At 38.8% G+C, this 130959-nt stretch overlaps 3 protein-coding genes and 1 long non-coding RNA gene across 11 annotated transcripts; 3 read left to right on the top strand and 1 right to left on the bottom strand.

The window, feature by feature from the left end:
* The first annotated feature begins 4832 nt into the window (after positions 1-4832).
* hmgb3b (high mobility group box 3b) lies at positions 4833-8485 on the top strand. Of its 2 annotated transcripts, none has more exons than XM_066645721.1 (5): positions 4833-5057; positions 6391-6584; positions 6681-6826; positions 6928-7102; positions 7242-8484. In XM_066645721.1, the coding sequence occupies exons 2-5, from the start codon at positions 6435-6437 to the stop codon at positions 7395-7397; spliced, it is 627 nt and encodes a 208-aa protein (XP_066501818.1). In that variant the 5' UTR covers positions 4833-5057; positions 6391-6434; the 3' UTR covers positions 7398-8484. The 2 variants fall into 2 exon arrangements, with proteins under 2 accessions (XP_066501818.1, XP_066501819.1); XM_066645722.1 differs by lacking the exon at positions 4833-5057 and adding an exon at positions 5600-5732 and having other exon boundaries at positions 7242-8485.
* Positions 8486-43487: 35002 nt separating this feature from the next.
* LOC136668388 (short transient receptor potential channel 5-like) lies at positions 43488-87890 on the top strand. Its single transcript, XM_066645881.1, has 10 exons — positions 43488-43874; positions 48924-49445; positions 59415-59751; positions 60316-60455; positions 60541-60863; positions 66413-66608; positions 69933-70142; positions 75118-75159; positions 83108-83197; positions 86949-87890. The coding sequence occupies exons 1-10, from the start codon at positions 43488-43490 to the stop codon at positions 87792-87794; spliced, it is 3093 nt and encodes a 1030-aa protein (XP_066501978.1). The 3' UTR covers positions 87795-87890.
* Positions 87891-91635: 3745 nt separating this feature from the next.
* alg13 (ALG13 UDP-N-acetylglucosaminyltransferase subunit) lies at positions 91636-107243 on the bottom strand. 7 transcript variants are annotated; one of them, XM_066645430.1, is made up of 25 exons: positions 107146-107243; positions 106866-106979; positions 106578-106661; positions 106444-106494; positions 104973-105019; positions 104432-104504; positions 102733-102814; positions 102365-102527; positions 101871-101940; positions 101679-101787; positions 101160-101224; positions 100919-101019; positions 100137-100252; positions 98726-98954; positions 96892-97005; positions 96481-96628; positions 95369-95510; positions 95253-95288; positions 95097-95152; positions 94826-94897; positions 94488-94668; positions 93369-93488; positions 93242-93282; positions 92227-92413; positions 91636-92064 (listed from the first exon to the last, which is right to left on the bottom strand). In XM_066645430.1, exons 2-25 carry the CDS (start codon positions 106950-106952, stop codon positions 91787-91789), a joined length of 2652 nt encoding a protein of 883 aa, XP_066501527.1. In that variant the 5' UTR covers positions 106953-106979; positions 107146-107243; the 3' UTR covers positions 91636-91786. The 7 variants fall into 7 exon arrangements, with proteins under 7 accessions (XP_066501527.1, XP_066501529.1, XP_066501523.1 ...); XM_066645432.1 differs by lacking the exon at positions 107146-107243 and having other exon boundaries at positions 94488-94632; positions 106866-107099; XM_066645426.1 differs by lacking the exon at positions 107146-107243 and having other exon boundaries at positions 106866-107098.
* Positions 106234-117617, top strand: LOC136668132 (uncharacterized). Its single transcript, XR_010795473.1, has 3 exons — positions 106234-106304; positions 108859-109051; positions 117148-117617. It is a non-coding gene; the product is annotated as an uncharacterized lncRNA (long non-coding RNA).
* Positions 117618-130959: the final 13342 nt, after the last annotated feature.

The following is a 130959-nucleotide window of genomic DNA, read 5'->3' as shown; positions in this document are numbered from 1 at the left end:
TGTATATATATATTTAACTTATATATGTTCAGAAAGGTAAAATAGTGTTAAATCTGTAAAAATAAATAAATAAAGTTATGTGCATGAATACATTTGAAATGTGTTTTAACCTAAAGCTAAAAATATGGTAAATCTATATCAAAAGCAACAGACAGCAGTTTTATGGCCATAAAAATGGCGTAGTAAACAGAGGATTTCACATCAAATCACAGTGGGTTTAAAACAACCTTAAATATTTTATAGTAGATTTTTGTAGAATTAATACTCATTTTTCAGAATGAATAGCCATTGATATTAAATGCAAGAGCTCACTGTCTGACTAGAGAAACACTATAAAGAATAGTCTTTGTGCACTACCATATAGAGGATTTCCACAGCATGACAAGACCTGTGCTTGAGAACTGAGTTTAATATTGTCTGGTATGTATGACACCTATAAAGGGAATTTTTTTTTAAAAAATTCACTTTTTTAGTGCATTAGTGAATTAATTTGGGGATCTGAAGCCCCTACCAACCCACACACTGAAAAAGAGCAACCCATTATGTTTTTTTATGGTCTGCTTAAGTTTAAATATATGATAAAAAGAGTTGTACTCATATTTTGCTGCAGCCTATATAGCATTTAGATACTGAGAAATAAGACTACTGATAAAATATGACCAAACTGAAAGAAGAAAGAAGCAGTTACAGACAATGAATGAATGAGTGAAGAAAGAGAACAAAGTGAAAATGTCTAAAATGTGGACCTTCTGCTCCTCACTCCTGTGGGCCTCAAACTGACCTGAGCTGTGGCCCATTATCATCATCAGGAAAAGGTGCTGAAACCAGTGAACAGTGCTGTTTAGACAAGGGGAGACCAATGCTGTGTTGTTTGACCTTGTGGCATTTTATAGGGTGACCAGATCTGAGATGGGGGGGGGGGGGGTGATGAGGTCACACCCCTCGCTGCCGTTATATGCTTAGCTGAACATATGTGTGCTTTTAGGTCCTTTACACCTTCATTTGCTACACAAAACATGGGAATTCTTTTTTAATTCAACCGAGAACTTACATTTACGTTTCGGCATAGCTGCTCGAGATGAGGGTAGGTACAGGAGCTTTGCCTGACGTAAACAAGGACTACCGTCCAATCAGAAGAATTTAGGTTACTTCACCACGCCCCCTTCTCACTCAAGCGAACCAATCGTAGTAGGGGAGGGCGGGACTAGTTTGTGAACGAAACACTTCTCGAAATTCTATGTAAACTCTAGAAAAACAAAATCCCAGACGTTTGTGAAATTACGCCCAGGCATTTTTTTAAGTCTAAAAAAGAGGACATGTCCGGGTAAAAGAGGACGTCTGGTCACCCTACATTTTATTACCTCAGACTATTGTGTTACCTTATGGAGGAAAGGGCATAATAAGTCCCCTTTAAGGTTTTATATCTTTATCCATTCATTCATTCATTATCTGTAACCACTTATCCAATTCAGGGTCACGGTGGGTCCAGAGCCTACCTGGAATCATTGGGCACAAGGCGGGGATACACCCTGGAGGGGGCTATCTTTATCCAAATAATATTAAAAATTATTTACCACTAATTTCTGGAAAATTCAGGCCGTTTTTTAAAAATGTGTGTGGCACAGTGGTGCAACAGGTTGCTGTCACACATCTCCAGGGTCCTGGGGTTGTGGATTCACCATCTATTGTACATACAGTAGTCAGGACCCCCAAAGGACAACCACAGAGCAGTTATGATTTGAGTGGTGGATCATTCTCAGCACTGCAGTGACACTGATTTGGTGGCGTTACGAGTGGATCAGGGCAACTGTCTGTTTCAAGTGATCTGCTTTAATTCATCAATACCACCAATAGCTTCTTATATTTGGGACACATGCCCACTGTATTACCAAGTGTAATGGTTGTCCACCCGTGACAGATTAGATATCAGCAACTGAAGACTGTTATTTCCTGCCTATTAAAAATGATTGAACAGGCAGACATTTTCTCACCCAGAACCAGCCCCAGAATCATGACCTATATGGCTTCAGTTTACATGCTGCCAGAGCAGCCAAACTGCCTTTAGTCTTGATTCTTCCTCCAGTTGCATCCCAGCTTGACCAGCTGATAGCCCACCACATGAAGTCTCACCATGATCTCACCATCTACTTCCAGAACATTCTGGTATCTCCATCTGAAGCTGCACCCAGCCTGGTTTTACATTTGGGTGAGCAGTTATCTTTCTCAATACATGTTTTAACCCTGATTTGGTCATTCAGGTTTCTCCTCTACAATTCTCGAAGGATTCTACACTTTCTCCCCAGTTGGCCACTCAGTTGCTTGTGCAGTCTCTTGTCATCTGAAAGATCAACTACCTCTGCAACTCACTCCTTTCTTTTCTTCCTTGACAAGACATCAGACCCTTCAGCACATTCAGAACACAGCAGCCCAGCTGGTCTTCAATCTTTCAATGTTCACTCATGTTACCCCACTGCTTTGTTCCCTTCAATGACTTCCTGTAGCTGCCTGCATTAGATTTAAGATGATAGTTTGACACTTGCCTTCTAAACCTAGAATGTACCAACTTTTCCTTACCTGATGGCAATGGTCAGAACATGGTCCATGCCTTAAGAGCCTTCAGCATCTCTGAAGTTGTGTGGGAGAGAAGCATAAAGACTCTTCTTTATCCAGGCTCCAATATATTGGAACAAACTTCTACTGGCTGTCTGAATAGCTGAGTCCCTTCATGTCTTCAAAACTCACCTCTTTGTGCAGTATTTAAATGACCAAATATCTGCAGCTTACTAAAAGAACTTTGATTGTTTTTAAATATCTTGAATAGAACTATTATTAACACTTTTCCACCAAAAGAACTCCTTTCCTGATTGTCCTTGTTCTCTTTGTCCCCGTTTCCACCAGTTTAGATGGGAACCAAGGGTACGCAATCAGTGGGGGGCATATCAGGGTTACTCTGTTCCAGTGTTGCTGTGGCTGAATTCAGCACCAGAGCAACAGAAAAAGTCATGAAGGAGTGATTGTTAATTCTTTCTTTACAGTGAGTTCAGATCAGAGTGAGATGTGTTGCATGTGTAAATTTGCCAAGTTCTGAGTCGTCCTGCCGAGCTCGTGAACAGTGGAGTAAAGTAGCCAATAAAATCTCAAACATTGCTTTTAATGTGCCAACCTACCCTTAGTCACATAGAGAGTCACATAAATCCAAAATCCCCTTCAACGGGATAGTAAGATCTAACATGTTTATTTTGTTTTTCTGTCCTATTACAGTTCAGCAACGATTCCTATATCTAGGGCCCTGTTTACACCTGGCATTAACATGGGATTTTGGTGATCGGAACATGTTCAGATTTCACTTGTTCACATGAAAAGCCATGATGCATTGTGATGGGATTACAATCGGACAACTCAATCTACATTCTGAGGTGGTCAGAGAGAGAGATCTGGATAGATAGAGTTATGCAAGCTGAAACCCATTCGAGATGAGGGACAATCCAGGTGTGCTATTTTTCTGGAGATCAGTGGGTGCAATTTTTAACAGAGTAACTAGAATGTACATCGTCATACACAAAGGACCACCACACAAATTACAGCCTTTTACTCGACTGCTGCAGATGATTCACTGACTGTTTTAAACATTTACTCCCAAGGTTTGAGAATATAAACTGGTATAAATGCAGGTGAGAAACCATATTTACAGCCAGTTAGAGGAAGGGCAATGTATATAATATATGCGGTGGTGTGCCTTTTTAACAGGAAATTAAAATCGAAGCACATCTGATCAGACTGGGGACACATTTTAATGTTAGTGTAAACAAAATCTGGTTTAAGTTGATTCTGTTGATCTATACAGTTAATACCAAGTGTAAACAGGCCCTAGATGTATCATTTAATGGTTCTTGGTCACTAATACTACTTGTACTCAACTGTATTTCCCAAAATAACCTTAGAAGAGTCTTAAGTGGTAGTGATCATCACCCTGAACACTATCTCTCTCCCTGTTAAGATGATGTTAACATTAAGATATTTTTAGGAAACTGGGCCCTGGCAAAGATACATTATCTGTACTCAATAATAAAGCAGTTGTTCCTCCCCTGAGTAGTTTCTTCCAATAGAAATCATAGCACTGGGAATATATGCCCATTAACAACCAATTTTAAACACTACCACCAAGCTAACAAATTGAAAACTTTTTTCTCCACCTTTAAAATTTTCAGCTGAGAACTATACCAAACCTTTTACTACCACGCTGTTTCTACACACACTGTAAATTACTGACCACAGAGGAGCACCTTGTAATTCTACAGTTACAGACGGCATTAAGTTTCTTAACCACGTTTCACCGTCTGTTTTCTCCATCCTCGGGACCCCAACAGAACAGGTTTTATTTGGGAGGTGAGCCTTTCTCAGCACTGTAGTGAACTGACTGGTGGTGGTGGTGTTAATGTGTGTTGAGGTGGTATGAGTGGGTCAGACACAACAGTGCTGCTTTGGTGTCACTGCTAACAAACAGCGTCCTCTGAGCACTGGGAAAACGTATTAAGTGCAACAGATATAAATATACAGTGTTCCTGAATGTTCTGTGGAGCTGAGATAGTGGACAGTGAGTGGAGGAACAAGAAGATGACCGTAACGCTCTAGCTGACCGGAGCGTACAGACACAAAACCTGGCTTCTACAGTCTTCAATGATTTTTAGATCGCTAACCGCGCTCTATTTAAAAAACAGTAGGCGGGTGCTTGCTGTGTTCTGTCCAATCAAAGATAGGGAACGCGGCCGTGTGCTGTACTGCAGCCTATCAGCGCTCGGGGAGTTTGTTCGGAATGCGCAGGACCAATCCTGTTCCTTTCGCGTGGGGCTAGTGCGAGGCCGAGCTCGAAACGGAGTGTGCGTCGCCGTGGAGCCTGAGGATCTCACCACGATAGAGAGATCCAATCCCGGGTAAATCCTGCTCGTAGCAGCTCGACTGCCACTTACCTCCTACGGTTAAGAGCGTACTGGCCACCAGACTGTTATATCTTTCAGCATTTTCAAAGAAAATATACAGATAATTGCAAAACGGATCAGGTAAGTTATAAGTTACTTCTATTATACTCGATGTTTAAAGATGTAGACGGTTTCTCTGAGCGTTAAAACTTACAGAACGATGTCGTATGGTGTTTTAAATCGTCTGGATTGGGTAAATATGCCTTCGCGTCTTTAAAGTTGTTTGGTTAGGCCCAAAGCGAAGCCGCTCCGCCACGGCGTGTTTTCTTTGGCTTTTTCTATAAAGAGCGGTGTGATGTTAAAGCGCGTTCAACGGCGGCGGTCAGGACTAGTTTATACTGCCTTTTGTTGTCAGTTGCGGCCAACGGCTATAGTGGTCAAACTTTTCGACAAGCCGTTTCTTCTTTTTAATACTTTTTTTCTTATACTCGACGGAGTCGTGACGTTTGCTTCACTAGTAATTTCGTAAAATGTGTAAATTAAAAAAAAGCCCCTCATCCCCTCGATCCTGAGCATGTGAGGGAGGCTTTGTTGGTGCCTGTCTCTCACTCAGAGAGAGAGAGAGGCCATTTTAATGAATGGAGTGCTGTTCAGAGGAGTGAAGCAGAGCCGCCTGTAAACCTCACCTCGGTTAAACAGCACAGCACTCGGGACTCCACAGAGGAGACGAGCTGCGTTTAAAAACTCTTCACGCTTCTTTTCTTCAGAAAAAAATACGGGACTGAACACAGTTACGGAGCTGAACACAATGTGAACGTGCGTCTCTGTAATGACTTTGCATTTCACAAAATGGAAGATGAATAATTCCCATAGTCAATATAACCCAACGGTACCTCAAGTGCGGCTGTGTTCATTTAGTTTCAAGCGGATTGTTATAAATTCAGTTTTTCTTCAAGTCATACTACACCTTGTGGCTTTAACATGTTTGTTTCTATTTTACTTGGTTTATTTATTTATTAAGGGGAATCACTTGGGCGATGTGGCGATTATATTTTGAAATTGTGAAAAATGACGACTTTTCTGAATTATTTACAATAATTAGCGATAATTAGTTTTTTTCCCCTGGAATTTAGCATGTCGTAAAAATAAAAAAGGCACATAAGGAGCCACTTAAAACAGCTACCAATAGCTAAACCCAAAATGATTTCATCACGTTTACATACTACACAGAATCCAAATGAAATTTAACAACTTGAATAGTGAAAAGTGCTTTTAATGTGTACGTATGGACAGTATCCCCATTACACTCTGAAATATACATTGTGATTTTACAGTTAAAGCAGAATATTCTTATTGTCCACCCTTGATTCGAAAATGATTTAAAGGTTAATCCATATGTTGTATTTTTTTAGTGGAGTATTAAAGGCTTGTCACACTTGGCAGTATTAAGTTATGTTGCTTGTTTGTTTTATAGAACTAGGTAAATTCAACTACTGTGTCAGTCGCCCAGCCCCCAGGATGGCTAAAAATGACCCCGGAAAGCCAAAGGGCAAAATGTCTGCATATGCCTACTTTGTGAAGACCTGCCGTGAGGAGCACAACAAGAAAAACCCTGGTGTTCCTGTAAATTTTGCAGAATTTTCCAAGAAGTGCTCAGAGAGATGGAAGGTAAGTGTAATTTTCCCTAGTGAAATTCCTATCTGAATCTTAAATGTTTTTCAGACTTCGGAATGGTCATTTATTTGTCCCTGTCTTCTATTTCAGGTTATGTCTCCAAAAGAAAAGACTAAATTTGAAGACATGGCGAAGCAAGATAAGGTTCGCTACGACCAAGAAATGATGAATTACAATCCAGGCAAGAGGGGCAGGACTAAGCTCAAGAAAGACCCCAATGCACCCAGGAGGCCACCGTATGTTTACTCCTGTTAGTTAATAAGATGAAGAGTAACAAAGTAACATTTTGAATATGAACGTGTGGTATTAAAGCATTACGTTTCCCTTGTGTTTGTAGGTCTGGATTTCTCTTGTTCTGTGCCGAACACAGACCCAGTATTAAGGCACAGAATCCCAGCTATGGTATTGGCGACGTAGCCAAAAAGCTTGGTGCAATGTGGAACAATATGTCAGACTCTGAGAAACAACCCTTCCTTTCACAGGCCAACAAACTCAAGGACAAATATCAGAAGGTAAGTTTAAGATGATGTGTTTGGGACTGTAAGGAGTAAAATTGACTAATATAGATTGGGTAGTTTCTTAATTTCTTCTTAGCAAGGGAATCTTTTTGTATAGAATGTGACTGACCTAATTCGCTTCCCTTTCCTTCAGGACATGGCATACTACAGGAAAACAGGCAAAGCAAGCAGCGGGGCATCAGCAGGTAAATCTAAATCTAAGGATGATGATGATGATGACGACGATGATGAAGAGGGGGATGAGGAAGAAGATGACGAAGAGGAAGATGAGGAGGAGGAAGATGACTAAAGGACTTTGCAACACCCCTGTTATCAAATTATCCATTCAATCACTGCCAGTGTGATTTGAGATAACATTTGCCAGGTGCTAGCAGCAAGGCCATACTCTGAGCACCCCAGAGAATTCAGTCTTTGCAAGTTAAGATATAAAAGTTGTTCAAATGCTGATTTTGCTTGTGCTCCCCTCACCTACAAACCTCTGTGTTGCAAAAAACGGGGGACTAATTGTTATATGAATTTTGCTATTAAGCAATAACTATCTGGATGATTAAGAATATAAATGTTAAGCCGTTTTGAGTTTTATGTTGTTCTTAACTTAGAAGTTGCATTTTATTTTTCTATTCGCCCCGCATCAAATTGCACAGTTAAAGGTTGGTAGACAAAAGTAGCAAAAAAGCAGGGCTTGGTTCTTGGTTAAGATTTGCCAGAAGCAGAATAGCAGTTTTTCTGGTTCACATATTTCCACTAGATAGTGCATTAATTGCAATTTGTCCAGATTTATCATTTTGTATGAAACTAAGTAGATCCATTCAACACTGTTCATGTTTCTTTGTAGAAGAAACATAAACACTTCTTAGTCTGAGAAAACAACACCCCCCCCCCCCCCAGATAACACTGTGATTTAATATTTTTGGATCTAGTATGGTATGTCTTATGTACAAATGTCAAATGTGTGAGCGGTTTATGGATTAAACTTGTGTTGGCTTATTGACTTGATGTTTGTGTATTTATATTTATTGTAATAAAGCTATGTCAGTGTTGCAGAACATGTTATGAACAGTTTATTTGGCATGGTCTATAATGTAGGCTTTGCAGTTAGTTTAAATGGTGTTTAACTTTCTACACTGGCCACTCTCAGAAACCTCTGCCTTGTAGCTCCTCTTGTGGTGAAGCCCATCAGTGGTCAATTTCTGACCAATAAGCTGTTTTTGGTTGTTCTGTGGTGGATATTTAATGCGGTCTGTGACACTGAAGAATCTGACCCCCCCCCACCCCAAAACACCCCTTTTTCATGCTTATAAAGGTGCATACACATGATGTGAACATGTATTTTGGCAATTGCCTTCCATTTACATAGTTAAACTTTTCCCATTGTACTTGTGTTTAATCTACTTTTATATATATATTATTAAAGCAACAGTCTATTGGTTGTTACATGCTTGTGGAGGTTTCTTTCCTTGGACTAATTTCAAGAGCTGTCCAACAGGCAGTATCTAGTCAATGGTGAGATCTCTCACTAAGGATGGAGGGTAGATGTCTATGACAAATTTATGTCAACACACAGGCTTCAGTTTAACCTGTTTTCCTGGCTAGGTGTGTGGCTAGTGAGCAAACACCGCCTGCTGTGATCAATGCAATGACAGCTACAAACCACAAGATGTCACGAGCTTTCAGCAAAGTTGGGGCTTAATCCAATAGTGAATGGCTAGTACTTGCAGGTATTATAATAGTATTTGTACACGTGTTGTGGGTATATGATTTCAACAGATAACAAAGAATTTTAAGAGGTTTATATCTGTAATATAAGTTCAGGACTGTTAATATATTCAGAACACTAGACAAAGTTCTTGCAGTATGCCAGTTGGTTTCTGTTGTGGTGGGCAACACACTTCTGTTCTTTTTTAAGTTATATTTTTTTATTATACCTATTACCTTTGTTTTTATTATTCCACCTGATTCTGGAACCTCCTTCTACACTTTTTGAGATATTGACACTGTTCCAACTCTGCAATACTGTCCTTATCTGGAACACTGGCAAATGTCAGTATTTAAATGGCAGAGAAACCCCCATTTCTAACACAACAGGTACAACTGCTTATCCTGTTCAGAGTTGCAGTGGCTTTGGAGCCTACCTGGAATCACTGGGAGCAAGGCGGGAACACACCCTGGAGATGGCGCCAGTCCATCACAGAGCGAAACACTCACATGTACGGACACTTTTTGAGGAGCCCATCCACCTATCAAAGTGTTTTTGGACCGTGGGGTCCACCAGAGCATCCAGAGTAAACCCATGCGGACACGGGAAGAACAGACAGTGACCCGGAGCTTAAACACACAGCCCCAGGACCCTGGAGCTATGAGACAGCAACACTGTGTTGCCCTTTCTAACACATGCACATTTGAAAAGGTTTCTCATTACACTTTGTTTGAGTTATGAGCATTTGTCTGGCACTAGGGAGGGTACAGAGCTCCATAGACTTCTATGTAATTTTCTTTCTGCCTGAGGAGAGGGTTTTGCAAAATGTTCTTGTGTTCAAAATGGTATAAAACTAAAAAAATCGTAATCTTAAATCTAATCTTAATCTAAACAGTTTTCATAACAAATCCATGTTATTCATTAACGCTATTTGGTAAATACTTTGTATGTAGTTGTTTGTAGTGAAAATAAATTGGCTTAAGCCTGAGCCTGTTTACACCTTGAGCCTTGAGTCTGTTTACACCTTGAGCCTTGAGTCTGTTTACACCTTGAGCCTTGAGTCTGTTTACACCTGGCATTAGCGTGATTTTTGTGACCGGATCACAATCGAATTTCACTGCATGAATATCCAGATGCAAACAATGTAAACACCACCAAGACGCATTTTGATCAGATTATGTATGGATTATTCGATCATTCAGACGTGGTCAGAGATGGATCAGGTCCAAGTGTGAACAGAATGTGTTTTCCATGTCTGGAGAGAGTTACGCAAGCATATATACGTACGTCATAAGGAGGGAAAACATAACACAGGTGTGCTGTTTTTCTGGAGAGCAGTGGCCGACTGTTAAGAAATGATAAGAAATGACAGGAATCAGAAATAACAACTGTAAAACCAGACACAATTCTTTCCCACCATTCTTGACTTCTCTGTTGCATCCCAAAAATACTCTGGACGGTCATGGCACTGCGAGTGTCACACTATATCACTATGTGAATGGTTTTCAGGGAACAGCTGTGGCCTCGTCAAGAGTTTATATTTGAATTGAAGAACTGCTTGCCTTTTCAATGTGTTTGAGACCAAATAGCCTTATTCCACCAATGACTAATGAGATGATGTGTCCAAACTTTGGACATTGTGTATGTATAGTTTATTTGTATTCACATCAAATGAATTATTAAGCGGTTCTGCTGCACTGTGTTACACTGTTTTGGTTACTTTAAGATCATACCACTGTGACATTCTCCTCCATAAACCACACTCTGAAGTCTTGTGTTTAGTTACAGTCTTTTCTATTTAACCATTTGCTACAAATGAAAAAGAGTTTATTACATTACTATTCTGTACATATGTATATTATTAAAAATGCTAACATTTGGTAAGACTGGTCACAGCTAGCTTATGATCAAAGCGTTTCCAAAATCTCACAGCTTAATGAAGTCAGACCCTGGTAAAAAACAGACTCAACGCTGCTCTAATTCCTGAGCCATGTGGTGTCTGAGGCTACACTCTGTGCCCTCCTGTCATTCTCCAGTTATCTTTGAAGCACATTCCCCATAAACCCCTGCCTTCATCTCATTCCCCTTTCTCTGACCATCACACCATGACATCTGGAAAGGTGCTGGCCTTCTAGCGTTCTCTCATTCCTTCTCTTTCATTATGAGCATAGGCCCACAAGGCTTCCAGCACTATTAAATATAAAGGTGCCTATGCTTTTCTATTCAAATTTACAAGTGAAAATTAAGACAAACTTAAACATGGCATATTTTTCTGCATTTTAATCTAATTTAATTTTCTATTTATTGTTTTATTTTAACATATTCATAAGATACACAAATACATGTGGTTTACTGAGGGGGATGCATGAATGTATTTTTGCTTAGAAAATTAATAACATTCAAAAACCATTAAAAAAATGGAATGGAATTCCAAACTATGTGAAATCCAATGGCGTAGATTTGCTTTTGAAATTGATGGGGACCTATGAATCTACCACTTGCCTGTTCTTTATTTTTTTTCCCTCTGCTCTGTGATAAAATGACAATGTAAAAGAACTGATAATTGGCAGTTTGTTGTGTAGTTAATTTCCAAACCATGTTATTCATAGCTACAGATGATTGTAGCCTGCTGTTATTATGAGGGACTCATTTTATTAGCAAACTTGACTTTAAGTGACTTATACGTTTCTTTGAAAAATAGCTCCTTATGTCCACCTTTTTCTTTTTTGCTGTCATCCTCACTTGCTTTTGACACCCATGTGTCACCCACGATGCACCTGAGTCTTGCACAGTAATACTCGCTTATGACTGGAAATTTTCCTTCCAGTTTTGGCACTGCTAACAACCAAACTACAGAGACTCACGTGACAGCAGAACAAGGCACAGCCAATCACACTGGCCATATGTATTCCAGGGAGGTAGGACATGAGTAGAGAATGTAATGTAACCTTTTCTTACCTATAGCTTAATGAGACATTGAGATATTTATTTATTTATTTATTTATGTATTTTCAAGGGGATCATATTATTGGTGGGGACAGTTCAATAATTGCTGGATATGGGTGGGGACACGTCACCGCCATCCATGATAATTCTAAGCCCTTGGTGAAATCAGCCAGGTTTACCATAATGACAAACATTTTGTAGTGAAACCAGCAGTTGAAGTGCTAAGCGCAGTTGCAAATATTGTAGAAATTTTACGCCCTACAAGATTCTTGAATCTTGAATCTGAAATCTGTACATAAATGTAAACGAGTATAGTAAGGGGAAAACTTTTCTAAAAGATAAATGGCAAATGGAAAAAGAGTCCATCCCCTTTTATTATTATTACATTTTTATTTTTATAAAAATGGAAAATAGTTTTCCTATCAAATCTGGAATAAATGTGTATTAAATAAGTTAATTTGGTAAAGCAACTCATGATGTGTTAAAAAAATCATTAATTCATTAACTATTTATCCAGTTCAGAGTTGGGGTGGGTCTGAAGCCTACCCAAAACGACTGGGCACAAGGTGGGAACACAATCTAAAGGGGGTGTTAAACAAACAAAATATGCTAATTAATGCTTTAATGTCTTTACTAAAATTTCAAATATTGTTTTAGCACAAACACACACACTTGTTTTTGCCAAGAAAAATTAAGAAGTTAATGCTCATTAAACTAGTACAATTACTACTTTTATTTATTTATTTATTAAAACATAAGCCTTCAGAGCATGCAGAAAGATTTGTATGCCTTCCTGTGCCCTAAGACAAAAACAAGGGACAATTCTAACTGTCTAGGACCTAAGGCTTCAGTAAATAAATATCCCCAAGCCAGAAAGCATTCAGACAATTAAAAGATACATAATGATTCTCAAATGCAGAATCTATGAGTCACCTGCCTTTAGGGGTCAAGCTTTGGAATTGATAGCCTGACGCTTGCATAATGTGGACCATTCTCTGCATATTTTAAACACAGCGAGCAGGAATTAATGCAGGGTGATGCTGTTTCAATTGTATGCCAGTGGATTTGTGGCAGTGTCTCATGCCAAGGCTATTAGCAAAGTCTCTGCCGCAGAAATTACACCTACCATTTGCTGGCGAGAGCTAGCCGACTGCATGCTGCATAGTTTCATTCGTAATGTGGCTCTCCACAGCTGCAACATTCATTTATTGGCGTTATCTTGTTTTCTATCAAAAGAATTATACCTTCATGCCTCTATTATGAATACACCTCAAAAGTGCATTTATCAGAATTATGTTTGTGAAAATAATTCTAAAAAAAAAAGATCAAATAGTATCTGTTTTTTTTACTTCTGTGTCTGTTGAGTTTAGATATCGTTGTTTACATGCTTTAGAACTACATGTGTAATTCATAACTGGCTCAGCATAATCTCAGACACGTTCCATATTAATAATGCTCCTGCATCCTGCATCGAGAATGAGCGTTCTGAGCATAGAGTCGCAAATACTGAGCAAATTTGAATTGGATTCACAGCAAGAGGAAACATATCCATCAAGGCCAGCAGCAACTAGCCCCAATCCCATCTTATTCCTCTGCCATGCGTTCAGTGAAATTAGCATCTGTTAAGGCAAATGGGTCTTGGATTGGAAAAGCAACCGAACAGTGACTAATTGAAACACACTGTGGTTCTGCAGCGTTTCCTGCAGATGCAGTTTTTAGTTCATGGATGTATGCAAGGGGATTCAAATGGAGAGCAAAGGGAGAAGAGGAATGGGGTTTGCACTAATGTTGTTTGGTAGGTGAGATATTTGACTCTTTCTAGGCCAGCTGCCAAGCATTATGTCCAAGAGACATTGCAATACTGACACTGAACACTGTATTGATGAATCACTATCAACATCTCCATAACCAGATCAATTCTTTATTTTATTTATTTAAGCACAACACAAGTGTCACTTGGCTAGTTACACTGGTATTTTTGTTGTAGCTTACCAGTGAAATACAATATAATTTACAAAAACAAATGTTGCTCTGTATTCTGGGAACTTAGGTTTGTTATTAATAGTTTTTATTATGTTGTGAATCGTTATATTGTAATGATGATGATGACGATGATGATGATAATGATGTTTATCGAATATCAATGGTGTTGATACATCCTCAATTTAAAATTTTGTGCACCCATTAGAATTTTCTGTATTTGTGAATAAATATGACCTTAAATATGAGGTGTTCAGACAAAAAGACATAAAAACCTCAGATATTATGTTTATTTCTGTTATTATGAGGACACTTTTGAATAGACAACCCACCTACCAACATGTGTTTTTGGACTATGGGTCTAAACCGGAACACCCGGAGGAAACCCACACGAACACAGGGAGAACGCACCAAACACCTCACAGAGAGTTCATGGCTCGAACACAACCCCAGGACCCTGGAGCTGTGTCTGCAACACTAACTGTTGGGTCACTGTGCCACCAAGAAAATGTTTAAAAAATATACATAGACAATTTGAACCAAGCAATCCACAGTCTGACAGATTTTGTACAGATGGATGAAATGTTCGAGTGGTTGTCAACAAAAATCCAGACAAGTTTGAGGCATGTAATAGTCCAAGAGAATAATGCTCATGAGCCCACCACAAGTAAAGCAATGATTGTATACAGAAAGCCACAGCTCTTCAACTAGATGTTTGATGCCCATCTGCAATTTAGTAAAGATCACATGGACAAGCTATTAAACATTAAAACATTTGTGGACATATGAGCCCAAACCTTTCTGGTTTAATGAGAAGTGTGATGTCTTGAGAAAAGTAAGCACTTAATCTAAGAAAGCACTTAAAGTGCCCATAATAACCTTATCCCATCTGTGAAACATGGCGATGGTAGTATCATGTTTGGGCCTGTTTTGCTGTATTTAAATCTTTTATGGAACAATGAATTCTGAATGATACCAGCAAATTCTAAAGGAACATTACAGGGCATCTGTCACTGAATTGATGCATGCAGCAAGACTAGCTTTCACTCATTCATTCATTATCTGTAAGCGCTTATCCAGTTCAGGGTCGCGGTGAGTCCAGAGCCTACCTGGAAACATTGGGCGCAAGGCAGGAATACACCCTGGAGGGGGTGCCAGTCCTTCACAGGGCAACACAGACACACACACACATTCACTCACACCTACGGACACTTTTGAGTCACCAATCCACCTACCAACATGTGTTTTTGGACTGTGGGAGGAAACCGGAGCACCTGGAGGAAACCCACACGGACACGGGGAGAACACACCACCTCCTCACAGACAGTCAACCGGAGTGGAAATCAAACCCACAACCTCCAGGTCTCTGGAGCTGTGTGACTGCGACACTACCTGTTTTGCCACCGTGCCACGCCAACACTAACTTTGTACCTTTTTAAATATTCTTTGTTAGAATAATTTTTATGCTTAAGGTCATAGAGTTTTGTAAAAGGCAATGTTTTTTATTTTAATCAAAAAACACGTAATACAATTCAGAGAATATTTCCTCACCATTTGCAACCACTCTAGTGTGTTTGCATGTTGGAAAAAGTTTCAGATGTGTGTAGAAATGCCCTGGCTCAGTAAATGAGAAAAAATAGGGTCTCGGCCTGAAATGCTGAAGACCATGCAAAATGTGGAGGATGTTGCTCTATTTCTGATCCATGGGTGGGTGTTGACATATTTGCACAGTTTCAGATTACTTAAGGTCGAACTTAACTTACTCCATATTTGGGAGACCTGCATGAACGTAACTGCATACCAAAATTGCTACAAGTCTAAAAACCTTGAGTTACCAATGAGTTTTTGTGGTAATTTAAACAGTAAATAAAAACATAGTTAAACTCCAGCTACAGTCCAATTTCATACTCAAACATACTGTTCAAACTTATAATATATTGAGTTTCTAAATGAAAACAAACAGTGGTTCCCCAGAATCAACTTTGTTATCTTTAATTCTGTAAAAGAGTTGGGGAAGGATATGAAGCAAACAGTTAATGGGAGGAAACCCAGAAATACAAAAGCTGTTCTGTGAACACAAATTGTCTAAAATTCCTCCAAGCAACTAATCAACACTTCCATGAAATAGAAATTTGTAGTTCTTGCTGCACAAAGGTGTCACACTAAAAACAGCAAATTTTTATCGTATATACTTTTGTTTAAAATCTTAATAAGAACATTTTTTCAAACTTGAAATTGTAGTAAAAAAAAAAAAAGAAAGATAAACGTAACCTAAAAAAAATCAGTCAATGTGAAAGGGAATTAAAGGACAGGAGAAATAGCAGAATTAAGCTGAAAATATAAACAGTATGCTACTCTGGATGACATTGACCACAGAGCTCTGTAACAGATGTTGACAGTGTCACACTGGTCATCCTCATGTGTCCTCCACCTCTGGGCTGTCCCTTTGCCTGTCACTTTGACACGATGATACCTCTGCACACCTGACAGGTCCAGGCCAAAGGTCGAACAGACATGCTCCTCATCAGGCAGTCAGCAAAGTCCCCCAATCCTAAAAAAGCACATAAATAATACAGAAAGCTTATGTAACCATGTTGTCAGACAAGATTCCTGATGTTGGTCGTAAAGTGTGGGTGGAAGTGGGGAGGTGATCTTACCTCATGACAAAGGAAGGGCCTGTCGGAAAGATGTTCTCTTTCTGCGTCAAACTGCAAGCTTGACCTGTGTTGAGATGGAGAGTTGGAGGGTGAAAGGAGAGAAGGATGTGACTGAGAACAGTAGAGGTGAGGATAATGATGAAACCATCAAGCTGCAGCTCATTAGCTCAACATTTAGTAGAAAATAAGAAAGGCAAGGCCAAGGCCAATTGTGTAAAGCATTTAAGCCTTAACTAATGTCTTATTGGCAAAATGTTCAATTTTGGGGTGAACGACTACTGATGCAGACTGGCCAATTAAATGTTTACAGAGAAGGTTATCGACCAATAACTGTAGCTCTACAGTGAGACCGTCCAATCAGAAGATTTTAGGCTACTTCCCCACGCCGCCTTCTCACTCAAGCGAACCAATCGGAGCAGGGGAGGGCGGGACTAGTTTGTGAACGAAACGCTTGTACATTTGGGAAACGCTTGGACGTTTGGGAAAATCCGCCCGGACATCTTTTTAAGTCTAAAAAAGAGGACATGACCGGGTAAAAGAGGACGTCTGGTCACCGTAAGATAGTAGTATATGCTAGATGTCCTAGATAGCAGTGAGTGCTAGCAGGTTAACACAATAAACTACAAAACAGGTTTGGTTCCAGTTAGCAGAGTCCTCACTGACACATAAGTATAAAGACTCAAATCAGAGGAAGGGAAGGAGAACCTTGTGGATATACAGAAAAATGTATTTTGTTGGAACAGTTGCAGTATATTCCAAGTGAATGCATACGCACACGAGTAGTTACAAGGTAGGTGTTTGCAATTCAGTGATAGTTCACCGAAACTCTGAATCTTGTATCTGCATTCATTGACAATTTTATCAGCTCCGCTGACAATATAAGAACACTCAGGGACTGTAGTCCACCTGTTTCTCTGCATACGTTCTTATCTCCATTTCACCCTGCTCTTCAATGGTCAGGACCACTGTTTGCATGGTGCATCATTCTCAGTGCTGCAGTGCCACTGACATGACCATGATGTGTTATTGTGTGTTGTGATCAGACACAGCAGGGCTGATGATGCAGGTGCTACAGAGAAATAAAGCTACTTCATATGTTGACAAACACTTGAATTACTTTTATTCAGCTTTTCAAAAATATTTTACTTTTCTGTAAAGGTGCTTTGTGACACCATCGGGTTGTACAAAAAAAGTGCTATACAAAGAAATTTGGGTTGACTTGACTTAAAATAAACTGTTTTATTCAGAGTATTTTAGTTCAGTATGAAATAAAGTCAGTTGCTTGTCACTTGCGTGCAATTGCAAAGGCAGCTCAAAGGCAATGCTGCTTTCAGAGCAATTTTAAGTAGTAATTGTGCACACAAGCTTGCAAGTACTTGTTTAATTTTTATGCAATCATTTTTAAAGTTATTTATTCATTCATTCATTGTCTGTAACCACTTACCAAATTCAGGGTCACAGTGGGTCCGGGGCCTACCTGGAATCACTGGGCGCAAGGCGGGGGACACACTTCACAGGGCTGAGCTTTTCTGTTACTGTAAAATCAATAAAGGCAACTGTGCTTTTAATGTGATTCTGCGACTATGTACATATATTCAGTGATAATTTGTCAGAAAGTCATGCAGGACACAGAAATCTATAAATAATTTTAGTTTGATGAAGGACAGACAACGTCAGACACCCTGGATAGCGCATACATCACTTTGCCTTTAGCTGAAAGAGGATATGGGAGTTTCAATAAAAAAGGATCTGCAGATTCTCATTGTAATTCAAGGGGCAGACTATCCTCTGGACATGATAAACGACATAGGCTGATATCAGTATCACTGCAGAATTTAATTCACTTTAATTCAATACCATATGCCCATGTTATCATTAAAAGCTACTGACTGCACTACTGTGTCACATTAAGTCATATTTTATCAGTATGCAAAGTCAGGAACAGATTCAGCTGTAAGAAAGAAAAGAAAAATTCACCTATCCATTCAGATAGGGATCCACAAATACTGTAGGCAATGAGAGGAAGACTACTTTGATAAGAAAACATGGTGGGATTCCATGAAAATATGGCAGTTCCATGGTTAAAATGAGCTTTGCTAAGGCTGGGAAGCTTACTGGGCTGAGGCTTTCAGCTAAGCCCTTCTTAACAATATCAAACTGCTTTCACAGAAACTCTTAGCAGCACCGCTTAGCTGTAAGAGCGGCTAATGCTGACAGACAACGCTGGGCATATTTTCTCCAAATAGGCCCAGCCTGAGAATGACAGATATTTCCTGTCAGAAAGACTTGTATCTCCTTTTGTGGTTGCGTCTTTATGATATTCTTTACCTAGATGTCCTAAAATCTGTGTCAATATTGCTTGAAAGTTTTGTTCATGGAGTCTGTAAAGCATACTGGAAAGGTTTTTGTCGTACTGAGATAATTATATCACAAGCATTAGTGCGATTAATTTCTTGACAGGATTCAGGAGCTGAATTTTCTGTATATTTGATTATTGTAGACCCTCAACACTTACTGAGTTGGGAGGATGGGCTGATGACTAAAAATGGATCAGCAAGTTGTCCTGCAGATCCCCTCAAGCCCAAAGAAGCATTTCAAGGCTTTACAACTTTGTAGCATGTTAAGAGTGATTCCTGGTGCATAGTAATGCAAGATTACATAAAAGGACCTGAATCTCAAGGTCCTTTTATGAAAGCGGAAACAATCTTTAGTGTCTGTAAGCAGTTTCTCTGTAAGCAGTTTCTCATGAGTTAACTAATGTTTTTGGATTTGTGATTTTGAGGTCTGGTATCTGGGGTGATGAGTTGCCTATGGCGTATGTTCAACACAGATGTATAAGTTGGGCTTAGTTTGTATGTTTTTATTCAGTGCTTGAATTACCAAAGAAAATCATTTGTAACTTTAGTTGTTTAGCTTTGTTGCACTTTTGGCATCATCGCGGGGAAATGCTGTTTTCGCATTTGTTTAAGTTCCGAACTCTACATCTTTTAAGGTGGAGTTGAGGGGAATAAAATGACTGTTATTTGTATTTGGCTTAAGTTTAACTTTGAATTACCACAGAAATTCATTTGTAACTCACTGTAACTGTTTCATTTTGTAGCACTTTAGGTCTGTGTTTACTTTCATGCAGTTAGTGCTCTGCCAACCTTAGATTCAGTTCCATTTATAACAACAAAAAAAAAAATCACACATTAAGAAATAAATCTTTTTAATGAACTCATGTGTGCCACAATTATTGGCACCCCTGGTGTTAGTACTTTGTACAACCTCCTTTTGCCAAGAAGACAGCACTTAATCTATTCCTATAACTCTTCACAAGATGGGAAATTTCAAAATTCTGTCCGGCTTTCGCACCCAAATCCTATATATCACTGCTGACTACGTTCATGGCCTCCTACGTCACCCCCTATTACTGTATGCTAATCACACACCCCTCAACTGAATATGCCAAGGCTGCTGTGTAACCCCCAACCACACACACACACACAGAGGTTACCTTGCGCATCTGCCTGCTGTACTGAGGTTTATGTGTTTCCTAAGGGTAGATGTTTAAAACGTGATACAGCAGCTCAGCCTGGGTGTGTGTAATGACTTTATTGATCAAAAGACCCTGAGCACTGCAGAGCCTCTGTCATCACCCTGGGTGATTGCCTTTGGACACATCCAGCACTCCTTAGGAGCCATACACACACACACACACACACACACACACACACTTGTTTTAGTGCAATGTCAGGACATTGAATTGGATTACGCCTATACCTAATTTATAAAATATATATTTGCCTTGCTTGCAGTAGAATTACTCTGCTTGAAAAGCACAGCACACACACAGGGTCCTCTTCTCTCTGCCTCTCGTTCTTCATGCTTCTTTACCTCTCACACTGCTCAGTCTTCTCTCTCCCTCACTCTCCAACACCCCCCCAATTCCTCACTCTTCTTTCCCCCTCTCATTCCTCAATGTTCTCTCCCTCTAATTCCCCACACTTTTCTCTCCCTCTTACACCTTACCTTTCTCTGCCTCCCACTGCTCACTCCTCTCTCTCTCTCCATCTCACTTTTCTCTCCCACTTACCTTCCTCACCCTTCTGTTTATCTCTCACTCCTCTCTCTTCCCTCTCCCTCTGGCTCCTCACTCCTTTCCCTCTTCACATTTCTCTTCTACCTCTCACACGTCACTCTTCTCTCCCTCCTCACTTTTCTCTTTCAGTGTCACTCCTCTATCACTATTAGTACAACATGCTTTTAAATTCATGTTAAAATCTACAAAATCAATGCATATATATTGTAGATTATCTAAAGGGGACACACAGTGAAAGAAATATCTATTTCTTTGTGCATTTGCACATTAGGGATCAGGAGCTCCTACCAACCCACAAACGGTGAACCAAAAAAACCCAGTCAGTTTCATTTGGGCTGCCTTAACATGGGATGAAACAAGCCGTTGTGATTTTGTGCTGTTGGGGTGTAGAGACTTTAGATTTGTACCACTTACCTTTGTCTCTCCAATCACAGCACAAAACTAACAGAACAAGTGAGGAAAATCAGAGAAAACAAGAATACTGAGTGAAAAGAGCAAAAAAATGGAGCTCCTGCTCCTTGTGATTGTACGCTCCTGTCAGGGTGAACAATGGCTCACTCTCATTTAAAGGAACGGGCTGTTCTGAACAGGGCTGTTTAGACAGAGGGAGAATGCTGCTGTGGGGCTTGATCCTTGTGTTTTTTTGGCCAAAGAATGTACATTTATTTAAAACCTAAAGAAAGTCTGTGTTAACTTGTGGAAAAAGGGTATAATATGTCCCCTTTTAGAGAGCATGCTCACACCACCAGAAGCTGATCTGACAAGATCCTGCAACCTGGCTAATTCAGCACTAATCTAAATCCCAATCAGATTAAAAAAAAAAAAAAAAAGATTGTAATTATATAATACACTGCACTATCGCGGGATGTACTCATATATCTTGACTGTAATTGGGGATTCAATCTTCATTGCTTTGCCTCCTCTCTCTCTCCCCCTCTCTATTGTACTCTATCTCTCTCCTTAGACAAAGCCGGAATTCTCGTTTTTTCACATGCCTGAGCTCTGAGTAGCATGTGCTGCAGCAGAAGATCGCTTGTTTTGCTCCTACAGTGACGACTAATGACTCTCTGTCAGTGCTGAAAATCAATTGAAGTTAATGAGGCAATGTGTCCCTGCACCCACTGCAAAAGCAGGTACAGTTCATGATTAAGACAGATTAATGCCATTTCTCTTAAAGCTGGTGTGATAATATTGATGCTGACTTAGATAATCAGATGAGTACTTTGGACATCACGAATATAAAAGAACAGAGGACATTGTATTTGTTGTGTACGTTGGATGTTACTGTATGGTTTTCTATTGGGTATAGATTATGACTGAAGTACTGTTATCATTCTGTAATCACAGCATGCAAATTTGTTCAGTTTTGGGTATAAAATTGGGTTCTGATAACTGACACCATTGCAACCTAGAGTAAACAAAAGATACTGTCCTACAGATTTTCTCTTGTGAATATCACTACAATCTTTGGTTTGTATTAGTGATGGGAAATTCGGCTCTTTTGGGGGAGCCGGCTTTTTCGGCTCCTAAAAGGCTCTTTGTTTTACCACTTATTTCCACTGGTACAGAACAATATTACCTACATTTTACATGACTATATGGACAAAATATTATTGTTCAATAATAAAAATAATATAGTGTTGCAATGGCCAATTGTTTTTATGGCTGTCTTGTAATAACTCACTGATTGCACTCACACATTCAATTGTAAAAATAACTGGATTTTTATTTAAACACCTTAATAAAAATCACTTGTAAACTCTGAAGTATAGCCAATGGAACCCAAAAGGTAGGTATTACAAAATAGCTTATTAAATTAAATAATCATCCATTTCTGGGTAATAAAATAAACAAATACTCTGCAAAGTGCAAAACAGCAGCATTCAACGGTAGTGATTAAAACAACCACAACTGTCAAGAAACATTTAACTCATTTAACATTTTCTTCAACTATTTTTTGGAAGGCAGATTGGCATTCAGGAAAACCAAGTGTCTCAGCTTGGAGGGTTGGAGTGTTGGAGCTTGCTTGTTGTTCTCTGATTGGTTGAATGACAAGCCTTAGAAAAAAATGGCTCGGTCTTAGACGGGAAACGGCTCCCATCGTTCACTTACGAGAGCCGGCTCTTTGAACCTGTTTGTTCGCGACCGACACATCACTAGTTTGTATTGAAAATGCTATTTCTAAAATTCTCTTGTTTGGCTGCAAAATGTGGCTTTTTGCGGCGTATAATAAATTGAATCATACTAACAAATCAGCTGAATTAAGACGTTTATTTCACCATTACATCTCTCCAAAATACTTTTCAAAAATTAGCTTCACAGACAAACATCATTTAAAAAATAATGTAACTGTTGGGTTTTCAACCCTTCATCTCCTGTCTTTATCTAGTTTATCTCTTTGTTTATTATTCCTTTCTGCTTGTCTCCTCCTATGGGTTCTTCCTAGCCACACCCCTTTTCTCCCATGTGACTCACCCAGGTGTTCCTTGTATGTTAAAGTTTAAAAGTCCTTTCCTAAAGGGAACGCATGACTGTGGGGAACCACTGTCATTTCTGGTTTTATTAAGTTCAGATGCTCTAGGTCTTTTAAGGTGGAATGGTGTGTTTGAGAAAGAAAACAACAGCTGTTTGTACATGGCTGAAGTTGAAATTGTCTGTAAGCTTTTATTATTATTTCTTCAGAAACTCATATGTAACTCAAGTTGTTAGTTTGTGGCACATTCGATATGTTTACTTTTATGCAGTTTATGCTCTCCCCAACTTGTTATCACTTCCACCTTAAGAAATCCAAAACAGAAAAATTCAATGTTACACACTTATGGATCAGGAATTGAGCAATATCCTCATTTCAGTTCATGCTTTTCAATGTTTGGAGTTCTCTCCATTGTCAAAAAACATATTTGTTTATTTATTTTTATATTAAAACATTGAACATTGTCTTAAATCTGTGTCTGTTCTGCCATTCATGGGTTTTTTTTTGGTTTCTTGTGTCTCCATTTCTGGGCTCTTCTGTCTTGGTTTATGGTTCTTGTGGTTTGGATCATGTCCCTGTACTTAGATCTTCTAGTTTGAGTTCCTTCATAGTTTCATTTCTCTTTCTAAGTCTCTACCAGTAGTCTTTTCTGTTGTTCCCTAGTATCTTTCTGTGTTTATCTTAGTTTTAGTTCCTGGATAGTGTCTTCTTGTATTTGCTTCTCTATGGGTTCTTTGTATTTTTTTTCTGAACCATTCTTCACTATTGGTCTTTTTTCAAGTCTCAGTTTTGTGTTCTTGTAATATTACCTCTATGTTTAGCCAAGTATGTATTTAAGTAGTTTATTAATTAATTTATTTTTTGGTGCTGTTTGTTTCCTGTGAATGTGTGCTGTTCCTTCTTGGTTTGTTTTTTTTTTCTTAAGAAAATCTGTGCAAACGTGGGGGAAATGTAAAATGTGACTTAATCATCAATGTGCTGCAGTACAACAAAATTTTGACTCTCTAGTTGAGGGAACTTCAGTCATGAATGTTGAGTAAGAAGAAAGCATTTTCTTAATTTCCCCTTTCCCCAAGATTCCTGCTAGTCGCAAGCCCACTTTTCACAAGCCCACTTTATCTTTATGACATTGCTGTTTCATTTACTTTTCAAACAGAGTACAGAATATATTTTTTGGGAAGATGGGGTTGTTTGTAAAAGGTGAACAAGTGAAAACAAAGTATTCTTTGGCTAGCCATCTGACAGCTGGCACAGATCCATTAGTATTGATTTCTTTTTAAGTTCCCCTCTCCACACATTCCAATGGCCAGTGAGGATCGGAAAGCCATTGCTTTCTTTGAGAATGTTGTTCCAGTTTTTTTTCCCCTTTCCTTGTTGCCCAGGGCGTTGATAGCTTCTTGCTGAAAAATTATGGAACTCAACAAATTTGCTAATGTTCATTTAGAAAAAACTTCAAATATCAAGAGAGGCAAAAGATGCAGGACACCCTATTATTTCAGAAATGAAAGGGAAAATTACATATCTGAATACACCAGTAAGTAAGTGGGTCAGTGGGGCCTATGTTTTTGGCTATGTCCAGAGCATGACCGCCATCTTGAAAGCCACCATATTTGATCAAGGGCAAGTTTTTTTTCAACAGGAAGGTCGTAATGTAGCATATCAAAGAAGACAAGAAATTGATTGCAGAAATCAGATTTGCAATATCTCTTGTGGTTCAAAAGTTATCAACACAGAAATTTCAACATTTTGTTGTTTGTTACAGGCTCAACCAGATCCCAAATGTACAGCGCTACCTGACAATGCACCAGGAAACAGTGTTCCCATCCATCCTGACCGAAGATGGTGCTGAGCATTTAGGGTTCAACAAATGTTTTGATAACCTTTGAAAGGATTGATAACTTTTGAACCACAAGATAAATAGCAAATCTGATTGTAGCAATCAATTTCTGAGACAATTCATGTGATATGCTACATGATCACTTTCCTGTTGGAAAAGCTTTCCTTAAATTGTTTTTCTAGACGGACATGTTCCAGGTTAGGGCTGCAAAGGAGTAGAAAATTTCAAATAAATTTACAGTAAATTACCCGTAAATTTCCATAGGAACTTTACCTTGAGAACTTTGGAAATATTCCAAAATGCAAACTTTCCAAGGACATTTTTGGAACTTATGGGAATTTACTGGAATTAATAGTAAATATTGAAATATTAAAGAAATTATATACACTATAATCAATATACCTTTTTTTTGTCAACAGCAGACATGAAGGCATAGCAATACAAATAATAAATATGACACATAGATGCCATCTGATTTTTATAAATGCTTATTTCTTTCATTGAACAATCAAAAGTTAAAAAAAAAAAAAAAAAGAATGCAAATCCTGCCCTCCCTACCGCCCCCTCAAAAAAGTGCCATTCAAAATTTTTTTTCCACAATATTTACATAAATACAAACTTTCCATCCACATTAGCTGGTGGGAAATGTTCCCACACATCAGATGATGCATGTGGCGTTCTGTTAAATAAAATGATAAAGTAAAATGTAAACACTAAAGCTAATGGTCTTAAATGTTAAATAATTAATAATACCAAAATATATATAGTTAGGCAATGCTAGCCTTGGTAAGCTAACATCTTGCTAGCCTTTGTAAACACACATACACCTACCAACGTGTGTTTTTGGACTGTGGGAGGAAACCCATGCGGACACAGGGAGAACACACCAACAGTCACCCAGAGTGGGAATTAAACCACCAACCTCCAGACCCCTGGAGCTGTGTGACACCAACTGCTGCGCCACCGTGCCGCCCGAAAATATTTATTAAAAAAAAAAGATATATATATATAATGTGTGTGATTTTTTTACTTTTCACTTTTATACAGACAGCTAAACAACCAAAAAGCAAATTCATTTATAATAAACTTTTAAACAAACATTTTATTATAAAATCAGATATAAATTATATCAAGGAAATATCACACCTGGATGAAGAGCTAAAAACAGATGAGTTCTGAAGGCTGCTACATGAAAATGAATACCTGACTTTTTAGATTTGAAGCTCCTCATGGAACTGGCTTGAAACTAACTCACTTATTCAAACACACATACACACTGGCATTTAGGAACTGCTCTAAAAGGGGCCCTCTCCAGTGCTTCACATCCATGACAATGTGTCCTTGTTCCTTAATTTTTGCCAAGGTCATATGTTCCCCATGATGGTTCTGTAGGCTTTATGATTGATTGGTCTTTCCTGTGGGATATTGCAACCTCAGTCCCTGATGATGCTGTGCCATGCTTTAAGAGTCTAAAGACTGTCTCAGTATGGTAGAATGTCTTCTCATTCCCAAACGGTGTGGGGATATATTAGCAGATATAATAGCACAGGCAGTTCATGATCTTCTGCAAACATTCAGCTCTCCAGTGAGGTTGAAATGTGGACAGGTTTTGAAGTTAAAGAGCCTGGGTTTGCTGTGTGATTAGGGTAGACTTAACTAATCTGTGAAATTGGCAATGACTTAAAAACTGGTTAAAAAAACATCTCAAATCATCAGACCTCATATTATTTGGCTTTTGTCTGTTTCTCCTCAAGATGTGACACACATTTTTAGTAACACAGCTGGACTGCAGGTAGACCAGTCAAGCACACACACTCTGTTACTACAAAGTCACTCTCTTTTAATGTACAAAATGTGGCCTTGCATTGGCTTGCTGAAATAATTATGGACTTCTTGGAAAAAGATGTCACCTTGATGGCAGCTTATGTCTCTCTAAAATCCCAATGTATGCCTCAACATCAGTTGAACCTTGGTGCAAGTGAAATTCACCCATACTGTTGGTTCTGATTTACCCCCACAACATCTCTGGTGTCCCTGAATCTTTTCCCAGTCTTAATGGTGAAACACAGATATTTTAATTACACTTAAATAGCGCCTTTCTAGATACCCAAGGATGCTTTACAATCAACACTGCACAGACCCTGCCATAGGCTTCAACATTCATTCCACACACAGAAGCAGCCAGACGCACACAGTATACTCTCAACCAGGAATGACCGTCCACCTGGAGGACTGCATCAAGCACTAAGGATTCACCCAGGATAGAGTGCCAATCCATATCTGGGCCTACACACATACGGACATTCATAGAGCCGATACTTTGCAATCCTTTGTTGAGAAATGTTATAATTTACCTTATTAAATTATAATTTAATAAGTTATATAAATTAATTTAACTTTAACCCTTATATGTTTGAGACTTGGGTGGATGATGTTTCATACATTCAGGTGTTACCAATCCACCTGCTTATTCTTCTGATTGGTATATTTCAGAATGGTGTTTCTACTAAAATGTTTCACTCTAATGTCCCTGTCCCAAAATGTCGCATTAAAAGTCATTTCTGAGTACATTGTACAGTTGAATAAATGTTTAATCACAATTTACAAATCACACAATTTTAGCATTTTACAAAATTTTGTAAACTCTATTTTTTATTTTAACAATTAATTTTCAGAGTGAGTACATTAGTCTTCTTGCGGTAGAAGGATGGTCAGAAACGTGTGGATATTTTCAGGTCTGAAGCATTGAACTTGAAAATACCCTGGTATTCACTTACTGTACACTGCTACTTTACTGTAAATTTGAACATTAGACAAAACATATTTCATAGAGTATATATATATATATTTTCTGTTTGTCCACATTTTATATTGCAACCTGTGAATGCCCATGAGATCACAACCAACTGTAATTAGCAAACATAATTATTCCAATCTTAAGAAATTATGTAGTGCCAATTAAGTAAAGGTATGAAGTGTCATGACTTTCATGGGTTAAGCCCAATGTAGAAAGCAGCTCACTTGATGGAAATATATATTTAAATCCATTGTTCAGCCTTGCGACAGGAACATACTAGCCTTGTTTATCAGTTGTAGGTTTCATACAACCACATGAATATATCCTAGCTCTCGAAACCCTCACTGCGCCTGCACGGAACTCAGCGCCTCCACTCCCCCGCCCCCCTCCCCCCTCCAATACTCTTTTGACTGCGCTGCTCTGTCTGAGGTTTTTGTGCCAGAGGCTGCTTGATATTCCTCGGCTCGACGAGTCCTCGGAGCCTGCGCGACGAAAGCGAGAGATTTCCCGACGTGCCTGTGACACTCTAAGCTGATTGTCGCAGTGTGCTGCCTGTGTCAAATCCTTTACAATTCCCACCCCGTCACTGCTGGGCGCAGCTTCTCATGTCTTTCTTCTTCTCTTCTCTGTCACCACTGAAACTTGCTGTGATTCAATAGCCTTGTTTTGTGCCTTAATGGTGTCCAGACCTTTGCTTTTGTAGCTTATAGGAAGTTGGTAGTAAACAGCATTTCTCTGTTTTCGCTAACTACTGTCCTTACTGTTTTCTTTTTGGCATGGCATATTTAACAGGTTTATTATTTAATATGCTTCACTACTATCTACGCACTCCGAATAATTAATTAATTAATTAATTTTAAAAAATGGTCAATTCCACCCCTTTAGTAACAGCTGTATTAAATTGCAATTAATCTAAATTAAATAATTTTCTATTTAACCGTCATTTAAATTGTTATGGAAATATGCATATTTCCCTATAATTTTCCATATAATTATAAGACATTCAAATATTGAGAGTACATTCAAATTATCTGCACCTGGACCTGTAGCTTTTTCCTCTGAAATGTCCTAATGAAAAACATAGAATAGAGATTTATTTACTGTTACATAAATTTGCCTCTGCCGGACAGTTTAATAAATTGTTAATCAACTCACTAATGCTTGATGCCTCCCAAGAGTCCCGCACCAATCCTGAAGGTTCACAGCATGCGGGGGCCATTAGTGCAGAAGTAAGAACCGAATGAATCCATACATTATGAATGCCATAGACCATGGTCACATGAAAAATGATGAGGAACCTAGCAGAGGTAACAACAGCAGAGGTACGGGCATTAAGGGAATAAGAGTTCATTAAAGAGAAGAGTACCCTTTTTTCATGTGAAGAGTGTTTAAAGGAACACTCCATAATAGTTTTACATTTATATTACAGCTTTAAAACCAGTGTGATGATTCACAGAAATGAGCCTCTGTCATTGCTACCCTGGGCTCAGCTCTGCGGAAACTGTGCTATGTAACTTTTGGAGGAGGGTAGAACACCCCCCCCCACCCCCACCTTTCCTTATTTATTTAAGTACAGTGCTGGAACAAATTACACCAGGGGGAGCCCCAGGAACAAAAAACAAATTCTTACCTAGCGTTCCTTTAAATAGCACAGACCTTGCCTCAAATACCAGTGCAGTGGAAAGTCAATGAGCTGACTGGTAAACAGGTGAGCTGCACTGTAGCCTGTCTATCTACAAGTGTTTTCATCTTATTTCACACGTTAATGAAATTAAAACGAATAATTGAACACATTTAGGTATAGAAGGAACTTATAGATAGATAGTGATAGAAGGTGTACGGCTGGACTGCAGATGTGCAGAGTAAACGCTGCATCACTTTCAAAACAAGTGTAAAGCAGAGAAGCAAACACAATGCAGATGTGATTGATTTTCTGGCTGCTGCTGCGTCTAGAGAGAAATGTTCTGAACTGACACCTAATCATCTTGGCGGGTCTGTGTGTTTTTAAAGGTGGGCGTCTCCCAAGGCTGCTGTTCTGTTTGCATGTGTGGCGGCTGTGGCAGCAGCAGCAGCATGTGTGCACACACACTTACATACACACACACACAGACAGGCATCAGCCTCTTATCCTGTGTGCTTGAGCACGGCCAAATGAACAGCACTGAACCCTGCACGTCTATTTTATTTTTTTATTATTATGTATTTAGCCGGCATGCACCTGCACTATATAACAGTCACGGCATTGCTATGAGACAAGAGCATTGTGTGTGTGTAGTGGTGGTGGTGGTGGGGGTGGGAGCAAAAGAGGGAGAGAATGAGATGCTTTCACCCATATGATAAAAGAACACCACACTAATGATGGCTCCAAAGTGAACCCCATTCGCACGACGAGCGGCGTGTCAGGGGAGAACTAGGCTGCAATTTGAGGAGACAGCATCTCAAAGGTGCGTTCAAGGCAGGTAGCGTACCGGCGGAGCGCCTCAAGAGACAAGGAGCGTCCTCTGTCACATTCAACAAGGTTTTAAGAGAGTAGGAGAAAGCGAGCTGACAACAAGAGAGGGAGGGGAAAAAAAACACTGATGTGGAAAAGCAGAGGGTGGGAGGAGGGAGGGTACTGGGGGGATGCTGCATAGAGGGAGGCAAAAAGAGAGAGAGAGAAATGGGGGAGAATAGGGGAGGGAGTAAGAGTAGGAGGAGAGGGTGAAGCAGCAGGGAGAGAGAGAGGGAAAAACAAGAAATCCAATGAGAACTGAACAAGAGAGCAGGAGAGACAGAAAAAGGATAGAGATAGGTAGAGAAAAGGAGGGAGACAGGAGAAGCTTTGAGACATTGACAGAGCTGGAGCCAAAGGCATCGCCGTCACGGAGACCACACTCCATCTGGCAACCATGACAACCAAAGCAAGCGCACGCCGAGCCCCCCAGCCTTCTACCTCTCCGGCGCCAGTGAGGGGGCTATGAACCTCGACGTATACTGGGAAGAACAAAGACTGCAAAACACAGCAGAAGAGAACGTCAAGCAGCTATCTCCACGAAAAAGGATACTTCTCCAGTCTTTGTCCCTTTAATCAGTCCAAGGATATTTCTTTTTGGCTTTGGCTTTCTTGGATTTTTCTTCTCCGTCTTTCCTCTGTAGTGGTGGAAGGTGTTGCAGTGAATGGATGGAGCTGTCTTCATTGTCAGGGTGTCTAACTGTCAGGGTGCGCTCCCCGCATTGCTGGGGAGAGATGCTGAGAAGCTGGAACCCTCCAACCTTGACCCAGCGATGCAGTCACTGAGGTGGGTTTGAAACACCTCTCCGCTCCTGCCATCCTCATGGTTCCCTTCTGGAAAAATCAAGCAGAACTGCTGCCCCCCAGAGCAGAAAACCAACTCGTCCTCCTCAGATTGGCAGAGGAGGCCAAGAGATGAACCATGTAAAGCCAATTGGCATCAGGTGAGTTCAGCTTTACCAAACATCTGCAGCGTTTGGCGTCTTTGCACACCATGAAGCCTGTCATTACTGCAACTACAATCACATTTGCACTGCGTGTGCATTTCTGATATAACTCTAAGATTTTAGTGAAGCATTCATTTCTAATATCAGTGTATAGCTGCATCAATACACATGATTTCCAATGATGCAGCTGGAAATGCTACATTCGAAACATGACATTAAAAAACAAAGTAAGGTTACAGTTTGACAATTGAAAACAGCTGGGGAAAAGTATTTGCAAAAAAAATAAAATAAATAAAACTCAACAATAAGTGGAACTGATTTGCTCCCATCAGATATCAGCTTTCGCCATACTGCAACATACTCATACCCAACAAAGCTCAACAGGCAAGCTTAGAAACTGAGAAACCAAAGCATCTGCTGTGTTAAGCTACTCTGACCCTGACCTTTTTTTTTTGTGTCAGACAACCCCTCTCACACCACCACTTATCCTCAACCTTTCCAAAGGACACAAACACAATTAAGTGCTGTACTCATCAGTGACTGTCAACAGGTTATTAACAGTGTAATGAATCTCCCACAGCAGCACTCGCTAAAGACCCTCAGGCACCAGAGAGCCTGGAGTATAAATTTATGGAGGTGTATGGGACAGATGAGTCCCCTCTCCATTCATCTACAATACATTTAATCAATTAACGAGGAAGAAGTCCTCACAGAACATTAGGGCTGTACTGTGCGCAGTTATTAAAATCCACAATTAAAAATAATGGAAAATTAATAATAATAATAAAAACTGTCCTCTGCAAAAATGCAGAAGGAACTTACTGAACCATTAGATCAGCATTAGATCAGGATTTACATGTTTATTTTTATTTCTTTATCAATCTGCGTAATCTGATGTACTTTATATCGTTCCTTACTTTATAATGTTCCAGTGATATTGGACGTAATATGTGGAAAGTCTACTTCCAAAGTTGTAAATCCCCCCCAAAAAATAAAAAGAATTAAACGCATTAAACATTGCATAAAACATTAAATAAAAGAGATTATGTCCTACAGTGTGCTACAGTGTATCCTACTGCATACTTTGCCTTTCCTAAAGTGTAACTTTGTATAATTTAATCAATCTGCCATTTCAATATGACACTGCAAAGTTTTTAGATTTATGCGGCTAAAATGTCAGAGAGTATCAGTGCCACTGTAACAACACAGCGATGCACACATGGAGCAATGAATGCAAAAAAAATTTGCATGAAATGTTTAGAGGCGTAATTCTCATATAAATAGGTCGAGCAAGCACAGCTGTTAAATGCTGATTTGCAACAGTGACTGTGGGCATGTGAACACTTGGGCAGCTGTATGAGTATTAGTTGTGGGCTATGGTGTATTCACATGGATGGACTCAGGTGTGCTTTGATGTACCACCTGTGGCTACGCACCTGATACATGCACATATAGACAGACATCTATTCGGGCATCATCAGCTCATGTGTGCAAAATGTCACATGTAAGGATAGCATCTATAACGCTCTTCAACTTATAGCACGTTGCACTTTAATGCTGTGTTGCCTTCGTAAGGCAGGCCTCAATGGCAGAGTCATCAAAGCGAGGTCAGCAGTCACTACACAGGTCAGACCCATGATGGCATTATTACATATTACACATCTACTTTCCACCCTGACTACTATCCAGGATAAAAAAGACACAAAAGATAATAGACACATAATGGGAAAAAAATCTGCCTTGTTTTCATGTTACATCCCCATTAACAGCTTTTCCACATATCTGCAGATTTCTGAAACATCTCAAGGGAGCAAAACTAGAACACAATAACAGAGTGAAACTGAAACACTCAATTATCACTCCAAGTGCTTTTGATAATTGGATCATTAGCATTAACAATGTATGCTGTGTTGGCTGATAGCTCACATTAAAATGGTCCTCTCTAGCAGCAGTATCTGACACTCCCACTCATTGTGCTATCTACATAGGCCAGAAACTTCCACTGTGTGTCAGGTGGTGTGGGATGACAAATGCCCAGAGGCTACAAGAGTGCAGTAGGTGTATACTTTAGATATACACAAGTGCAATACAGGCGAAGAACTGACTAACTACTTAGTGCTCTTTGTTGCAGAGTAAGAAGGCTGACTGTGGAATACGCCTAGCACTGGTTCTTTGGAAAAACCACTGCCAGCACTTGGTGCCTGTGTCCTCCAAGGGATTTGCTTAGCATCTAGCGGCTAAGACCAAGATGATTAAACAAACAAGCTCTTAAAAGCTCTTCATTGTTGTTCTCCAGAATGAATTGCAATCATCTTTGGTGAAATGGTTCAGCCAAGTATGCCTTCATCTCCTGACATCGCCTTGCTGGCTATGGTCTAAGGCTAAATGCTAATGCTGCCTTAAACATCACATCCAGGGTTTGTCTGTCAGCAGGAGCGATGAGGCCAGTCTGGCTAATGACACTGCTCGGTGGTGAGGGGCATTAGCTATGTACTTGTAATCACTCACCATGAGTCACTCTGAAAGAGCAGCGAGCAGGTTTTATGTAAACAGCCACTCACCAGTCCGTCCCGCTGATGCTCTGTGAGGAGCTAACAGTGTGGGGACTGCGTCACAGGCCCACCATACCAGGTTAACAGTGTTTGTTTCTTTTGTTTATTTATTTAAAAAAAATTGAAAAAAAGGGGGAGGGGAACTCTTCCACACCACATTCGATGGCTGGCTCCCCTGTGCTCTAGTAAACAGCTGCCGCTACCTAATTAGCGTCTTGAACTGAGTGCCTGCGCCATGCGTTTCAAAGGTACCAACAGCAGTGCAGCTGCCATGTAGCTTTAACTTAATATTTCCAAACTTATCACTCTCTGTCTGGCTTTTCCTACATCTACACGATCCTATATATGCTGTACATTTGATGAAAGCTATCAGTAGTGAGGTAGATCTTTGATGGACTTTATTTATATGGAATAGTCTCACAACAGTCCTCAGTGTTGGGGATGCTTTCATGAGTTTTTTGTTTTGGTATCTAATAATGCTTTTCCAAAGACAAAAAAAGGCAAAATAAAGCACCACTGAATGCTAATTAAAAAAAGTTCTTATGCTGAAAACAAGCCAAAGCAGAGACGGAGCCTCTGAAGAGAGCTTTGAAGAATGCCAAATACCTGTCAGTGACTCAACTGAATTGATTTGTGTGAGGTTTGACAAGCATAATAAGCAGAAATGTTTTAACATAAATATTCAATACTAAAATTTTCCAGCTTTAAATCAATTGTGCAACAAAATACCAGGTTTATACTCTGAATGATCACTGGATTAGGAACACTTACCTTGTATCTACAATCTCTTTATCAACTCCACTGAACATACATGGGTACTTTATACATCTGCAATTACAGACTGTATTCCATCTGTTTCTCATCATACGTTTTTATCCCCATTCCATACTGCCCTTTCTTGGTCTAGACCTCCACAGAGCAGAAGTGATTTGGGTTGTGGATCATTCTCAGTGCTGCAGTGACAAGAACATTGTGGTTCTTTGGGTGTTAGTGTATGTTGCGCTGGTATGAGTGGGTCAGACACAGCAGTGCTGCTCGAGTTTATAAATACTGTGTCCACTCACCGTCCGCTCTTATAGACTCTTATATGCCTGTTAGATGTAAAGTCAGAGAGAGGGTACCTCATCTGTTGCTGCACAGTTTGTGTTGGTCGTCCTCTAATCCTTCATCAGTGGACACATGATACTGCCAGCAGGACACTGTTGGCCGGATATTTTTAGTTGGTTGAAACTCTAGAAGCCCTGCTGTGTCTGATCCACTCATCAATGCAACACACTAACACACCACCACCACCACCATGTTAGTGTCACTGCAGTGCTAAGAATAATCTACGAGCCAAATCATACCTGCTCTGTGGTGGTCCTCAAAATGGAAGAGCAGGGTGAAAGTGGGATTATAAGTATGCAGATAAACAGGTGGACTACAGTGTGTAAGTGTAGAACTACAAAGTGCTTGTGTATTGTCAGTGGAGCTGATAAAATGGACAGTGAGAGTAGATACAAGATAGGTGAGCATTCATCGGCATAGTCCAAAGACAATCACATCAATACAATACAAGAACAGTGTTTCAGTTAGTGCCGGTTATTGGATTTGCAGTTATAGAGAAGGAAAATAAAAGTACCATTTAACTTGTCTGAAACAAACAGCAGAGCATAGCCAGGCCCAAAAAAGAGCTGCACATGGAGGCTCTGCATTATTAACCCACCCGCCTTGTCATGAAGTCATAGCGTTGCACTGCCTAGAGGCAAGACAAAAGCAAAAAATAAGTAGCACCCTGCAGAACTAATGTGATCTTAAATGCATGTTCCCTCAAATACCATGAGATTAAATGAGTTAATCGATGAGTGTGTATGCTCCAGGACGTTTTGCTAGGACCGTGGAGGAAATTGTGCTGCCAGTGTGATAGGTCCCATTTCATACTTTCTGCTTCATGCTGCTTCTTTTTCTCTGTCAAAAAAAGGAAAACACTGTGCTGCACTTGTTCCCTTCTCAGAAAGAAATGTTCCTCAGCCACTGCTTATAGCCACAGGCACATGCCTGTATGGCCCACTGGGGGTTTTGCTGTTCCTTTCCTTCAAATGAGTAATTCCTCTAGTTGAAACAAATGCAACGCCATTGCTCTAGTTGCACTCTCACACTGCCCTTGGTACACTGGCGCTCGGACTGTGTCCAGGATATGTTCACAACTGCACAGAATCTGAGGCATTAGCCCTTTCCCTGCATGAGATATGTACTGCCCACGCTGGTTTAATGGAAAAATCTGTAAATGTTTATATTAATTGAATGACTATATCAACATGAATATAGAGTGCTGTGAAAAGTTAGAGATGCACCCTTTAACTTAATGTCACTATACAGAGTTCAGCATTCAAAACTGTCCAAATGCTTAAGCAGTGCTTAATATCACTTGTCCTGTCGGGCATGAACATTTTCAGACAGGGATTTCTAATGACACTAAGCACTGCCCATTATACCAGTTTTATACCCATCATTTGCTTTCACGTGCCGATGCCCTTCACTGCAAGAAAATTTTTTAGTCCATCTATGTGAAAGCTGCAGTTAAATTTAGCCAATCTCATGATTCGTTTTTGCCTAATTTGTTTGATATCTATGAAGTTCAAGAAATTATCATAGACATTCTAATCTTTCTTTTCAATAGTTTTTATGAAAAATAATAAAAATAAACATGTCCTTTTGTTCTATTTTGTTTGTTTGTCAGTTTTTCCCCCAAAAACATTCAGAACTGTAGACTTTCAAATGGCATGTCATTGCTAATTCATGCTCAGCACAACAGAAACTGCACTATGCACCTTTTGGAGGAGAGTAATGAAAAACAACTCTCCCACCCCAATCTCCACTGATTTCAGTGCAGTGCTGTAAAAATGAATTAAACTGGGGGAGCCCCAGGAGCAAAAAAATCAAATCTTACCTAGAGTTCCTTCAAAGCTACTCTCTCACTTTAGATCTGCAAAGTACACAGTTTTTATCTGCCCTTCTATTGAGAAGGAAGTAAATGCTGAGTCTGAAAGGATGTGTAGCTGTCAAGAAGACATTTCAAAGGAAAGAAAAGAGACAAAGGTGTGTGTGTCATCACATTTTCTGTTTTATGTAAAATGGTGTTTCCTATAGTGTGCAGAAATACACATAAAAAGATACAGAGCACTATTTTTAGCTGAAGTTTGGTGTGATCCACTACACTGGAGCAGATGAGCAGCCCTAAGCAAATGTTATAATCTGGACTTGTCTGAATAAACATTCAGCATTCAGGTTCACGTGTATTAGCTGCAAAACCAAAATAGGCAGCTTTTTTATCTGCATTGGAAAGCTCAGCACACAAGATTCACACAAGCAGAAAATTAATCAATATATACTTTAATGCTGGTGGCAAAACACATTACCAACCACCATGTCAGAGATGCAGGTGGTGCCCACAGAACCCTGCATTCTGTATTCAAGAAATATTTGAAAGCCGGGTACAATTCTAACACCTATTTATACCTGCAAGAATTGTAAACAACAGAATTTGCAAGTGTGTGTGTGTGGATGTGTTCAAGTATGTGTGTATACACATCTACGTACATTTTTTCTCTGACCTCACCAACAAAATCAGGTGTCAGTCCAGCCGTTCAATCACACTGAATTAAACATGGGCCCATAATTCCCCACAGAGGTCTCGTTAAGCTTTTATGAGAGAGTGAGGAAAATAAAGAACAGCAAACAGAGGAAACACTAATGCACTGCAATCAGCACTTTCACTGCTCATTCTTACATAATTATATTAGGAAGCACAAACTAACACAGATTTGTCAAACTACACACTATCCAATAAAAGTTTACAATGATACCATTGACAGAAGGTCACAGTAAAACTGGGCTTTGGCTGTTTGGCTTTTGGCATGCTCTACCACAGCACCATGCCAAGAGATTTTAAACACTGCAATGTGCTTCCAGCAGCAGTAGTTTTCTTACTCTGGGATATAAATGCCTCCATTGTGAATCTGGATAATAATGTCAATCAAAGCCAAGCACAAAAAAGTGCTTAAATTACAGAACATTATTGGTTTATATCAGGGCATGTCCTTCAGCTGAAAAGGCCTTGTCATAATTATTACATTACTTAGACAACACTGGATTAAATTTTTTCTTTCTTTTTCTTTTTTTTTTTTTTTGATCCAACAAAGGTAATTATAGATGTGTGTGGGTTTTGTTTTTTTAATCTGCTGGGTTTAAATATACACATGAATGTATAGCTAAATTTCAATTTCATTGAGATACATCAAGAATCATAAAAAAATACTGTGGTTGTATACTCTGGCTTTGGAGTTATAACTTTTATCTTTACAGGACAGCAATAAAAACTGTTTAATTTGGCTCTGTGCTGTTTCTGTTGTCAGGTGTGGATGACTGGCCCTGTGTCCAAAATGGTTCCCTATTCACTATTTCCTACATTTATCACTATACGGTGCACTAGAATAGGAAATTTAATTCAAGAGTTTACTTAACGATTTCAGGCACTACCTCATGTGGGTTTTTACCAAACAGCACAGTCTTTTATGGGTATCCACTCTCTACTAATGTAAGCTAGTGTACATGAGTTGTACACTAACTTTTGTGGTGCATTGTGGGATTATTTGAGTACAGTAAAATTTGTCGACTGTGCTTTTGGACACTACACTAAACTGTCGGAACCCCCAAATAGTGCACCATATGGTGAATAGGGTATAGTTTTGGACACAGTGTAAGTATCAACAGCTAGATAGCTAAGATAGTTTATCTTGTATGCACTCATAATTACACAAACAGAAGTACAGTTGTATCTACAGTCATTGTTTATTGTCCACTCATTGCTCTACAGACCATACAGGTGCACTTTGTAGATCTACAGTTAAATACGGCAGTCCACCTTTTTCTTTTTCAGTGCTGCAGTGACACTGACATGGTGGTACTGTGCTAGTGTGTGTTGCATGAGTGGATCAGACACAGCAGTGCTGCTCAAGTTTATAAACACTGTGTCCACTCACTGTTCAAGTTATTAGACACACCTACTGCGTTGGCAAACCTTGTAGATTTAAGTCAGAAACATTAGCTGATCTTTTACTGCACAGTTTGTGTTTGTTGTCCTAAAGTCCTTCATCAGTGGACGCAGAATGCTGTTAGAGTTAGGGTTATGTTTAATATTAGGGTGTAATCAGAATGAGGTGCATGTGCATAAAAATTGTGGTCTAATGGTTTAAGCTGTTTGTTATTTTAACTTACATTGTATCATATTAGGGCGGCACGGTGGCACAGCAGTTAGTGTCGCAGTCACACAGCTCCAGGGGCCTGGAGGTTGTGGGTTCGATTCCCACTCCGGGTGACTGTCTGTGAGGAGTTGGTGTGTTCTCCCCGTGGCCGCGTGGGTTTCCTCCGGGTGCTCCGGTTTCCTCCCACAGTCCAAAAACACACACGTTGCAGGTGGATTGGCGACTCGAAAGTGTCCGTAGGAGTGAATGTGTGTGTGTCTGTGTTGCCCTGTGAAGGACTGGCGTCCCCTCCAGGGTGTATTCCCGCCTTGCGCCCAATGATTCCAGGTAGGCTCTGGACCCCCCGCGACCCTAAATTGGATAAGCGGTTACAGATAATGGATGGATGGATGTATCATATTATTTTAGTATTACATTGGCTAACCCTATCAGAAAATAAGATTGCATTGATTAAAAAAAGTAGTCTTGATTACTTTTAGGAGAGGTGAGCTTTGCTTATAAGGCATATTCTCCAAAGGCCAGAATACAGTCATTACATTGTCCTATTTTCTTGTTACATTTATGTATGTGCATTAACTGATTATCCCTTGTGAGCAAGTTAAATTAATTAGAACCAATGACTGGAAAAATTAGTTTCCTTGAAAGCGTCATAGCACAAGGACATCAGAGTGAGTAACACTTCAATAAAAAGTAGGTCCTTCAGTCATGTGTCAGATGTGTCCGTAACATTCTGAATGACTGCTCTAATTTATTCCATTTTCAAGCTACACCCACCAAAAATCATAGTCACACCTGGGTTCATCCTGGGTACACATCACCCTTGCAGATCAATCACATTCTTCCATCTCATTTTTTCACACATTTAACTTTCCTCCATTCAATGGAATGGAAAATTGCTAGAGTGATGTCATTACCACTGCAGCGCTTTAAATTCCCCTTTTCATCATAATATTGTCTTCTAAATTCCTTATAGTTTCACCTTGAAACTTCATTTATACTTTAAATGGTATAGAACTTCCCCCTCTCTAGGAGTTTTTGAGTTTCGAGCATTTCATTACTATGGATTGCACCTTCCTACATAGAGTTCAATGTAAATTTTTCATATTTGAGTACATTTTTCATATTTGAACTTTTGTAAAATGTTCTTGTGTTTTAAACTGCTATAAAACAAACAATTTTTGCTTAATCTAAACAGGTTAGATTTATGGTTTGGTAAATATTTTTTTTAAAAATTTTTTTAAGTTTTGGGTGTTTGTAATGAGTAAACTCCACTGGATCAGGGATTTCCCCCTTTATGAGGACTGAAAATTACCCCTCACTCAAATTTTAAACAGTCACTATTCTTCACTTCAAATTTTAAGGCTGAAACACAAAACTTTGCAGGAATGTGGACACCTTAATACTGTGATTGTGTTTTTCTAAGGGATTCAGTGTAGGGTTTTTGTATAGAATTTGTTCAAATATAATATTATTTCCCATAAAATATGACTCTCTGAACATTCATCATTTTTACCTTTCACTGACAGAAAAAAGGTGACGTGGTGGTCCTGCAGGTAGCGTCACTCTGACACAGCTCCAGGATTATGGGCTTCACCTCAGGACAGTGTGAGGAGTGCGGTGTGTTCTCCCTGTGTCTGCATGGGTTTCTTGTTGCATGCTCTGATTCTGAGTACACTCCAGGCTAGGGCTCTCCCAAATGCCATTTCTAGGGCTTTGAAGTTTCTGCAATAATTCTCAATCGATATTCTGATATTTGCTTTAAAATCCAGAAATGTCTCCTAGCTCACACGCTCGTTAACTCATGCATGTGGCAATGCTGTATTTTGAGGTATATAGCTGACAAAATGAACTGTAGGCTCTCCAGGCTTCATTGTAAGTAGGCTGTTGTTGTGTTAGACTCAGTCACAAACATCTTGCCCAGAAGTTAATGGAGAGTCTGATACTTTCAGTGTGTTAAGCTGGCCTCACTGTCAGAATTCTGCAAATTGCATTCTGATATGCTATGTGTACATCGACATATATGCACTTCCGTATATTCTTTTGTACTGGCTCTGGTACTGGTCCAATGTGGTCGTCTGCCTCCTCATATCATGCCAAAATAGCAGACTTGTGATTGGTCCTTTTAAGTGTCAGTCACATTTTTTTTCTGCAATAGTAGGCGGTTCTTGGCCATGTTAAGTGGCGATAGGTAATACAGTGTGAGACTAGACTAGGCTTCATTCAGGACTTTTATGCTGACAAAGCTAAATATAGGTAGAATGCTTGGGGATTAGAGCTTTTTTTACAGCTAGAGAGCCTGAATATGGGTCGAGTGAAGCGTTGCCTTTATCAATAGCCACATTTATCAAAAAATAAAAATAACTAAATAAAACAATTTCTCAAATTCTTAAAAGTTCTTAAAATTTAAAAAACCAAATACATACCCAAAAAATTAATAGCTGAGTATTTGGGCCCAGCCCTATTCTAGACCCTTCATGACCCTGAACAAGAAAATGTGGTTTTACAGATATGAATGATGAAATGATAACACAAACAAACTGGTCCATCTGTTTCACATTCCCTCAGATTGCCATTTTGAGGGTTTTTTCATGTAGTTTTTCTGTGGGGGTGTGGTTTTACTATGTTTGTGTGTGTTTTTGTGTATCGAGATGTTAAGCTAGAACCACCAAACTTTGCAGGATTGTAGGTCCTATGTCTGAATAGTGTGCTTATGGTTTTCCAAGTCTGTGTGCGTCTGTGTGTACAAAGTGTAGGTCCTCTAGTACTGTCTGAGTATGGGTGAGCTTTTGCACCAACAACCCTTTGGGCAAAATTTTGACACCACACATTTTAGCTTTCACTGCAACATATTTAATGATTCTAGATAAATTATTAAACAACTTATACAGTATTAACCCTACGGCACATTTAGCTGGGTAGATTTGTTTGGATTTCTGTGAATGATTTATGTAAATGGAACGCTATTGTTTCTGCATCTCTAATGCTTCAAGTACATGCGAACTGAAAATTAACAAAATGGAAGGTTTAGAACTGCCGCATGTCCATAAATCAATGAAGACATGAGGGGAGGGGACTTGTATTTCAAACAATCTGAAAGAAAAGCTTCGCCAGCATAGGTCTAACTGATTATAATCAACAAATGAATTCACATATCCATTCAACAAGAAGAAAGTCATCACAGATCCTGTATAAGTTTTCACGGACAGCCCCACCCCCACCCCCTAAATAAATAAATAAATAAATAAATAAATAAATAAATAAGAAAAAGAAAAAAAATACCAGCTCATGCATGAGCAGGTCCTCAAAAAACCTTTTGAATATCACTTTGACAGCGCAGCTCCAGTCAAGTATTTTTGCTGTGTTTCTGCACTCGATTCCATGTCCCCAGGTAGAAAGAAATCACATGGTTGGGATTTGGTGGAGCTCCCCACTCCTGGCATCCATTTGAAGTCAGGCAGTCATTATGAATATGCATGGTCTTCCTGAGGTCATTGTGAGACAGGAAGAGACCTGTGGAGGAATATGGTGTCCCTCCGCGTGAGAGGATGATGAAGGAGGAGGCAAGTTTGCTACACAGATCTGCGGCCAAGAGTGTGCTTTCATTGTTCTGTGAATCTCTTAGGGGTGGAGAAAGACAGAGGGCCAGCAAGCTTAGCGGGATCAAGCACAGAGCTCCATCAAACGTTTATCCATCTGACTATTTTACCCTTGTAGGGGTTGATGCACTCTCAGAAAAACTGTGGTCACTCTGGTGGTATTTTGTGCCTTTAGTTTGGAAACTTTATTCCACTATGTTCCAGTTGTTCATTTTTAAATTGTATTGATTTCACACACTTTTTTAACTCCAGGTTTTTGATTGTTTCAGTATTTGAATATATTACATTCTGAAAATTTATAAATAATTCCCTATCCTTCTGTAAAATGAATGTATTGAATTTTTACATTTACATTTGCAGCATTTAACAGATGCTCTTGCTCACAATGCTTTTGCTCTTGATCATTCTTGCTCACAAAGAAACTCCAGTATGAGAAACATCCATTTATATTAACTAACTTGGGTTTCTCTGGTCAAAGAGTATATTCTGTGAAAGTCAGCAAGAAAAAATGACATGTCTCCTCCAGACTACATTTTAATACACACATCTTAGAAACAGTAATGAATGATTACTGTTTATTTGCTAAAATCAACAATTTGGGGAACGGAATATAAAATGTGGCCTATGTAAATGTTATGGCACATTTTATAATCCACCACCACCCCACCCCGGATTATTAGACTCTATAAAAATGTAAAAAAAAAATGTAGACAATGTTGAGACTCATTTGTATTTAGAAAATCAAAAATACAGGTAATTTGACCAGAGCATTTCAACTTTTTACATACAACTATATATAGCTGTATATACAATCTTAAAAATAAATGTGCTACAAAAGTTTCTTTGAGTGATGCCATAGAAGAACCACTTAAGGTAATTTCACAATATTGTCCTGTGGAGAGAAATGGGGTGTCAATGAAACTCTTCAATTTCAGAAGTATCTATTTATTTACCAGGTATTCTGTGGTTCAGCACTTATTATGAAATCCTTTTTTATCCCATGCTTTTGAAATCTAACAGTCTGTTCACTTACCCTCTCTCTAGCTGTCTGTGACCTTGTGAAGCCTGTATCAGTGAGTCCTCATGAACCCCATGGCACAGCTTTACTATAAGAAGGCGAGCTACTCGCCGTACCGTGACCGCATCCCACTGCAGATTGTGCGGGCAGAGGCCGAGCTTTCGGCCGAGGAGCGGGCCTATCTAACCGCTGTAGAGAAAGGCGACTATGCTGGGGTCAAGATGGCACTTCAAGAAGCTGAGATCTACTACAACATCAACATCAACTGTCTGGACCCCTTGGGCCGCAGTGCGCTCCTTATTGCCATTGAGAATGAGAACCTTGAGGTAATGGAGCTGCTGCTGAATCATGGCATCCACATGGGTGACGCACTGCTCTACGCTATACGCAAGGAGGTGGTGGGGGCAGTGGAGCTACTGCTGTCCCACAGGAAGCCCAGCGGAGAGAAGCAGGTGAGGAATGGCATGTGTTAATGTGCAATTGCAGTTACACTCGTATGTGAATGTTTGAAATCTTCAAGTTAAATTAATTGAATTTCTAAGGTAAAAAGCTCAAACCCTTTTGCCCCACAATATTGTAAACCCAGAAAATGAGAATAAGTTCTGTAAATAGTTCAAAATCCTGACTTGATGTTAAAAAGATGAAGCTCAATTTCAAACAAAACAGAATGAAACAAAATCTTTTCTAGAACTCTGGCCAAGAATGAATCTTTTGAAGTAGACTGAAATTTACACAATACGCCCACATTCAGGTTTGGCTTCTTTAAGAAGTGCTGTAACACTACCTACTTAAACAGCCAAGGACTACCTGAGGCTCAGCGTGCATTTATAATTGATAAAGCATCGTAGCCTTATGTTGCAAAGCCAGCCTCAAAAAGCCATGATGGAAGAACATTGACAGCAGTAGTGAAATATTTCATGTGAGCAGCAATTACTCTGAGAAAGGAACAGTTTCAGATTTCTCTAAGACAGCAATATGTGGATAGTACACAAAAGCCTCAGTGACAGGGAACAATTAAAAAATTTCAATCCTGCATACAAAGATATTTAATGTCTGGTTTGAGATGCTTCAAAGATCATTTTTAGCAGGACATTTAGTACTTTAGCAGATGTACTGTAATGTATTAGTGTTATTTAAAACTATATTTGGGAAAATATTTATTATGAACATGAACATCTATTTTTTTTCAAGTGTTATTACACAAGGTACCACAAAATAGTGCCTCAGTATTCAACCCTAATGCACTGTAGACAATGAACAAACACACCCAGACTGGCAGGGAGCTATTCCAGTGCCTGGGAAGCAATTGGAGTTAGGTGCTTTGCTCCACGGTCATGAATATTTAAGTAGGAATTGGTGCTCTTCCTCCATTCCCAGGTTTCCTGGCATTCAATGGAATCAAACTGTTGACCTCTCAGTCACAATTTGGCTTCCCCATTGATTAGACTACAGCTGCCCACTGTTATTATGCTCTTGCATTTCTGTCCGTTTCTTGCTGTCCTAGAAAACATGATGAAAAATCTCAGACGACACTTACAGCTTATCTTTTCTCCCTCAATGCTCAGCCATTCAGCATTCATGTCATCATTGTCTCTCCAAAACCCAATCCCCAACTCCAACCCCTACTGCAGTAAAAGTCCCTAATCTTCTAGAAAAATAGTCTGTCTGGATTTCATTGTATTCAGCCATGAAAATGAGTAAAATTGAAAATCAGCATTTGACCAAAGAGAACACAAATTTAGCATAGTTATATACAGTAGGAAGAATATAATTCCTTACAGAGGGTGGGACAGGCACTGGCTGGAAAAGCTGACCAGCCCTCTGGCTGAGCTCATAATCATAATACAGTCAGTCTGTGAGCACAGCAGGAGAAAAATGAAAAAGTGTAAAGCAGTATCTGAGGGCTCCTCCACCCTCAAAAAAAATGAACTAGAATAAAATTTTCTCCTCTGTGAAAGTGGAACACTGGACAGTGCTTTTTGAGACACTCCAAATCAATTTGCTTGCCTTTCCTTCTCAAGTCTTTTTTTCCCCTCACAATTATGGTAATATACAGTGCTTCTGGCAGATGTCCTGAAATTCATTTGCAAGGCTCTTTAAAGTCAAGCGAAAGGCCCAGAGATCAGGGCGAATATCATAAAGTAGCCTTTGAAGTCACTGAAAAATGGAAACCGCTATACTCTTTGACTGAGTATTCAGATATCAAAGTCCTACAGAGGTGCCACAAACGTACAGTACTGAATGTGAATTGAAAAAAGAGAATTCAATGTACTGAATACTCAGATATGTTATTTTATGGCGGAGTAGGAAAGTGAAACTGCTAGCAACAAAGGCTCTCTCAAAGCATTCAACTTTTACTATAATTAAAAAATTTGGAATCACAAAAATACCTTTGTTCATTTATATGCAAAAGTTAAGACAAAACTTATCAAAACAAAAATCAAGAATCTGGGGTTTGTTAATTCTGTTGAACTAACAAAGGTAGTTTTTAACAACCTACTTAGCTGTATTTTGTATTTATGAACATTTTTATAATTTAATATCAGAAGTACACTGTAAAAAAAGAAAAACACTGGGACATAGACATGTTTACTACTGTGCTTCATCACTTTTCATTTTAGTTAAAAAGTTAAAATTTGCAAACTGAAGATACAACAAATTTGTGCCCATTCACTCTTGATAACCCACTTTGATACTGGACCTGAGCAGCTCAAAATTCTGCTGTCACCATCAACATTTTTTTCTTCATGATGTGCCACTAGAGACAGATCTGGACTGCAGGCAAATCAAGCAAAGACACAATATGTTTACAAAAGTGACATTATTGTAGCATGTGCAGAATTAGGTAATGTCTTGCTGAAATAACCATGGACTTCCCAGGAAAAGATATTGTCCTATGATTATTATTATTATTATTATTATTATTATTATTATTGAGCTTTATCCAGGAATTCATTATAAAGGTCTTCTTTAATAAAGTAAAGAAATTTAGTAAAAAAAAAAGTTAAATTGCCTTGATGGCGAATCAACAAACAACTGTGGTCATAAACAAATAAATTGCTATTGAGTCACACTCACGTTTTGAAGAGAGACCAGTTTTATTACAACTCATATAAAATTCTATACATTTTACACTGTTCAGTCTTCAGATATTTAATTTTAGGTACAAGAGTTCCAGAATAAAGAGTTTTGTGAAGTTTACCAATGTCGTACTGACCAGATCGCTAGATGCTCTCTCTACACTGCTCTGGCAGCTCCAGGTTTCTGTACAGGAATGTGCACAAAATTAATCATTGCCCTATTCACTGTATACTTCACTACATAATGAGCAATGGAGTTAATACAGTAGGGGGCCATTTGGAACATGCCTTACCTTGTGTATGATAAGTATGTTGGGGTGACCATGAGTGGGAGACATGTCTCTCTCCACAATCCCTCTGCTTCCAGAGACAGAGCAACAGGATACATGGTTCTTCCTCCGCGGTACCTTGGCTCCCAGAGACAGAGCTGTGGGAGTCACAGCACTCTCTACGCAGGTCTTCTGCTCCCAGAGACAGAGCAGCAGCAATTCTCTCTCCCCGCAGTTCTTCAGCTCAGCAGATCACACACATCAGAATGAGCTGTGAATGTGCAAACAGTGCTGCCAAAGACACCTTTTTACGTGTAATGTATTCCTTTTAATTAACTCCTGAGATAACAGACGTGTGGTGTCACACTTAACAAGCACATAAGCTATATGCGTGAATGTCAGCGTATGCGCTGTCTAAATCAGGCAGGTCGCGCACATCGGTAGTGACACCTTAACATGAGATTTTATGAGAGCGGTCTCCTCCATCTTGAAATTGCCCCAAAAAATAGGTGAGACTATATGGAACAAAGCCTAACGCTGATTGGACTGTGATAGAGGCGGGACAAACCATCTGGCAAAGTTTAGTTAATATAGAGCCATGGGTTTTTACTGTTTTTGAATGAAAGAAACATATGTCCTCCCTTTTCCTTTTACAGGTGTGTCGCCCTATAGCCCAAATGAACGAACCGCCCCACTATATATAGAAAAAATTAAATATTATAAATAAAAAATCAAATGGTACACTGTTTGCTTAAATATTTGAATGCATATGTTTTTTTTTGTTTATTTTTATTGTTTTGTTTTCTTTTTTTTATCATCAGTTGCATCAGAGTACAGCCCTGTTTCCAAAAATAACACAGGCAAAAATGACTTTATGAAACACTCTATGGATTTCAACAACCTGCCAATATCCGTATATAATTTCCAGGATTAAGTGTTGATATTTGTCCCCAAACATAACAAATATTAATAAAAATACATACATATAGCATTTATAATTCTTTCAAGTTATAAAACTAAATTAGTTTAACTACATAAATTGAAAAATATTAAATAAATGGGGACCATTTAATTAAAAATAAATATGTTTTTAAATGTGTCCATAATCCATATATTAAACATCCTAAATTTTTTCTATCCATTGTGTTACAGTGGGGGGCTGCAGCTTCAGCCAGGAGACTGTGATTATTTTCTTAGCAAATTAGCACATTGTTGGTTCTTTGCCCTCTTTGTGGGGCACATTCGCAGCTCATTCTTATAATGTCCTTTCACCATGTATGTGGTGAGTCATCACTGGAGAGGGCATAATTAAAAACTTTATTTAGTATTGGTACCAGAAGCATTTGTAGAAATCCCCTGGGAATCTGTCCTTGGAGATTTATTGTTTTTTAGGTTTGAATGGATATTTTCAATAGAAAATTGGAAATTGATCCTAGATTTTCATTAACTGGTAGGCAAACATTCATCGGTCTTCTGACAGAAGGATTTTGAGGACCGACTGATTGAATGAACATTAGTAAAGTAAGGTACAAATGGTGGATGATTAAATCTGGATCAGCATTGTCACTTCAAAGGTACTGGAGGGTGCTTGATCACTCAAACAACTAAACTACTGTCAGAAATATGGGCAGCTTAAAGGTAATTAGAAGGAGTAAATGGATACTTGAAAATATTCTGTCATTTTTTAGGCATTTTATTTAATAATTTTGCTACAAATCATAAGTCCCACTTCGGGTGACTGTCGTGAGGGGTTTGGTGTGTTCTCCCCGTGTATGTGTGGGTGGGTTTCCTCCGGGTGCTCTGGTTTCCTCCCACGGTCCAAAAACACACGTTGGTAGGTGGATTTGCGACTCAAAAGTGTCCATAGGTGTGAGTGTGTGAGAAAATACGTGAGTGTGTGTCACCCTGTGAAGGACTGGCGCCCCCTCCAGGGTGTGTTCCTGCCTTTTGCCTGGTGATTCCGGGCTCCGGACCCACCTCGACCCTGAACTGGATAAGAGGTTGCAGACAGTGAATGAAAGGATGAACTACAAGCCATGTTTCCAGACATCTTTTATGGAACAGTGTTTGTATCAGGTTAGAAACCTGTTTTGACAAAAGCAATAAAAATCACATACATATAGACTTTACCCTTTTCTCTTCTCATTATTAGGTTCCTGCTCTGATGATGGACACACAGTTTTCAGAGTTCACTCCAGACATTACCCCGATCATGCTGGCTGCCCACACTAACAACTATGAAATCATCAAGCTCTTGGTACAACGCAAGGTAACCATCCCCCGGCCTCACCAGATCCGCTGTGACTGCGTGGAGTGTGTGTCCAGTTCAGAAGTGGACAGCTTGAGGCACTCCCGCTCTCGGCTAAACATCTACAAAACCCTTGCTAGCCCTTCTCTTATTGCTTTGTCCAGTGAGGACCCCATTCTCACAGCATTTCGATTAGGCTGGGAGCTGAAGGAACTTAGTAAAGTGGAGAATGAGTTCCGGCAGGAGTATGATGAGCTTTCACAGCAGTGCAAGCTATTTGCCAAGGACCTGCTGGACCAAGCACGCAGTTCCCGTGAACTGGAGATTATCCTCAACCACCGTGATGACCACAGTGAGGAGCTGGACCCTCGGGAATGCAGAGACCTGGCAAAGCTCAAGTTGGCTATTAAGTATCACCAGAAGGAGGTAAGCAGTCTTTGGGATCTAGAGGGATAACACTATAATGATATTTTATAATTGTTGTGATAAATTTTGCTATTGGGATTAATAATCATATCATGGATCCATTTAAAGAACACTTCCTATTTGGAACATTTTTATCATTACAGAGAGAGTATAATTACTTCTGTTTAATTAGATTTAGACCAGTACAGAATGGGAAATGTTGAATGAAAACCATTGTACCATCAGTTTTTTTAATGAGAAAACAGCTGCAGTGCATCAATGTATAATTATATTATATTCTTCTTGAAAATTGCTTTCAGTATTGTGATATGACATTTTAACCATATTACACAGCAAATTCACCAGTGTTAAATCAACACTGTTAGTGTTAAATTAACACTGAGAGTATTGACAATTTTACAATTTTACACAAATGATGTTGATTCAACACTGGTGAATTTGCCGTGTACCTTCCCTTAGTGGAATCTTTAATGGATGGGTATAAAAAAGGTCCTATAAATAGTGTTTTAAAAAAGATGAAACATGAAATTGCTTCACTCCTCAGATATGACGGTATAAGAGAGGGTTTTTAAAAGGTTGTTGGTGGCTGATGAAATAGAGTGAAAGGGGTGAAACAAAACTAAATTGTTCAATAGGTACACTTTTGCTGGAATTAGTGTTGTTAGAGGAAAGCTGAAATACATACTGTAAACTTCTGTCATATTTTGCTTGACCGTAAGAGAAAACTGGGTTCATGTACTGAATAAATCAACAGCTATACATAAGTACTATATATTTATTGTTTGCAGAATTCTAAAGAGAGCACTTTCATTTTACTAGGTTCATAATAAGTTCATAATCTCATAACTAGTTCATAACTAGGTTCATAATCTCTACAAAGTCATTTTACACTCATTGTCAATTAAGAATTTTTCTGCCTTTCAAAAATCCACCAACAAAAGGCATCAAATTTGACAAAGTGGATGTTTTGCTATAATGGCCTGGTTAGTGTGGTTTCAAGTGCAATAATACAGTCACCCCAACAGTGACTTTTAGCGTCTTGCTGCACTTCATCTTGAGGCATTATTGAACTCAAGCTGACTTTTGTCACGATTTCATGAATTCAACACCAAGTGCCATGGAGTAGCAGAGACTACTCATGTACGACCCTGCTCGGTTCTTATTGGTACACAGCAAATTCACCAGTGTTAAATCAACACCATTAGTGTAAAAATGTAAACTGTGTAATCTGCACATATACCATTTACACTACAGAGGTGCAACGTGATTTGCTATTCGCCTTAACTGTGGAGACAGGCAGTCATTATGCATACAGACATCCCATCCTCAAAAAACTCATTTGCAGAGAGGTAGCAATAAGACCCCCACCCCCACAACCCTGAAACAGAGCAAAGAAAATTGCCTGCGAAAGAACATAAAAATACAAAAATACAAATTTTACTTGCACACATATATTTTCCTTTTCTTACTATTTTATTGGCTGTCATGATATTAGTGACACTTCTGTTTCTTTTGCTAACTTTCCTTGTGGCTGTGATGTGTCTCACTTGGTGGCATTTTTGCCAGGTGTCTCAAACTAACAGCACTCAGGGTCAATGAATTTGTTGATTTTGCAAGACACCTGATTATATGTTTGTCTTATGTAATACTTTGTTTAGTGATTTTGTCTGTATATGTAAACAAATTTAGAATCAATATGCAGAAAATGCGTGCTTAATATATATTATTATTTTAGTAGATCAGAGATAGTAGCTCCTTTAATTAACATTAGCAATGTTAACGAATGAGTGAACATTGTTAAACACACCTCAACGTGTCTTTTACAACCATTAACCCACCATGAGCAATAGAGAAGTTAATTTTTTAAACAACGCAAAGAGCAACACCATCATTATACTTGCCTCCCATTATGCAGACATACACTTTTAAGTAGATGTGTTTTTAAAAATGTGTTTTACAATTTTATTTAACAATCGGCCATAGTGCTGCATGACTCTAAATTGATGGCTAGTGAGAAAGAGAATTAGACTGTTAAGCCCTGTGTGTCTTTTTCTGGCTGTGAACAAAACATTACAGCATTTTGTAGTAGTGTCCAAAAGAATAGCGGGCAATTTCCAGTGCTCTCAAACTATCCCACAATGCACAGCAAAAGATGGTATACAACCAATGTACACTAGTTGACACTAGTGGATAGTGGAAACCCATAATACACTGCGCTGTTTGGTAAAACCTGTAAGAGGTAGTGTCTGAAATTGTCCTCCTGAATTCAATTCTTTATAAAAGTGCAGTTTATAGTGAGTAGTATAGGGATCTGTGCATAGGGAGTCATTTTGGACACAGCATCTCTCTCACTTTAGCACTCAATGGCACATTCTCAATTTACAGTTCATTTCTGGGAGCCTGTATAATATGTGGAGTCAGGGAGCCCCTGTAAAAGTACGAGAGATTCCTGGAACTTCTGGGAGATGTGTGATGTCTGTGCATGGAGGTTTGCAAGAATGAGAATTGTGCCATGCACTTAAATTTGAGCCTTTAAAAATGTAATGCAAAGTTTTAATGTGTAGCAGTGTTAAATGTTAAATGTAAAGATATCACCAGCTTTTACTGAAAATAAATGACATCCAGCTGCTGCACATCACATTCCTGCAAGTGCAAATGCAGGGATTGGACCTCTACATTCCCAAAGCAAAAAATATCAGTCCAGACATAAAAAAAATAGTAGCAAGAAACAGTCTCTATACAATGAGTGTGGTACAAAACACCTCAAGCTGGTATGCTGATTGTGACTATAGAGTCTGCTCAATTCTGAGTTCTTTGCTGTATGTTTAGATTGTCAGTTAGTGGCATGGCACTCTTGTAGCTTCCTCTATTCAGAATATACACACACTTAACTTGCTGCCACTTAACTGAAAAGAAACTGCTCCTGTGGTTGACACTGCACAATGCTTTTCTGCTCTTCAGTAGGTATTTTTCATGTCTTACGGTCCAAGGCCAAAAGTCCCGAACAGACCATTGTACCGACATGGCGATTCCAAATGGTCACCTGAATGCTTGATAAAGAGAGCGATAGAAATCTAGTAAAACCAGGCAAGGACAAATGGAGTACTGAGAGCATTCATTTGCACTCAATTTTATTGCACCATTCTTTTCAGTGAGGTCAGCTTTTTGCACTCTGCACTTCAATGGAAATCAGTTTGCTTTGTAGGCATATTCACACATACTGTAATAGATTACCTGTGAATTACAAAAGCTGTAATATCTACCAACCTTACAACTGTAAGGCAGCCATGGAACTCAATGTTATGCTCTTAATAATTGTTAGTCCACAGAACAAATACTAAAGAAAACATTGAAACAGTATGTGTGGATCAAACACAGCTGTCCTGTGGGAATTTTTAAAGCATCTCCAATCACTGACACACCTACCTCGTTGGTCCACCTTGTAAATGTAAATTCAGAAACAGTAGCTCATCAGTTGTTGCACAGTTTGTGTTGATCATCCTCTAGTCCTTCATCAGCGGACACAGGTCGTTGCCCACAGGACGCTGTTGGCTGGATGTTTTTGGTTGGTGGACTATTTTCAGTCCAGCACTGACACTGAGGACTTCCAAAAGGAAAAGTTCCAGAAGCACTGCTGTGTCTGATCCACTGAGAATGATCCACCACCCAAATCATACCTGCTCTGTGAGGGTCCTACCCATTGAAGAACAGAGTGAAAGGGGGCACACAATGTATGCAGAGCAAAAGATGGACACCAGTCTGTAATTGTAGAACTACAAAGTGATCCTGTGGACAATGGAACAGAGAGAATAAATAATGAGTGTAGAAACAAGGAGGTGGTCATTATGTTATGATGAATTGGTGTACTGTTAGTATTCATACCAGTCTCCAGCACCTAAAGAGTGCAGAATAATTATCTGGCAAAAATGAAGTTGGGGATTCACTCATGTGTGTGGATATTCACTCCACTGTTTAGCTGCAGAAGACAAGATTCATATCTTAATTAATGTACTTAATGTAAAGTATATTGAGCCATTGTAAATGCATGTGATGTGAACTATGCAGTAGTTTTGTTTGGGAGTGTGTGTGTGTGTGTGTGTGTGTGTGTGTGTGTGCTGAGCAATCGTTATGGACATATAGCCCTCTCATTTCTCTAAGCTATTTAATGTGAGGAATATTGGTCTACACTTCTTATGACAGTTTCTTAAAAACAACTTTGTGGCAGCCCTCTGGTGCTGTCAGTTCATACACCATCCACAGATTTACAATCAGTTGATAAACAGGCCAGTCTATCACACACTCACTCAGTCACTTGCACGATTTTACAGTCAGTCAACCTTCCAAGAGTGTTTTTGGTTTGGAAAAACACAGGGTTGAACTCAACCGCAGAACACTGGGGCTGTGTAACTGTGACACCACATGTTGTGCCTTCATACTGCCCTTCAACCAATTGATCACAAATTTGGTTTTGAATATGAGCCTTATTTCGTTGACTTGCAACTGCACATCACTTTCCTGTCCATTAACTCACCAGGGAAAAGCCCTCAGGGAATAAAGTGCTAAAGAGTTTACAGCTGTGTTTACACTGAAAAATGTGAAGTAGAGAATTAGATCCACTTCTGATGCTCTCTGTCCTCTCACGTGACTTGTGGAGAACATTTAAAGGATCTTACAGAAGAGTTTTATCTATTTCATCAGACTGGGGATGTTAATAAACTGAGAGCAGGACAGAAGAGTTAGATTAGTGATGAGAATTGCAATTAATTTTACCAAACCGGTTCTCATAAATGAAATTATCATCCAAGTCATGTTATTTTTGGAGACAAATGACTCAGTGGCATCCAGCTGATTTGATTTTCAAATAATTTCCTGATACATGTGTTTATTCAAAGAGGTAATGCCTCATTATATGATGTTTGTGTCATTCAACCCCTTTATTGAAAAGAGCAACTTTAAAAGAACCAGTAGTTTATGAATCAGGGATCATTATTTCATTGCTGCTCTTACTCTACATAAGAATAAACAGAGCATCATGAGTGGATTTACTGCTCTTTTCCATGATCAATGTAAACACAACACACAAAATGTGGTGGCACAATAGGTAGCTCCAGGATCCTGGGATTGTGGGTTCCAACCCTGCTGCAGGTCACTCTCAGTGCAGTGTTTTCTCCCTGTGTCTGCATGGGTTTCCTCCAGGAGTCAACTATTTTGAAACATGGGTAGGTGGATGTGGCTGTGTGAAATTGTTCAAGAGTGTGTGAGTGCCTGGATTGGAATGGATTGACTAGTGCTTTGTATAGGGTGTGTTCCTGACTTGTGCCCAGTAATTCCAGGTAACGTTTGAATGAATGAAGCTGTTGCAGATTCTAAATGGATGAATGAATTAAAGTAATCATTGCTGTTAAATCCTTAGCCATGTTGTTGAGGAAATTCTGAGCAGAAGCCTTTCCATGACTGACCATGGAAATAAAAATGTAATCTGGATTTTAATGTACATTTTGAAGCAGAAAAAGTGGTGAGGAAATTAAATTGGGCTCATATTTTTAATACCAAGTTTTTGATCAAATTTGAAAATGGGATTGCATGTATTTTTTGCCTGATGTTGTTCAAGATGTTTTTGCCTAGACTGACCGAGTGACAGATTGAATAACCTTGATGAAACACGAATGTGCAAAGACCAGCAGAGATGAGGGCATATTCAGTGCATAATAGCTAAGAGTTAATGCGTGTCCTTCCATGAAATGTTATTGTAATTAAGCTGGACAAAATCTTTGTGATTTCAAACTTCTTATGCTTGGATGACAACTTCATTTGCATGTTACAATCGTCTGTCAAGTCTGGTCAGTGCTCCTGAATCATCTGCTCACAATACACAATATGATGTGACATGGGTGCTTACACAGTACATGAAATGCAACTCGAGGTTTCTTCAGAGATATGAGGTACACTACTTTCTCACTGCAGAAAACCATTTCCAACTGTGTATGTTATTTAGTATTTTGTGGCACATAAATGATAGTATACAAGACATTACTTGTGCAGTCAGTGTCTTCACACTCACATAACCATTCATTCATTGTCTGAAATGGCTTATCCAATTCAGGGTTGCGGTGGGTCCAGAGCCTACCCAGAATCACTGGGCGCAAGGTGGAAACACAACCTGGAGGGGGACACATACACTCCACTCTCACTCACACCTACGGACACTTTTAAGTAGCCAATCCACCTACAAACGTGTTTTTGGACCATGGAAGGCAGTGGCAGATGCTGGTCTATCAAGGAGGGGAAGCTCAATTTCGGCCTGCATCATAAAATGTGTCGGTTTATTTATACGTAAATTCTACCCTCTGTTCCTTTTCAAGAAAATGATCTGTGACCTTGACGTACCAACAAAGCGTCTTTTCCAGGAACTTGACTAGTGTCCTCTCAATGGCCAGCAGAGCTAGGCTGCTTAAACGGCATTGGCTCATGTGAAGTGTGTCCACCTGTGAGTGCTTTGTGATGGTGGAGGGGCTCAGCAGCACCCGCTGGTCAGAAACTGCAATAGAAGTCAGAAAGAGTAATAGAAGTCAGTCTCCAAACACAAGCAGCTACAAAAAACCCCACTAGAAATAAAAGCTTGATTTGTCGCTAGTTGTTTTTAACAAAGAAAATGCCGCTGAGAGAATTAAGAAAGTCTCCGGTTCAACTCAGAACAGAATAAAATTTAATGCTCCCACGGATCTCCCAAGGATCGCTGATTCCCTCATTTCGCTGTCAATCAAAAAGGGATTCAGCCTCAGACAGATCATCCAATCATCATGCAGAAGCTGAGCGTCCAGGCCAGCCCACTGCCCCATAGACCCCCAGAGACGCTAAGCGTCCGATGGGCGGGACAAAGCCCAGCATTTATCCAATGACTCGTCTCGTTTTGGTGCACTTTGCTGCTTCGCTATTGAACTCTGTGGACGCTCAGCGCCCACACTGTTTAAGTCACTGTGAACCTGCGCGAATGATTGAGAGGAAAGCCACGTCTTTACCAGCGATAAGAACCTGATTCTGAACAAAAGTTGAGCATGTTGTAGTGCATATTTATTCACTGACATGTACACACAACAGTATATATTTGATCATTTATTTTTTGACATTTTAGGGGAAGCTGAGCTTCCCTTGCAGTTTTAGAGCAATCGCCTCTGGTGGGAGGAAACCAGAGCACCCGGAGGAAACCCACGCAGACACGGGAAGAACACACCAACTCCTCACAGACAGTCACCCAGAGCGGGAAGGTCCCTGGAGCTATGTGAATGCGACACTACCTGCTGCACCACTATGCCACCTTGACATGTAGTTGACTACATAAAACTAACATATAACTACTAGGCTACTTTAAAATACAAGATATGGCACTGCTCAGAATGCAAGTTAAGTTTTATGATGTACAGGATCTTGGCCTTAGAAATGTTTTTCTAATTAAATTCCCCAAGCACTAAACTCTTTATCAAACATGAAATCTTCAGACAGCTTGTGTGCTAAGATATAAGGTAAGGACTGCAAAATAGCAGAAGCATTATCTCATTTTTGTAGCTTGCCCCTAGACACCATCCACATTTCGAGGCTAACGAAAGCCCAGTCACTGCCAGAGGCCTTTCCCAAGGGGAGATATGAATCACCATTTTAAAATGTCCAGGTTTATTTTATTTTTATTTTTTTTTTATTTATCATTATACTTATATAGCGTCTTTCTAGGTACCCAAGGATACTTTACAATCAACACTGCTCAGAACACCATTCCATTCAACACTCAATCCACACACACACTGGTGAGACGCGGCAGCCAAATGCACACAGTGTACTTAAGAGTACTCCAGAGTGGGCATAACACTATAGGGCTTGCCCTCAGTCAACCCCATGGTGTCCTGTAATACTTCAGCCCACTCTGAGCCCTCAGCCCACTCTCAGTTTGCCTATTTCTTGCCCATATGAGTTTAGACTGGTTGAAACAACATGCTATCATTGCTGACCTCATGGACATCCTCGCAGTGTCGATACATACTAGACCTCCCTCTCCCTAGCCTCCTCTTCCAGCTCTTCTGGTGGGATACCGAGGCTTTCCCAGGCCAGTAGAGACATATAATCTCTTCGGCATCTTCTGGGACTTCCCTGGGGTTTTTCCTTGTGTTCTGAGTATTCTTGATGTTCATGGTCTTTGTATTATTGTTGCTCTTTGTACTGTTTCTGCCTTTGTCTGGGTCTTTGGAATTTTCGTGTGTCTTGTTCAGTGTGACTTGGCCCTTTTTATCTCCATTCAGCTTTAGTTTCTGTATACTCCTGCCCGATCTCGTGTTGTTTGTATCTATTCCTTGTCTGTATTCTTGCTTCTTTTTCTTTCTGTAGTGTTTAGTCACCTCTGTTTCATTGCACTAGTAGAATATATAGCATTCGATTTCTCCATGGACTTGTGTGACTTAACCTGGCACTGTGCAAACAAATCCCTCCTGGCTCTGTGTGGTGCATGCCAGTAAGATTTTTTGTCCCACTTGTGTCTGCGCTAACGGCATGTCATGTTATAATCTTGCGCTGCAGTTGATCTCCACAAGCTGCACAAGTCAGAGATGGCACAATGACTTGTTTAATCCTCATTGGTTACAAGTTTCGTTGTCATATTTAATGTTTGTTTCTCAAAATGCAAATAGATCCTTCTATAGTTTTTTTTATTTTAATTATGATATTAATGATATGCTTTGAGATCTGGCAGGACTCATGTTCTGTGCAGGTGGCTACTTTCCAACTGCTATTTTCTCCCTTCCCCTCCAATGTGCAAACAGCTACTCTCATTTACCACCAAGCTGAGGTGGAATTCATCTCGAACAAGCCTTAAATGTAATCAGCACATGTAGCTTTCCGTGGTTAACCCATGCATACACTGCTCTTAAGTTGGAAATTGAGGCTAGTGTGTGGGCACAGCCTCTGGATTTTAAAGAGGGCCTCAGGCACGGATTTTCTGAATGACAACTACCACCCGTCACACCCCTCAAATATTACAGCTGAAGGTCAGAAGCTCCAATAATGCTATTTGGGACAGCTCTAAATATAATAACTAATAAATATTAAATGGCTAATTTGTTGTTTGGTGTGGGAAGTATTTCACAAAAGAAAGTTTGATGTTACTGTGTATTTTCATGGTACTTGTTTGAAAAACCCATCTTCAGCAGTAAATCTGAAGTAAAGAAAAAGGGATTTGTGTTCTTAAAGGGCCTATCTATGGTGGGTACGGTGCCCCCCTGAGTCACATCACAACAACATTTACAAAGAAAACAAAAGGTCAGAACACAACCGCATTAAGGAGAACACAAATACATTTCCAAAAAAGCATATACAGTGCCCCTTGTGTCCGTGGGCATTTCCAGTGTGACCTATTCTCCAATACAGCGGGGGTTTTTTTCAATGTATTTGTGTTCTTATTAATGCTGTTGTGTTCTGAGCTTTGTAAATGTTGTTGTGATGTGACTCAGGGGGCCACCGTACCCATCTGTGTGGCTCTGTAAAGAACTGTTTCATGTCTTGGAGATGTTATGTTCCAACAAATACGACTTGAACATAATTTGGATAAAGGTTATTTATTTCTATCTACTCATATGTCTATATCTTTCTTTCGTCCACTTTTCTAGTATTTTTGAATAGGACAATTTATATTTTCGGATGGAATATGAACGAAGTAAACAATTGTGATTAATTGCAGAGAATTATTAATTTATTCATTTATTCAGTGTCAATAACCTCTTATGAAATTTAGGATCACAGTGGGTCCAGAGCCTACTCTGGGTTACTGGGCGCAAGACAGGAAACACACCCTGGACTTGACACCAGTCAAACACAAGGCACCACACACACACACAATTATGCATTTAATAACAATAGATATTTCAGTATGTTTTAAAGGTGCATATTTGAATTCTAGCAGTATTAATTGCCCATTCTCTCTTTTTCCAGTTTGTGGCTCAACCAAACTGCCAACAGCTCTTGGCCACGTTGTGGTATGATGGTTTCCCCGGGTGGAGAAGACGTCACTGGGTGGTGAAGTTGGTCACCTGCTTTATCATTGGCCTGATGTTCCCCGTCTTCTCCATCATTTACTTGCTAGCCCCTAAAAGCACGCTGGGCCTCTTCATCAAGAAACCCTTTATCAAGTTCATCTGTCACACAGCCTCATACCTGACCTTCCTTTTCCTGTTGCTCTTGGCCTCGCAGCACATAGTACGAACTGACCTCCATGTGCAAGGGCCACCACCCACCATTGTGGAGTGGATGATCCTACCTTGGGTACTTGGTAAGCATGTCCATATTTCTTGCTTTGGTGTGTCTGCATGTGCCTTTAGTCATCCAGAACAGAGAACTGTGAGTAACAGCTTGATGCTAATTTGACTACATTTCAAGTGATGGAGCGTCACAGTTCTCAAGCAATAAAGCCAGACTTTATGTGCCGATAAGATGGCTATAGCTTTATCACTCTGATGGAACAAATACTCACTCATTAATTATTGAGAAAGGTTTTTATTAATTTAAAGATGAATGCAAAGAAATGTACATTTCAAGCTCTATATCAGAATGAATTGATTTAATCAAAGCCCAGCCTGAATGTGCTGAGATTCACTGAGGTTTCTTGGTGGTGCCAAAGTTGATTCAAGCGTAGGCTTGAGGCATTTTATCTAAAAATCCTATTATTTCTGGACGCCAGGTGAATCAGAAAACTTTGAGACGGTAGACACAGTCTACTGAGACCTATCTTCAAGCAGATTGGCTTCAGTATTATCCTTGAATTTTAATCCCTTTCTTTCATGTTGATATGCCTTAATGTCTTAACATGGTGAATTTTGTGTTCTGATCTTTGCAGGCTTCATTTGGGCTGAGATCAAAGAGATGTGGGACGGAGGCTTTACTGAGTATGTACACGACTGGTGGAACCTGATGGACTTTGCTATGAACTCTCTTTACCTAGCCACTATATCCCTCAAAATGGTGGCCTATTTTAAAGTAAGCTTCTTTACCACACACAATTTTCAGATCATTTTTGTCTGCCGTTTAATCACATTTTCCTCTCTTCTTGGCATTAATACAGTACAACAGCTCTCGTCCTCGTGAGGAGTGGGAGATGTGGCATCCAACGCTGATTGCCGAGGCACTGTTTGCCATCGCAAACATCTTCAGTTCCCTGCGGCTCATCTCGCTCTTCACAGCCAACTCGCACCTGGGCCCTCTGCAAATCTCATTGGGGCGCATGCTCCTGGACATCCTTAAGTTCCTCTTCATCTACTGCTTGGTCCTGCTTGCTTTTGCCAATGGCCTCAATCAGCTCTATTTTTACTATGAGACTGAGGCAGCAGATGAGCCCAACCACTGCAAAGGGATCCGCTGTGAGAGGCAGAACAACGCCTTTTCCACGTGAGTGAAATCTGGGAACAGTGGAACCATTAAGGATATTTTAAACCCATTAGAGGGAACGTATACAGTTGTAATAAAAACACTTTTTATAAAATTCAAGAGATATTTCCTCAAAATTTGCAAGTGCTCCAGTCTGCACTGGAAACTGGTCTAATATGTTTATGAAGCCCCAGTGTCAGTAAACAGGTAAAAAAAAAAAAAAGGCTAGGTCAGACATGCTAGGCTTTCTCTCTCTCTGCTCATGGCACTTTAACAACAAAGAGCCCTCCAAAAGTTGGAAATCATGAAAAGAAATTATATTGCTTTATTCCTTTTCCTTAGCTTGGAAATATAGACTTATATATTGCCACATACAAACAACAGTTGTTTTTCTCCTTAGACATACTGTTCCACCTTAAAAGCAGAGCAGAACTGCAGTTCTCTACAGTTTTAGACTTTGCTTTTAAGTTACAGGATTAATATTCATTTGCATAATAATTTCACATCATTAATTCACTTAATTACTGTGTGCAATTCTGTTACTATATTGTGTGTCCCACAAATTGCACTCTTTCTGATTAGTGACTTCACTACTTTAAGCTACAGCTTGCCAATACAGTTTTCAGAGTTGCACACAACTCTTTAGATAAGCATTGCCAATATCACTCTGGAGCAGCAGTGTGTGAGCCTCAAGTCACTATGCACCAATGTTAAGTGTTCCGTAGAGGGGTGTAAAGCTTTATGAGCTATGTGGAAACATTGAATATTGAAATAAGAGTACTTAAAAATGCCATGGAGAGGTCATTTTTAAATAAAATAAAATTTATTACAATGTATACAATTCAAAATCTGCAATTTGGTGAGTACATTACTTTTGTATAAACATTTTATGTTGTATCACATTGCTTGTTGTTGTGTTGAAAGCACTTGCTAATGTTGTATATGTTCATATGGTCTGAGTAGAAAGACTAGTCCATGGCTAGTCTTTTTTCCCCATTTCTTTAGTCTAATAAGTAAATAAGTGCAAAATAGTGCTAGTTTTGTCTATACATTTAGTGTAAAATGGTGCATTTTCCTCCCAGACATGCAAACTAGAGCTGGAAGCTATGGCGAAAATTTATATCACAATATATTTCTTAATTTCAGTCAATAGGATATAATCTCGATATTGATACGAACAATAAAAAAGCCACGAAGAATCTGCCAAGAACTGAAAGAAATATGACATCACAGTCAAACAAATAACTCTTTGATTTGTCAAAATTAATATTTTTAAACTAACTTTAAAATTGAGGGCAGTGAAATGGGCAACACCTTGTAATGAACATAAATCAGTGACAGATGCTGTAAATAATATATACTGAAATATTGAAAATGTGTATAAAAATTATATCACTGCTACTGAAACATTTAATATTGCGATACTTATTGATATTAAATTATTGTCCAGCCCTAATGCAATCTAGGTAATTCCTGCTTCATAAGGCAGAGCACAGACTACAAATTGTCAAAACAAGTGCTATGACTTCAAACCACAAATAAACAAGACTTATATAAAGTCACATTTCTCTATTCATTTGAATAGGTATTAACAATTTTGCCCCATAGGCATTTATCCACTATAAAGAGCATTGAAACATTTTTACACTTGCCATAGGTCCATTACTGAAGGTTCCTGCCGTATGGTTTTTGATGCCTGCACAAGATTGAAGCCAGGAGGATTTTATAGTGCAGACCCCTTTTACAGAAAATTTGGGACACATCTAAAACTGCAATAAAACCTAAAAAACTGCAACTAATTGCTCAAGACCTGAGCTGCTCAACAATCTGCTTTTGCTGTTGTCTCATTCTCCTCTTCATGATGCGCTATACACCTTGAATAGGCCAGTCGAGCACACCCACTTTATGTCTGTGAAGACATGCTGTTGTAACTTGTGCAGAATGAAGCCTGGCATTGTCTTTCTGAAATAGTGTTCCTGGGGAAAGACATCTTGACAGCAACATACATCTCTGTAAAATACCAATATAAGCCTTCACATCAGGGGGTACCTTCATAAATCACCCATGCCATGGACACTGATGACCCCATGCCATCACAGACACTGGTTTTTGGTTTTTGCAATTTCCATTGGTAACAGTCTGGATGGTTTTTTTATCAGCTTTGGCACGTATAATCTGACATCCAACAAGATAAAATATGGACTCATCTGACCACAGAACACTCTCTGTTTCACTGTCTCATACCATCCCAGATGACTGCAGGCTGAGAGAACTTAGCGGTGTTTCTGCAAAAAATTAATATATAGCTCCCCCTTTGCACAATGCAGTTTCAGGGTGCATTTCTTGATGCAGCAGCAGGCTGTGTTAAGTGACAATGATTTTCCAAGGTACTCCCATTTCCATGTGTTATCAGGCAATACCACCTGAGGTCACAAACATTTTATTGTTTCCCACATTTGTCAAATTAGTTTTTCATTTCATTTAATTTTTATTGCGTTTTTGGAAAGTGTCCCAACTTTGGCGTAAATGGGGTTTGTAATGAATGTTTTTTTTTGTTTGTTTTTGTTTTCGTGATTTAGCAAATTCGTTTCATTTTGAGGTGAAGATAAAATCACCTAACGCTGTTATATTTAATGCACAAGCATGTACAACTTAATCGTAGATTAATGTTATGTTTGTTATTATTGAAATTATTATTTTGCAAGTAGTGCCCTATGTTTCCATTAAGCAAACAGCTATTGCTGAAATTATTGTTATTTATCACAGCTTCCACTGAACAGTGCTTTTTATCCTTCATATTTTCACACTCTGCAGTTATGAATGTAATCTGTGTGGATCCTTAGGATTAAGGAGGTTAAATGTGTATTACATGGTTTACGGACCTGTTGATGTCATTAATCACTCCAGTTGTGATAATCATTTGCAGGTTTATTTAACAGTTTTTAACAATTTACAGTGTAATTTAACACAATACTTAAAGCGAGGTACATGAAAATCAGTACAGTGAGCTGAACAAGTCCAAAACAAAACCGAGAATCTGGTAAAACATATTTAAGAAACAGATAGCTCATAATTGCACAAATAGCTAAAAAAAAAATAGGTCTACTTTCCAACTATAAAGATAAAACAGAGAGCTTAAAAGAACGGTTTGTAATATTTTTCTATCCTAAAATTACAGCTTCAAAATTGTGATGCTTCACTGAGCTGTAATAGGGAGAAAATAACCTCTGTCAATGCTAATCTCAGCTCAGCAATGTAGAAACAGCAATTTTGGAGGAGGATAGGCACGTTTTTCCCATGTGTTCCCACTCCTCGTTGCATTTTTTGTATTTTCTGCAATGTCCCTGTTTTTTCCTTTGTTTAAACTTTTTTATTTATTCTGTCACGTCCAAACCAATGTCTGAGGAAATCTCTGGCAGTAAATTAGCTGCTGTCTGCAGTCTCCGTAGTGTGGAGGAGTTCATATTTTTGGACTTCCTCAGTTCAACTTGATCCATGTTTATCTGACTACGGACCAATCACAGTCATTGTGGTCTGAATCAATGGACGCGTAGTTAGTTATATTTCTGGAGATGTGCGAGTCAGGCTAGAGCTTTGGGTTCAGTTTGATTAGTGACCTATGGCATAGGTTCAATGCAGAATCATATATTGGGTTTAATACTCGTGTGACAGCGACCTCTGTTGGTTTGGAGGGTAAACACCTTCTGTGTATGTGACAGTTGATCTAACATTCATTGTAATAAATCATTGGCTATTTCTGTTGTGTTCATCAGTGTCAAACAGATTAATGACATTCCATCCTAAAGACCGGGGAACCAAAAGTGACACTAGAGTCTTTTCACATACAATATGTTGATCAAGCACAAGTCTTGTTACAAAAATTATAATATCACATTAGAACCATGATAAATTATGGTACATTTATTTTCGATGCTTACGTACATTTGAAGGAAAATAATTTTGTACTTTTACTCAAGTGGAGGTCTAAATCGAGGACTTCTACTTTTACTGGACTAACGTTTTACACTGAGTATCTGTACTTTAACTCAAGTACATTTGTCCGCCACTGAAAATCAGCAACAAAAACAGCACTAGCTTAATCTATATTTTTAATGTTTGTTTTTATGTCTGCATGACTTTGTTTGCAATGTAATAGTAAGTGAGTTGTAAAACAAAATGTTCCTTTTGTTTCATGTCTTGTATCAAGAAGAGTCATTTAGAATGGTTTGATTCAAAAAGGCAGCAGTAGTGTTATTGAAATTGTGCCTCATCCATCACCTCTTTATATGACAATATTCACCTCTAGGTACTGCAACAACAGCATGCTCAAAATTGGAGATTTTAGTGCAAGCAGAATGCATTGAGGCATTTCTTGGGAGGCAAGCAAATTTGATTTACTCAAAAACAAAAATAATGTAGAAAACTTCCTCTTAGTTTTTTTTTTCTTTATTCAAATTTTATTCAGGATTCTTTCTCTTCCCTGTCTTTTCTTCTGCCTTTATTGAATAATGAGGTTGTGTTAGTTGAGGACAAATATTGTTGTTTGCCCCTGAGTCGTGGATAGGCATCATGTCTCTGTCACGCCTTCGTCCTGTCATGTCTGTTGTCCCCGCCATGTGCTTTATTTGCACATGGCTATGTTTTGTTTATGTTCTAGTCTCCGCCTTTGTCCCGCCTCCTCGTCTGTCATCTGTTAACCCGTCCTCCTTGTTATCTGTCCAGGTGTGTCTCGTTTGTGTGAGTATTTAAGCCCTCTTGTTTCACGTCCTGTTTGTCGTTCATTTCATTCACATTCTCTTTTGTCATGTCAGTCATGTTATCTGTCTGTCTCCGTAGTTTCTCTCATCGTCGTTTCGCTCCCCAGTCTAGTCTGTCTAAGTGTTAGTCTAGTTTCATTTCGTGTTGTGTTGTAACTACTGTTTCCTGTCGTTGTTTTGTTATTTCTTTCATTATAATTAAAATACCGTGTTTTAGCAAATGCGTCCGCCTCCGTCAGTCCGCTCCGTGAATCCTGACAGTCTCTCTCTCTTTCACTCTATCTCTCTCACTCTCTCTGTCTCCTCTTTCTCCCCTAAGCAATTATACTTTGCTGTCTTTGTGTTTACAGAAAAAACACAACATTTTAAAGGACAATATTGACTAGTGTAACTCTGCAAGGATGCCCCGAAATTTCATCTGAATTAAATATCTCCTCAGACTGTAAAGGAGAGAATCTAAATGATATATGGATTTTCTATGCACCGCAGTATTTCTATCAGTGGCGTTTTAGGCCTTTTTTTCAAAGGAGGAGTCATCAGAAAGAGAGTGTGCGCATGTAAGTGTATCTTCAGAAAAGAGAGAACGTGAATAGTGCCTCCGGTATTTAATAATTGAATTGAAAGGACACGTCTCATCTGTCTCATACAGAGCTATGACTTGTGCACTCAGCATATTTCTGTATATTCTATGCGAAGGGTACAGTGTTAAACCTCTGTGTTTTAATTATTTTTAATTGGAAAATGAGGACTAATGACAATTACCGTTTTTCTGTCTCTTTCCTCCCTCTTTTTCTTTCTCTCATTTTGCATCAGGTTATTCGAAACCCTCCAGTCTCTCTTCTGGTCTGTGTTTGGTCTGCTCAACCTTTATGTGACCAATGTGAAGGCTCGGCACGAGTTCACAGAGTTTGTGGGTGCAACCATGTTCGGCACGTACAACGTCATCTCTCTGGTGGTGCTTCTCAACATGCTCATTGCTATGATGAACAACTCATACCAGCTTATTGCTGTAAGTTTGAAAATTATATAATTATCTATAATGTGCTATGTATATGTTATCTATAATATTCACAGTACTTTAATACACATTTAACATTTTAAAAAGTTGCTTCAAAATCTTTAAAAAAATCTTTAGTTCAGTTTTGTTTCTATGAAATTACAGAGGTCCCAATTTTGGCTTTCTATTTATTTCTTCATGAAGGATTTCACAGATTAAATTTACTTCAAATATTGATTGTGTTATTTGAGTTTTTCTATTAATATGTTAACTATTAATATGTTTTTCATATTAAAACATGTCAGAATACTTTAAGTCCTTTACTTTAAAATGTCTTGTTTTTAATTTGGAAATATTCTCAGATGTGTTTAGATATTAAACTTCCTGCTAGCAGGTAAAAGTGCCTTAGGGAAAGCTAGCTGTTTCTTGACTCTGGCAGTACAGCCCTGAGATTGGGGAAGATAGATGGCAAAGCTGCACAGCTAAAGCTAACATGTAGGCTACCTCGCGCAAAATAAATGCAATTAAATAGTTTTAATGTTCTGGCTCACCAACTTGAGTGTATTTTTTAAAATAGAAATAATGTTGAATGTGCATCAGTGCCCATGGCATGACTGACTTGCCTATGTGAAAAGCTACCACTGACGAGGAAGCATATTTTTAGATGTGAGAAAGGCATAAGCTAACATTATGTCAATATCTTTTCACAGGCAATCTAATGGCATTTTAGCTAGACAATGCCAGGCTATATTCTGCTCATGCTACAACAGCATGGCTTCATGGACATAGAGTGCATGTGCTTGACTGACCTGCCTGCAGTCCAGATCCGTCTCTTTTTTAAAATGTACGACACATCAGAGAATCAGATAGCGATGACTGTTGACTGTTGAGCAGCTAAAGTCTTAAATCAAGCAAGAATGGGCAAAAAGTCCACTTGCAAAACAGTACCCTTGAGTGCCCAAATGATCAAACAGTGTAATTAAAAGGAAAGATGATGTAATGCAGTGGTAAACATGCCTCTGTTACTCTGAAGAGTTAAATACCATTTCAAAAGAATGAGCCAATCAAAAATGAATAATTTTTATTGCATTTTACTTATTTGTATTCATATCTTAGGTCATATCTTACCTATTTTAACTCTTCATTTCATACCGATGATTTTAAAGAAAGCTGTGGTTTAGTGACTAAGCTTGTACTAGCATCAGTATTTGCTGAACTTCAATCAGGACTTAATTATAGTAAAGAAACAGCACTAGTTATAATAGTAAATGGCTTATTATCCTCTGTCCAAGGCTGCTTTGATTCTTTATTGGTTTTACTTGATCTTAGTGCTGCATTTGATCACACTGTTTTTCTGGCCAACCAAGGGGCATGTCTACGTTTGGGATGGTGAGGGCAGCCGTCTACCCTCCCAGAGGAAACGGGCATCCAGTGAAACAAATGAAATGAAACGAAAAATGATCTCATCCGTCCTTTCGTCCGTCTGCAACGACCCTGCTTGACAAATTGAATTAGTCCCTCTGTCAGTCAGCTGCTATATGTGTGCTGTCAGCTTATGTTCTCATGCATTTACTCAGGTTTGTTGATGGAGTTGGATGGAGGGGCACTGATATCTAAGGGAGCCTCTCATGTCTCTTTTTAGTTATGCTGCTCTAATTGGTCTTGCCAGAACTACAGCCCTGACTCTAATTATACCCTGTCACCTGTGAACAAATATCAGAACTAAGAATGTTAAACAGATATAATCTGTTTCTTTGCCAAGCTGAAAAACTGCCCATTCAGTCTGATGTGACACTATATATATATAAATTGTCTGGACTGGGTGCTCCTGTCCACCCATCATGATATCCAGCCATTTTTGACTAGTGGGCAGCACCATGCCCAACCCACTCTTCAGACCAAGCCTCAAGATTTGGGTTTCTTGCTTGGAGCCGGAGGGTGTCACCTTCATGGTCACCAACTATGTGATGAGACTGGGCCTTTGCTCTAATTAGAAATGCCCGGTATTCACGTACCTCACACTATAAACCGTGCAAGTGGGGCTAAGTACAGCCTTGGTCACCGGGGAGGCCATTATGGATTTTGTGGATTAGGGAATAATTGATAGGGCAAGTGCAGCACGGTGGCAAATTTTAGCATATATGTAGTATATATGATATAACACATAAATTCCAGATGGACCTGGTGGTACTGAGCCACTGAGCATGCACTAATGGTGCCGATGGGGCCAGGTACGGCCTTAGTCACCAGGGAGGCCTGTGTGAATTTAGAGTCATTAATATAGTTCAGGTGTGTAGTCTGTACTGTTGTGGTGCATAAAATATGGTTTTGGTCACCAGGGAGCATAACATAAATTTACAGCTGTTGATGCAGTGGAGGTGTTTAATGTGTACAGCTGTAGTGTAGAAAGTCCACATAGACCTCATGGCATTAGTATGCACAAAAGGTCTTTATACCAGGGAGGCCAATATGGATATTTGTTAATGTATGTTGTATAATATATTCTAAACAGCTACTAATATAGTCATAACAGCATATGTTAGACTACAGTACACTTATTGCTCTCTTTTGCGTCTTGGTTTCTCTCAAGTTTCCTCCTCATGCTCTGGGGGAGTCGTTCCTTGCCTCTGTCATATCTGCAATTCCAGGACGTGGAGTTCCGTAAAAGCTGCTTTAAGAGACCAGTTTTAAAAAGTGCTCTACAAATAAAATGTATTTAATCATTTTAATATCTTACAGCTCTTCAAATGTCAAATATGAAATAAATTACATCCTTATTTAAACTATCTTCAAAAAATGGATTTTATTCTCAATATTTACTTCCTTTTTTGTTTCTGAATTCACTTATGTAAAACACAAGGACTGCCTTTATATTCAGATTAAATATAACTACATGTTAGTTTTAACCTGTATTATAAATAGTTCATGCTATGACTCAGAAAGCCTATTAAAAGGTCCTCATGATTGTTGTGAATCACTGTAAGGTGTTTTGCATGTTTTCTGTCAGTCCCTGGGCTTGACTAGGCAGTCTGAACAGTTAATCAGGCTAAGATCTATCCTCTGCTGGAGAGTGTTTTGGGAGGGCTTATGTAAGCACGAGTTAGATAGTCTATCTCACCCTTTAATGTGTCACAAATGGGAACTGTTACATTAGCTGGCTAAAAAACAAATGCATGCATTGTCATGCATAAATTATCCCATCAAGGACTAAATAGGTTTAGCTCTAACACAAGAGTGGACTGACAATAGCCAGTCAAAATCCTCTCGAGTGGCTAGCAGCATTGGATGCTGTCCATTGTCCAGCTCTGAAATCTGTTCTTCTCTACCCCCATGCAGGACCATGCTGACATAGAGTGGAAGTTTGCCCGCACAAAACTGTGGATGAGCTACTTTGATGAAGGAGGGACGCTTCCCCCACCCTTCAACATTGTACCCAGCCCAAAGTCTGTGTGGTATCTGTGTGTGTGGTTGCACAGCCGCCTCTGTGGCCATGGCCAGCCCAAGCCAGAGGAGCAGCACAAACACGAGAACCTCAAGGAATTTACGGTACAGACTTCTTTGAATGAGCTTTGTTTTTGTTACATTTTACCTACATAGCTTTGTAGTTTTACACAACACCATGTAGTATTTTTACCTGAACTGACATGTGCGAAGGAGAACAGAGCCTCTGTCATTTCAAGATAGTAATATGTCTGTATTAGCCAAGTAAATATGTCTTGGCTAATACAGTATGAGGACTGTGTAAATATTTATTTAGATTTTTTGCATGGACATATAGTATGTGTGGCCCACACTACAGAATTTTTAAAATCCTAACAGATTTTGAAAACATCACACATCATGACATTTTTCAGAGATTTGATCGTTCCCTCAAAAAAAAATGTACGTGGTGACGATGCAAAACCCTGTCTCTAACAGAACCGCAGGCTTTGAAAACCACAACAACACCGGTAACGTTAGACGCTGTTTACTCGTTGTGAATTCACCTGTTGTTTTTAGTTTTTTTGGACTGAACAAAGCTCCGTGGCCCAGTTCTCACAGATTCCCCGGGTTTTCCTTGTTTCATGTCCAGTTTTTCATCAGCCACAGATCCAAGGAGAGTTTGAACCTCTTCAAACACCATGGCATGCTGCAATCTGCTGTTGTGAGTCAGATAAATACAAATGTGACCTCTGTTGTAACTTTGCTACTTTGTGCTGGAGGTATGCATTTAGAGATGATTGACAAGTCTCTCAGGCCAATCAGTGTTCAACAAAGTTTACATGTCACATTTAGTACCTACTCGGCACGCTTCATACCAGATGTGAGCAGAGACTAAAAAAGATCCAAGATTTCACTAGTGGTAAAGCTAAAGGGTAGTGCCAAGCTGATTTTACTTGAGTACCCAGAACACAGAGGATAATATAATGTGATGTATGTGGCCCTTCCAACTGCACTGCAACATAATGCTTTATTTGAGGCTCTGTGCTTTTTTCTTGAGCTTCTTGAGCTCATCACACCCATGGACACCATCACTGTTCACTCTGGAGAACCTACTATTTTTGGTTCCAGCTGGGAACTAACTTATCTGATGCAGGAACAGAACTGGTTTCATGTTGGTGGAAATGGGCTGAGTCTTTGCTATGGGTTAGTTGTAGGTGACAGCACTAACAGTGGCCTGCTGTCTGCACAGACCAGGCTCATCTGGGCACGCAGGCTTTAGAGCTTGAATTTTCAAGCATGTTTATTTTATTTTGTAAACAGGGAAGGAGATGTAAAAACAAGGCAGCGCAGGTTGTCAAAAAAGGTTGAATAACCCTGGGTTACAGTCTTTCAGGCATGACATTAACATTGTGTTTCACACCTGAGAATCGGTGTGCACCCCACACTACAGGTGTGAGACTCTGAGTCGTAAATATTAAACGTTTTATACTTAAGATTCACTGACTGCACTTTGAGAATATCGGAGGAGTAAAGATTGGATTTATGACTCCCTACACTACGGAAACATCTGAATTGATAATTGTTTACGCTAGAGGTCTGCTGGTCCCATAACAATATTTTGCAGCGTGGGACTACATTTACGTGTCCTGTGCAGGAGAGAGTGGTTAACTAGTGCACTGACTGCAGGAACAGGACAACATAAACATGTAGAAGAATCCCACAAATTAATAAAAACAATATTATTGTCGAAAAAGATAACAATCACTTGATAATTACCATGCACAATAAACAGATGAAACATATAGCTAAATAATCAATAATGAATTTGGGTCATTCTAAATATTTGTGAACCAACCAATCACGTGGACACCACATGAATTGTGCATTAATGTTCTGCAGAAATAGTGGAGCTTGTAGAGGGTCAGTCAGTTTCTTCAGTGTGTATGTGGTGGGTACAGGTGTGTGTGCATTTGTGCAGCCTCTGTATGTGTGTGAGTATGCACGACACCCCAACACCCAGTCCCTTTAGGGGAGCGGTACTAAATTATTTAAGAAGGTTCTTTCTTTTTTTTTGTTAAATATGTAGGCGAGAGCAGGCACAGATTTTTGGCGGGAGCGGGCCGGTGTGGTGTGGGGTGAACTCTAACAGGAGCGGGTGGGAGCCAGATTAAATAAATCAGACCCACGCAGACCTCTACTTTACGCTTAGCCTAAAATCTGGAGACATTTTTATGATTGTTGGTACAAGCAAATCGGGCTCAAATTCGGCCCGCTGTGGGCCAAGGATTAGTCTTGCGGAGCTAGAAGTGATTCAGTAACAAGGACATCTGGGTTTGGTGACAAAAATGGCACATTTTGGACTAAACCTGAATGGGTGAATTTTTAGGGTGGGAACAAACTGAGTGTGCATTTCTCAAACAGTGGTTCATGCGTGTCCCATGTGCACACATTACATAGTGTAGAAAAGAACACTACCTCTTCCAAGGGAAGACCTGTTCTGTTATCTAATGATAACATTAAAGCATGGTATTGTCCTTCTTTGTGTAGAGTGTCTGCAGCTTTTCTCTTATTGTTCCAGCTGGCGTATGATGATAACCCTTTATAATAAGTCCTTGAAAACAATAACCAGTGTGAATAAATGATTTGAATACGATTGTGAAAAAGCCAAAAACAAAGAATACATTCTCTGTGCAAACAGAGTCAGGTTTTGGTTTTTTGCTAGAAGACAGTGCACGTTGCTCGTCCAGCCTCAAGTTGCCGTAGGCCAGTGGCGGTTGCTAGGCAACGGTTCTTCAACCATGCCAATTCCCCTGACGTCTTCCCATCAGTTGAACTTCTCTGCTCTACGAGCTGGGCTCCACTAGGCTTTTTTCTTTCTTTTTTTTTTTTTCTTTTTTTTTTTTCTTTTTTTTTTATATGCCCCTTTCCTGCAAACTCGCTCACCCACATTCTCCCACACACACAGCGCACTGAAACGCACAGTTTTGGGTTCAGAAATCATTACGTAAGGCAGCTGGAGTTTATTTTTGCATTCTGAACTGGCATTGCAGTGAGTAAAATGTGAGGGGTACTTTTAAACTGAGCAGAGGAGCTCCATGTTGCTGTTTGATAAGGAGAAATATTTTCTGCTTGCACTCCTCTAGGTAGCTTAGGCACTGTGTCATTTATAGCTGTGTGTGTGTGTGTGTGTGTGTGTGTGTGTGTGTGTGTGTGTGTGTGTGTGTGTGTGTGTGTGTGTGTGTGTGTGTGTGTGTGTGTGTGTGTCATTTGACCCCACTAATCACATTAGAATTAACCCTTTACTGATTCCAGCAAACCTTATGCAAATAGTCACCACATTAACAACCCATTGTTGTAACAAACATTGTTGAAGTTATAAAGTGTAAAATGAAAATAGGCTTAATCTGGACAAGTGTGTTTATTTAGCTTGGTACATTTCTGAGCTAATTTGCCAGTGCTATGTCTTGCTGCAAAATATAGCTGACATTAACTAGCTAGTGATGAATCCAAAATATTTGGTAACATTAACATAGTAAAGGATAGCACAGTAAAATGTTCATGTCATACTTCTTTGTTTGTTTGTTTCAGGATCTGAAAACAGCACATAAAATTAATGTGCCTTTTCTTTTTTCTCGCATGCCTCATTGTTGCTGAGGGGCATTTCCACTTGAGTGTTAATGGGTAGCAAATTTGACTGTGCTGCCTGCTTCTGCAAACTGTATTGTGAAAGGAATTGCTGCCAGTGTAAACTGTGCTGTGCCAGCATGTGCAGTATTTAAACTTACATTATGCTAAAAGTGACAAAGTTGATTAAAGGAGCAATCTGTAATAGTGACACCAAGCGTTTAAACAGCTATGCGAAGCTAAAGCTAGTGCTAGGATTTATAAACAAAACTCGTTTTGAAACACTACTTATTTCCCATTTTATCAATTGAAAACAAACAACCAAGTGTACATCATGTCACTAAAACATCTACCTACTAGGGAACTGCTTATATTTGCCAAGATCTTCTACCAAGATTGAGTTCCACGTTCTACCTTAAATAAGTGAATATGCAAGGCTTTTCGAACACAATTCTTACTCGATTTGTTTAAAACACACACACACACAAATTTGCATCTATTTCTTTAAAACAAACAAACAATGGTATTTTCACCTTTCAATTATGTTGTTATTCCCCTTCTTCATATAAACCACACAAAACACATTCCTGAACCTTTCAAACTTCGCTATGCCTCACTTTCTTTATATAAAACAAATAACCTATGGCCTTTACTCCTTTTAATCTATACATGGGCATTTGTACTTCTATATTTTTTTAAAGAAATGATTTGCTGTTACCTGTTCAGGAGGAAATTAGTCAGCTCTGACTGTTCTGTAGTTTTCCTGCATCTAAACTGCCTCCACTTTTCAAACACAAGGCCTATATTTCCTCTCATTGTACTCTGTCTCTGGTGATGGAGATTTTTAGAAGGGCGATGGGGCTTTTTGGGTCCGGTAAAATATAATATTAACTCTGTTCACTTTGTCATTTAATGGCTGCTGGGGGGGCAGCAGTTTTAGCTTTGATTGTTTCCTTAATCTATGATCACACACCCTGGACATTTTATGACTAAGTACAGTAAATACCCTACAGATTGTTCATTTAAATATGTGAAAAATAAAGACAAACAATGAAAACTATCTCAGCTTTTCTTTTAATGGATTTCCCACTGGGCAGAAATGCTTAGAAGACTGTATGCCATCATAAAAAGCGACCTGTTTAAAAGTGAGAAGAAATTATACCCCCTTGGTTTTTGCACATTTGGTTCTATACATTGGACTAGGTAAGCAAGTAACTGCCATTATAAATGCGATTAGTAAACCAGCCTCAATATAGGTCAAACAGCACTTAATTTGCGACTTGGTTAAACATTTAAACATTTTGCATCCACTCAGCAGTAATATACATTACTTTATTTTCAACTGTATCTTGCAGCTGTTAAATGAAACAGAAAACACCAGTGTATTCATACTGTTTGAATAGAATTAAACTGTCAGATGGCAACTTTGATTAATACTGCATCGCTCTCTCTCTCCCTGTTATGTTTTTCGCAGGAGCGACATGCTGACAACCTCATTCAGAACCAGCACTATCAGGTAATTTTGTTGTTTCTGTAATAATGCTACATTATGAATGTTAGTGTTAATATTTTCCAACAGCTGATACCCAAATGAGTGAATGAACAAGGGTGAGAGAAGGGTGAGAAAAAAAATACACAACATTCATTACATTACATAACATTCATCTGTCATGAGCAAAAGAGCAGTGTTCTAAACAAATGTTGTTATAGCTTATTACTATGTTTAAATTTTTGGAAATACAGACTTTTAGTCCACCTGTTTTTTGTTTTTTTTTTGCATACTTTCTTATCCCCATTTCAGCCTGCCCTTCAATGATTAGAAATAGAGACGCAGAGACATTGAATTTTATGGGCAGACACGACAACCGATAATTAGCACCATGGTGTAGCCGATATTAATAACCCATAATTCTATCTTTTTGTATTTAAAGAAAATTCACACTGGATTTAAGCAAAACAAATTTTGTTTATCATCTGTTGTCATATGACATCTTTTCTTCAGTGTTTGTAAATTTTTATTTGTAACTTTAAATATGTTAGTTATAGTTCATTTTTACTTTATCAATGGGTTTAAACACTGTAGCAGCACTGCTGTTTCTGATCCACTCGTATCAGCACAATACACACTATCACATCTATCACACTATCAGTATCACTGCAGCGCTGAGAATGATACATCACCAAAATTAGACCTGCTCTGTGGGGGTCCTGACCATTGATGAGCAGAGTAGAATGGGGATATGAAAGCATGTAGACAGAGAAAAACGTGGGTTACAGGTCTGTAATTGTAGAACTACAAAGTGCTCCTGTATGGTCAGTGGAGCTAATTCAAATGGACAATGTGTGTAGATACAAGTTAGGTGTTGCTAATCCCGTGAACGTTCAGGGTATTACTTAATATGCCAAGGCTCAGACCCTAATTTGTAAGAAGTATGTTTTCTGCTGTATTCAGTGGATAATCCTCTCATGACAGACAGCTTTTTAATGTGAACATATCTGACAGGAAATCTGATTACGATATCCTCACATTACTTCTGTCTGAAACCAGACTACCTCAGCTACTGTAATGTGATTATAACCCCTGGTACTCAGGGGGTTATCATTATTGACCCAAAGTCTGAAGAAAATACTGGATTACATTTCTGTGGGGAAAAATCGAATGACTGTGATCCAGTCCTTTTACACACACACACACACACATACACACACACACACACACACACATTTTGGGATATTGTGTCAGTAGCTATGTGTTTCTTCATATGGGGCTGTTGTTTGTTTGAGTAGTTGCCTGCTTTTATATACACAATTAAATATATATATTTTTAAAGCTTCAAATCTTGCTGGAGGTAACATCAGATTGGTACTGACCTCGATACTCAAGATTTTAAAATCAGTACTGGAGAAGAAAAAGTGGTATCATGCCATCTTTACTGCTCTGATGTATTATGCAAGTTATGTATTATGCAGCTTAATAGGGGACACATTAAGGAGCTCTTCTTTATTCCAGATACATAATGGATTGCAGTGATGCCAAGCATACTAACGTAATTTGTTATTGCACAAAGAACCTGTTATTGTTGACATGACAAGGAAATGAACTAAATCAATTTACAAGAACAATATAAAATTGATAAAGAACTACTAAGAAACACTTAATACCAATTTCCACAAGTTTTATTTTCTCATAAATGAGTGACAAGTCTCTGGGTTAAGAAGTTTCACAGGTTTTTTGTTTCCTAAAATATTTTACAAAATGACAATGCTTTGACTTTGTCTGTTTCCATGTCCTAAATACCTCAGATTTGACCGTGCAGACCGAGTCCCATTGCCACAAATCTTATATAAATCAAATTTCATTACCACACAAAATTAGTCCAAATCTGTCCCTGGTTGCAGCACTTAGTACTGAGTTATTAACTGCATCTAAAGGCAACATTAGCTCAGGAGCTGTTTGTCTGGTTTTGACCGGGTTTCTATGGGGACCATGGCGCCCAAGCAGCGGAACACAAGCCTAAGACCACCATGCACAATGCCAAGCATTATCTGGTGTAAAGCACAACAACATTAGATTCTGGAGCATTGCAAACACATTCTCTTGAGTGATGAATCATGCTTCACCATCTGGCAGTCTGAAGGATGAATCCTACTTTTGTGGACACAGGAGACCACTACTATTCAACAAGTACATATGGAAGTGACCTTTGAATATTCACATATTTTTGGCCATAGAGTATACTTTGTGGAGTTAAGGAGTATTTTGAAGGAGTATAAGGAGTATGTCATAGATTGCTGAATAAATCTGTTCACTTGTATGTAGTATGTATGTTAATACATCACTGCCCAGCCATTTTTCATTTTTTTCTAATGCAGACTGATGAACTGGCCAGGTGAATTTTAATTGCTTAATGGGTTTTATCACAAATGTACAAAACATGAAAATAGTTAGCTGCAAACTATAATTATATTGGCCAATTTTAATGTGGACATTTCACCCACTTGACAATGTTTTATGCTACAAATGACACTTTCATGTGTTCTTATGCCTATCGAGACTGTATAGATGTATATTAGGTTACCTGAAATTTAAGAAGTAATTCATAATATGAAATCCCTTACTTGGATCTGAAAGATGTGTTTCTCTCCCTTACATGACCATTGTAAAGCTGGCTCCAAATGTCTGGAAACATAAATGTTATGCTCCACAAGGAAATGAACAACCTGCTACTTCATCAACCACTAGGCTCCATTGTAAAAAGACATTAGTGTGAGCAAAGTAGATTACAAAAGCACATAATATCCTGTGTTAATATGATTATGACATATAATCATCATCATCATCATTATCATCATCATGTAGATTTGAACAGTACAGTACCTATTTTGTTTGATGAAATTTGGTCTAGGGCTATCCATAGGATAAAAGATTAACTCCTTGAAAGAACAGGGAAGGTGGTCAGGGGATAAAACTCTATCACATCTAAATTTAATATATATAGTCCTCACAAAAAAAAAAATCCAAAGTCCTAAGCCTTTATAATGGTCCCTTAGTCTGGTTCAGTAGACTACACAATCATGGGGAAGACTGCCGACTTGACAGATGTCCCCACTTTCGAAAAGTACCAATACCTGGTTTAATAACCACAGTATCATTGAGCTTGATTGGCCAGCAAACTCACCTGACCTAAACCTCATAGAGACTCTATGGGGTATTGTCAAGAGGATGATGAAAAGCACCAGCTCCAACTATTTATTTATTTATTATTTTTAATATATAACAAATATATTGGCAATAAAATGGCAATATACACCGATATTAAATACTAAATACACCTGTATTTAGGGGTGTGACCAGACACTCATCAAACGAGAGGAGACCAGACACAACATTGTGTTCACGGGAATGAGATGAGTTCTAAAATATTTTTAAGAACTTCAACGATGAAAAATATGTTTCAACAGACTGTTTACTCTCCTGCATGACTGAGTTTCTTGAGACTTAACCACCTGGGCCAGTGAAAGATGTGAAGATGTCAGTAAAAACCTGGGCTAACTGTCCAGCACACGTTCTGAGGACACGCCCACGGATGCCATCAGGGCTGGCAGCTTTTCGTCCATTCACTTTGCTTAGTGCTGAAAGTGAATGGGGGGTTGTCATCACCTTGGAGTCCAAGATGAGAACTTGAGGCTGGTGGGTCACCGGTTCAATTCCCGGGAGAAGCAAGGAAAAATTTATTCATGGCTGAAATGCCCTTGAGCAAGGCACTTAACCCTCAAAATGCTCCCTGGCCACCGATGTGATTGCCCCCCTGCTCCGGTTATGTGTGTGTGTGTGTTCACTGCCATTAGTGTGTGTATTTGAGTTCACTATCAAAGATAAGTCAAATGCAGAGAAGAAAAGGGGATCAATAAAGGTGTTTCTTCCTCTTCTAGGTGAACTTCGGCATTCATCCAGGGCTTCTGATTAGGAAAGATTTTAATATGTTTGACAGAGGTGACATTGTCAATACATGTGTTAATGTAGCTCATAATGGCTGAGGTGTATGTATCCAAGTGTGTTTGAGAGTCCATAGTGGCTTGAGAAGAGAACACACTCCAATCAGTGTTCCTGAAACTGATTATGTAGAGAGGAGACAGCACTTTATGGCCACACTTTAACAGTCCTTGTTGATGGTTTCACACATCTGATGAATGGCACATACTTGGGGAGCAGGAAAAATGAAAGGTGATCAGACTGTCCCAGGTTGGTGAAGGGGACAGCCTTGTAGGCATTCTCAATGTTGGTGTAAACATGATTTAGTATCCTGTCTCCTCTTGAAGGACAGGTTAAATTCTGGTGGAATTTGGGCAACACAGTCCATAAATTAAAGTGGTTAAAGTCTCCAACAACAATAAAAACTCCATCCAGGTGAACTGGTTGTTGTTTGCTGATTGCTGTGCTCAGGTCTTCCATGGCTAACTTTAAAACTTTAGGCATGAGAATCGGGAGGAGTGTAAACTGCAATCACAACAACAGCTGAAAACTCATGACCACCATATCAGTGTCACTACAGTGCTGTGACAGATCCACCACCCAGATCTTATCTGCTCTGTGGTGGTCCTGAGGCGGTCCTGACCATTGAAAAGTAGGGTGGAAGGGGGATAAGAAGTATCCAGATAAACAGGTGGACTACAGTCTGTGCTGTACAAAGTGCTCCTGTATGGTCAATGGAGCAGATTAAATGGACAATGAGTCCATAGATACAAGGTAGGTGTTCCTAATCTAGTGATCCTTCTGTGTACATATATTGTGCCTCTTTGTGTCTATTACAAATTCGGGTTCTGGAAGGCGACTGTAGGATCTTATCTGAACATTATTATCTATCACCTATTTGTGCACACCAAGATGTTCTTGGCCAAATCAACCATGAAATTTTGAAATAAAATGTTTGTGTTTTAGTGTGGTTCTTTAACTGGCAAGATAAATGTTTTAATTCTACTTGTTTTACTGACTTGTAAGTATTTGTAAAACCCTGATACCAAGATTTGTGATACCAAGCTTTCAAAGAGAGAGCTGTATAAATTCTCCATTTGCAAAGAGTTCAAATATCATATTAAAGCCTATCTATTGCCAGCATGCAATGTTTGATTCTGTATACTGCAATAATATTTCTGGATTATCCACTATTTTTGTAAGAGCATTAAGTGAGTTCATGCTTCATGCTTCTGAATATTTTCCTCAATATATTATTTATCAAAGATTATTCTTAGCAGTATGTGGCAATTCGTTCAGATGTTTACCCAGCAAATTCACAGGAGATAAAGTTTGCAAATAATTCAGTGTATATCAACACAAGTAAATTCAGATTGTATGCTCACGCTGAATTATGTACTTTCACCAGTTCTGGCTTCATATTTAATAATAAAAAAAACATATCTATCTCGCTTGTGTCATTAAGTGCCCAGGGAGACAGAGGCAAATGCAGGGTAGGTTTTTATTAAACGAAAATGACACAATGGAAACAAACAAAGAATAAATTAACTAAAAACAACTAAACTCAAAAGAACTTGAAACATCATAACAAACATGACCTGAACAAAAACGCAGAATTATAAGACAAAACCTAAACCAGGAGACATAGAAATCTAAACTAAACAGAGAGAGCTAGAAAGCTAAACTCAACACAGAGACCTGGACAGAGAGACAGGAAAGTAACAGCTAAACCTGAAACTAAACAGAGAGAGCTAAAGCTAAACTGAGAGACGTACACAGAGAACCAGGAACATAACAGCTAAACTTAAACAGAGAATGCTAAAGACCTAGACCTAGACCTAGACCTAGAGAGATAGGTGTAAAATGGTGGGCAAACACTGAGACTCGGGACAGGGCTTATAAACTAGAGCGGAATACAAAACACCTGGGAACAAGAGTCACATGACACAGAAGGAGGTGTGGCAGGAGATCACATGAGGAATCACAAGCACATAGTTGACATAAACAAACAGCACATGGGGAGAACAAGACAAAGCATGACAGTAAACAAGGGAGACAGACAGAGCAGGAACACACGGGACAGGGCAGAACCGTAACAGCCTAGATTTCATGTAGTGTTTCTTTAATTTTATTTTGTCTTAGTATTTAAACAAGTTTATGTCACTTTCATCATTGTTGTTTATTTGATTATATTTGTTTTTAAGATTTTACTGGTGATCTATTTTTATTATTTCGTTATTACACGTTCTAGTGTTTTTTATATATATTATTACACATTTTTTGTGTTTATTTAAATATGTTTTATTATATATCTTTTATTATCTTTATCTATATAGCTACCTCTCTTTTTTGTATTCTTCTTCAGATGTTTGTGCATATAAATCCACTTTAATCTCCTAATATCAGTCACCTATAAAGCCCTAAGAACTACTGTTCGGTTTGGTTCAAAGGTGCTATATAAATAAATTGATTATTTATTCACTGATTTATAGATATATCAATTGTATGGAAAGCATGTAGTTATCTCTGTTTGCAGACCCCAAAAACCTTGTTCTTTTAGCAGCCACAATACCTTTAATTTAATTTTAGGTTTCCTGTCAGCCCAGAAAATGTCAGACATTGCTTTGTTGACAGTTTTAGTACTGTTTGACTTTAAAAACACAGAGAGAATAGATATGGCATATACTTTTTTGGAAGGATTGTCATTTTTTTAAGGTAAATTTTACCAAGTAGATATGAATTTCTATGTTATTTATTCAGTTACATAAAAATGCTGTTTAATTTTTGTTACAATTTGGTTATTTTTCATGAATGCAATTTACAAATACTGGTTCATGATGCACCGCAATCCTGAAATAGATTAAGCACAAAAGAAGATGATGACAATGGTTTATGATGACACTGAACAGGAAAAAAAAAATCACCTAAAAGACCAGTGCACTGGGACTATTTTCTTTTATTTATATAAAATCTAGCAGGACAATTTCTCAAATGCTGTGTGCATTCTTCTCAGCGCATGCATTAAAAATGGATGATGATAATGTTTATCTTTGCCAGGAGGGGCATATTTGGATTCAGATAATATAGAACAGTGACAGTAATGTGCTGCACAATAAGCTGCACATCATGATCAATTACAATAATCCAAAATTAGGTTCTTATATTAGATCCTTTTTTTATATGTGGAATTTCATCAGTACATATAGAATACTATGCAACTGCATATATCATTATTGAAGAGTAAATAAGTTTAATATAATTTATTGCTGTGCAGTATGTACACTACTCTTTTAGAAAAGCAGTGATGCGTGTAGTATATCAGCAAAACGTCTTGAGATATTGTGATGTTATATTTTTGCCTGATAGACATGCACACAAAAAAAGCCTAAGCCCTCTACCCACTTAGTTACAATTCATTATCTACATATGTACAAGAGCACAACCTGCCATGCTCCTAAAGGCTTTAGCTAAAAAAATCAGGGCACAGAAACCAAGGATGATTTCAAGTGTGAACTGTCTCATTGATTTGTTGAGAAGCTTAGCACAAGGTTTGTTTTTCTCTTTCTCACTTCTCCAGTGCAGCCAGATATTATTCCCCACACTCTAGCATGCTGTGAGTGCTTTAATGTGTCCCAAAGCAGGTACAAGCCTTGTGAAGAATTACCAATGATTTGTCCTTTATTGAATATGCAAATGAGTGTAAATGTATTAAGTCCAGATTTTTTTTTTTACCTCCAGTCAGCCCATATGTCATAAACATGCCCAAAACTTGTTTTCTTCCATAATAAACTTTCATAGTATTTATACACAACTAAGTATCCTCTCCACATCCTTCCGGCCCACCATCAGTAAGGAAGATTATATCACTTCCTTTGGTGTCTAGAGAGTCCTCTGAAAAGATCTGTGAGGGCTAAACGTGATTATTTTAAGAGTGTAATATTCTGGGTCAGCATTCCATTGAAGTAATTCATTTTGTTGTTGATTGTTTCAGGAGGTGATCAGAAATCTGGTGAAGCGATATGTGGCAGCCATGATCCGCAGGACTAAAACAGATGAGGGACTGACAGAGGAGAATTTCAAGGTTTGTTCCTTATTGCCATCTTAAAAGCAATAGCCCAGGGTTTTTTACCTGCTGTTTCCAGGTATTAAAGGATGAATATGACTTTCCATGGGGAACAATGAACACAATTGCTTCTAGAAATCCTAATATACTGGTAATACAATGACAACAATATGTGACTGTATGCCAAAGGGAATATAATTGGCCTTGCTTCTCAAACACCTTTGGTGCTTTCCACTGTATAGTACCTACACGACTTGACTTTACTGAAGATTGTTGCCTGTTCATGGTGCAGGTATATTTTTTTAATACCTGCTCACTTGTGGTTCCAAGTGAGATGAGTGGGGGACTAAAATGTGACGTGTAAACCTTGCAGAGCAATTATTAGCCTTTGAAGATGTACAAACGTTCCTTGGATTGGTGTAAGACGAAATAATCCAGCGAGAGATGGACAGTGCAAAGAGGATTGAAATAACACCACAGATCTGTCTGAACTGATGAGCATCTAAGCTGTGTTCAGTCCCCTAAAAAATGGGAAAACATGATGAATAAAAGGCATTTAATATTACATCCATCGTTGTAGTTCCCAATGCCCACGGTTCCTGTCAGAGAGGGTGCTTTGTAACCTCACCAGTTGCATTTTGCTTTGTGGTAGTGGCAACAAACTGGCAAGCAGAATTGAGTAGAATCATGTAGTGCATGTACCATGTAGTGTAAAAGCGTCATTAGTGTAATGCTAACTAGTATGTGCACACATTTGCTGGCACACCAATACAGGCAGTAAGGTTCTCCTCCAAGCATGTTTAGCTGTGCAATGAATTAGCATTTTTTTAACTGGATGTGTGGTTTCATGGGCGGCACGGTGGCGCAGCAGGTAGTGTCGCAGTCACACAGCTCCAGGGGCCTGGAAGTTGTGGGTTCATTTCCCGCTCTGGGTGACTGTCTGTGAGGAGTTGGTGTGTTCTCCCCGTGTCCACGTGGGTTTCCTCCGGGTGCTCCGGTTTCCTCCCACAGTTCAAAAACACACGTTGGGAGGTGGATTGGTGACTCAAAAGTGTCCATAGGTGTGAGTGTGTGAGTGAATGTGTGTGTGAGTCTGTGTTGCCCTGTGAAGGACTGGCGCCCCCTCCAGGGTGTATTCCTGCCTTGTGCCCAATGATTCCAGGTAGGCTCTGGACCCACTGTGACCCTGAACTGGATAAGCAGTTACAAATAATGAATGAATGAATGAATGAATGTGTGGTTTTATATGCCTGGAGAAAGCACATGCACATTTAAGCACATTTAACCTTCCGGTCTCACAGCATTGTGTAGTAGAGGGAGATTGGCCCTCATTCACTGTCTATAATCGCTTATCCCCTTCAGGGTCGTGGTGGGTCCAGATCCTACCTGGAATCACAGGGTGCAAGGCGGAAACACACCCTGAAGGGGGCGCCAGCTTGGTCCTGATTTTCCATTCTGGTTTTTCATGCCCTCGCCCACTTTACCTCACCACTTCCCCTCTGTGGAATCCCTGACGCCATTGTAGTGATGTTCACTTCAGAAGCAGAACTTGCCAAGAATGCATTGCAATGTAATTTCCATAGCAACGGCACAAAGAATGTTGGACAAAGCAGTTTGTAAGTGTAAGCTGAAATAAAAAAAAAAAATCTTTGCAAAGCTTAAAATAAAAAAAAAAAAAAACATATTTTACGTCATTATTAGGTTCAAAACTTTGAAAAAAATGCTTGCGCTATTTTCAGGTCTTTGACATTTTTGCCTTTTCATTTGTATGACATTGTTGAGAGTCTGTAACTTGCAAAAAAAAAAAAGTGCAAATCACCAAAGGAATCAGTTCAGTGGGATGCACGATTGTGTTTGTTCATAAGCACAAGTGTGTTCCAATTGGAAAAACCCAACCTTTTGAGTGGCTGGTTGTGTTATGTAGATGCTATGCACTTCTGAGTGGTCAGTTAAAGTGGTCAAGGGCAAGTGAAAATCACAGCTGAAACACAAGGCTAGATAGCCTGTGGGATCAGTTATGACTAAATTATGGTAAAAAAATAAAAAGAGTAACCTCCACAGTCCACACATACTGTATGGAGTGAAGGAGGAGCTTTCAAAACCATTGAGATGAGTTTAATTCACTTTCGTGATCCCAAAATAATCATCCAACATCTGTACCTCATCTCAGTAATGTTCAACTTCCTTAATCCATTCAAATACTCCGAGAAATATTCCAAAATCTGTTAGTTCTGAGACAGTCTGGTTGAATTTGTTACTGCAGTGAAAAGAAAGACTTGCTGCTTGATGATGCCTTTCATTTCAGAAATGTTGGATGAGCAGGTGCCCACAAACATTTGGCCATATGGTGTATCAAGCTAGATCGTCTGTCTACTTCACGTCTGTTCATTCGTTTATCCAGTTGTCTCAACAGAATGCTGGCATGTGTGTTTTCCCTGGATGCATTTCCAATAGTAAAGTGAATTGGAGCAGCCTGCTGGTGCTGCAGGGAGTGTTGCTGACACACAGCTCTAGGGTCTCAGGTCCTGGATTTGATCTTTGCTTTGGGGTACTGTCTGAGGAGTGGAGTGTGTTCTTTTTGTGTCTGCATGGGTTTGCTCAGGGACCATTCAATTCAAAAACATGTTTTGGTAGGAGGATTTTGAGTGTTTAAGAGAAAGAGAGAGAGAGTGTGACTGGGTGTGTGTGAGAGAGCTGCCCTGCTACGGACTGGTGGGGTTTGTTTCTGCCTTGTGTCCAAAGATTTAAGGAGAAAAAAATCCTTTTTGAACATTTCGTATTGTTATGAGTCAGTCTTGTGTCCAGCTGTCTGTTTTAGATGGACTATTTCATCCCTATTTGTGTCCAAGGAAAGTCTTCATCTATTCCAGTTATCAGCATAGCTGTAGATTCCAGGGATTTAAAATTATTGTATCCCCATGAGGAATGTTTTTATTTTTTGGCAACAAAACATGACCTAAAGACAGTGATAATTAGTGATAATAGCTTTTGCCATTCTTTGTTGTGCCTACATGTCTCCTTCAAGGGTCAACCCAGATTTCATGGACAAATCCATGGGTTGCAGCTATGTTATCTTTTTAGTGTGAGTGCCGTGTCGGGGGCCGATTGTCTGGTTTCAGAGCGCAGCACTAATATAAACAGATGGGAAAGATGCATACATTCATCTCATACTCAGCTCCTTTTCCTGTGCTGGAGAGAGTCTCACAGCACTCAGAAGAACCGAAGCCCACTACATCTTTGTGTCTTTGGGGGGTAGAGGAAAATAGTGTGTAGCGTAATGAGGAGAACAGGACAGTTATACTCTGTTACATACCTCTGCTTAAACACCTGATATGATTAAATATGTCCATGGGATCCATTTTTATATTTCTAAAATAATAATGTGTAAATGATGACTAAAAGTATTGAAAGAAACATCACAGTTTTGGTTTGAGTGGTGTGTTTGAGTAATGAGTCGGTCCCCAATATGTTGGCTACTTTACAGTGACGTCAACTGCAAGTGATGTGGATTTATGTGGTTTGCTGTGGCTTGTGTTCAAAATCGCTCTAATCATCGGCTGCCTCTCAGGCAGATTCTAAAGAAGTATATTTTGTACACTTGATTTATACATGTTAACCAATCGAGTTCATTCCCACCTCTTGGTGGGTAACCAGTGATATTTGTTCTGCCTCGAAGGCAGCGCTGCCTCCAGAACCATTTTGAATAGTTTTGTACACAAGCTTTGCTATGTCTTAATTATATCCCAATTTCTTTGTGCCATCCATTAAGGAGCTGAAGCAGGATATCTCCAGTTTTCGCTATGAGGTCCTGGACCTGCTAGGAAACCGCAAGCCCCCACGCCGCACATACTCATCCAGCAGTGAGGCCACGCAGCAGGACGATGTGGCTGAGCAGGAAGAGGAGAAAAGGCACGCCGATATCAGAGGCGGAGAGAGGGCTGAGTCTTCCAGAGTCAGGAGCTCAGTCTCCTTCGCCCAGGCGGACAGGAGGAACCGTGAGGCACAGTACGGTGTGTCTGCCCTTTTCCGCTCCATGGTGGGTGTGGAAGAGTTACCTGACGACAGACCAAAGAGCAACGGCTTGAGAAAGAGCAGGTGGTCACCATCCTCGTTTGTAAGGACAAGCAGTCGGCTGCAGTGCTTCTCACGCTCTAAGAAAGACTCGCTGCGTCGCTTGGGCATGCTGTTTCATCGCATGAATGGACACACGCAGAGCCTCAACAGTCAGCCTCCTCCACAACAGCAGCAATCTGCCTACAGCATCTCGGATAGAGTTTTACAGCCGCAGACCTCATGGCAGGATCCACAGGCTCGGCCAGAGGACCGTGCTACAAGGAGCGAGCTGCACCTGCACGCACTGGTAGTGGGACCCAGTGAGCAAGATCAAAACACAACACAATCCACATCTCAGCAGGCGAATGGCAGGGACAGTCTCTTACTACGGCCTCCCGGCCACTCTTCGCTGCCTCCTCTGCACTGTGCTTCCAGCCTGACCGCCTCCAGCTCGCACCTTTTGTCCTCCAATGAGGACATCTGTCAGGGCTGGGTTGGTTCCTGTGACAGCTTGGGAACTTCTTTTTGGGAGCAGGAAGAATCTGTCACAACGCAGCTCTAGGCTCCAAGAGCAGGCCATGACAGCTGAGGCAGTCCCAAACTGACAGTTTCTGGCCTAAAACAACTGTGTACTAACAATATTGGCAATGGACAATATTCACAAATACAATATATTCAATATGCTTTTATTACTGCAAACAATAATTAGCAAATAAGTAGTCTTTAAATACTGTATAAAAAATTGGGAATGTTAACATTTAGGTTTTTTGCATCTCAGATGCACCACTGTTTTTTAAATAATAATATTATTATTATTTATTTATTTATTTATTTTTTAACATTACACAACAAACCAAATGTCATCAGTTTTCTTTGCAGCATAGACTCGCAATTATTAGTTACATTATTTTTGGTCATAAAAAATGTTTAAACACTTGAATGAAAATGAAATGAAAAAAAACCTCTACAGGGAAGAAACTTAAATGTGGCATTTTTAAATTATTGATGAGTTTAAAATATTGCGTGAAAGTGTAAGGTTATATATATTTAACCTTACACTTTTAAGCAATATTTTAAAAGTATGTTTTCAGTAGAGGATGCATATGAAACAGATTTTGCATATACACTGATGGACCATAAAAGTATGACTCACTCTCCATTCTCACAGCTCCGCTGATCAGATTTGATACAAACTGTAGTTCATCAGTTGCTCTGCATACTTTATTTGCCCCCTTTCACCCTGTTCTTCAATGGACTGCCGCAGGACCACCACAGTGCAGGAATGATTTTCAAGGTGGCAGTGATTGATGTGATGGGGGTGAGTTAGAGAGTTAGGGCTGAGTTAGAGAGTCTTTTAAACCCTCAGAGTCATTAGCTGGACTGAGAATAGTCCACCAACTAAAAATATCCAGCCAAAAGCATCCTGTGTTCACTGATGAAGGATTAAAGGGCGACCAACACAAACTGTACAGCAACAGATGAGCTACCATTTTGGATTTTCCAAGCTGGACCAATGAGGTAGATGTGTCTACTAGAATGGACAGTGTGTGGATACATTGTTTAAAAACTCCAGCGGCCCTGCTGTGTCTGATCCACTTGTAACAGCACAACAAACTTTAACACACATTGAAGAACAGGGTGAGAGTAAACAAAGTATGCAAAGCAACAGACGGACTTCAGTCTGTAATTGAAGAACTACAAAGTCCTCCTGTGTGGTCAGAAGAGCTGAGAGAATGGACAGTGAGTGTAGAAACAAGGAGGTGGTCATAATGTTATAGTTAATCTGTGCAACTGTCGGTCAACAACACATCACCCACATGCTTTTTTATTTGATAATGCTTCTCTGGTTTGTCTGAAAGCACAAGCCGGCATTAAGCATCTCAGAAAAAAAAAAAACACTGGATAAATTTACTTAAATGATACAAAGAAAGGTATGGATATATTTTGCTGATCTGGCAGTGTATCAAAGAAGGTAGCAGCATTGCTAAAAGTGCCAAAGTGCCCCCTATGCAGAACATATTACATTTGATCCTTCAAAGTCATAAGGCACTCTTGATATTCTGAGAATAATTCATGGTTATGTTTCAAACATTTCCATCAAGGTAAAGACTGAAATGACCCCGCGAGGATCATCTTATTTAGGGCTCCTGCTGTTGGAGGACAAATTTCTGTTCGAAGTGAATGATGCACTGAAACTTCATGCCAAGTGCCACAGAAAATATATGCATTTGAACAATAACTCCACATGCATGCACTTCATGATGTCATTGCAGTGTTTAAAGAGGACGTTTCAGATGAAGGATTATGTAGTGTGTTTCTGTTCAGTGACTATATTGTGTTCATCACACTTTGAAACCTGAGCCTTTTGTAATTCCAGACAGAACCATAGCAGGTGTGTCAATGCAAACAAAGATTACTCATTTGGATGGACTTCAAATCTTCTAAGTCCTGAGCTACGCTTATTTTATTTTATTTATTTTTTGGTCCAGAAAAGTGACACGTGTATTTCTTAGAATCGTGAAATTTTAAATCAAATATTTGATTTATTGTTCTCATTTTTGTTTGGAGGTTGCATTTTAAAAAATTTCAGAAGCATTTTTTTCCTGTTATGGTTCAATAGTAATGAATTATTATTATTATTATTGTCAATAAGTTAAACTGATCTTTCTCAACTTCTTTTACGGGGAACTTTACAAATAATTTTTTTTTGTATAAAATTATTTTTCTATATTTTTTCGTGGGATATGAGAGGTTTTTGTTACGCTTAGAACATGTCGCAATGTGAGGGTTTTTTACCTTGATTTACAGAAAAGCTGCTTTGGTATGAATTTCTATATCGCTCAAATAAGATTACAAGAATGAAAGAATGCATATTATCTGGTCAGACAGTCACAGCTGACAATGTAAATTAAACAAACAGGGAAATTAGTTATTTTTCTATATGTAGTTGGACTTGCATGGATAGCATTATTAGAAAATATCCTTAGGTTTGTTGGTCAAAATTTTGAAAAAATTTACAATGGTCAAAGCTGTCAACATTCTGCTTCAGAACATCCAAATATATCATGTAACACACTAAAAGTGTTGGTATTTATTTTGCAAAAATGCTGAAATATTTGAAATGATATTTTCATGTGATGCAGGGTTTAAAACATGTACCTTTCACAGCAATATATATGATTGATCCTAGTGGTACAGTAAGTACTACACTGAACAATCACTAGATTACAAACGCCTGCCGTGTGTCTCCACTGACCTTACAGCACATGTTTAAGCTTAACATTATTTATAGCATAGCACTGTCAGGATCCATTTTACAAAATGTAGTCCACCTGTTTCTCTGCATACGTTTCCCCCATTTCACCCTACTCTTCAAATGTTAAGGACCCCCACAGCACAGGTATTTCTCTGGTGGATCATTTGCAGTGCTGCAGTGACACTGAAATTGTGGTTTGTTAGTGTTTGCTGTGCTGATAAGTGGATTAGACACAGCAGGGTTGCTGGAGGTTTTAAGCACCGTGTCCACTCAGTTAAACACACCTAATATGTTGGTACACCTCGTAGATGTTAAGTCTGAGAAAGCTTAGAGAATGGCTCACCTGTTGCTACACTGTGTGTAGGTCATCCTCTAGTACAGGGGTCACTAATAGGTGGACCATGATCTAGGTCTGGACACAGGCGCTGTAACTGATAAACTATTAAGAGCTTTTTAATTTTGACAGAGTGGTTGTTTTAAGTGGAGTGACTCATCTATTCTTTACAGTTCAGGTTTAGCACTCCAGGAAACACACAGACTAAATCAAACGTGTTTATGCATAATCACACGTGAGGCTACCCAGCCAAGATCTGTGCATCATGATGAGTGCTGTGACTCAAATTTGTGACACACAGAGCAGGGCTCCAGACAGCAGTAAAAATTTACCAAGGTACAAGAAAAAAGCTCTTTAGGGACGACAGTGTGGTGTGAGGGAAAACCAGAAACTTTAATAAGGGAATGATTACGGGATGAAATTCTCATAACCCTGAACATGAATCCCTGTCCTTCAGCTTGCTGTTAATGGATAAATATGTAAAAATATGTTGAAACGTAAATGACAACATTGTTGTTAACCACATAAAATGCTGCTATAACTACAAGGCTACTTCAATATGCAGGATATGGCACTGATCAATCCATTATATTATTTTGCAAACCTTGGCTTGAGAAAACTCACCTTAATGAATTTTATTTAATTACCCCTGTAAATAATCAGGGGACACAGTGAGCTGGACATTTTAGGTTGTGTGTAGAAACAAGGTAAGTGTTCCTAAACCTTGACCATTCAGTATAAATAGCCTTGTTTCAAATCGACAAATGCAACATAGTGACACACAAGCACCATATTTGGAAACTTTATTAAGAAAATGTCAAACAATAATACAGTAGCATTACAAAACAATACAAACAGTGAGAAATACAAAAACAAATCTGTGAACACCATAAAAAAATATAAATAAAAAGGAACTGTGCTGGTGAGGTAGTGCTAAATCTGAGGATCAGACCCTTGTGATTCCTTACATACTGGGTGGCACGAAGTGAGTGGGGTGAGTTGGGGTGGTGATGTAGTTAACATGAGGGTGGGATGAAGGGCAGTACGAGGTGTGGTGGAATCGAGGATGTGGGAGAGGCCCAGGGGTCCAGGGCGTGAGGTAATGGTAGGTGGTGGAGAGCACAGGCACGTAGGGCTCGTAGGTGGGGTGAAGTGGGGGCTGGCTGCACTGCTCCTGCACCAAGGGGAAGAACACTGTGCCAGGGACTGCTGCAGTGTGAGGTTCCATAGCCAGAGGGGTGCCTGGAAAGAGGCAAGGGAGACAGAAGGTGAGGGTGAGAAGAGCTGTGAAAAGCAGAAACTGTGAGGAGGGGGGAATAAAAAGGGCAGACTATGTGACAAGCTCAAAGCTGAAGTGCCAGCTGAGAGTATGGAAGTTTGCAGAGGTGATGGAGAGGCGCTGACCGTTGCTGGCCGGTTCACCCTGAGGGTGGGGGCAGGAACGGACAGGCTCAGGGTAAGGTTGTGGAACAGTATGATCTGGGCTGGCAGGAGGGTGTGGATACGGCTGGAACTGTTCCCCACTGGCTCCGGGCTGCTGATACACCTGCTGCATATGGACCATGGAATTCCAGTAACTCTGCTGATAAGTCTGTAGGCACATGACCCAAAGAGATTAATCACTGCACATCAATAAATGCCAAGGGATAAATGCTCTGAAGAAAAGATCTCATTTCTATCTGACACATATTGCACACGCACTTCAAAAAGGGGACATTTAAGAGTTTTTAGTGGCATGCCTAATTAAAAGAAAAAGAAAATTATATATTTAAAGGTTAAAAGATCTGTTCTGGTTCTGTTCCCATTCAGGGGTCAACTGAAGACTTGCCCCTTTATCTCCAATTACAGCAGTGGATCCACATTTATGTGATTGCACAAAGACCCAGGTTAAACCACATAAAAAAAATAGCAGCAATATTGGAGACCAGAGCCGAACAGATTGGAGAACCAAGCTAAAATGGCTAAAAACTGCATTCTCAAATGAGGGGTGAAAAGTAGCTCATCATTTAAAAGGAACAGGTGCTCAAACTCTTCAAAAACAACTGTTTAGAGAGGAGCCTAATGATGTGGTGTTAGATCCTTGTGGTATTTTGACCAAAGCACAAACATTGTGGCCCAGGGGAATTGTTAACTTGTGGAAAAGTGTTATATTATGTTGCAATCAAAAAGGTTAAAGTTTTGCACCCCTTAAAAAAAACAAAAAAAAAAAAAACGTACGTTTATTTGAGCCTGAGGTAGAAATGCAGCTTTGCAGAAGCTATGAATGTAAGATGAATTGTTGGGATGGTATGCTAATCTTAAAAGCAGTCGACAGATCTCTCAAATGTTGGACAGAGTTGTTTTAGTCAATAACTGACTCATTTGAATATCACCAATCATGCATTGTTCTATTATGCAATAGTATTACATCACTACCTACCTGCACCCCCAGGTTGAAAAAATACTGGAGAACCTTGCAATCTGTGGTAACAAAGCAACACATTTTATCAAAAACAATAGAAAGTGTCGTCAAATGTATGAAAAACCTGTTGCTGGTCTGCTCTGACCTCTAGGCAGATCATTGCCATTAGGATCATAGGAGTAAGGTGGAGGTGGTGCTACAGTCACGGGTTCCCCCAGCTCATTCACAAACCATGGAGATGCTTGTGGATACTGCATGGAAACAACTAAAGAGCAGAGGAAGTACAGAACAGGAGCAAATGTTAAAAACGAACCATGTCAAGTCGAATCTATTGTTTTCAAAAGCAATTGTAGTAACACTGACACTGTAATTGAGGAAACCCGAACATGCATGCACCCTGTTATAATAAATTAAGCTAAATTATAAAATGGTAGATTACTTCTGTTGTAACAATGTTTCTTGATAATAAATATTATACCATTGGAAAGCCTGTTAATTTCCCTTTTAAATGGTGCCACATTTGTACAGAACATGCATTTGTGGGATGAGCAGTAGACCTCTCTGCCAATGTCAAACAGCTTATTTTGTGTGATGGTGTGGGGTGGCATCTCCCTCACTGGAAAAACGAGGCTTGTCATCATTGAAGGCAATCTCAATGCAGAGAGATAGAGATGAAATTCTGCCACCAGTGGCAATCCCATATCTCCACAGTCTGGGACCAAACTCCATCCTCCAAGATGATAATGCTCGCAACACACATACTCAGCCCTACTTCTCATCTCACAAATGCACATTCCTTACACATGTGGTACCATTTAAAATGGAAATTAAATGGTCTTTCCAAATGGTATAAGATTTATTGCTAAGAAGCATTGTTACAACAAAAATAATCTACCAAACAAATTTCCTTACTTTTCGTGCTATATTCAGTTCAACTATGTAACAGTGACCCAAAGATCTTGAAATATATCTATCTACACTTTGAGCAACTGTAAATGCAGTTGTTGTAGTAGAGGGGCTGTACAAGGGTAGAATTTGACTTGTGACTTACTGTGAAAATGCCATGCTGAAAGTAAATATGCTCGTTATAAAACCCATTATATGACCAAGTTAATCTATGGAGACTACTGCATGCTTGACCGATCATGCTACTGTTAATAATAAGAATAGCAGAAACAGTTAAACAGCTTACCGAATTTGATTAAGCAATGTATTTTACTGCATTTTAATAAGGGACATAATGTGAGCTAAGCAATGAACAAACCTGGTCTGCCCAGTGTGTGCAAAGGTGGGGGCTGCCCAGGGGTGACGCTGGAAGGCTGTAAGGGATTGGGAGGGCTTTGAGAGCTCTCGGCTGAGGAAGGAGAAGAGTTGGAAGTAAAGATGGCAGCTGGGGCAGAGTTGACAGGCTGAGAGGAAGAAAGAACGGCAGATTTAACCACCACCTGAAACACAGTATACATCAAAGACTGTCAAAGAGCATATTAAGCAAACGGCAGAGAATGCACCACAGTAAGCCATTTTTAATTGTCAGGGTTTATTTTCCCCATCCGTTTCAGCAGCATAGTCAACTCTAGCAAACAGAGCTTATAATGAGCTTGCCTGTTGTGAGTAACTGTAGGTAGCAACACCCTCTTGTGGTGACCCAGCACGAGAGCTTCCCTCTTGAATGGTCTAAAACACAAGAAATAGCTTGGTAAGACTTAGAACTCAGATTACATAACAACTATGTATTTTTAAATATGTGACAGATTTCATGGCCATGTAATATGTTAAGTCAGCAACAAAAACACTGTAGTCGAAGGTGAAAGGGGGAGGGAATAGATAAAGCAGAGCTTGGCTGAATTATTTGTAAGCAAACATTGAACAGTACCAGGTTGGTGGTAGACTCAGAGGCAGCATAAACAGACGGGCTCTGAAATCCCGCATCTGAAAACCAAACCAGCAAAAAAAACAACCCATTAAAAGAAATAAGGTAATATACAACAATATGTCATATCACAAAGAGACCGCTTTAATACACACTAACCAGAGGCTGTAAAGATATACTCCTCTGAGTAGTCTCCTGTGGAAGATGATAATATGTAAACATGTTTACCGCTTTGCAGCATAAAATATGCACATATACATAGGTGAGAATGCTACCATGGTCTGCAGCTGTGCTCCTTTCATCAGGATCCTCCTCAGATGATGTTATGGGTTGTTTGACAGATGGAATAGGGCTGGGGCCTCTTGGGACCCAGTAAGAAGCTGCACCAGGTACCATAGTGCTAGCAACTGTTTGCCCCTGCAGAAACAGGCATTAAAAAGAAAATACACCTGAATGATTGCTTTTAATTATTAAAAAAATAAAAATAAAAACACAACACAATTGGCTGTGTATAATCTACTCATACAAGCACAAAATCACCACCACAACATCAGTATCAATGCAGTCCTAAGAAGGATCTACCACCCAAACCATATCTGCTCTATGGTGGACCTGACCACTGAAGAGCAGGGAGAAATGGGGATAATAAATTATGCAGAGAAACAGGTGAACTACAGTCTGTAATTGTAGAAATAAAGTGTTCCTGTATGGAGAGTGGAGCTGATAAAAATGGACAATGAGTGTAGATACAAAGTTAGGTGATCATTCAGTGTATTAACAGGTTAGGTGCCGATATCTGCAACACAATGTCTCATATCATATGTGGAAACTCATTTCTGTGTGTTTTCTGGTACTTTGCAAAAACATGTAAAAATAGTATTTAAATGAACAATATTTTTAAATTTAAAATTACAGCTTCAAGGTTATTGCCCTCACTATTACAGGAGCACCCGGAGGAAACCCACGTGGACACACCAAACTCCTCACAGACACTCACCCGGAGCGGGACTCGAACCCACAACTCCAGGAACCTGGAGCTGTGTGACAGCAACACTACCTGCTGTGCCACCTGATTTCAGTACAGTGCTGAAAAAATAAATTACATTATGGGGGGCCCCAGGAGCACAAAACAAATCTTTCCTAGTGTTCCTTTAAAATGATCAGGTAGTTATGTAAATTCAAGCAAAAAAAAAAAAATTATAGTATAGTTAATTATTTTAGTTAGTTATTATTAATATAGTATAAAAGTATACGTATAAGTATTACCCTGTTTAATTGGTCACTGACTGCATGCTACAGATAAACACATTAAGCTTAAACACAATGGGTTATTCCTTTAAAATGGTTTCAGGAGAAAAGTGAGCTGACTGCCAAGTATGCAACAAACTTGTATAGGGGAAAAAGAACTTTCATCCGCTTCCTCCATTTCGTAGAAGGTCATAGTCCCTTCCATATCTTGGGCTTCTTCTCCAGGGTCGGGCACGAAGCTGAACTGACAGTCCTTATTCACAGAGTGCAATTGACGCCTGCTTCTGCTATTCAAAAACAAACACGTTTGCAGTTGGCTACAGAATACTTCATAGAATAACATCAAAATGTTGTCTAAGAAGTGGCAGACTTTCATGTACGGTCACAGCTGTTCAGTAAACTACGGATTAGGATTTAGGCTCCCCTCAATTCTACTGTGGTTTCTTGGTAAACAATAGAAATTGCATATAACAAATGTCAAATTCCAAGGAGATGTTTAACTTAATATCACATACGTTTTGGCCAAAGACGCCTTAACAGCTCTTCTTACCGTGATTTGAAACAATAATTGTCAAAGCTCTGGTAGCAGCGTTTTCCAGGGCTGGGATAGTAAGCCACATCTGGTCCAATGAGATGGTGTCTATTCAGGAAACGTGCAGAGCTTCTGAGCCAAACAGTGAAGGCATGGAGATGGAAGGAAACAAACAAGGCACCAGTATGCAAAGAGAGCAAAAGTAACTAAGTTGTCACCAAGGCAACTGTAACAGTGTCTAGCACTGTTATTGGACAGCTTGAACAACAGAGCAGGGCTGTACAACTTACACTGAGGATTAAATGCACTCTATGTCTGACAAATTAAATCTCCAACAACAAATTCACACTGCAGCAAAATGAAGGATTTTTAACATGGAGACCTGCAGCAGTCCCATGCAGAGGAATCTGGGAGTGGTAGCGGTGCACAAGAGGTAGGCCTCACAGAGCAAGTAGTTAAAATACGGGTTATGTTCATTCTTATGTAAACAAACACAATGGGCTATAGAGGTCAGCCAAACTGACTGGGGAAATATATTGTTAGATAAGTCAATAATGTAATGACTGTGACTGGCCTAAAAAGAAGGTGATTCTGGGGGGAAACAGCTGAGGTTTGCCCAGTGAAGGAAAGCATTAAAGAAACTTTATTCAAACGGAGAATTTCGCTGGCAAAGCTTCACAGCCTGGAAAGGGCTGCATCATGACACAAGCCACTAGCTAAACTGAATTCTAGGGGCAGGGGTGTCTCAATTCTTGTTGGGAAAGTGTGGGTGGGCTATATAGCCCTTGAAACAGATTTTTTAGGGGGACACTTCAAACGAAGGGCTATGAATGCTTTGTGAATGACCAGCAAGATGGTGGCACCAACGACCAGAGAAAACTCTGCATGTAGAAGTCTGCATTTTCTATTTTAAAAACTATGATGACCATTACATGTAGTTTCAGTGCATTGTGTCTTTACTTCATAACAAGCATAAATCATCACTATTATTTTTCCCGATGTCTCAGTTTCCAATCAAATCACACTGCAGACCAGTAGAAAAGCAACGCTGAAGCGCTGCCCTTTTCAGGATTCTAATGCATCAGGCTTTTTCAATGGAGCAAGATAACACTCGAAAATGAGGGGCAGGAGTATAATTTAAATATGGATCCCATTTTGAAATGTGCCCAAAGAAGAAAAAATTGATAATCAAAATTTCAGGCTTCCCTGTCCTCTATACATCTGTGTACGATTACAGACATGTATTAAATCCAAATTGAGCAGGGAGGAAGGTGTCTGGAAGCAGGAAGTTCATCTTCATATTTAAATATGAAATCACTGGAAGTTAAATAAACTCAATGAGAAAAATATTGTATAATAAGGGGCGATAAAAACATTGGCTGAAGGAAGAAGCTGGGGGGGCAGGAGCAGCCTCTCATTCACACATTTTGACTACAACTCTGCACACTCTTGGGGCATGCACTAAAGAGACCAGTAGATGGAGAAGAAAGCGTTTCACTTTGCTGCAGTGTGAATGCAACCTAACAGTTACCACTCAAAACTGTATATTACTTGCAGTTTGCCAATATACCAAAGTACATAGACTCCTCTTAGTTTCCAATTATGTCTAGTAACAATTAAAAAAATATTAAAACGTATTAAAATAATGCAGACATTAAAAACCTTGCATCAGCTGTACTGTCTAGATACAGGTTGTATATGCTCACATACAGTTCATCTAAGAGGAGGTCCACTGAGTTTACTACTTTACTCAATTACTACCACATTCAAGAAGCGCATCTTCAGTTTTACTATCAACCTAAAACAAAAAGTACAATGCACTAGCAAGAATGACATGACCACAATGTCTGACCTGGGTGGTCCATAACCACGAGGCGGTCTTGGGGCATGGTGTGAGCGGTAGTGCTCATAAGCAATCCCTGCTGGAGGAGGAGCTGGAGCACGGACAGGGCCTAGGTTCCCTGGGCATGGCTGCAGGCGGGGGGGTAGGCCAGGCTGAGGCCGGCCATATGACACTGCCATCAGTACTTCTTTACCTCTGGCCTTCTTCAGGAACCTTCGCCGGCCACGTAGATCTGGGTCTGCAGCAAACGATATGCATGAAGTTGACTGGAAAAACAAGAACACTGGTCCTGATGACAATCTAATTATGGGATGCTCAAACTACATGCACATATTAGCCTGCTTATATTATCAGTCAGTCTAAGAAACTGACCCAAAAAAGGATAGAAATGGGCTAACACACCTTACAAATTTCATAACACACTTATAAGAGATTGCATTTCCTCACACATGGGCATCAAAATCATGTCAAACATTTTGGCACCAAAGTTAACACCTTACAAGTACACAGCAGCCTTGTGTCAACATCTAGGCCACAGCCTCAAGTGATTGGGCCTCAGTAGGCCAGTAACTCTAAAGCCCATTCCTGTAGAGCTCTTTCAAATGCAATAGTGAAACGAGGTGTGGTGATGTCACCTGCAGTAGGGTTGGACAATTAATAGAAATGTAATTGAAATCGACATCCAGAACTTCTAATTGACATAATCTATATCATTTATCAATTTATTCAGCCACTTTTGAATTATTATTATTATTCTGTTATGTCCCCACTGTGTGTTAATGTTCTGCCCCTTTAAAACCGCTATACCAAGCTGTAGTCACATGATTCTACCCCTATCTGCCACATGGAAGCAACCTAAACTTCGAAGCAGACCAATCTACTTGAGCAGCTCGTACCAAAGAAACAGCATCAGTGGTTTGGACATGCTGTGTTTTGACTATAATTAAGATGACACTGAACAAAAAGTAAAAAGGTATATGCTGGAGAAAACACAGTTTCAGCAACCAAAGCAAATAAATACGAGAGGAACAAGCTCCCAGCAACATTAGAAACAATATCCCAGCTTTAATACTAGAGCGTACTTACAGTACAAGACTCGTCACTGAACTATGAGAGTCGAAAATACAAAAAGAAAATAATCATTCCTTAATCGTAATCGTGATATTGATTTGGGCTCAATAGGGAGCGAGTCTCCCTCCACTCATCAATACAAGGTCTCAGCCAAAACTAGTGCAACGTCTAAGGGCAATTCATGTTGGAATATTGCATAAAGTGGTGCAAACAATGCTATGAACATTTTTTTTAAGCTAAAAGCAGTCCAACAAAATGGTGTGAGATTTTTTTGGGCAATGAATGTATCCTCAAGGAGAATCCTGTTTTGTATAACATTATATTCTTCATATAAAATGGGAGAGGCTACCTAGCTCTCCTGAGTAATGGTCAGCATGGTTGTAAGAGCTCCCCTTTCTGCTTGGTGTTATATTCCATGCTGGGACAGGATTCACTGGTTTCAGATTTGTTAAGGACACCAAGTGCCTGGAACACAAATCAAACCTTAAAATCAAGAGGGTCAGACATTGAGAGAACACATTCTGCATAATATCTCATTACACACCTGATTTAGCTACTAGCCCAGTAAGCTGAATTTGTTTTCATATGGCAATGATTCCTAGTTCTAGGGACCAAATGTGATCTCATTAATAAGTAGAAGTCTAGGGACAATGTTTTGTGGATTGCAGTGAAGCACCCAATCAGCATTGAGTATAGGCATAAATCCCTATAAAATTCCAATCTACATGAAACATGATCACAATCAATAATAAAAAAGACAAACAAGCCTCTTAGCAGGGCTGCTCTCAATTATAACCAAAAAAAAACAAAACATCAATAATGGTTCATAATTATTTAACACAATTGCTCACTGACTTTAGAATCATCATGATATTACATATCTTTAAAGAAAAAAAATTGTCCTTTTAACAGTGGCTGAACATTTAAGGGGTTTAATAGATTAAATAGGCAATTAGGAAGACCTCAAATATTAAGTGTCCAGGACACTTCTTTTTAGGGCTGGCTTGCTCCAGTACCAGGGTGTTTTTTTTTTTGTTTGTTTTTTTTTTAAATCCCTGAACTAAAAATGACTAATCATATTTGCATAATCCATGTCATCATCAACCATGTAGTGACATTTCTGGAACTCACTTTTCTCCCAGCTCTTCAATAAACACTGTCACAGCGCTCGGGTGAGTGCCTACTTCCTGGATGAATGCATTGTAGAACTTCCCTTTAGGATCTAAACGCACCTGCCCAGAATTTAAGAAACCATTCAATATACTTAATTTTAATTAATTAATTAAAAAACACAAATCACCAGGTTGAGTCTAGTTTTCAAAAAGCATCCTAGATGTTGTATGACGACAATGTATAGCTTAGACTGTTTTACCTGACACTTGTCTCCTAAGAAATACTGCCTGCCAGCAAACACCATGTAATCAGTCTTCTGGAGTTCTGGAAAGCCAAAAAAAGAGGAAGATTTAATAATTCTTGACATTTAAAGCAGCAACACTTTAAATTTTACAGTCACTGAATTTCTATCACATGGGAGACATATTGCCACTGCAGAGAAAAAGGCTGACATTTATAAGAGACTGAGCATAATTTGTAGCATGTAACTTCACAAACTAAGTAAATTTAATCTGTTGTCCACAAGTAGTGTCAGGAAAAAAAATGTAAATAAATAAAAATAAGGAAAAAGGATTATTGGAATCTTGTGCAATTTCAGATACCTGACATTGATTATAGCTTCATCGCAAGAAGAGCAAACGATTACCAAAATGTAGTTTTGCATTTGGCCGTGTGGAAAACTGTTTTCAAATACTGGTTTAAATCAAAAACACTTTGAGCAATAAGGCCATATCATGAGTATAACAACAAATGTGCGGCCTTTATTCAACACACTCACCTTTGCGGCCATCCTGCCAGACATCAAACTCCACATTGCGGTACATCTCAGGTTCTAAGGCTTTTAATACCTTGTAGGGAAGAGCCAGCTTTACTGGTCCATCTGGAGCCTAAAGGAAATTAAACATTCATCAGAAAAATGTTGGATAAATGACAGAACCACATCATCCTCATGTTGTGCATCTTACATCACCTTTTGGTCTTCAGCTCCATATTTGGCTTTATCTTCAGAGTGGTTGTGACTACCCAGCTCCCACTCATCCCTCAAAAAGCAAATGTGAAAACGAACATAAACAAACAAACAAAACAAACCCCCCTTAATTAAAATAAAAAAACCCACAACAACCAGATGTGGACTAAATAGGGACCATTCTCAAGTGTTTTTACAAATGGAAACATGAAAGTACGGTAATGCCATGTACACACTACAGCAATTAGACAACCTGAGAAGTCCTGTACTTTTCTCACTACACAACTTGTTTACTCATAATCCGAAGTCCTTCAGTGTACTGCCTTCCACATTACATGACCAATCATCATCACTGTGCCATGAATTACAATCAAGGTATTTCACCAGGAGCAATAGCCAGAGATTCTAGTGTACCGGGAACCTGGCTTAATATATCAATGCACCTTCTGTTAACCAGAATCACATAGCCTTGAATTCTTGTTTGTATATGTGCAGACCTCAGACCCCTGTCCTCAGGGGTATCATAACCAGCATCCTCACTGCACACAGAGAGACTGTTCCTGTAGCGCCGTCCTCCTCCTCTGAACCCTTCCAGAGCCATGTGTAGATCTTCCTCTTCGACGCCCAACACACGTGTGTACAACAGTTCATACAGCAGAGCTGTAACAGACAAAATTAAAGCACATGGAAGTCCATGACATCCCTTCGTCTGTCATTGTTCCACTTTAATGGCAACACAACATACTTACCGTGGCAGACCACAGAATTTACTTACATTAGAAATAGCAACTCAATAAGAATCCTGTCACGGCAGCACAAGTTGCAGGCTGTGATTGCAATTCATGGGTTTTTAAACAAAACTCACACTGGCATATTGCTGCATCCACTGGATAGGCCCTTGGGTAGACAATGTCATAGTGACCATTGCTTGAGCAACAGAGCAAAATCTGGAATACATAGTAAAGTTTTTGTTAAGTCTACATCACAGCTGACAGGTCACAGTATGTCTAAGTCCAGATGATATTTCACCTGTATAAATCAGGACCTGTGGCTCGCCACCTGTTAGAGTGGAGAATTGCAATTCAGTGTTCCTCAGCTCTCGTCCTACTGTACAGTCTTTACCCTGGGCTTAAGTGACTAACTAAACTGATGCTACATTCACATTACAAGCCTCGATACTCGATTAAAATATTTTGCTCAGATGGAACGTGACTTGACAGTTGACTGTAACATGAACAAACCTGAATGCACTTTGATATGATGATGTACCTCCATCCCATCAGGTCCCTAATCCCTGTGTAGTGCACAAATAACAGCTTTGACATCCAAGTCATTTTAGCCATATCAAGTACCACATTGTACCACAGTACAATGACGACTCTGTCCAACATTCAGTGCTTTCGATCCCTTGTCTGACTTTCAGTGCATTACCTTAGTGCAAAAGGCATAGTTTTATCTCCCGTGCTGTGCACTATGTAGGGACATACCCTTTCTCTCCCACCGATCAGATACATAATCCTCCCCTCCCCCAAAATGTGCCAATAACTTCCTGCTGATATTCTTTAAATACCAGCCATCACCCTCAGAGTCTGACATTTAGCAAGCCAAAAAATTTTTATCCAGCAAGTACACAATCTTACAATATTTACAGTGCTCTGATATAACCGTGAAGCACAGCAGATTAAAAACACTTTTCTAATCCTAAAACTATTATTTATTCTTTTAACAAGTTTGATTTTGGTCTGCATATTTATGTTCATGCTTTTTATACATGTTGGACATTTTAAATGGGATTTATTAATTTATTTGTTTTAAACTTAATATAATATTTTTTCATTCATTTCAACTTTGGGGAGAGATTAAGGCATAATGGGTTAAGACTTTTAATCAATTTAAGAAGAACTTTAGAGCACCGCAATTATATTACTCTTTATGATAATGCTGATCTTATTTTCCAAACAAACAAATCAATGTTAAATAAACCACAGCATTCACAAGAATATGCTGGCAAAACAAACAACCCAATTACTCTAGATGTCCATTCTTAGTTGTAAACAGCTGGATTGGCTGCGGATTTTACTGCAGTAGTGCACATCATTTAACTAATCAAAAGTTTAAAAGAGACCAACTTTTTAAATCAAGTGGAATTAACTGTGCTGCTGCTTATTTGGAATAAATACTACACTGGGGCTTCTTCTGACCTACCTTACAGCCGTGCCCTTGCATGGGTAACAACTGGCATATCACTGTTTAAATTCAAGTTATTGAACATTCAGCATTACATTAGGCATGCATTTGTCAAGAAAACTTAGTGCCACTGGAACTTGTCTATTTCTCTCCCATTATTACAAAAACAAGTCAGAAAAACATTTTCAAAAACTTTGTAGCCATACAACCATCTTTTACAAAGAAGCCCCATCTGCTGGAGGAAGCTGAAAAGCAAAATGATTTTGAACTCACCAACCAAGACATCATTTTACACACACAAGTCTTGGCTGCAGAGCAAACACTACTCAGCTCAATAACCAAAGTACATGAGAAACTTCATTCATCCATCCCCTCACCTTGGGCAAGCCATTATCCTCTCCAATTTCAGTTGGTGGCTTCCCTGGGTACCTGTAAATGACGAAGCACCTCCTGCACACAGTGATTTATATTACAACATTAGCACAAAGTTACACTTTGCATTTCTGTCATACTTTCCCACTTTCCCATACATTCACTATTTTCACAAGCAGTTCTTGGACTCACTCAGCTAGAATTACAATGATAATACATATATGATTGCCACTACACTTTAAGCATATTGCCATTACTTAAAAGAACAGTTACCAGACATACGTGTTATTACAAAGAGCACATAATCACATTTAGCCATAGATGTATGCACATATTAAAAATATATTTTAAAAAACACTACTAGGTTTTTGTCTGATTCAAATCATCAATACTGCATGTGCTTTATGTAAATATATAAATTGCCCATCATTTATTGTGCCATGAGCTGAAAAAGGAACAAGCACTGGATTTTCAAGCACGGCCTATTTAAGGTGAAATTTAACAGCAATGGAAATGAAGATAAAATTTACAATAAACTCGTATTACCTATAAAGCAGAGACAAAGCCTTGATCTCCACTTGTCCTGCTGTCTCCTGAGGGCACAGTTGAATAGCAGTCACATATTTAGAGTTATTTATCCAGCCAAAAAGATTAAGTGTTAAGCAAAACTGGGGAAAAAGCCCTGAATTTTTAAAACGTTTTATATATGCCCTTGGTTTTCATGGTAACACTGTGACTGTTTCAACACGCATGCCTTATACAGGGGTTAGACAATGAAACAGCTATCATTTTAGTGTGGTAAGTTTCCTGTCTAAACTGGACCAGCCTGGTGGCCAATCTTCATTAATTGCACACTGCACCACTAAGACCATGTGCATCCAATGGTTCAAACATTGTCATCCTGATACACGGCACCGCCTTCAGGATACAATGTACCAATTCACACAGCAAGACTGGTGAAAGATTGGTTTGATGAACATGAAAGTGAAGTTGAAAATCTCCCATGGCCTGCACAGTCACCAGATCTAAATATTATTGAGCCACTTTGGGGTGTTTTGGAGGAGCGAGTCAGGAAACGTTTTCCTCCACCAGCGTCACGTAGTGACCTGGCCACTATCCTGTGAGAAAAATGGCTTAAAATCCCTCTGACCACTGTGCAGGACTTGTATATGTCATTCCCAAGATGAATTGATACTGTATTGGCTGCAGAAAGAGGCCCTACACCATACTAATAAATTATTGTGGTCTAAAACCAGGTGTTTCAGTTTCATTGTCCAACCCCTGTATATGTGCATTTGTCCAATGCTGTTAAACATATGGAAACAAAGTTAATATATTTTTGTTAGAAATGATTATTAAAACCAAATAAAAACCAGTGCCCCACTCAATATAGCTGAAAAGGTTCCATTGAATTAGACATTGAGCTAGTTCCCGGTCAGGAGTGAGCAGCCATTTGAGGCATTAAAATGGTGAACCTACTAATAGAGGAATTTGATCTGATTAAAATAATGATCATACTAAACACTTCCAACATGTCTTAATATTTAGACTTCCCTGTCAAATACACTCTGTAAATACTGTATAAATGTCTCAGGTTTACATATAATTACATGTTTTTTCTGATAGGTCTGCTTCAATTTTTTTTCCCCGTTCAAGTTCAAAGTCCAATATGTGGACAATAACACATTCCAAACAACCAGGAATCCAGTCCTTTAGACCCACAAAGTTTTAACTCTTCTCTATCCAAACACACCTGATTTAGCTTATCATGTGATTATCAACCCTTCATGAACTTGGATTCAGGTGTGAGGAGAGAGTAGTTACAACTGGGCAGCAGAGTATGTCCCCAGGTCTGGAGCTGATATTCCTCTGAGCTAGGTAGGTTTCCCAGCTAGTATTCTGAATAGTAACCTTCCACTGTTAAAACAGGTCTAGGTTTGACTGGGAAACCAACCCCCAAGAATTAGAAATACAGCTACCTACATTAGTTTTTCTCCCAACCCTCAAAAGCACTGACCTTTGGATCCTCCAAACGCTCCAAATACTTCTCAAAGAAGCCTTCAACAAACTGCAAGGGACAGACAAAAAAAGTTTAAAAAAAATTGCTGAAAGTCACAAACGTAAAAGGTCAAAAAGCTGCGTTTTACTCACAGGCTCGAAGATGGATCTGTTCGCCCTCACGAAGTCGACGCAGTCTTTCCTTATTTTTTGATGGTAATTCTGAGAATGATAGAGCTAAAATAACAATGAAAATATATTCAAGTTGTAGTCACAAACCGCGAAAAGAGTCTTCAGACGGACAATACAGTAATATATCGCTAATAAAACTGCAGAAACTAACCGTAAGATTCACAAGTTGCTAAAGCTAAACCTAACGTATCTTTGCACCCCCCCCCCCGTTGTATTTGAAAACAAACTGACGAAACCCGGGCTGAATACCTGCTCCGAAACAGCTCGAAAGAGGCAGGACGCGTCTCTGGCCATCATCTTCCTGTACAAACAGATGCTGGCTAAGTACTCGTCCATGTTCACGAAATACTTCCTCGGAGCTTTCTGCATGGTAGAGAAATCATGAATTAAAGAAAGGCACAAAGCGTCATGACTCTCCACGTCCACGAAACAGAGCACGAAGCTCCAGTTTCTTGTCGAGTTTTAGAAAGAAACAGGTGCGATAGATGAACCCTAATTATTAAAGCTGCAGCGCTTCGGTTAAACTCACGCCGTATCAGAGCTGGAGGTGGGGACCGTCGGTGTTCTGAGGCCTTTTTTTTTTTTAATCGATTTTGAATTTGAATTCCTCCACGGAACCGGGTCCGAGGATGTGTTGCTGAGAGGGACGCGGTCACTACGCCAGCGAAAACCTTCATAATTTCTAACCCACTTTTACAACAGTGTGGGGGAAATAAATAGTAGTTTTAATGCTGTATGTGCAGTGTTCGGAACAGTATATATTCAGAGATTCAAGTGTTTATTTGTATATATTTGGATATTATAGACGTAGATATTAACTTAAACCATTGAAAATTGTTTTCTCAATATAAGGGCAAAATGCTAAGTATGTATACTCTCCTAGAAACATTGTATCTTTACAGCGGTTTTTCTATTCCTCGGGAAACGTTTTGGACAGGTTTTTTCAATAAAACCAATAAATGGGGCCTCATTCATTCGTTTTCTGTAACCGCTTATTCGTGTTCAAATCCAAATTATTATATATATAAATATATAAAAGCCTTTTTTGCTAGTTACATCACTTATATTTTGTAGATTGTTTCTTCTTCTTCTCATAAATCTTTCCACTGAGTCCATTATGTTCATACACAGGGCCAGGTTGCTTGTTTTTCCATCACATATCTGAGTACCTCTTCTCATTTAAATTTTAGACTAACGTCTGGATGGGTGTTTAGATCATAGAATCATAGATAAATCTTCCTGTCCTCATGTTACCCGATTGAGCTGATTGATCAGGTCATTGATGAGCTTGATTAAGATTTGAGGGCAAGGAATATTTTTAGTGTGAAGCGGAGTATGTCCCCAGGCTGACCTTAATGTCTGGTATTAAACCTGTCTGGTTTTAACAAATGTAAATAACACCATATTTTTAAAGACCTTTCTTCATGGGTTTGAAGAAAGAAAAGAAAATTGCAAATGGCATAGTACTGCTTTTTATTATTTAAACCATGCTTACAAATACAATTTCATCAAACTTATTTAATTGTTGCCTTTACTAATGTGTGGGTATTTGCATGTTTAATATTCTGTAGTTACGTTTGTTCAGATCATAGTTAAAGAAATTCTGTCAACTTCTACAGAGACTAGAGAAAACAGAAAAACTAAAAATTGCCAGAACTTAGCTGAATAACCACAGTACTTCTGGAAGAAGGTCATATGGCCAGATGAGACCAAACTAGATCTTATGGTACAGAACCATATTTTACAAAAACAAAGTGCCTTCAAAGAAAAGAACACTGACCCTTTAAACATGGTTGAACTTAATATATGTTTTGGGGTTGCTTTGCTGATTCTGGCTGTAAAACATAAGAACATTTTGGAAATACGCTGTAGAATCTAGTGAAAGCTGGGCCTCTGTCAGAGGTTATGTCTTCCAGCAAGAAAATGACCCAAAGCATATCTAAAAAGGACACAGAAATGCTTTAAAACAAAGTGCTGGAGAGTTCTGAGTAGTAAGTCCAGATCTAAATCCCATAGAACGTCTGTGGAAAGACCTTAAACCATCAGCTGGGAGATGGCAGACTAATATTCCAGTACATGGGTGTAAAGAACTCATGCCAAAATGTGTGCTGCTAAATATTATGAATTAAAAAGCATTTGCACCTGCAGAAAAATTTTGGGAGAGTTCAGAGACAAATTTGTGGTGAAGTATAAATATTATTAGTTATTTCATTCATTATCTGTAACCGCTTATTCACTTCAGGGTCCGGAGCCTACTCGGAATCACTGGGCGCGAAACAGGAACACACCCTGGAGGAGGTGCCATTTGAGTCGCCAATCCACCTACTAACGTGTGTTTTTGGACCATGGGAGGAAACCCATGTGGACAAGGGGAGAACACACCAAACTTCTCACAGACGGTCATACGGAGCAGGACAAGTATACATTATTGTAAGGTAATTTTAAAAAAGAAAGATTATAAACTTTGAATATCCTATCAAACATCATTAAATCTATTATGAAAAATGGAGAGTATATAGCACCACCACAAACCTACCAAGAGAAGATCAGCCGTTAAATCTGAGTGTGTGTAAACGGACGCCAAAGGTCTTTAGTGGAGATCTACAGTTTATCTCTTAATAAAACTACTTTAAAGGGGACATATACCACTTTTCCACAGTGCCTTTAATGAAAAAGCCTTACATCTCTGTCACATGCTTTGGTCAAAACACCCCTGTCTAAACAGCTCTGTTCAGGACGGCCTGTTTCAGCACCTGCTCATTTAAAGGAGTATAGCCACTCCTAAAATCAGGATTGAGAAGCAAGGAGCAGAAGCTCTACCCTTTTCTCTTGGTTATTTCTATTTTCTGTTCTTATTTTTTACTCTATTTAGTCAGCACAATTATTTTAAATTGCACGTGCTTTCACGTAAAGCGCTGTGATTGGAGAGACTCTGACCAGGAGGCAGGGAAATCAGAACAACTAATTTTATCCCATGTTTTTTTTTTTTTAGGCTTGGTCAGAACGGAAAAACTGACTGGGTTCTTATTTTCAAAAGGCCGGTGTGGCTGCAGGTTTTCATTCCAATTAAACAGTAGCACACCTTGTGTAACTGTTTAGAGAAGTAGACTAGTTGATCAAACAAGTAGAGTCAGAAGTGCTCCTGCTTAATTGGAATGAAAACCTGCAGCCACATGGGCCCTTTGTGGATAAGTTAGGTGACCACTGATCTACAGGTTCTGTTAAACTGGTCGAGATTGATGCCACTAAACATGGAAATTCTTGAGGGAAACGTTTCAGCCTACCAGAGATTTGAGAGGTTGGTTCACCTTCCAGCTGGACAATGACCCTTAACACTGCTAAAGCTACACTGCAGTGGTTTAAGGGACATCCAGCTGGTAATCTGTGGCATGACTTGGAAAATTACTAACAGTGTAACTTATAACATCTATCTATCTGCAATACAAAACATGAATATAATAGCTGTCAATTCTTTAAGGGAAAAAAAAAATAAAAAAAGATTTCTGGTATGAATGTGCCTTGTTATTGTGGAGGCCTCTTGAAATACATCTTCACTGTTGGAACAAAACCACACGTTCACCAGAAAGATTGCAGGGGAAATAAATGTTCTTAACTTGTAATGGAAGTTAATGTAACCAATGTAGATAATTTAGATCACACCTATCCCTGTTCATTTTTATCACAGTGCAACAAGCAACTGGAGTTTTCAAAATGTTAAACAATAAATAATTAAATAAAGATGGTGGATGAATGTATTTGAAGCAGACTCCCTGCCACTCGATACATTTTCTGTCATTCGTAGTTTTGAAATTAAAGCTAATGACGTACGTTGACAGTATATTTGTTATTATCATAAATTACTATACACAATCACTTCTGGGAATATAGAATATTGAAAAACCCTTTCATTAAAGATATCACTTTCTAGACGTGACACAGTATTTGCTTGTTTGTTCCAATCTTTTGAACATGTGTTTTGTGAAATTGTCTTTAAGGATCATAGATTTGTGCTGGACTGGCATAGGTTCACAGGGAAATGTTTGGAAACTGATCATGTTTGAGAATATCCCGTTTCAGGCCTTTTTTTTTTTTTAATATGTAGTCCATCTACAAAACAGGGGAAATGAGTAGGAAGTGAGCATAGGAAATCATTGCTAAATGTGAGCTTCTAATGGGAAGAGGATATGATGCCTCTAGCGTACTGAAAACGCAGCACAATACTGAACAGTAGATGGTGCCATAAAACAGGAGATACTTTGAAAGTGGTCTTCATTTTTGCTCTTCATAAAATGTTTATTAGGTATTAGGTAGAGTCTGCATTTTTTTTAAAAAATCTTTGCAGTTTAAGCTGTCAGTTTATATTAAAACTAACTGACATTCTTCTCTAAATTCCATTGTTTCCTTTCTCTATAATCCTATATAATAGTTAACATACTGGCTAAACAGGGTGTGTAGTGGTTTGATGTGAATTAGAATTGTCAGTTTAATGCCTATAAAAGATATAGCCCAGAAGTTATTACACAGCTTTGAAAAGGTTAAGACCTAAATAGTGTGTCTATTTAAGCCCATACACTCTGGTGTGGTAAATTTTGTGTTTTCCCGCTATTTTCACTACTAATGATAGTAACGTAAGCTCAGATGCTCAATCTTGGCCTGTTTGCCTCGTACTGTGCTGGAGCACGGTTGACCCACCTCCCCACTTCCCTGTTGACCTGCATTGACATTGTGTTTAACGTTCAGGGCTCGAGCGTACTTATGTCAACAGTCTGTGGCTTTTTGTTTTGAATAATGGCGCTGTTGTGTAGCACAGAAATTTATGATTGCACTTTGTAGTTTGTTTGGAGTCATTTTGTGGGCAGTCACTCTTGGCCGTCCCAACTCAGTGATTTTTCCATTTATTGTAACTGCATGTATAAGAAGATATTTATGGAGGCAAATAGTAATGAATTTTACCAAATATCTCAGCAGACACTTCCAGCATATACAGCCCCTCAGCAGAGGAACAGAATGATCCCTTTGTGTTTATATGAATATTGCAGCATTGATAATCATGTTCAAGGTCTGTGCTTAGGTGTGATGAGTGATCACGCTGACGTCTATCATGTCGGAGGCCAACCGAACGTGAATAGGTGGGCCTGGGCACAGTACGGAGTGATCACACTAGCCAAACAAACTGGACTTTGAGGGTCAGATGTAATTGGACATGGTGCAGATTGCCTAGAGTGAGTACAGCCTAAAATGGCTATATGTGTTGAAGCCATTTTTTAAAAATTTTATTTCACCTTTAATTTTTTTCATATAGTGTTAGAAAATACTTTTACTTTATTAAATATTCCACCTATATTTCATCTATTAGGATGTATTTAAATTTACCAGATGTGGTGATCAGGACAGGGAACAATAGAGCTTCCAACAAAGGCTCACTCTTTTCAACAATGAAGGGTTGTTGCTCACAGTTTTATGCCAAACTATGTGTGTTAATTGTCCAATAGTTCAAAAACAACATTTGAACTGTTCAGTGGAAGATTTCAATATATTTCACAATCTGCTGTACATAATATTGTAAAAATGTTTGCAGATATCCAGAGATATGTGTAGGGTAACACTATTGAAATGCATGATATTTGAGCCTTCAGACAATGTGGCTTATATTACTGTAATAAATATAGGCAATTAGGCTTGGGAGCACTTTGGAAAACCCTTGTCACAAAACAAATTTCACTACTACATCATGACTGCGAGCAGAAACAAAGCCACAGAATGCTATTTAGAACTGGTAATGCGTTCTCTGGGCTCAGGCTAATCTCAGATGAGCTAAAAAACACATAGAAACGTGTGCTGTGGTCAGAGGAGTCATAGACATATACTGCTGACAACATGGCATGTTTTCCTGGGAAGTCCATGGTTATTTCAGCAAGAAAATGCCAGGCCTCATTCGGTATGTGCTCAGAGACACAGAGTGACTTTTCTGCAGATCTGGTTCCTATGGCACAGCATGCAAAGAAGAATCAGGCAATTGCAACTATATATTTTGAGCAGCTGAAATTTTGTATTAAACTAGAATGGGCAACAGTTACACTTTAACAATTGGTATCCTCAGTTCTGAAGTGGTTAAACAGCATCATTAAAAGGAAAGTTGATGTAACACAGTGATACACATGCCTCTGTTCCAGTATTTGTGGAGCGTGTTCTGAGCGACAAATGATGTGTTTATATTTACAAAATACAGTCAAGTTCAGAGACTGGAACACTGGAAAGAGTATTAACCCATTTACGATTCTGTTGTTGTTGTTGTTGTTGTTTTTATTACATTTTACAAATTGTCCCAGCTTTTGTAGAAATGGGCTTTGTATTTTAACCCCTTCTTAGGCCTACCAAAATCTGGCAGGCTGATATGATCTACAAGATTTTGTGCTAAAATTGGAAACCGTGGTTTGTACACTTACAAGGATGGATCATGCAAATTTTGACCTTTGTAACAAATCACAACAGTCATTTGCATAAATACAGTTTCTCAGTCCTTTATCACCCCTACTGACATGCTTGCAACAACATTACAAGCCCATTTCCAAAATGAGCACCCCCTATTAAATTATGTCCACCATACTTTGCACCTTATTTCATCTTTAAGCAGTGAACGTGTGTAAGTTTGGCATTAACCAGACAATATATCTTGTTATATCACTGCTTTATTCCAAGTTTTTGTAAATTCAATTGTTCAGCTATTGACGTAGTGTTGTGATGCATTGTATGGGAAGTTAACCAATTATATGGTCATTTTTCCTTATTTACTTTTTTCTGTAGCACCCTGTGGAAGTAGCTATTGACTGAAATGTGTGTGCTACTTTAGAACATTTTGATAATTGTTTTTTATACTGATACATCTAAATTGCCCATAGGTGTCCTATCCAAGGAACACACCTTGGAAAGGACGTCAAACCACTGCTGGGAAGAGTTTATGATGGGCTCACCCAGTCCCAGTGGATTGATGTCCTCTCCAAGTTGCATTCCTTCTTTGCCCTCATTGATTCAGGTAGACCCTGAAGTGGTTAGAGAGAGTAAATAAATGAAATTACAAAATTGGCAGAGCTTCTGGCTTCTTAAAACTTTGAGCAAAATAATCACCAGAACAAAAATGCCAGTACTACTTTCAAGATAAGGTTATAAGGGGAAAGCCATATGCCTGCGTCACAGCATCCTTATAGACTGGTCAGGCTCATATCGCATGCCTAAGCAGCAGCAGGGATTACTACCAGGGAATGAGGTTTTGTGATTATAGGACCAATAGTTTGATATGACAGAGTTTTCAGAGTTTCAGGATTTATTTTATATATACTGCTTACTAAAACTCTTTAAAAAATTCACAGTAGTTTTGACTGAAAAATGCTGGTGGCTTTAACTGTGACTGGAAGAATGACTTCATATACTTGTTCCCAGATGACATACTATGACTAATCCAGCTTTGTCTGAATGTCTTTATTCTAATTACTGCAGAGTGAGACATGTCCATAGGGCCTCAACATTCCTTTTTTTCTGTATATTTTCCCTCTTTTTTTTCTGTATATTTTTCCTTTTTTTTTTTTTTTTTTTTTTTTTTTTTTTGAAAAAAAAAAAAAACTAGTGAAAGTAGTTTAATGATCAAAAATGTTATTTGAAAGTCTTCAGCATATCAGGGTTCATCTTGGATCTGCTCTCCACACCACTTTATTAACCTTGTATGAATTGGTTTACATAACATATCAAGGGTTCATGCAGGCAGCCAATTAAGGAAAAAACGCTAATTAGAGGAAACAGGAAAGAAAAAATCTACAGTGAACATAAGGGTTCTCACATTTGCTTTGAAGTGAAAACACTTCATAGCTCCTAGCAGGCCTTTGTGTGCACAGTAACAAAACATTGCCTATGAAGCAGAAGTGTGTAATAACTAATTCTGTTTATACAGTTACACATGCATAAAGTAAACTAGAAATCCTTATGAACTTTTTTCAAACACTGTTGATTTATGCCTCTGGTCATAGTAAGCACATTTCATCATATCACTTCTTTAAAAAAAAGAAGTTTTTTTTTTGTTTGTTTTTAACAAATGACCTTTGCCTGTCTTAAAAAGTCTTCTGTTTTGATTACATCACAATACACCTGTAGTGAAAATAGTAACTAATAATATTTCACTTCTCTCTCTCCTGCTATGTTTAAACATCGTTAATAACCACATATACTTCCCTAAAATCATCAACTGAAAAGTGATATGCAATTGTCAGTAACCTTTTTTAAACTAATATAAGGTATTAAATTTAAAGGTATTTAGGCTTTCATTTGTTTAATAATTTTAAGGATGTGAAAGTGGTTCTTCTGACATTGCGCTAGATCATTAACCTTTTCTAGCTAGGGTTTGTTTTGGCCCAAAAAATGATTCCATGTGATAACATGAACATTAACTATGTTTTATACAACACAAACACATACTTTGAAAAAATGTGCTGAATAAAATCAGTTTGTTATAATATGCGATGATTTTTAGGTTGTAATTTTTTATACTGAAGAATGTTATAATTGCACATTTGTACATGTATTTTGTCTATTTGATTTTAGCACTCCACATTAAGTTAATTAAATAGTAATTTAAGTAAATTAAATTTTCTGTTGGTTTCAGCGTCTGGACGGGAAAAACATCAGCACACACCTTGTTGCATTACTATCCACAAGGTGGAGGCACAGTTCTTTCTAGCTGAGTCTGCTTTCATAGACTTCATAAGATGTAAATCTAAACTTTTCTATAAATTTTGTTTGAACAAACAAAGTGAATATATTTCTCATCTTCCATTTCATTTGAATATGTTGGTAATTTAGAAAATGAGGGCTTTGCAAAATTGTAAGCAACTGCAACTACAAACTCTATTTCCCAAAAATTTGGGACATTTTATAATATGAAAAAGAGCTGTGATTTGTTACGAAATAATCAAACAGTTTTCACTGACCAAATTATTGTATTTTTTTAATTAAATTAATTTACAATATGATGCTGGCAAAAGATTCGGACAGGTCAGTCAAGCATACACCCTATCTACAAAGCCAGCTGTTGTAGCATGTGCAGAATGGAGACCTGCATTGTGTTAACTGTTGTGGGAAAAGGCATTTTGATGGTAGCATATGTTTCTCTAAAATTCCAGTATATGCCTCCATGTCAATGGTACCTTCACACATACAAGTGAGCACTGATACACCTCTTTACCATGACAGATGCTGGCTTTTTAACATTTTGGTTTTGAACATTAGTCTTTGGTACAGTGAATTTGACAGCTAAAATATGGACTCCTCTGACCAAAGCCCACGTTTCCACGGTCGTCTTTGTGATCTTCAATGAGTTCAGGCTCAGATAACTATGTGGCATTTCTGCGTAGAATTCATATATGGCTTTTTCCATGCATAAATGATTCAGGCTACATTTTCTTTATTTGATGCAAGGGACAGTAATTCTTTAGTACATTTGAGCCCATGCACTTATATATATCGTACTAATCAGTTTTCTGGAAACTTAAGTAATACAATGCCATCTGAAGCCTCAAAGGTCTCACAAAATCAAAAGGTTTGCTGCAGTCTGATTGCTCTGGAGTTCATGATATTTTCACATTATTATGTACAGTAGATGGTAAAAATCCTACATTCTTTGCGAGCTTGGACTGAGAAATCTTAAAGAAAAGATCTTTGTCAATGGTTTCACAATTTTCTCACAATGTTTGTCACAAACTACTTACCCACAAGTATTTTGGTGGGTGTTTCTTTCTTTCTTTTTTTTTTTTTGAAGATTAATATTCTTTTCTTTTTATACCCAATCATGATACCAACTTGGTTAATGATGAATTTGTTGGGTTTCAACCACAAGAGCATGACTGAAGTCAGGTTCTGATGTTGGATGATTAGTTTGATTACAAATGCTTGTCCACCTCCTTCTAGATGTACTGGATAGATCTCCATCGCTCTCGAGAAAACGGTTCCACTGCTCTACAGCCCAGTGTCTGGAGCTCTATATCCCTGTGTTGGCTACACAATGTGCTACAAATAGTCTTAAGCTCATGTGTAGCTGCTCCAAAGCATACAATTTCAATGCTTTCCTACAGAGATCTTAATAACTGTGTGAAATTGAATGCCTGTGTCCACAATGGTGAGCCTTAAAAATAGCTGTGTCTACAGATATTTGGAGTTATAATGTAGCTTTAATACCTGAACAATTATTTGTCAGACACAGACCTCTAGATAAGAAATGTACAACCCTGAATAATGTTATTTCCTTCACAAATTATTTAACCTCAGAAACAGTTTAAGCCATGTGTAGTGCTTTAAACTGCAGTGTGTAGATCAAAGTGGTCTCAATTCATCTGTAAAACGAACTGTTAGATTAAGCGAGGACACTACTAACTACATTCATTAGAAAGCCTTCGCCATTAATGAGGTTACGTTCTCCAATTAGCTTGAACATTGCTGAGAGAAAAGTGAAACATTTCGAGAAGACTAATTGATTTTTCCCCCATCTCAGGCTCCAAACACCTTGTTGCCAGATGTTCATTAATCTATGTGAGGACTGCATAAAACTGACTTCACTCAGCAGGACGCACCAGATCTGACTACTGAGGACTTGGTCCAGGAAAAGCATAAAATTACTGATGTGCTTAATGTTTTAGGAATAAAGTCTGTCTTAGGAAAACAGATTACACTAAAATAACAACAGCTAGACATGGCTTGAACATGAGAATTCCAGAAAATGTTTCTCCACTTTCCCTTAAAATAATGAAGAGAGACATTCATGTTGTGAAGGATGTTTAAGTCATTAAATTCCTTCAGTTAAATTTTAGACTGCTTGTAGCCAGATAAAATATATGATATCTAAGCTAATGTTTTTGTTTCAGAACACAGACATAAAATTATTTTAATGCAGCTACTTTCAAACAGTATAAAAACCTAAATATTATTATGTTTTCAACATTGTTTCTTGGTAAAGTAATTTATTTCCACAATTTGCATTGAAATTTTTTGTTGATGGATTAAATAAATTTAAAGAATTAATCGCAGAGTTGGCTTTGATTAATCATGAACCATTGAATTGTCCTTTACAGACTGAAAATTTTAGGGATAGATATTTAAATAAAGAATACAATAAATAAAATAAATATGATCAAATAATCCATGTGAGATCAATGCAGTGTAACCATATTTATGTTAGTAGTGTCTATGAATAAAAAAAAATTAATCACAAAAATAAAGTTAAAATGATGGTGGTACTTTGTATTTTTAGGAGGATATATATGCGACAAAGGCTAGAGAAGACTGTTTTTTTTTTTAATATGATATAACATCTCAGTGCAGTTTTGATCATTTTTGAATTAGAATCTCTTAATTTGCTGAGTGAAAGTTTCAGGGAGAGGTTTGACATTGGACACAAAAGCTATAATATAAAAATACACATTTTGAGCTTATTGCTCAAACAAAAAGCAACTTTTAAGAGATAAACAAAGGGGTTAAGCAAGACAGATGAAAGAGAATGAGAGAAGGAAGAGAAAATGAGAGTTAGTTCTGATATTTAATACATTTTTCAGCCAAAATAAAATGTAATCTGCATTTGGAACTAACTGCTAATTGTCACTACAATCTGCAAAAAGAGTGAATTATGGGAGCAAGTTGTGGCCAAATTTTAGTAAAATGATTAAATAGCGTTAAAAAATATCAATGCTTTAATTTCCCATGTGCGTTAAAATGAGTTTTTAAATAACATTGTGTTTCTAAAAATTGTTTTCACAGTATTTTGTAATAAAACAAACAAAAAAAAAGCAGCACAAGAAAAGTGCTATTTATTCATGAATATTAATCAACTTATAGGTATAACCTATAAAAGATGCTCTGCTTTTTTGTTTACATCACTGTGCACTAGTGAGCAGTGGACATCAAGCCTAACCAATTATCATGTTCACCCTTCCCCCACCCCACCTATCATCCAGTGAAAATTCTTAGCATGCTTAGAGATCCTCTCAGAAACTGGATTTCTTTTTGAAGTACATATGGCTTGGAAGAAAAAATATGTCAGGGTTTCAAGTGACGGCGTATAAATGAATAAATTGTATCACTACTCGACAAAAGTCATTGGTAAAAAATTGTTGATTTAAATAGTGTGATTTCTTTATAGTTTTACTAGCCATTATAATTATGAAATAAATAAATAAATACAAGCTCATCGCTGAAATTCCAAAGTGAACAGAGCTAGGATTTGTATCCAGTGTGAAAAACACTACTCGGTTCTGAAACTTTTTAGCAAGATCATCACTTTTCTCCCCAGTCTTTAGTATTCAGCGTCCAAACTTGGTCGAGGACACACAGAGAGACTGGGCTAGAGAGGGCAATGGTGTGATGCTGTGTATTTGCCTAAAAGGTCTTCAACACTAGAATCATTGTACTCTCATGTCCCCCCAACCCACCCCCCTTTACCTAATGGATAGCGAAACACTCTGGGACTCAATCCTTCTAATGAAAATACTGCATTAATTTTATTTTGTGATGTGTCATTGTAATTCAAGAGATGTTTTTTAATCTTCAGATTGCCTCAGCACAAGCCATTTCAAAAATATTTGGCAGCAGCCCATCTTTCCCTGCACAGGCTATGGCTCCTTTTACTGAATGCCATTTGTCAGGCACGGACATTAAAAGGCCTCCTTTATTTGAATAAACTATTCAGGTTTTTAAAAAGAAGAAGAAGAAGAAGAAGCATGGCACAAGGTATGTAAATTGCACCATGGGAAGAAACAAAGTGCCCATGTGTAGTCTCTATATCTGAATGCAGTCCGTGTCTCAAATCAGCAAGCCCCTACCCCCACACGCTTCTCTAATCTTTTCATTTCATCTTGTCTTAATTGACAGGTTGTATTCTGCTCTCTGTTGTTGAGTTAGTGCCGGCCTCTCTCACCTATAAAAGAAGACTTCCACAATATGATCTCCACAAAACGCAATATGATCCCCTCCATCCCACCCCACATTTTTGTAGGATTAACATTGTAGGTTAAAGGTGTATTTAATGGAACATTCCATTAAAATTGAATTTGTTTTGTATAATACTTTGTATAATAATATTATCTCTGAATAGTCTAGCTGAAGTTATGCTGGACCACCTTAAAATCAGGCTCAGTTAAGCTCAGCTAAGACCATAGTCAAATTGAAATAAACATATATTGTTTACAAGATTCCTGCTTAAGTTTGTCTGGTAATCTTAATCAGGTTAAAAACAAACCAGTTGTTCGTATTTAAGCATAGATGTAATTTAGCTGGGAACAAAAACATGAACAAGTGTTGCATTTAATTCAGTTGATGATAGAGGGTGTTTCTGAAGTTAAAAACAATTGGGGAAGCAATTGTTCAGGTTTATGCAAAACCGAAACTTGTAAATAATACATTTTATGCAGAAAAGTGTGGGTTATTGGGTAGCATAACATATTTCAACACAGCAATCATATGATATGGTTCATATTTTTTAGGACTTTATTCTATGTACTAGCAGCACTATTGCCAGATCTACAACCCAATACAGATATACTGTAGAAAAACGTAAACAATATATGTTTCTTTTTGTATTGATCATTTAATTCATCCAAAAAACACACATTGGTAGGTGGATTGGCGACTCAAAAGTATCCTTAGGGGTGAGTGAATGTGTGTGTGTCGCCCTGTGAAGGACTGGTGCCCCCCCAGGGTGTGTTCCTGCCTTGCGCCCAGTGATTTCGGGTTGGCTCCAGAGCCAGACCCCGCGACCCTGAATTGGATTAGCAGTTACTGACTATGAATGAATGAATGACTTTATGTTTTTAAAAATAATTATGTTTGCCAAATTAACTAACTATTAAATTAACTAAGTTAGCTTTTTTTTCTACCTTTAATACTTCACATTTAATGTCCACCTTTACAAGGCTAGTAAAGTTATTTCTGTCAACTTCAAATTGAGATGACTAGAAGGCAGAGTTGCCGTCTTTTTTAAATTCTTAAATTCTTAAAATCTTAAATGGGAAACTTTAAGAAGCTGAAATTGACTTCATCAAGAAGTTGAATTTGACTTTTTCAATTTAGCTTTTCCAATTTATGTGGTGAGGCAATTGACACCTATACTGTTGGATATTTTAGACAGATATGGAATATAAATTTAACACGGTTGTAATTTTAAGTACCAAAATCTTCAAGCTATTTTGGCCAACAATACATTTCAAACTTTTCAAGCTTTCAAGTTATGGCTATAGTTATAGGGTATAGTCCTCTTGCTCCTAAATTTTAGGATTCTGGACCATTAATTTGTTCAAGCTCTGTCAAGACATATAAAAATAATACTCTGTACAGTGTTCCATGACACATGATGTCCTGAAAAACACAATTGACTTTTTCAGGGAAAAGAAAAATGTGTAGCATGAGATCACGCTTGTCATGATTATCAATCTGAATAATCATAAAAAGCCCTCCAAGAATATTTAACCAAATTAAAACACATTGTTGTGTGCAAGGTGTCTTCAGCTATCTAAATTCTCTTCTACTGACCACCATGATCACCTGGGCTAAATTTTCCCAAAAATTTAATCACTCAACGGCATGCTTCTGCCAATGTTATCATTAAGATAAATGTGCTGCTGTTCTGTCTTATTCTAGGACTTTGTGCGCTGTTTTTCTTGTTCCTTTATGTTTATAAAATTATGGCTGCTCAGACACTCTGCTAAAGATTTTACTTAATAAAATATGCAATTGCTTTCCCATGCACAAAACTAGCATCGCAATACCACATTGTGGAATTACAAATAATGTTTGACTGAAGGGCGTTTTGGTACATATTAACAGACATTGTAAAACTGATTGTGTACAACACCTCTTAATAAAGACACTCAGAGTCTGTTGATATTTTTATTTATTTTTCTTTCCTCCAGACTGTTCATAAATAAAGTCCTTGGAGCATCAGTAGTTCAGTTAAAAGCCTTGGCACTGGAGAAGAGTTCTGTGGTGTTTGGAACCTGTTATCAGAGAACTGCTGGTGTCAGTATCTTAGTCCTTCCTCTGTGTCCTTCAGAAAAGCAATACATTGCTGTATGTTTCCAAACGTTGGAATGCTGTGTGTGAATTTTAGTTAAACAATGGATTTAATAAAATATTGTACAAAGACAGCATATCAAATGATAAAAGCCAGATGTCTGATTGTTTTTTGCAAACTGATGTCAGCACACATTTTATCACTTTGTGGAACATCTCACACCTAATTAGCTTAATTGGCAATAGGTAAGTAACAAGACGAGTGAGTATCAATAGAACATCTGAGAGAGGCTGAGTTATATAGAATCCAAGAATCCAGGTGCTAAAGTGGCCTGAAGATCAAACCTGTCACCCATCGAAAAATAGGAGACCCCAAATTGTCACATATAGGATTTCAGATATCAATCAAAGACACAGAAATAATTCACAATCATTACAACAGCAGATTGTCTTCTCAGTCCTCAAATGCTTACAAAATGTGTTTTTAAAGTCCCTTAATGTGCTTTTACATTTTTTGAATGCTGGAGAAAGGTTGTCCAGATTGGGTTGTGTCTGTCTCACATTCAGCCAGCTTCTACAATGAGAGTGCCCACATGCACCACCCACTCGCAGAACAAGTTTTATCAATAAGGGGTTTCCTTCTCCTCTATTATGGAGCAACGAAGACATTTAATACTCCTTTTTCACAAATTTACACAGTTCTGGGATCTCATTAAAATATCTGTGACAGTCTTTTTGTCAAAATACCACAAGGATCCCACAATTCATTACCTGTCTCCCCCTGTCTAAACATCTTTAATGAGAAGAACTAATTTCAGGGACGGTTCTTTAAATATTTATATATATTTAGATGCAGCACAAAATCAGAATGACTCGTTTTATTCCATTGTATACAGACTCGGCTGACTGGGTTGTTTCACAGTGTATGAGTCGGTAGACACTCCAGGTCACAACATTAATGTGCTAGTGCACTAAGTGATTGTTTTAATAACAGAATAAAGAGAACACTTCAAACTCCTCACAGACAGTCACCCGGAGTGGGACTCAAACCCACAACCTCCAGGTCCCTGGAGCTGTGTGACTGCGACACTACCTGCTGCGCCACTGTGCCGCCCAGCTTTGTTGATATGATATACTACTCATTTTTATACACAGCTCCTTGTTTCTTTTGTTTGTTAGTTGTTTAAAAACATATGAATAGCAGCAGCAAATTATTCTTAATACACATTTTGTGAAAATAATAAGTTTGGGCTTTCACAAATTAAATAGTGCTGCTTCTGTAATAAATAGCAGTCGTTTTTCTTTTGAAACATACAGTTCCACCTTAAAAGACATAAACAAATCAGAGTGAACTGCAGTTCCCCAAAATCGTGGACATTCCCTTAAATGTATGTTTGAGTAAATGCATCCATTACACCTAATCTGCAGATTTCTCCCTCATCCCAAATGTAATACACCTGTTTCAGTAATCAGATGGAGCAGATGGGGTCTATTAGGGATGGAAGTCTGCAGGAAGGTCAGTTACTTGGCGCAAGGATGGTTAGCACTGTTTCAAACCACGAGCTTTCAAAATATTTATATGTAAACTGTGTTATCTATATTTCTTTGACAAGTACATATCTTCCACATAGAACCTCTAAACATTTTCATGCTTGAATCTACTTTTGGGTTAATCTAAGCTATCACCATTCCAGTTTTTACAGATTTGAATTAAAGCAACACTAGGTAGTATTTATGCTTTAAAATTCCAGTCATTGTGAAGAAAACAGAGCCTCTGTCATTGCTATTCTGGACGTAGGGCTGCAGAAACTGCACTATGTAACTGTTGGAGGAGGGTAGCATATTACACTGCTCCATCCCCCTTGATTTCAGGACTGCTGTAAATGTGAAATAGACTCTGGAAATTTAGGTGGAATGTTCCTGTAGGGGAAGTATACCTAGTGATCTTTTAAGGCTTCTGTGCAGGTCATTGGAGTTACTCCACATCAAATTCATCAAACCATGTTTTTATAGACTTTTTGCTTTGTACCTGTGCAGTCATGCTAGAACAGGAAAGAGCCTTTCCCAAACAGATGCCACAAAGTTGGAGGCATATAATTGCTTGAAATGTCTTTGTATGCGGTAGCGTTAACATTACCCTTCACAGTAATTAAGAGGCCTAGCCAAAACCCTGAAGAACAGCCCCAGACCATTATCCCATCTTCACAAAACTTTACTGTTGGCATTGTGCATCCCAGTAGGTAGTGTTCTGTTCACATCCATCTTCGCAAGTCCCAATTCGTCCATCACACTGCCAGATAGTGAAGCATAATTTATCAATCCAGAGAGCATGTTTTCACTGCTCCAGAGTCTAATGGCAAAGTGCTTTACAACACTCCAGCCGATACTTGGCATTACATGATCTGAGGCTTGCGTGCAGCTGCTCAGCCATGGAAACGCATTTTAGCAAGCTCCTGGCTCACAGTTTTTGTGCTAATGTTGCTTCCAGAGGCAGTTTGTAACTCTGTAGCAAGTCATGCAACAGATGAAGGCAATTTTTACATGCTAAGCGCCTTCCGAATGTCCCAAGTCCGTTTATGCTTGTCACTGTCACATTGACTTGTTCACTTGGGGCTAGGTCTCTGAATTATGTAAAGCAGTTTTGTGAACACACCTTTTGTAAAATATATATAAAAATAGGTTTTAAAGTGTTTTTGAGTAGTGTATAATTTTTATTAAAATTGTATAATGTTAAATTAATTAATTATAATTGTATAAAAGTGTATAATTTTAATTAATATTCTCATTTTTGTCATTGTATTGTAACTCTTGTTTAGTATTTAAAATGATTTATATAATCATTTCATATATATAATAAAATTAACCAGCCAAGTATTAATACTATGTTCTTGATCACTAACAACAAACCGTAAAATGACAAAAGAGCAGGAGAATGTTTAAATTTTTATTTTTTCAATGAAGATACACACACAAAAGCTTTAAAACATATTTGTACACCTTATGTAAAACTGAGTTTAACTGAAAGTAGCTTGGGACCCCAAAATATTCAGAACTAACCTCGTACTTGTGCCAAATAAAAAGCATCCAGAAGTGTTTCTGAGCCGTACTGAAGGCCAAGAAAACTCACCCTCAGTCTGTAAATTCGTCTTTCATGCAATCCAGCCCACTATGCCTTTGACACAGATGCTGACTAACCCACCCCCAACACTAAGACAAGGAAGAGCAAAAGAAGTGAGGAACAAATATGTACCTTAATAAAAGCCGCTTGGCTTCACTGTGGAGAGATAAAGGCAGGCAAGGGACTCTCTGAAATTGAAAATCATGCTGGTTTTCTGAGGCGGAGAGGGAAATGGTTATTTGGAGAAGTAGTTGCGAGTAGGTGTGCAGTTTCATTTGGCCTCTCACTGCCTCTTAGGACTTCTTAGCATTGCCCATAAAAATGATATTATGAATAAAGACTGACAAGAGAGATACTGAGTATTATTACTGTAACACAGTGGGATGTGGCTGGATATAGATTTATTTGTGGACTGTTGCGTTACTGAAACTGTTGATTGTGCATGTTGATTTAAAATATATCACTGAGAGGAGACAGTGTCTGCTAATGGTTTTACAAAAGTGCTTGTGCTGATAAAGTGATGCATTCAATGTACTTTTTTGTCAAATGTGGCTTACTGCAAAAATAGTGCTGATGAATATATTGAATAATCACAGAATTAGGAGCACCTACCTTGTATCTACATTCATTGTTCGTCTTATCATCTCCACTGAAAATAGAGGACCACATCGTAGTTCTAATATTACAGACTGTAGTCCACCTGTTTCTATGCATAATTTCTTATCCCCATTTCAACCTGTTCTTAAAAGGTCAGGACCCCCACAGGACCACCACAGAGCTGGTATGATTTGATTGGTGGATCATTGTCAGCGCTGCAGTTACACTGACATGGTAGTAATGCGTCAGTGCTTGTTTCGCTGGTATGTGAGGATCAGATACAGCAGTGCTGCTTAAGTTTTTAAACACATTGTTGGTTCACCTTTTAGATCTAGAGTCAGAAAGAGTAGCTCATCTGTTGCTGCATAGTTTGTGTAGGTCATCCTCAAGTCTATAACCAGTGGACACGGGATGCCAACCACAGGACACTGCCTGGATATTTTTAGTTGGTGAACCATTTTCACTTCAGTAATAATACTGAGGACTTGAAAAACTCTAGCAGCACTTCTGTGTCTTATCCATTCCTACCAGCACAAAACACTAACACACCACCACAACATCAGAGTCATTGCAGCACTGAAAATCATACCTGCTCTGGGGTAGTCATGACTATTGAAGAGCAGGGTGAAATGAGGCAAAGAAAGTATGTAGAGGCGAACGTGGACTATACTAGAACTGTAGTCAAAATGCTGCTGTATTCGCAGTGGAACAGACAAAATGGACAATTAGTGTAGATACAAGGTAAGTGTTATTTATCCAGTGATTGTTCAGTGTATTTCATTCATGTAAAAACGATGTACACATGAATTAAGTGCTTAAATTAGGAGCTGGGTGTAAATTTAAAAAGATACAGTTCATAAGAGCACTCACGCAGACCATGGAAACTACGCTGCAAAAACAGCGCTTTAATTTTTTTTTTTTTTTTTTTTGTGGTAATTCAAAACCTAACACATTTGCATATATACTCCCAGTTAGCAATTGTAATCAAAAAACATTCATTCATTATCTGTAACCACTTATCCAGTTCAGGGTTGCAGTGGGTCCAGAGCCTACCTGGAATCATTGGGCGCAAGGCAGGGATACACCCTGGAGGGGGCACCAGTCCTTCACAGGGCAACACACACATTCACTCACACACACCTACGGACACTTTTGAGTCGCCAATCCACCTGCCAACGTGTGCTTTTGGACTGTGGGAGGAAACCCACGGGGACACGGGGAGAACACACCAACTCCTCACAGACAGTCACCTAGAGTGGGAATCGAACCCACAACCTCCAGGTCCCTGGAGCTGTGTGACGGCGACACTACCTGCTGTGCCCCTAATCAAAAAACACTTTGTATAAAATTCAGAAGATATTCCTTACTGTTTGCTAGATCTCCAACCTGTATTTGCTAATGTGTTTTCAAAGCCCCATTGTTCATATACAAGCAAAATGGGGGAAAAAACTGTGGCTTGGTCAGATATACTAGGCTTCCTCTCTGTCTGCTCAATAAAACACGTTTCTGTTGTTATTCAAAAAGTGAATAAAAATAACACTTTATTGATCAGTCTATAACAGGCAATTTCAGCCTTGTACAAACATACCGTTCCAACTTAAAAGACACAGAGCTTCTGAAAGTAAACAAACCAGAGACAACTGCAGTTCCCTATAATTGTAGACATTCCTTTAGAAGTGAAATGTTTTTGATTTTAGGGTAATGCATTGAAAAAAAAATGTGTCTTTGTTTTTGAAGACACAATGTAGCAAAGCCAGTTATAACAGAGAATATATATTCAGCATACTGTCAGATTTGAATCCAACACTTAATTTGTGAATTTTTTAATATGCATCTATTGTTGATGCATGGCTTATGTAATGTCTTTAGAAAAGCACTGACCAATTGAATGGGATTGCTCTGGAGTGACAGAACAAGAGCCCTGATTCCCCATGCACAATGCCAAGAGTTTGCCAGAGGGGAACAAATATCCTATCCTCCTCTAAAAGTTACATAGTGCAGTTTCTGCAGCGCTAAGCTAGAGTAGCAATGACAGAACCTCTATTCTCTCTAGTACGGGTCAGCTGAGGTTCACAATGATTTTGAAGTTGTAATGTTAAGGTAAAAATAAGACATAGTTTTTCTTTAAAGACCCACTGAAAAAAAGGTCTGTTAAATTTCAAAATAGTTGAAAGTTAAAAATGGACCTCTAAATGTTTTATTTGTATACAAAACCAAATACAAAGTTATCCTCTGATATTAGGGTAACAAATAATGTAAAAAAAATGAAATGTAGGGTGTACGCCCTTTAAAACAACTTGAAAAACTATGAAAGGAAAGGGAGAGAAGAGAAAGTGGACTTGTTTGGTTCCTTTGTAGGCATATATACACACCAGCTCTGATTCCTTTCACACAAACATAGCCACAGCACACCACTTTTTCTTTTACAGCAAGAGGGAGTTTCGGCTTTTCTGGCCACGGGTCACGTAGCCTATTCAGGCACTGCACAAATAACTTATTTAAAAGGAAACATCATCATCATCATGGCCCTTGGAATCTAGCTGCTCTCCTCCACTGTGGACTCCGCTGACATAGGTTCACACTGCTTTTATCCTGTCCCCAACTCTTTGCTGAACAGACACTTTTGTCGCGCTGGCTGGTGAATTTTTTAACAGATCCTGTGGCTGAGCTCCCCTTTACAATTGCAGAGCGCAAAAGGCTGTGCTGTGGAAAAGGGCAGAGGATATTACATTTGATTTGGTGGACTAAAGGAGCAAGTGAATGAAAAAATAAACAAGCACACATAAAGCTCTTTATTTGGGGCTTGGTGAAATGAATATTTTATTAGACATTTGTGTACACGTAAGAAGTGATTTTGGTTTCTGGATGGGCTTTTTCTGATGCCATATATTTTTATACGCTGTGTGTTCCTATGTGGTATTTATTACCTTAAGCTGACAATTTTCCAGTGTTTAAATAAAGTTAAACATTGAAAATGCTAGGTAAATCAATCAACACGTACATAGCCCACAAATGCATTCTTTTGTCGCAACTTGCGTGCGAAATTTTGAAGATGTTTTATTCATACCTATCAACTATGTATTTAATGCCCCTTTTAATGTGCTTTATATTAAATAACTGAATTTAAACTCAGGATTAGTGCTTATAGCTAGTTACTCCAATAACCTGTAAGGATGAACTCATTTTCACCAAATGTGTCAGTTCGTTTCAGTTTCATGAAACAGCTGGTGCACCAATCAGCACTTACTCCATGCACAGCAGGCCACATCTGCATGTCTTCAACTGCAATCTGAAAAGAAGAATCCAGAGCTTTCTGTCTATGGTGTTCAGGCACACTAGGTAATTAGCGGCAATGACAAAGGAGCAGGGCGCTGAGCCGTGGCCTAATGCGTTGTTGGGGCTGGGACGGGCATGTGCCCCATAGCTCCAGTGCTGGCCCATTATTAATGGATGACCTTTGCGGATGTTAAAGGGTTGCTGAGCGAAATTAACGTCTCTGCTCATTTGTTGCTGTCAGTCTCCTCCCCAAACTCTTGGGGCACTCTGCAAGGGAAGAGAGGTTGAACCAGTTTTCTTTGGAAAACTGTACATATTTAATCTATTACAGTATAAATAGTACAGCTCTGGTTTGACTGTACAAAGTGCCACACTATTGGGCTTAAAAAAAAAAAGCATGACATATATCAAGTTATAATTTTTCTGATTCTGTTTTCAGTGTGAAGTTATTTTTGTATGTTTTTAGACTGTGTGTGAAAGAATTTTAGTTTGGATGCTGTTCAACTCAGACAAGGTTCCTGACTGAATTTCAGTGTTTAAAAACATGTTTACAACTTTCTCTGTTAGTACTGGGTTAGCTAATCAGGTTGTGAATAATTCCCCAGCATGTGCCAATAACAACCACACCATCGTGTTAAGCATACACTACCAAATTATGCTCAAATGTACCAGATGCCAAATTTTGGCCCACGTCTGGCCCACACAACACATTCCATAACCCAAGTCAAGCCCACCTCATGGCATTTGGCCCATATCAGGTCCACACAACACTCGCCAGTGTTGTAGCTGGATTACAAGTGCCAAAAGTGAGGCAGAGTTTGTCCAAATGCGTCTGCTATATGGGATATGGGTAGCTCACTGTCAGGTAGTGGTGACAGCCGTTGCGCCAGCATGCAGTGTGTGAGCATAAACTAAGCCAATAAAACTGTAACACAAAAACGGTGGTTAGGGGTCAGCATACAAAAAAATGTTAAATTCAGATGGTATCTTATACACCATGCTGTTCGCATAAATGTTAAACAGAGGAAGCATAAAGATAACCCTATACTTCCTGCTAATATAACATTAGAGTAAGCAGGAAAAATACTAGGTGGGGACTTTTAGAACAAACTGAAAAACCTTGGTTCGTAAAATCACCTCTCTAGGGGCTCCTTTAGCATAAACACAAACAACGGCTCACACCACCACCCTACCAGCTCGTCCCTTCTTAAGCAGCCAGACAGCACTCACTCTCACTCCTACTTCAAAGAAATACAGGAACACCCCTATTTGACTCTGCACAGCTTCCTACAGAGCCTTGTTAAAAAAAGGTGTGCGTACAGTGCAAAAGCACTTCAAAGGACCGGCACTGCGGACCGTTTCTAAAGCACAGAGATTGTTCCCGGATTTTTACTGGCCTGTTCTAGGTTATTAATCCTCACTGCACCTCACTAAATCTTAATTAGTCTGACAAAGGGGGGAAGAGAACCAGTGAATAAAAAAAAAAAAACAAGATCATAAGGGTAATCTCATCCAAAAAGCTTGTATCTCTTTGTAGTACACTTTACAAGAAGGCAGTTTGACTTGGATGTATCTCTACATAATTCAAGAAAAGAATGTGTCCTGTCTACCATATGGAAAAGGCTTCAAATGTTATTGGTAACATCACACATGTAAAATGTACACATGCATTTTGCTTCCCCTGTAAAGATTGTATTAAATTTATGACAATGACCATAATATAATTATCCATAATCTATACCGTAATAGATTTTTTTTTTTTTTTTTTTTTTTTTTTTTTTTGCCATTTTGCCAGGTCTATTCATATGTAATGTACAACACAACTGTGAATTCCTAGCTCCAACTTGCCCAAATCAACTCATCAGCTACTTAATAAATCCTCAGAGCAGGAAAAAACAAGCTCTAAAATGCATGTGTAATTTATGGTCACAAATTATGCACACTATTATAATGTAAGTGTAGGAGCTCTAAAATTGTGTTTCTTCTTCATCTGAGTGCTTCCTATGTGAACTTTACTCTCACAACTCCAAGTTGGTACATAGTGGGCATGACGTTATTGTGAAGTGTTTACCCAAAAAGCTTTCTTTACCATTCATAGTGCTGGGACACTTAATAAAGACTATATCTATGTCATATTTATAAAATTACTCCTGGAATGAATGCTTATGAGATCACCCATTTTGCCTTGGGAGAGGAAGTGTTTTTGGAGCGAGAACAGGCACTTCCTCCTACAACCCCAGAGTTTATGTTTATCCATCTCGTGAGAAACCCACTGCGCTGTAATGCCTTTTCCATAATTAGGCTGATGGCAGGAAA

Source organism: Hoplias malabaricus, chromosome 15, assembly GCF_029633855.1.
Source record: "Hoplias malabaricus isolate fHopMal1 chromosome 15, fHopMal1.hap1, whole genome shotgun sequence".
NCBI lineage: Eukaryota > Metazoa > Chordata > Actinopteri > Characiformes > Erythrinidae > Hoplias > Hoplias malabaricus.
The sequence above is the reverse complement of the archived record's forward strand: the minus strand, read 5'-3'. Positions and strand labels throughout refer to the sequence as shown.

Excerpts from the sequence above, each read along its gene's own strand:
- hmgb3b (XM_066645722.1), top strand. The coding sequence starts at position 6,435 with ATGGCTAAAAATGACCCCGGAAAGCCAAAGGGCAAAATGTCTGCATAT. Across the intron at positions 6,585-6,680 it reads AGTGCTCAGAGAGATGGAAG|GTTATGTCTCCAAAAGAAAA; the intron begins GTAAGTGTAATT and ends CTTCTATTTCAG. Across the intron at positions 6,827-6,927 it reads AATGCACCCAGGAGGCCACC|GTCTGGATTTCTCTTGTTCT; the intron begins GTATGTTTACTC and ends TTGTGTTTGTAG.
- LOC136668388 (XM_066645881.1), top strand. The coding sequence starts at position 43,488 with ATGAACCCCATGGCACAGCTTTACTATAAGAAGGCGAGCTACTCGCCG. Across the intron at positions 60,864-66,412 it reads CAGAACAACGCCTTTTCCAC|GTTATTCGAAACCCTCCAGT; the intron begins GTGAGTGAAATC and ends ATTTTGCATCAG. Across the intron at positions 66,609-69,932 it reads ACTCATACCAGCTTATTGCT|GACCATGCTGACATAGAGTG; the intron begins GTAAGTTTGAAA and ends ACCCCCATGCAG.
- alg13 (XM_066645426.1), bottom strand. The coding sequence starts at position 106,985 with ATGCAGAAAGCTCCGAGGAAGTATTTCGTGAACATGGACGAGTACTTA. Across the intron at positions 101,941-102,364 it reads CCTGAGGACAGGGGTCTGAG|GGATGAGTGGGAGCTGGGTA; the intron begins GTCTGCACATAT and ends TTGCTTTTTGAG. Across the intron at positions 101,225-101,678 it reads CTGGCAGGATGGCCGCAAAG|AACTCCAGAAGACTGATTAC; the intron begins GTGAGTGTGTTG and ends TTGGCTTTCCAG.